Here is a 144,179-nt window from a genome sequence, read left to right on the forward strand (position 1 = left end):
TACTGGACTTGGATCTGCTCAAATAAAGTAGCACTAATTTTCTACAATCAGGGAATTTAACCAGAGATCTGATACTTATACAGATGTTTAATTAGGGTTGCCAACCTCCAGGTACTAGCTGGAGGTCTCCTGCTATTACAACTGATCTCCAGCCGATAGAGATCAGTTCACCTGGAGAAAAAGGCCGCTTTGGCAATTGGACTCTATGGCATTGAAGTCCCTCCCCTCCCCAAACCCCGCCCTCCTCAGGCTCTGCCCCTAAAACCTCCCACTGGTGGTGAAGAGGGACCTGGCAACCCTATGTTTAATCCATAACTAACCCTTTGCAACCCTCCTCTCCCTGCCCCGAGCGCCCCCTTTCCCAGGACTCAGCTGTGATTGGTTGTTTCAACCTCCCTCATTGGCTCCTGTGTTGCTAGGGTAATTTTCACTGCTCTGTCCGTTGTGAACAGGGTGCCTGTATGTCTGCCTCTCCATTACTGCTTCTGGGGCCCAAGCATGACAGCATATCCCGGTCCAAGCTGGAGATGCTGCCAGCATTTTAAAGCCCATTGTGGGCCGTTTTAAAATGGCGCAAGGACCTATGGCATTGAAGTCCCTCCCCTCCCCAAACCCTGCCCTCCTCAGGTTCCACCCCCAAAATCTCCAGGTATTTCCCAATTTGGAGCTGGCAACCCTATATATGCTAAAACACACAAATCACATTGGGTAGCCTCATGGGATTTCATGTTTGAAAACTTCCCTCGCTGCTGGTTTCCCCTACAATTATACTGAACAAAATCTCACATTCCTTTTTTTTACTACCAGATTAAGGGAAAAGGGGAAAGGGAGGTCCTGGGAGTCCAAATCCACCACCAGTATGCTTAGTAAATAATTGGTACTGGATTTAGGAAATCCAGTATGGAACTGAATTCTATGGACATGGTAATGGAAATCCACCCCAACATAGTGTTCTTGTTTTACTTCCAGACACCAGCACATTTAGTTAGTTTTGTATGCCGACATTGCAGTACCTCGCAGATGGGTTGTAAACATATATTTTACTGGTTGTGTGCAATTAAACTGTTGAGTCAGAGTCATGCCAGCCGTTAAGAAGTCTGTCTTCGAGGAAAAGCAATTTAAAAATAGTTCACTGGAGTTGTTTATTGTTAATGCCAGCACACAATATGCTCAAACCTGAAATAACAAACCTCGATATGTTTCTAGAAACATTTCAGCCACTTCTTCATGCTCCAAATGTGTCTCCCCATGCACGAGAGATGTGTAAAACAACATCTTATTGAATGTGCAAGTCTTGTAGGCTAGAATATTTTCCCCTGTGGACTCGTGAGAACCTTGCCTGTCAAAACCAAGCGCTCCGCTGTCCTTACGTGTCCTAGTGCAGCAATTCCTAGCTTGTATAGAGGTGTGATGTGCATACAGAAAGCTCATCTTGCCCACAAAATTGTGCTTTACTTTGGATGAGGGATCATGCGTTGAGCGGGATGGGCAGCTCCTTCTTCCATTGAACTAAATGGGGAAGTCCACATGGGCAGGAGTTCTGGTTTCAAACTGGTATCCAAAGCCATGCATTTGAAAGGGCCTGTGTCTCCATGGAAGAGCACATATTTGGTTTGTAGAAGGACCCAGGTTCAACCCTGAGAATTTCCAGGGAAAGGATCTCACAGAGCCAACTGACAAAAGATCTTTCTCTGCCTTGAGACCCTGGAGAGCTGGTGGTGGTTAAAACAGACAATGCTGGGATAGATGAACCAACAGTCTGATCCTCTACATTAATTAATTCATTCATTGAGTATGGGTAGCCAGTGTGATGAGGCAGCAAAGAAGGCAAATTCAACCTTAGGGTGTATCAACAGATGCATAGTGTCTAGGACATGAGATGTGATAGTACCACTGTATACTGTGCCGGTCATAACACATTTGGAGTACTGTGTCCAGTTCTGGAGGACTTTTTATAGGAAAGACACAGCAAATTTAGAGTGGGTGTAGAAGAGACCGATGAGGATATTTAAGGGGTTGAAGTCTAAGCCTTATGAAGAAAGGGTGTGGGAATTGAGAATGTTCAGTCTGGAGAAGACGAGGTTGAGAGGAGATATTCTTTTTAAGTATCACTCTTTTAAAGAATGTGAAGGGCTGTCATTTAGAGACAGATAGGGCACTGTTTGAGTTGGTAGTGGAGGACAGGACTCATAATAATGGTTTTAACTTATGGAGGGGGGAGATATCGGTAGGGTTGCCAGGTCTCGCTTTGCCACCAGCAGGAGGTTTTTGGGCGGAGACTGAGGAGGGTGGGGTTTGGGGAGGGGAGGGACTTCAATTCCATAGAGTCCAATTGCCCTACATGGGAACTGGTCAAAATTTATCCTGCTTGAATTCTTAGCAAAGATGCAATATGTAAGCTGGAGATATTACATGATGACTGATTTTTGAGGGACTGATGAAGAAATGAAAAGTCAAAGAATTCGAAACGGCCGTATCCCTTCTTAAATTTTTGGCATAATCTCTTGGTAACGTCAGAAACATCATTCTTACTTGAAGAGGAACCCAGGACTTTCTTGTGAATATAACCTAAGGACTATACCTACACTTGGAATTTTCAAGTCTGGCTGTTCCCACTTGATTGTTGTAATATATATTGTACATAGTAGGATAGATTATTTAGATTGTTTGTTCTTAGTGTATAGTTGTGACTCTATGTTATATGTTGTAGCAATACAAACATTTGCATTTTGTTATACTTATTTGCTCCTGTGCTGAGTACCTGGAGGTTGGCAACCCTAGATATCAGCAGAATATTAGGAAAAACTTTTTAACAATAAGGGCAGTTCAATGGTAGAATTGGTTGCACACAGATGTTATAGATTCTCTCTCCTTGGAGGTGTTTAAGTGGAGATTGGATACTTATTCGTCACAGATACTTTAGGTCATCATGGGGCAGGGGGTTGGCCTGGATTATTTTTAAGCCCAACTTTTTAATTCTATGTTTCACCCATTCATTCAATATACATTCTCAGTAAAGCTTTTGCTTCAGGATTTTGAAAAATCTGATGTACAACTATTGGTGACTAAACATTAATGAAGAAGGAAACAATGGCCACAGCCTCAGCGGAGCTCTCTGTGCTCCCGCTTTGGCTCGAGCACTGGAGATGGAAGCTCAGTTGCGGCCAACAAATGCCATGCCTTCGTATTCCACAGCAAGCATTTCTTTTTAAAAAAAACTGCTTCAGGTTGCAGCTATCAAGCTCAGTGAAATTGGGGTGGGCACATGCAAAGTGATGACATCTTACCATTTGGAATTAGTAGATCCTGGCAACATAGAAACATAGAGCTGGAAGGGACCCCAAGGGTCATCAAGTCCAACTCCCTGCACAATGCAGGAAATTCACAGCTACCCCCCCCCCCCGCCACTCCCTCAGTGACCCCTGCTCTATGCCCAGAGGAAGGCAAAAAACCCTCCAGGATCCCTGGGCCAATCTAGCCTGGAGCAAAATTCCTTCCTGATCCAAGGAGATCCTCATAAGAACCATTCTTGGTTGTAAGCGGTATGAGGTCTCTCTCTCTAAGCGCAGGCAATCATATCAAATATTTGACTGTAAGTGTTAATGTAAACCACATGACGTTTGCTAGCAACAATTTCCTTCCCATCAGTGCTAATTTTCTTTAATCCTGGCTGCCGAGGAAAAAGCATGATCAATTTGTCTTTTCTAATCTGTCTGCTATTTTTTTAACCTTTAAAGCAACCGAACAAGACTCAACAAAGGAAATTTCTCAGCTTGCATACCCTCCTCACTTCACAACTGGCTTAATTGCAACGATGTGACGATTAAAATGGCCTCTGGGGCTGCAGCAGCGTATGTGTGTAACTGCAAGCTTGCTAGGCTTTCCGAGACAGTTTAACAATAGTGGCAGACTTCATTAGAGAAGTGTTTGTGGGATTGGCATGAAAGAGTTTTCAGAATCTGCTGCCTTTGTTAATTTTAATATATTTCATTAGAATCATTCAGGATGCAATGGAATGATTCTGCCGTTGGACACCGTTTTATTGCTTCTTTCCCCCCCTGGCAAGTGTGACATTTAGACTCATAGAATCAAAGAGTTGGAAGGGGCCAAACAGGCTATCTAGTCCAACCCTCTGCTCAATGCAGGATCAGTCTAGAGCATCCCTGACAAGTGTTTGTCCAGCCTCTGCTTAAAGACTGCTGGTGAGGGGGAGCTCACCCCCTCCCTAGGTAGCCGATTCCACTTTCAAACAACTCTTACTGTAAATGTTTTTTTCCTAATATCCAGCCGGTACCTTTCTGCCCACAATTTAAACCCATTATTGCAAGTCCTATCCTCTGCTGTTATATTTATCTTCTGCTATCCTCTGCTGCTAATATTTAAATTTTTCTACTCTCTGGATTGGCCACATGGCTGAGATGAGATGTACGTGGTCTCTGGTCTGGAGCTTCCAACTGGAAATGCTAGAAGTGTCGGCATGCCGTTTTGTTCTTGTTTAACTGCATCGATGCCATTCATAGACGTTTCCACTAGTTTGGAGATGTGTCTGTAGTGTATCCATTGCTGATCGTAGTGCAGATCATGTAAAGTGGCTTATTTTCAGGCCTGCAAAAAATCACCAATACATACTGTGTTCCTTACCCACCTGTACATACCTGTCAATGCAGATGTGGGCTGCTATACTCATAGTTTCTAACACTAAAGAAGCTTATCCTACGCTTAGCCAGATTATCGCTGTTGACACCATTTATTCAGGAGCTTGAAGGCCCTTCCCCACCCTCCCCAAATTTGGGCTCTCCCTCCCTTTCCCTGGTTGATAATCTAACTGGTGACATATGCATGTATGGCTATTTATGCATGGCTGTTTCCACACAGTCATTCATGCCTAAAAGCAGGCTGCTGCACATGTACCTGGAACAAGTAACTGATATTAAAAGGCAACAGGAGACACAGACCACTTATGCATAGCTGTTTCCTTGCGGTCATCCCGCCGACTACTTCGGGGCTTTGCTTTTATTATGCTTGCATTTTCCAACCATCAGAGGTCTTCTTCCTCTCCTTGCGCATTTTGTCCACGTTTTCTGGATTCATGTTTAGCCAGCATCCAAAAAACGCCGGGAAAATGTGCGGAAATGCGCGGGGAGAGCAAGGTGACCTCTGACAGTCGGAAAATGCAAACATAATCAAAGCAAAGCTCCAAAGTAGTCGGTGGGGGGACCGCAAGGAAACAGCTATGCATAAGTGGTCTATGTCTCCTGTTGCCTTTTAATATCAGTTACTTGTTCCAGGTACATGTGCAGCAGCCTGCTTTTAGGCATGAATGTCCCTGGATGGATTTGGGCCATGCTGTACTCAGATAATGAGGAGGTACCTGGCAATGGTGGATGTATGAAGGGTATGGTATAGCCTGATCTTGTCAGATCTCAGAAGCTAAGCAGGGTCAGTACTTGGATGGGGGTGGGGCAGCCAGGAAGATTCTAAGGAGGAAGGCAATGACAAACCACCTCTGCTTTTCATTTGCCTTGAAAGCTCCTTACTGGGGTCCCCATAAGTTGGTTGTGACTGCACAGCACATACGTACCTCGTAATGCAATGAGCACCCAATTCCTCCCTACCACCACATTGACCCTATCTCTCTCTTTCTCTCACACACAGTCTCTTTTACTCAGTAGAGATTAGTTAAGCCTACTAGCAGCACATGAGTAGAATCATAGAATCATAGAGTTGGAAGGGACCACCAGGGTCATCTAGTCCAACCCCCTGCACAATGCAGGAAATTCACAACTACCTTTCCCCCCACACCCCCAGTGGCCCATACTCCATGCCCAGAAGATAGCCAAGATGCCCACTTTGCATGACCTGGACACTATACTTTTGTTGATACAGCCCATGAGCCCATTTGCCTTTTTAGCTGCCGCATTACACTCCTGCTCATGTTCAGTGTTTGGTCTACTAAGACCCCAAGATCCTTTTCACACCCACTACTGCTAAGACAAGTCTCTGCCATCCTATAATTATGCATTTGATTTTTCCTACCTAAATGCAGGTCTTTACATTTATCTCAGTTGAAATGCATTTTATTAGTTTTAACCCAATTTCTCCAGTGTTTTATTTCATCTCCCTAGAAGTCAGCAATTGTGATCTTAGTGCATGTTATTAAAGGTCCTTTTGATTTTCAGAGAGTCCTTAAACATGATCCAACCAAAGTGAAGCAACTTCTGTTGATTCCGATGAGAAATATTTCCACTGATGTTATTCAAATTTGTGAGAGACAGTGATCCTTAAATTTGGTTGGCTTGCACCATACTCGCTGTTCACTATATCAAAAGCAATGCTATTTTATATTATATATTGTGGTGCACATTTGTGCAGAAAATAACATTCCTTCTGGTGGGTGCAGACCTGCATGTTTATGATTAAGAATATGGAAGATTTTAAGAATTATACTCCTATTTGTTTGGGCAGGATGGACTTTGTTTGATGGCTGGCAGCCTATCTTGCTGATTGTTTTCATTTGATATCTGCTGTAATTCATGTTTTTCACAGAATAATCTTCTAACAGCCTTTGGCCCGTGCAATAAAATCTACCTACCTATCTATCTATTGTACTTGTTTATAAGTTGAGCGCCCATGAGACTTTTCACAGAAGACTGCAGGTGGGCTTTTACGTTGTATCCTAAAAACCTCTCTTTTTGCTTTGGTTGTTTTGATCCCCAATCCCTTTCCTTTTTTGTTTTTTAATCAAATAGCCTTTCTGATTAAGAGTTCTGTGGACCTCAAACACTCATTTATTTTTATGGATTTATTGATTTACTTACGTACTTCATGTATAGCCCACCGTTCTCACTGAGACTCAAGGTAGATGGTCAGTCTGAATAAAAATTACCGGTACATTGCTGCTGTTTTGATTTTTCCAAAGAATGAATGCGGCTACTGACAATCTTTGTCTTTGAGACCTGGGCTTTTTACAGTGATAACATAAACTTGGGGGGTCCTGGTTGGAACCTTACAATCTACATAACAAGGAACAAAAGGGAAGGAGAAAGGAAAACAGAGGAGACCAATCTGTTGGAAAGGGCTCTTGGTAGGGGGTGGAGGAATCCTGAATTTCCAGTGAGCGTGTTAGAAGAAAAGTGAGGGTGCTAAGGCAAATGATTGGTGTGAAGCTGTTAGTTCTCTACATGGGAATCAGTGGTTAAAATTATATGACTTCTGTGAAATTTCACTGAAAAAAAATACTTTTTGTTCTTCCTTGACTGCTCTCTAACTACACAGGCTGTTTCAAGCTTTAAGACGCATGAATTCAGATTGCATTTCTTTTGTTTGTTTGTACAGTTGCAAACGATAGATACCCCTGTCTCCTACGGTCTGCATTCGCTGATAGATAGCTTCCTTTCCCCTTTCATCCACTGGATTGGTAATTACACACAAATAATGATCAGATTAGCGAGCTGTATTGAAATGCTTAGCACCATCTTTCAGCTCGATGGAATGTAAACATCAGTGGTACAGGCCTCCCCAGGAGCACTTCTCATTCCGACAGGAAAAACAAAAACCATGCTCCGTTTGTTACCTTGGCCAGTTGCCGCGAGTTTCCCCGTCATCTCACAATGGCTCAGAGTGTTGCTTCTTTCCAGGATTTTCCAATGCTCAAAAAAGCTGGGCTTTCTCCTGCGGGCTTTCTCCTCTTGGTTATATTCTGTGGTGTAAGCAACTGCTACTCATACCAGAAGCTCGAAATACAAAGAACACAAGCTAGGAGAAGTTAGGTTGGTATCAGCAGGACACAATTAACCTTTCGGAGCTCAAAGGCCTGCTGGACGTATGCAATTGCTGAAAGCTGTTAAAAGAACTTATACATGATCAGCCCATTTTAGATGTTGTAGCTGTTAAGGATGAACAAGCCCCAACACCCATCTAGCTACCTACCTACCTACCTTCCTTCCTAACTAGGGTTGCCAGGTATCGCTTTGCCACCGGTGGGAGATTTTTGGAGCGGAGCCTGAGGAGGCCAGGGTTTGGGGAGGGAAGGGACTTTAATGCCATAGAGTCCAATTGCCAAAGCGGCCGTTTTCTCCAGGTGAACTGATCTCTATCGGCTGGAAATCAGTTGTAATAGCAGGAGACCTCCAGTTAGTACCTGGAGGCAAGCCTATTCCTAACCCCCACTACAGCGGGGCTCAGGGCAGGTAACAACAAGTCATATATACATTTAAAACCAATAATAGTTAAAACAGATTGAACTCTATAAAATAATAAATAATAAACATTAAACATCCTCATTGGGCAGAATGTAGTAGGAATGAGTGTTTTAATTAGATTTGATTTAATTTTGGGGCATGTTTAATTTTATATATGTATGTATACTATATGTTGTTAGCCGCTCTGAGCTTTTAATAGGACTTGGTAGAAGGTGTGTGTGTGTGTGTGGATCAACACCTCCCTAGTCTCTTCAGTTCAAAAATGAAGGGGATTTATGCTCTTTTCTACTAGTAAAGTTTAGTTACAGAAGATGAACAACATGACATGGATGTCCTCACTAATTCCTTGGGAGGTCAGGAAGGCTACCCATAGCTATCATTACACAAAATGTGTAAAAAAGAAATGTTCAGGAGTGTGATTGTTGGAGACACTAAAATGAATGTGATATTTTAAAATATTAGGAAAATTAACTGGATTTGCTCTTTATGGGATACATTTGGTTTGAACATATGAGGCTGTCTTATAACAGGTTAGAACACTGATCTATCTATTTCAGTACTGTCTACTCAGAATGGCAGCAACTGTCAGGGTCTTAGGTAGAGGTCTTTCATATCCCCTTCTACCCGATGCCTTTAACTGGAGATGCTGGGGATTGAACCTGCGACATTCAACACGCTAAGCAGATGCTCTACCACTGAGCCATGGCCCCACCCTCTCAGAGAGCATCTCACTAGAGATGTCAAAGATGAAACCTGGGACCTTCTACTACCATAGAGTCAAATACCCACGGCCGTTGCAAAATCCAGGAGAAAGAGGAAGGGGCTAGATTCAACATCATTATCTTTGTCCTTCTGCCAGCCCATTCCATTTCAATTATTCACTGTAATCTTGCTTTTCATCCAAAAAACTGACTCCCAAAGCAGTTGACAGAACAATTCAATTAAAATTCAAAATGTTCCTTGAGGAGGAAGCTGGAACTGAACTGAGACGAGATGGAGGGGTACTTGGCTGCTCATTCTCTTCTCCTGAGGGCTTCTGCAACAGCATCAGTTGACTGCCGGAAGGAGGTTCTCACCTGGAGATGGACTGAGGGGTGCGTGGCTGCTGCCTTCCCCTCCTTCTTAACGGCTCCAGTAATTTTAAACATTTCAAGGTTTGGTTGAACCTGATTTAGTAGGAGTCAGGCCACATGCTGTCTCATTACAATGCACCATTAGTGAAGCCCCCATGAAGGCATTTAATTTAAAGGATGTATTATCTTCCTAGTAATTATATGCAGAATGCAGTCAAGTAAATCATTTTCTCACTCTTTGGTACGGGTGGCCAATGACGGAAGGGAGGGAGACTGTGTGTGTTGGGGGAGGAAGAAAAGTAGCCAAATGGTGTTTTCTATTATCTCTGTGTGTGTGTGTTGGGGGGGGGGGGAATGCAACAGGAAAGAGACTGCAAATCACCTAAACAAATGTAACAAAATATCCTGAAATTGCTTATAAGACCAATGCATAGGGGTTTGGGTGTATGTGTGTTCATGGGCATCTACTAATTTGTTGTAATAAATTCTGTATTCTTTAAGAAAAGTGTGCATTCTTTTGCTGGAGGTTTTCACTTGACACAATAGCTGGTTCAAGGATTGCAATGACTCACTTGTACCCAATTTGACAAACGAGCCACGTTAATTTTTATGCACTCAAATGTTTATAACAGGAAATCAAGTCAGAGCAAGGAACAAGGGCTTCATTAAAGAGGCATGTTAAGAATGCTGTACTCTTTTTTACGTAATGCTGGAGAGCTAAAATACTCCATTCTTACATTTGTTCATATCCTTGTTACGAAAACGTTTCCCCAGGTTTTCTTCATTCTGCCTAACTCACGGGGGACATGTAATACAAGCACTTTTACAGACGTTAGGCACTTGTCCAAAGCATGGCACATCTCTACCATAAAAATGCACCACCTATACCCTTTCTTCCTCCAACAGATCCATAATTTCGAGCGGTTTAGTTGAAGAACACATATTTTATACCATCTTCCCTCTGTGAAGATGGCAGGCCCAATTCTGAATTTAGCCTTGAGGGAGGAGGAAGAGGAAGAAGAATTGGTTTTTATATGCCGATTTTCTCTACATTTTAAGGAGAATCAAATGGGCTTACAGTCTCCTTCCCTTCCCCTCCCCACAACAGACACCTTGTGAGGTAGGTGGGGCTGAGAGAGCTTGAAGAGAACTGTGAGTAGCCCAAGGTCAACAAATGGAAGGAAATTCCTTTACTCGGACTTGGATTCTTGGGAGATTTGTGGACGTTACATGGAAATACAAAAGCAGGAAACATAAGCAAATCAGGATACCTAGTTAACATTTTATTAAAACATTTAGAAATTTACACCCTGCTTTTTCTTCCCAGCAAGGACCCAAAGCAGCTTACAGTGTCATTCCCCGCTCCTCCATTTTATCCTCTGTAACGATAACAAACCTATGAGGTAGTTTAGGGTGGAAGAAACTGACTGGATCATCCAGCAAACTTCCATGGCAGAGGAAGGAGAAGAGTTGTTTTTTATATACGGTACCAACCTTCTCTACCACTTAAGGGAGATTCAAACAGGCTTACAATCACCTTCCCTTCCCCTCCCCACTACAGACACCCTGCGAGGTGGGGCTGAGAGAGCTCTTAATAGAGCTGTGACTAGCCCAAGGTCACCCAGCTGGCTTCATGTGTAGGAGTGGGGAAACCAACCTGGTTCACCAGATTAGCCTCCGCCGCTCCTGTGGAGGAGTGGGGAATCAAACCCAGTTCTCCAGATCAGAATCCACTGCTCCAAACCACTGCTCTTAACCACCTGAGTCTCCCAGATCTAGCCACTCCATGCTATCTGCAAAGCAGAAAGTTCCAGAAAGCTTTCCTCCCCACAGGGAGGTGCATGAGCTGTCACTATATCCAGTGCCAGCACATTACCCATTGGAAGGTTCTAGAATCATGGTACCAGAAAACACAGATCACTTTCACCACTATTTCGGTATAATTTCTTATGGGGAATTACTGAATTCTACAGCCTTGCCTCATCACTGCTGAGTCCCAGAAGCATCTGAAGGGAGTGGGGAAAATAGTGTCCCATCATGTCCTGCAAACGTGCTTCTGCTTTTTATGTTGGAAAGGTGCCTCATATAATGGTTAGGGTGATGTCATTGCAGCGGTTCAGCTTTCCATACATGATGATTGGTGCCTTTCAGGAATTGTAAATGAAGTTCCTTCAACATTCCCCCCTTGTTTCTATGACAAGCAATGTATATAGCAATGTTTTTGTATCTGTAAAGTGCCGTGAAGTCGCAGCTGACTTATGGCGATCCCAGCAAGGGGCTTTCAAGGCATGTGAGAAGCAGAGGTGGTTTGCCATTGCCTTCCTCTGCAGTCTTCCCTGGTGGTCTCCCTTCCAAGTACTGACCCTGCTTAGCTTCTGAGATTGGGCTATACCATGCCGCGTTCCCTCTAGAGCCAGCATGGTGTAATTATTAAGAGTGGTGGACTCTAATCTGGAGAACCAGGTTTGATTCCCCACTCCTCCACATGAAGCCTGTTGGGTGACCTTGAGCCAGTAACAGTTCTCTCAGGACTCTCCCAGCCCCACCTACCTCACAAGGTGATTGTTGTGGGGAGAGGAAGGGAAGACGATTGTAAACCAGGTCAAGACTCCTTAAAGGTGGAGAAAATTGGGGTATAAAAAACTCCTCTTCTTCCCCCTTGTATAGCAATGGTCAGACTTAATTTATTTTTTAATCACTGTGTGTGATTAAAAACAGATTTTAACCTTCACTTAGCACAGAGTACAAAAATCATAGTGCATCGATGAACAAGCAGTTTTCCCCAAACATGAGGTTGACCAGCATTTTAGATTCTTTATTTCATTGAGCTGGATCCCACAGATTTCTTCCGCTGAAGATGTTGTAGCATAAGGAGTCTTCCCCTGATGTAAGAACTTCTGCTGCTGGGGAAACATTCCACCCATAGCAGGCCAAAGCTGCAGGACACAGCCACAAGTGTCTGTCTTTGCTGTTATACTTTGTTTGGGGAGTGCCTTTCTTTACTCTAGAGATTGCAGCAAATGGGTTAGTTGCATAATGAACCTCTCTGGCCAACACTGGAGTTGTGGGTTGACTCCTAAACAAATAGTGCATTTTTAACACTGTGCCAGACAACCTCTCAAATAACTAGCTCAAGCCAAGGAAGTCCGTATCAAGAAATTTAAAAAGGTGGAAGCTGAAGAGTCTAAATTTAGCCGCGCCTCCTCACCCTGCCAATACTTTGCAGATAAAGGGCAGATTAGCTTTCCATTTCACAATATCGCTTGCCGGAGGGATTTGTTTAAAACTGTCCATTAAAAACTATGCAATGTAGTAACGTTGCCATGGAACTGAAATAGTGCTATAATGTTTTGGCACACTTTCTGTCCCCTATAAACTCAAGGCTTGCATACACCATGTTGACCTGTTTAATTGTCTAGTGCAGTGGTTCCCAACCTTGTTTTGACCAGGGACCACTAGAACATTTTTGTTCGGTGCAGGGACGCCAAGGTTCAAAATAAAAATTCCGAGTGCCAATGCGGCAATTTAACCTGAATACTGAGGTTTTAGTTTAGAAAAAACAACTCATACGTTAACATCTTTTGCCTTAAAAGAAAAACACAATAGCAGAGCTTTCAATGATACAAACAACTTTTTATTGAAAGGCAAATCCAAGGCAAAACCTCCCATTCACAAATGGCCAATAACCCCCCATGCAGAGTTTTGAGAATCTGGATGGGGAAAACGTGCATCTGAGTAGCAAATCCAATGCAAAACCTCACATTCACAAATGGCCAATAACCCTCATGCAGAGTTTTGAGAATCTGGATGGGGAAAATGTGCATCTGAGTGGCAAACCCAAGGCAAAACCTCCCATTCACAAATGGCCAATAACCCCTTCTCGCAACGGCTGTTAGCCCTTCCATCGCGGGCCCTCTACAACGCCGCACACTTACCACACAGGGGGGCAACCCATGCCTGGAGGCTAGCAGGGAGCGGGGAGGGCAGCACATGCGCCAACAAGTGCCCCTTCGGTCGCGTCGGCGGCGAGGGAGGACGGTGGCCGCGTGAGCGGCCTGGGGGCAGGGGGGAACCGAGGTCCAGCCAGTCCCTTGCCAATACGTCCCCTCTCCTCTAGGAAGCCGTCACAAGAGAGGAGCACAGCGAGGGACCTCCCCACAAATGGCCGGGAGGCAGGAGGATGAGCGAGGGGGAGTCGAAGACACGCGCCGCCAGCTTCTGAGCGGCCCCCCGGCCAGCTGGGCGTCAGACGAGCCCAGCCAGGATGCGGGCGGGGTGGAAGGCGAAGGGTCGGACTGACGGAAGTCCCGGCCCAGCCTGGTGTGGGGGCAGAGGAGGCGTTTAAGAGGGGGACGGCCCTATAAAGAGGGAACGGGGTGGAGGCCGAGGAGGATCGCCATGGGAAGGCAAATCCAAGACCTCCTCCTCCTCGCTGCCGCCGCCTGGGCTCCTTCCTACCTTCCCTCCCCGGGGGGCCTGCCATCCGCCCGTCCTCAGCGCCTCGGCCTCCTCCGCTAGCCAAAACCAGTGGGAAAATCCCGCCCGCTGATTGGCTGCTGCCGCCGCCCGCCTTGGCGCCGCCAGCCTCGAGCGCCGCATGCAAAACCCTGCCGCGCTGTGAGGAGAGGGGAAGGGGGGGAAGGAGGAGGGCGCTTTACCTCACACACGGCCCCTGAGCCGCGGGCGCAGCTCAGCTGAGAGAGAGGGAGAGAGCTGCGTGCTGGACCCCTGGTGGTCCGCGGACCACCGGTTGGGAACCAGTTTCGCGGACCCCTGGTTTAGTTCTTGGGTCCGCGGACCACCGGTTGGGAACCAGTGGTCTAGTGTATTGTGCTTTTTTTTTTTTTTTTGGGCACAATTGCTACTAGGGAGCTGTAACCCAAGGATTGGTTATTGCAAGCAATTCAGCCTCTCCTATCCAATTGACCTCCTTCTATCTTGGCTTCCAGACCCAACCCCATCAATCCTGCTCCTAGGCCTCATGAGACTACCTTGTTCCAGATCTTCTGCTTAGAATTTAATCATCATGATTGGATGCATTACCCACCATAGACTGGATGTGGGCTATAAACAACTGTCCCGCTTCCTAAGGTGTAAACATTCTATGACATCACATCAATTCAACCAATGCCAGGAATGGGGGGAGGGGGGCTCATGGGCAATTGGTGGCCAATTATTACAGGTGTAATTTTAGAGGATGTGACTGACTCTTTCAGCTCTCATGTCATAAAAGCAATCAGAACCAACACGTCAAAGTTCCTTGTTCCAGAAGCGTCTACAAGCACTACAGAACCAGAGAGGGGCTGTGGTCCAGTGGTAGAGCCTCTGCTTTGCATGCAGAAGGCCCCAGGTTCAATCCCCGGCATCTCCAATTAAAGGGACTAGGCAAGTAGGTGATGCGAAAGACCTCTACCTGAGACCCTGGAGAGCCGCTGCCAGTCTGAGTAGACAATACTGACTATGATGGACCAAAGGTCTGATTCAGTAGAAGGCAGCTTCATGTGTTCATGTGTTCACATTCATACCTGTTGTTGTAGGGCAGTTTACTTCTACCATAGTATAATAGCTTACTATTAGTGTAGTTCACACTACAGCTGTCCTGACTGCTAATAGTATGGAGCCATGATAGGAAGAATCGGAACTGGTTGCTCTAGTTATGCTCCCAATGAGTTCAGGCATGGATAAGAGCTATCATCCTCTGGATTGCTGGAAGAAGTTAGCCTGACAATTTCTCAAAGCTAAGACAATTTATCTAGCTCTTTGCCTTGAATGTTGAGTGTGGAGGAAGCAGAATGAGTCAACTGCCTCACAGATCCACTGCTGTCTCCTCAATATCTGAGGCACTCCGTTAGAACTGTGATCAGGTGGATCCTTCTCCAAATGGCGGTGGGAAAGAAGGATTTTTGTTAGATTCCCAGATATTGCTGCTTTGTGTAAAAGACAAGAAACAAGGGCAGATTATCTGTCACTGTAACTTAAGCATTACAATAATTGTACTTTCAAAAACCGAAAATAAGGCCTTACCAACCTTTGCTCAGTCAGACTACATCTGAGGCCTGTAGAAATACATGACACTTAATTCAATCTTTCAGTGCTAATCTTTGTTTAGACAAGGAATGTTTCTGGGAAGTCAGCTGTATAACACAAATAGTCATTTGAACTGGAAGGTACTGAGAAAAAAATATAGCTTACAGAACATTTTAAACAATAAGCAGGTATTGACTTCTGCTGGCTTTCAGCCTGATCAACCTATTATATATAATAACCCCCTTCTCCCAAAGGAATATTTATCAACAGTCTTTCTTTGTGAAAGGATGGCCATATAAACACCTTATTGAACTATAAAATTACTCCAGAAGGCAAGGCCTGATCTTTAATGTTGCAGCTCATTTCAAGCATTCCTTTTAATGAATTCCACGTACAACAATTTCCTAGAGGTATGAACACCCCAAATCTCCTCTCTAAATATAGGGAAGTTTGTAACAGGTTCAATTGGAGACTTCAAAAACATTTTAAATAGACACCACAAGATGCATGAGTAGTTTAAAGGTCAAATTTATTAGGAGATTAAGAGATGTATTATACATGGACTATAAATACAAGCACAGCTGACTTTATTCACAGTCAGACGCAGAGACACAGCCAATGCCAACCTATTTTGTGGACACCCTTGTTCTTTTGTTCCAAGAAAAGTTTGCACCATAAGACTTGGATTTAGGTTTTGGAATCCTCCGCTCTTGAACATCATAGCTCCAGCCTAGGAAAAAACATGTTGAGAATTCTAAACAACACACATAACAGCCGATAAGACTGAGCAAGTGCAACACAAAACAAAGGCAACTTCAAGCTTTTAAGAGCTAACAAAAAAAGAAATAACCAACATATTTGATATACAATATGTAATTACTCGCTTATTCTTTTGTAAAAGGCAGGGGAGAATAATCCTTTAAGACAGATATGCCTTAAATGTGACATACACCTGTTCCCAGGTTTGTCAGATCTCGGGCACTGCATGTTCCGACTTCTGCCGCTCCTGCTGATAGACCAGCATCGACAGTTGACACAAGAAGTCCTGTAATGTTATGCATCTACACCTCTTCATCTGATGTCAGGCCAAGTTTTAGAAAATATGCCTGGTAGCGGAGAGCCACAATGTCACAAGGAAAGCGAGAGGAACAAGGAGGTGAGCTTAGGAGAATTTATTAAGAGGCCTTCAAATCAGCATCAGCTGCTCAGTTAGGCCTTTTGTAGACAGTACCAACTGCTTCCGCAGCTTCAAATAAAGGGGTGGCATCAAAGGGCACAAGGAGTTTTCAGCCACTGCCAACCTGATTCCTTTTCTAGCCCGCTCACAGATTCCGCAGCTGAAGCAGCCCCTCCATATGAGGATGATGCAGGGGCAGGGAGATGTTGACCACAGAAGACTCTATCAACAATGGATGGGATTGAGGAAGGTACACAAGAGCTGGATTCCTCGCAGCCACTCAATGAAAGGGCAACAAAGACAACCTCAGGTTCTGATCAGGTTTGGAAAGGCATTGGGATGGGGGAAAGATAGAGAGGCAAGCAATAAAGTTTCTTTTGTTCTATTCTTAACACATACAAGCCGGGATCCAAAGAGTGGTGTTCTGAATGAATGATTTTATTATTACGGCAATAGCCAGATAAGCTGCAAACCTTGTCAGTAAAACGGATTACATAATAAAAAATCTCTATATACAAAATAAAGATAAAATTATATCAATTAAAAATCACCTTGCTCACATAGGCACATATCGATTAAAAATCACTAATACCCTTTTCCGAGCAAATTTTAATAACTGCAGAGCAATACTTGGCTACTTGGAAAGATCGCTGAGAGTCTCCCTCCCATAAGAGGAATTTAATTTTCTCTTCCTCTGAACTGGCTTCCATTGTGCTAATAAGAGGTAGAATTAGCTTCTGACGAATTCCCTCATAGTAGATACATCTAAATAGAGCATGACTAGTACTTTCCATTTCACCTGACCCGCAAGGGCATGCCCACTCAGATCTTGCTAACTTCTTGTACTTTCCCTCCAGGATTGCTGAGGGCAGGGCCGACCCTCTAGCCAGGGTTAGGGCTCTCCTTTGCTCATTTAGCTCGATAGCAGACAGATATTTGGCTGGCGCTAAACGATAGTGTGTTCTAATAGGAGCCAGGTAAACTGGGGAACTCAAGAGTGGTGTTCTGCATGATCAAGAGGGTTCTGCCATTATGTTCTAATTTCTAAATTTCTAAGTTCTAATTTCATTCTTTGCCCTGACCTGGATGGCCCAGGCTAGCCTGATCTTGTCAGATCTCAGAAGCTAAGCAGGGTCAGCCCTGGTTAGTATTTGGATGGGAGACCACCAAGGAAGTCCAGGGTTGCTGTGCAAAGGAGGGCACTGGCAAACCATCTCTGTTAGTCTCTTGCCGTGGAAACCCCCAAAAGGGGTCGCCATAAGTCGGCTGCGACCTGAAGGCACTTTACACACACACAATTTCATTCTTTAAAAACATACTTAGGGGACAAAATAGTCTCTCTCTTTCACACGCGCACATCATTCTTCACTATACTGAACGGGACAACAGGAAACAGAGTAGCACACATAGGAGGGATGTGATGTGGTTGTGGCATGGGGGGTGGGGGGCTGGATCATGCCTTTATTGCTAATACTTTACCCAGTATGAACCTTTACTAAAGGTGAATTTTCATCAGGGCAAATTAGAATTTTAAATACATTTACTGGCTTCAACAATAATCATTTAAAAGCTGTATGGTTGCATTAATAAGCCATAATAAATTGTGGTCTTAAGCCAGTTTGCTACAAACTTTAATTAGTCTACCAGACATACATAACAGACCACACGTTCTTCATAAATCCCAGTTTCTTGATTGCTTGTCTCTTTTCCTGCCTCCGAGCAGGAGAAGTTGCTACCCTACATTACTTTGCATCACCAGACTGTTGTCACAGCCTTACAATACACGCAGCCTACTTGCTAATGGCCAGAGGCAACACATAGAAGAAGAATGGAGGGGTGCAGATTAGGAGAAGGCAAGCCCAAGCTTCTTTCTCTTTTCTCTTGTCTATTATTAGGCTACTGCACTATTAGCCATCATGGTGGGGACAGAGGGAATTGGAGAAAAGGCAGAGGAAAGAAGGGAGTGTCCACAGAACACCTGAATACAGCTAATGCGGCACAATTTCTGTTAGTTAGTGCTAGCTTCTCTGTATGCAGAAGGCCAGGAGGGATGGAGCTACTGATTTCTGCATAACAAGCTGCAGTTAGCAAGCCAGGAACAAACCACAGTTTAGAATCCCAGCTTAGCACCTACCAACAAATCACAGTTTATCAGGCAACAGACACAAGTCCTTAAGAAGAGCCCTGCTGGATCAGACTAGTGGTCAACCTAGTCCAGCAGTCAGTTTTGATGGAGGGCCAAACAGGGCCAAGTCCTTCCCTGATGTTCCTTCACAGCACTGGTATGCAGAGTCAGCTACATCTTGATATGGATGTATAAGTTTTCTCTACATTTTTTTAAACCAAAAGGGACTAGTTCTTTATCAAACTATCAACTGAGTTTGCCTCCCTTCCCCACAGATCAACTACGCACTTAAGGTCAGAGTACAGAATAAATAGTACCAGACAACTAAGCCATGCCATGAAGTACCAGGGGAAAGTCAAATAAACATGACAAAAACTTAGTATCTGGTCATCTGAGCAAATCGCTTTTTCTCAATTTTACCTAACTTGCTCCACAGAAGACTGAATAGAAGTAATGGTGATCTACAAAAACCAAATGTGAAAAATTACAGTCCTTTAATAGATCCACAGCCTCTTTGGAACTAGGTCTGGATGATGGCTTTTCTATAGTTTAAGGAGCAACTACCCTTTTCAGGCATTGCAAAGCGGTGTACATCACCCCGTTAAGCCTTAGGCTAGCTCAAGATTGTCACAATACGACTCACTGTGAGCCCTGTTGTTCCCTAAACACTTGTGAGTTCCACACCCCCAGGGGAACTCACAAAATCCCATAGGGATGTTCAGGATGGCTGTCTGTGTGCACCCAGGGTGAAGCCCTGCTAGAACAAAGGTGCTGTAATTTCCAGTATAAGGAGATATCTTTTACAAAATACCTACAGTACAATTCATGATTAGGAATAAGCATGAAGAAAGTTTACCCTTAAGTAAAAAAAAATAAATAGACTAAGCGGGAAGATATTAGACAGGCCAGGGTTCTACGCTCTCGCCTTCATTCCCCTGGAGACAAGTTCAACTTTTGACTCCAGAGTTTGTGAGTGAAAATGAGTTTAATGGCCCCTTGTTCCCCAAGTGTTATAAACTAGCACATAAACTACCACATAATTTGGCATCCTCCGATCTGCCTGGCAACGTCTGCGCTCAGGAGGAAGAGCCATGGAATTAAAGAGGCTCCATAGGCCAAGATAAAGGTGCGCTGGCACAAGCAGATAGGGAAGCTCGTACCTCACCCACACTTACACTGGGCTTAAGGCCAAGCCTCTTGGTTCCTCACTTCAGTGAGCACTGAAGTTTCTTGTCAAATATTTCTAGGAAACAAGATAAAGAAAAGGGCAGAGATTTTTTTTATGCCAACACTTAAGGGCCTGTTGAATAGTTAGGAGAAATCCTCCTCTTCAGAAAGGCTCACGCTAAGATGTTAAGAGTGACAGATGCAAAGCAGGCTTTGGTTCAGCTGGGAAGGCTGCTAGTTAAAACACTTTTACTCCCGAATAAACAGATATCAACGTGAGGCGACTGGAGCGCCGCCTCAGAGTCTCTCAGCAACAGCGCCAAACTACATTTAATCCTACATTTGTATTAAGCATGTGTTAACAAAGTTGAAGGCAGCAGGAAAAGAGGAAGACTCAACATGAGACGGATTGACTCAGTCAAGGAAGCCACGGCCCTCAGTTTGCAAGGCCTGAGCAAGGCTGTTAATGATAGGATGTTTTGGTGGTCATTCATTCAGAGGGTCGCCATAGTCGTTGACGGCACTTAAGGTCTTAAGAATCCCCAGCATTTAATTTTTTTCTCTGAAGTAAATCTCACCAAGTTCAGTGGATTTTGCTTTTGCGTAAATATGCTCAATAGCAGAGCGTCTCCCTCCTAATATACAGAATTCTCAAGGATGTACGCTTGGATGTTAATGCCCCATTGACGTCAAACCGTGCCAACTTACTGCAGTTGAGTTACAAGATCTGAGTCAAACTTTATATATATAAAGCTTTGTGGTCTCTGTAAAATAAAGTATATTCATGTCTGATGACAGGATAATCCAGTTACCCCAGGTTATATAGCAAGACACAAAGGAGGCATTACGTGATATGTCCTCCACAAATCATGTGTTTTAAGTAGTAACCACGAAGTACGAAACCGGAATGGGATACTTAATATATTTGCTTCTGGCCGTGGCAGCAAAGTTGCTCAACGATGTGACCCAGCCCTTTGGCCAACGATGGTAAACCCTACTCACTGGGGAAGAACTGGTCTGGAAAGGCAGAAACCGCAGCACAATGCAGCATCCGAGCCAAGCATTCCAGGCTGGCTACACACAGAGACGCTTGCCTGGGATGTTTGTTACACACAATACAAGGGACGAATTTCTCAGTGGGCAGGGGAGCAAGGGTCACAGAGAGGGAGGGGAAAGAGAAGAACTGTTCTCTTTCTCTGCCCGCCAGGGAGAAATACCTGGTGTTCTCTCAGAACCCCACTATAAACGGTAGGTGCTTGAGAAACATGTACCAGCAAGGCCTGAGTCTCTTTAATACACCTTGGCCCACCTTTAAGGAACCTTTACGTTTCTTACATGAAACGTATGCTCGGCAACTCGCAAGGTGGTACTTTGGCAAGTAACAAGCTATAACTGCTGTACTGGGCCCCTTCTGTAAGGTGTCTCAAGGTGCAGAAGCAAGGAAGCTGCTATTCCAGCTCCATGAAAGTGTGAGGCAACTGGGTGGGTAACAATACTTAGAGGAATTGCCTGTGTGGAGTGCTGGTACCCGGTCAGAAGCCATACGGCGCTGAAACAGCCTCAATGCAACTGTATTGTACACCCTCTGATAAGACGATCAAATCACCCTTCCCATACAGTGATGCTCAGGGGTAGAGGCCGATGCATGTTGCTACTGTACATACCATTTTTTTCAGCAAAGGCGATAGCTTCTTCTTTTGTAGCAAAAGTTACAAGCAGATTGGACATGGGATCTGCCCTGTAAAATATAAAAGGACTTTGGTTCAAAATACAAAGCAAATTAATATCCAAGCAAGGCTTTGTACTGCTTATTTCAAAGAATCCATATTAAAATTAACTACAGAACCGAAACATTTAATCATGCTATTCCTATTCAAGCGTTCCTACTTTAAGGTGTCAGCTTTTAAATCTACAGCATCCCAACAGGTGTGGTTGAGTATAGAGAAAGAATGGACTTTATCAAGTCAGAAAGCAGGAAGCAACAGTACTTCTACTTGTAGAAGAAGAGTTGGTTTTTATACCCTGATTTTCTCTACCTTTAAGGAGTCTCGAACCAGCTTACAATCATCTTCCCTTCCTCTCCCCACAACAGACACCTTGTGAGGTAGGTGGGGCTGAGAGAGTTCGGAGAGAACTGCGAGTAGCCCAAGGTCACCTAGCAGGCTTCATGTGTAGGAGGGGGGAAACCAACCCAGCTCACCAGATTAGAGTCATCCGCTCATGTGGAGGTGTGGGGAATCAAACTTGGTTCTCCAGATTAGAGGCCACTGCTCTTAACCACTACACCATGCTGTAACCCAGTTTCATATGGGTAGCCATTTTGGTCTGCAGTAGAAGAGCAAGATTCAAGTCCAGTAGCACTTTACAGACTAACAAGATTTCCAGGGTACAAGCTTCTGAGAGTCAAATACTTTCAAGAGTCAGATACTTGCATCTGACAAATGGAGCCCTGACTCTTGAGAGCTGATACCCTCGAAATCTTGCTGGCCTTTAAGGTGCTTCTGGACTCAAATCTTGCAGCTCTACTTGGAGCCCAAGTTCATTTTTATACATAGGAAAAAATACTGAACCACGGAAGAGCCAAGAATTCTTGACCTTCCACTTTCCCTCTCCAAGTGAAGGAAACATCCAGCTCAGCCCAAAATGCTAAGCGCGTGTAGTAGTTTCTTTTTTCAGAATGCCTCTTTCATGAATAACACAACAGTCACAAAAATAGAACTTCTAGTACTACCAGGGGAAGCACAATAAATTCTCAGAATTCATGAGAATACATACTGATCGTTAAAGTGCCTATGAAAAGATATAAAAACCCCTCCCAAGGTCACAGAAGGAAAGCAAGATTCTTTAAAAAAAGAATTCCTACAAAGTGTTCAGCATCCCCTAACTTTAGACCACATTCTGACAGATTATCAGAAACAACTCATCATGAACAGAACTGATGCTTGTATGCTACCTTTTGTCTGAAGCCATAGCTAAAACCATCTATTCACAGGGTTTTAAAATGAAATTTAACATGACCATAACATTTTCAAGGTGCTGCTGCATGCTATGTCATCACAAAAACATACCAATATGCATTTTGGAAGTCACTCACTATTACACACATGAACACATGAAGCTGCCTTATACTGAATCAGACCCTTGGTCCATCAAAGTCAGTATTGTCTACTCAGACCGGCAGCAGCTCTCCAGGGTCTCAGGCAGGGGTCTTTCGCATCACCTACCTGCCTAGTCCCTTTAACTGGAGATGCCAGGGATTGAACCTGGGACCTTCTACATGCCAAGCAGATGCTCTACCACTGAGCCACGGCCCCTCCCCTATTAAATTAGCAGAATTGACGGTACATTCCAGCCTTTTGTAGCATGCCCTGGGCAATGGAAGTATAAATGTGTGCCAAATGTTTAGGACAGCAGAATAATCATGGCACCTACCAAATTAACCCTTTTTTGTACTGTTATGGTCGCTGAGGCCCAGGAATCGTCTGCCAAAACCTGATTTCAAAAGGGACCTGCCATAATCACACTTAGTATTTGTGCAGCAGTGCTACAGTATTCCAAGTAATTCTCGCAGACACTGGCTCATCACCCCTTTCAATCACCCTGTAAGTGGGTCACAATTATTATTTCCATATTGTCGATTAAGGCAGGGGATACAGATTCCTTGCCTGTGCTAAGGAGATATTTCTTTCCTTTAAACTGCTTTCCTCAAAAGGTTGAGTGCAGTTTGCGTGACCTGCATCAACAAGGTATAACTTAACACAACTCCCGGTATGTTATGGGCTTGGAATGAAAATGGCTTTCAAAGCTCCCTTTAATACTCTGCTGCTGCCTAGCCCTAAGCCAGTGGTTTTCAATCTTTTTTGCTCCATCCCCCCCTTTCACCATTGTTCGGAATATAATTCCCCCCCTTCCCAAGATAGTCATAAACTTTACTGAATGTCGCAGATTAAATTAAAAACAAACTACAATTTTACAGATTGTACATAATATACAGGACATCACACTTTGCTGAATAGTGGTCCCAATACCCCACCTGGAACCCTAAAATCCCCCCCTTGTTGAGAACCCATGCCCTAAGCAATCCAGCCATTTGAGCAGCTGTGCCAAAGTGCAGCTGGAAGGGCTGCAACATCTGTCTGATGGGCTCTACTGTGACAACAGAAGAGATCAGCCGATGGCAACAAAGGCAGGGTGGGCCAGGCAAGACAGAACGGGACTGCCAGATTTACAAAATCACATGATGAAGAAATTCAACTGTGTTCACAGACCATGTATTGAGAGGGTTAGGGTTAGGGTTAGTATGCTAGGCTCTGCATACTTACGAAGACGCCCATCCCATCAGTGGGTTTTCCCAGCGCTCCCGTGTGTCAAATTCCATCTTCCACTTTTTGGTGTTGTTTACACCCGCTTGCATGGCATTACGGGTTGGAACAAAAATGTGAACTCTTCTGGTTTTAATATGCTCCTCCGGTACACCAGTTAATGGTGTAATGTCCTATTAAAAAAAAAAGACCATTTCAGACCATATATGCAAACTAAAAGACTCAAAGAAGGCGTCTCATAGAAATGAAACATATAACCCAGAAAAAATACGTCTGATATTTCTGCAGCTGATAGAATTCTTAAAATTAACTGCTTATTAGCTTGCAGGACAGCACACCAATGAGGTTATTTGTAGGCCTGTTTGAATCCCAATCTTCATTTTAAGTAATAATTACAGTGGATAACGGGTTGCAGGGGTGGGTTTGAAGCGATCCTCTTCACTGTGTTGATTCTTGTAGATATTTCTTCTGGGGCCATCACTGCTAAGGAATCTGTTTTTAAATCACACACACACACAAGAACCCATACTGGACTAGGTGCAGTGACCTTAGAGCTACTAATTTGGAGGATGTGGAATATAGAGGTTTACCGAAACATGGTCAAACATTTAATTATTCATTGCAAAGCCTGCAGTTCACAGGCTGTTGGGACTTCTATCCTGAGATTTCTGAAGATTCCTATAAAGGTCAGGCTCAAAAGCCAAAGCCGTTTACAAATTTTAAAACAATCTGGCTGGAGTCTAAAGACTTCTGCATCGACACTTGAGGATTTCCACGGCTGCATCAAGGCCAGCCCTCTTCAAACCGCAGATCCGTAGGTGGCATTACAGGCTGTTACAATCGATTCCCAGGGGCGGGTTTCTGCTCTAAAAGTGGGCTGCGGTAGCAGCGGGCACCCTCTGATGTCCCGGTGTATACTTAGAAGCTCCCCCCCCCAAAACTGGCCCTTTGAATCCTGTCCGCTGTTGGGAGAGGATGGCCAACCTTTTAAGAATATCATCTTCCCGAAGACGCTGTAAATCATTGCATGAAAGAGTACCAACCACTGCAGCCATTTTTATGAGTCAAGCTTCAAGGAACTAAGTCATGTTATTATTATTCATGGGTAAACAGAGAAAGGCGAACAAAACTTTGACTTCAAGTTGCAAGGTTAAATCAAACAAACGGGAAGGGTTTGTTTTGTATCTGTTCTACCTGCTCCCCATACATTCTTCTTTCTCATTTGCCCATTCTCCAATTTTACATGTAAACTTTCTAGACAAAGAATGGGCTTGCTCCACCGTTGGGACTTGATGGGCTACAAAAGGAAAGACTTTCTGGAAAATCTCCCAGCAATTCAGTATAATTTCCCCCGCCATCTTAGTCCCCCAGCATCTGTTGATGAAAGTGCAGATCACGAGTCACCTCATTTTTCAGAAGCTACCGCAAAAAGCTTGCAAAAGCAAACTCAGAACTGCCACCGTCTTGGATTCTTAAATTCGATGCCAATGGGAGAGGCTTGGACTCTCTTCCCGTCTCTCTCTCCAGGAACAAAAGTTGATCTGGGACAGGCCCAACTACAGGCAGACACAACTAATCCAAACCAGTGATGACATGACTTGAATTGAAGGAGGCAAACAAGTTTAAATAGCACACTGGGTTTTTTAAAAATAAGCCTCAAGCTACCAACTTTAGCCTCTCTTCTGTCGCAGAGGTTAAAAGCGCTTCAGATTCTCACCAGACAATTGGGGTGGGGTGGGGGACAGACATTTCTTCACCCCCCATTTTTTTTGTTTCACTTTATAAAATAAACTCGGAGGGATCAGTCGCAACTGCCAAGTGTGAAATGTTTGTCTTGTATTTAGAACTAAAAGGGGGGGGGAACCCACAGGAAATTACAACACGTAAAAGCTGAGCTCAGACTACCTAAAGCAAACTGTCAAAATATTTTAACAATTTAATCATAAATGTTTTCTTTGAGCACAAGCAGTGTTTATTTTGAACACCGGTCTAGTCAAAATATGAAGACACACCAATTATTACTCAAAAACGTTGCCAACACACAACACTACACTCTCTCTTGACAGACTGGCATTTGAGTGCTAAAAAAGAAATATTGGAGGGGTTGTTTGGGCAACCAATTGTGCTCCACACAATGCTTTTCACCTGCAGTAAGAAGAAGGAGAGGCTCTGATTGCCCTGGCTTGTCTGTTTATAGAAACTAACTGGAGATATATCCGCTTTCACACAAACATAGCCTCGGGGGCTGAGGCACAGAAAGCAGAGAAATCTTAACATTTCATTGACAGGCCAAAAAAGCCACCCCTCAATGTTCTCCCAAGGTGTGTCTCAGAAATATACCATCCAACACCCAACAAATTAAACGACAGCGGAAAACAAGGAAGGAACTATTCAGGGAAAACAAATATGCAGAACTCTGACAGATTTAGGTGAATTGTGAAACATGATTGGATCGTATGCTTTGAATACATGTGGTGCTGCATCGAAAGCCCTCGCCTCTTATGCGCGTTGCTCCGATTGCTTTAGTTCTTGGATTTTAAACACCTTTTCAAATTTTATTCGTTTTGCTTTCTCTTTCCAGGACTTAGCATGTATTGGCATAGGAATGCTCTGGTTCTGCTATGCCAGATGGCTGCGGCGTCAACATGAGGCAATGAGGATCTTATGCGCTCACGGTAGCACTCAACAGGGTAATACCAGCACAAAAATGGTCACCATTCCAATATTCCCACATGGTCAGTGGAAACACCACTACCAGGAGAGCCAGCATGGTGCAGTGGTTAAGAGCGGTGGAAACTAATCTGGTGAACCGGGTTCGATTCCCCACTTCTCCGCATGAAGCCTGCTGACTGCTTGGGCCAGTCACTATTCTCTCAGAACTCTCTCAGCTCACATGGAGACAGGCGATGGCAAACCACCTCCAATCGTCTCTTGCCTTGAAGACCCTACGGGGTCGCCGTAAGTCAGCTGTGACTTGACGGCACTTTCTACCACCAAAGAAGTAAATGGGAGCCATGGCTTCACATCTACCAACCCCCCTCCCACACACTCACACAACAAAATGATAGGGAAAGGTCCATTTATGTCCTACTTGTCTCCCCAATGCAAAACCCTAGGTAGCTTACAACACTGCTCCCCCATCTTCCTTTCATCCCCACAACAACCCTATGAGGTACCTTGGCCTGAGACAGAATGACTGGCCCAAGGTCATCCAATGAGCTTTCATGGCAGAGGATTTGAACCTAGTTCTTCCATCTCTTAGCCGAACGCTGAATGGTTAACCTTCCAGAAAGGCTGGGCACAGGGAGACCTTCCAAATTAAAGCAACATTTCAGCAAGGAGGTATTCTATTCACTAAAGGAAATTAAACTGTATCTATCTATCTATCTATCTATCTATCTATCTATCTATCTATCTATCTATCTATCCATCTAGCCATCTATCTATCACGCATGTATGCATCATATCTCTTAGAGATGTGGTGTCAAATCCTCCATTACTCCAATCCACTGTAACCCATGCTACTATTTTAAATTAGATCTGTGGGAGATCTGTTATATTTGTAAGTTACTTCTCAAGAAAGGGAAAAAAAGATCAAGTCTAATGTGAAAAAGTCAAGGCACAGATGCTCAGCATGTGATTGGGTGAAGCTAACAATTAAAACTTTACACCAGTGGCATGGCATCCATTCATCCTCTGAAAGCCCCCCTTTTTTTTCCAGAGTAAGAAGAAAAACAGGGCCCGCTTTAATAATTTAAAATAGCTGCACGATGCTGCTAGCTCATTGTACTTTTGATTCATTACAGGCAAAGTTTCCATGCCTTCTGGGAATACAGCAATTGTTTATTGATATCTTCTCTCCCCCCCCTCTCCCTCCCCCCAGTTTAAAGCTGGCAATTGAACAGACAGTTGGTTAGGACAATGAGTTTCTGGATTGTGAAGCCCAAGTTGTCCTGACACAGAAATGCCGGGTTGTTTTCAGGGCTTTTTTTTTTTGCTCATGGTAGACATGCAAGGTACTGCAGCATAGCTGAGTTGTTGCCAAAGATATAGAATTTTTTAAAAAGGGGAAAAAAGAAAAGCTTGGCTTCTCTCACATACTTGACACCTAAAAGAGCACAGAAGCTCTAAAATTCCTATTCCCTGTAGGCGCACTCTCCGTCTAGACAAACTGATTTCTCACACTTCGGGAAAATGCATTACAACACTCCATTGTGATCATTTCATCCACATGGCTTCAGCTCCTGACAGAGGAACCTGTCCTTTTAAAGCGACGTTTCAATGGGGGGCTAAAGCTCCCGCTTCAAGACGCTGTTTAAAAAACAATATAAATAGTTGAAAAGGACTAAGTCCAACTCTGTGCTGTGTCTCCCAGTGCTTTGTTCTGAGTTCAAGTTCTCAGTGAAAACTACCTGCGAACCAACTTTTTTTTGTTAAAATAACAAAGATGTTGGCGAGACGGGGTTTATTTATTTATTTAGTTTCTGTTCTTCAGATCTGCTCTCCTCTTTTCAGGCAACATCGTGCTTCGCAAATTTCTGGCTCGCGGCAAGCCCTCGTTCATGTTCAGATGCATGCAAGACAGTACCTGTGGGATTTCTTCAGTATCGAGCCGATGCTCAAACAGATATCTTCAAAACTGTTTGGGTTTTTGTTTTTTGCTTTTAGATTGTTAATAGATCAGCTGGTGGAGTTTACATAACTCTGTCCGGCATGGCAAAGTATTCTTCCCAGTTTAGGGCATGCTGTAGTATGGGGGCAAAAGTTTTGCAGGGAAAGAAGCAAATAAAAGGAAGGGCAGGTTCCATTTAGCTTTTGCAAAAAATTAAAAAATATCCTAAAATACAACAGTAGGATAATTTGGACAGCAATGTTTAGGGTTTTAGCCTCTTCCCCCCCTTCTCATCCCTCCCCAAAAGGTGAGGGAATGGCGTATTTACCACAAATTCTTTTCTTTCTTTTTTTAAATCAATGATGGTTCCATCACTCAGAATCCCACTTCTGAGCTCAGCCCCTTCAACCACCCTGTTATGGAAGGAATTGGTAATGGAAACACTGAACCCTACCAAATGGCCTGCTAATAATCCAACAAACAGGAGGGAATAATAGCCACTCTTCTTCCGCTAGGTTATTCGTAGACGTCCGAGCATCGGTGTTTTTTTGCCTCACGGATCTACACGATGACATATTGCACCACTCTACCCGCCAGAATTTGTGCAGGAACCCCTGAGAGCAACTACCCACTGTTTAACTTTGTCCTGCTCTTCTAAATAAGGGAAGCTGGGAACAAGCCGTGGGGGGAAGTCGATGTCAAAATGCAGAAAACCTCCCAGCGAGCTTCCAGCAGCCACCCAAGACTCGGAGTCTTGCTCGCTGCCCTCTTTTCAATGCCAGAATTTCACACATTTCAATGACCATTACGACTTCAAAGAATCAAATTTTCATCATTGTCCATCATCTGCCGGCTGAAAAGGGGTTCTTTTGCAATGCACTCCCAGACAAAAGACCCCCCCCTTACTTTCATGGCTATATATCAAGTTTAAAAGTTCTGTTTGTGACAGTTGTGTCTGTGGTAAATTAGGGTAACACTGAAGGAGTGCAGCTGCTCCGCGGAAGCCTCCCTTTTTGGCACCATTTCGCTTAAATAAAAACTGAATAATTAGCCCCTGCCTTTATTAAACTGCAAAAAAAAAAAAATGCCATCGGCCTTAGTAATTACTTCCGGTCGCCCAACCTACTTAACCTCCACCGCTTCTGCTTTTATATATAAAAGATGGAGACTAAAGAGAAGACACTGCTGCTTCAGATACGTTTACAGAAGTCTACTGCCGTGCCCACAAACATGTTTTAAAAGAGACTACTGAAAAGCTGTAAGAGATTTAGCAGAACACTCTGGGTCTTCCTAGGGAAAGAACAGAAGCGTTCAAACCAAGTAACAGAAAACACTGTAATCGGGGCAGCCAGGAGCAAAGGCGGCATGTGTGCTTTCATCTATTTATTTCCATGAAACTGTTTGTCACTATGGGGAAACCAATGTGGTTGCACTCTGTTGCTGCTGTTTTCACTGATGCTTTCCCAGGACCTAACATCTTCTGGGAGGAGCTCCACGCAAGAAGAAATCTGCAGGATAAATGCTTGACATAAGCAGGTACTTAGCTCAAAGGCAGAATAGGCAAGGGGAAGCCCGCGTGCCCTAAAGACGTTCTTCTCTGCACTGAAACATGCCTTTCCTGCACCATATTATTTACTTTAAATATTTATGCACGACCCCTCAACAAAATGTGTAGGAGGGGACACACATGGATGTGCATGCAGTAACTTTGGGACGATTCACATATATGGGCCAGATGAGGTTTTCTCCATTTGGTGCCTCTTAAGCATCCCCAGATATGGACAAATTTCTGTCAATGTCTGTTTCTGGCATCGTCCACTTCAGGCTTGCATGCGTATTACACACAATTCCTCTATGACCTGGTGATGATCAGGAGGGATCACAGAGAGGGAACCCCCCTCCCTCAGCCAACTGGATCCACGTAACTAACATGTATTAACCAAAATCAGCATTCCCATCCAGCTATTTACTATACAATGAACACATGAAGCTGCCTTATACTGAATCTGACCCTTGGTCCATCAAAGTCAGTATTGTCTACTCAGACCACAGTGGCTCTCCAGGGTCTCAGGCAGGGGTCTTTCATATCACCTACCTGCCTAGTCTTTTTAACTGGAGATGCCAGGGATTAAACTTGGGACCTTCTGCATGCCAAGCAGATTCTCTACCACTGAGCCACACCCCCTCTATTTATTCAAACCAGAGTGCTCCAGAACATCATTAAGACACAGAATGAAGCCAGAAAATGATATATATGAAGTTAATGTAACTAAGTTCTTCAGCACCTCCCATTACAGTTTTCCAACCATCATCCATGTTTCCAAGCTCCACCACCACATACATGAAGCCCAAAAAGGATGTGCGATCCTGTCGATGACCTTAGTTTTTCTTTGGCCCATCCTGTCACATTCAGCTGGGGGGTAGGGGAGCAGCAGAGCATGAGGGGAGACTCTGTAAGAGTTGTCATTTAATATTTGCTAAAGGGAAATTCAGTACTAATCTGGATGGAATAGCTCAGATAAATCAGTGGTAGGAACTAAGAGTTTAAAAAATAATGCAATGTTTCTGGGGAAAGGATGCATTTTCCCCTAGCCGTTCATCTTCCACAAATTGTTCTGCAAACTGCTCGTTTTAAGGTAAGCACCAAAGATGTAAAACACGTCTCCACTTGAAAATGTAACGTGTGATAAGGATTTGCAAATGAGCACATCCTAGACTCGAACACTGAAAGCCAGGACTGGCTACGTCTCCCTTTCTGTACTAAACCGAGCTTCACATAACTGCATAAAGTGTGAAAAATTCTCACAAGGTTAAAAAAGTGGTAGCTTCGACACAACCTCTCAGCATTTAAGTCACACAAAAGGTTCTGCCAAATGCTGTGCCAGTGGTTGACCGTCCATATGTGGGAACGTACAAGTCCCCTCAAAGAACTTCAGAAAGATGTCTTTGGCCTGCAGAGTTGCATCTTATGGCTTATGGGCTTCAGGCAGTCTCTAGGTAGCATTTTCCCTCGTCCGCTAAAGTTTGTTTATGCAAAGGCTCACTGAAAACCAAACGGAAGAAGACATGAGCCCCATGGCAGAGACTACCTGACCTGCACGGAACTTGTTCATAAGATCCAAGCCACTATAGGTAAGCGATCGCTCTGAATATTACTTAAGGCTACTAACACCCTTTACATTTGCCCTCATATTTAATGGGGGCATCAATCTAATGGCAAGTTAACATTACATTATTTTAAAAGAAGATTAACCTGCTTGGAAGCCTGCCTTTGCAGGTGGTTTCCCCCCCACCCCCTCTTGCCTCAGATAAATGATTATGTGAAATTGTAATGTTTGCTTTGGAGTCGCTGCCACCACCTGCCCTCTTCTCCTTCTTGCCGAACTGTAGCAAAAACAAAGGAGGGGAAAAGGCTGGCCACCGCCCCTCAGGCTGCTTTAATTCTGCTCCGAGAAATTGCCTGTGAAAAGAAAATATACTATTGGCGTATTTGCCCACAGGTGCACTAAAATTCTGCCAACAGATGTATCTGAATACCAACATATATTAACTACATGTACACAGTCTCACTGAGAGAATGTAGTATCTGGAAATTTAGAGAGTGTTATGTTTCTACCAGAGAAGAAAAACTGGCTTGTTTGGCAGGCAGACACACAAATATTTCATTATAGACTTCCTAATACAGGCCTGGCTGTTCTTCCAGCTAATACATGGAAACGTCTACAACCACCACATAAGCCGTAAGATCGGGAATAAAAGCAAGAGAGACGGAAAATTCAGATTTTAAAAAATGTTTTCAGTGAGAAGCACCATTCCACCGAAAATGACAAAAGGCCTTATGGGAACTATTTCTCCTATCTGGCCTTTGCTGATATGGTATAGCCAGCTGCAGATTCTGGTAGCATGCCACTTGCTGCCATATCGGTCTGTACCAGAATCACATTATTTCTCGGTATAAAAATCTGAAGAGAACAGAAGAAGAGACATTGGTGATATGCATGGCAACTATGGAGCGCCTAGGAGGACCTGCACAGAATCTCTCCCCCTCCTCATGTTATGGTGTACTCTAGTAGCTTTGTCTTGAGGATGGCCCCAGTTTTGGTTAGGATAATAAAAAACCATATACTTGAGCGCTACCCAGAGATGTCTGAAACCAATCTATGAGAGACAATTGTCTTATTACACTTATGTATCCGTTGACCATTTTGGAAATTAAAACCCAATAATGCTTAAGCCCCTGACTGGGGTCTAACATTTTTAACACAAGGTTGAACAGAACACAACTACTTGCTCTGCACAGAGTGAACAGTGTAGGGGGCACAACTACAGGCATAGAATCGCCAATATTTATTTGGGCTCGTTTGCATCCATAGACTACAGCAGAACCTTTTAAGACTTCATTTGCACAGAACAGGTTATTTTAGAAATTAATCTTCAACGCATTAGATGCTCTGCCCACCCCCATCCTCCTCTTTGCCTGCATTGCCCTACCCCGGGTAACGAGAGATGTTGCACTTTTATGCTATAATGCATATTGTTATCAAAAGGTAGAAAACAAGCACCAAGTAATGAACCCAATTTCCATACACAGCAGGGTAGAAAAGTCGGAAAAGAACAGGCACCGTTACCCTGCTAAAGCAGTACACAATACAGAACAGTTACACAGTGTTAATGTTCTACATTGCTACACTTTAGGGATGTCATGGCTATTAACAGTTTAAACTTTCACTGTATTTTGTTAATTAGTGCCCAGGATTTTCAAGCTTTCATTAAACACTACTTCTAGAAGTCATTTTGCTAGCAGTCATGTTCACTGATTACCAGAAGGAACCAAGTACAGAAACAGATGCTTCCCTTGTTCACCCACTGCTCCCATTTTGGATAGTTTATTCTTCTCCACCCCTTTTTCTGTCTTACAAATTGCCATAAAAAAAGCAACACACCTTCAAAGATCAGATTTACATAGAAGTACGCTGCACTTAAACATTTAACCAGCCAAAAGCCACCACCAAACCTTTAAAAGGTCTTTCTAAACATCTGGAAGATGTTTTCTACGAAGATCCATTTTTATGAAGCAGTCCTAACAAAAGAGGTGCATCCCTTGTGTGCTGCTATATCCTTCCTCCAGCTGGACAGATGATTGGCGGCAGTTTAGATACTAATGGCTTTAGAATACCAAGCACATTTCTTGAGACTAGTGAGACCAGAAATAATTTGCCATCAATATCACATCCATAACTGGTATGAGTTTCCTTCTCAAAAAGATCATTTTCTTACAATCTTGCTTCCCGATTGGCTCATGATCCTAACTCAAATGGCTGAAGATATTGCAGGATTTCCATAGAAACAGAGATGGGATCAACTAAGAAACAAAGGTGCCCTAAAGAAGCATTTAGTGTGGGGGCTGATGGTCTTGCCCTCAATGTAACTGTGAAGAATTTCTACCCCATGCGGCATTAAAAGACTCAAATATTTTTATGTACTCAATTAGTTCATTTATATGGTGAAAAGTGCTTGTGGTGACCCCAGAGGGTTTTCAAGGCAACTAACAGAGGTGGTTTGCCATTGCCTGCCTCTGTGTAGCAAGCCTGGACTTCCTTGGTGGGTTTCCATCCAAATACTACTAGCTACCAAGATCTGATGAGATGAAGTTAGCCTGGGCCATCCAGGTCAGTGCTTCAATTCAATTTATTACGGTCATTGACTAGCAAAGCAAATATTCAAAAAGATTAACATTGATTAAAAAGGTAAAATGTAACAATATATCTGTTCATAAAAACCATTTAAAGTAAAATGTTTACAATAAAATTAAATATTTACTTAATATTACCCGTTCAGTGATATATTCCACTTCAATTATCTGAGTTAGACCAAGGACTTCTATGCTTAATACATAACCTTGCATATTTGGAGACTTTATGGGTTACCTTATTATTCCTATCTGAAAGTATTTTCATTACTTGGGTGGATCCTTGACTAGTTGGAAGGCCAGTCAAAATGGGTAGTATCAATTTTTGCTGAATTTGATTGTAAAGCCTGCAATCAAATATCACACGCTCTGTGGTCTCTACACTACCATCCTGACAGATCAGGTCAGTGCTATTTCATTTGTAGGCCCTCCTAGACTATTCCATTAATTCACAAGGGCCTTCTTAGACTATTCCACTAAATTGCAATTCTAATCCCTTTGTTAAAACGTCCTCCTGAACATTTCTGTTTTGCACGTTCTGTGCGATGATAAAAGCGTTAGCGCCTTCTTGACCTCCTCAGGCAGGCTCTTCTGCAAGGTGGGAGCCACAACAGAGAATGCACATGTATGGGCAGTTATCGACCTTACCTATCTGCAGAGTGGCACCATCAGAAGGATTGCTTGTTTTTCTAGGACCCTTAGATAACCAGAACCCAAGAGTCTCCGTAATTTGCAAGTGGCACTGTGAGTTGCAGCCGGACACCTCAGGCGAGAGAGCGGAAGTTACGAGAAAGGAAAGACTTGAGAATCCTCTGCCCTTTCTATCACAACCAAGGGCTGCCTTCTTTGGTCCAAACTAAAGATGCTTCAGGGAAAATCTAAAAGTGGCAACATATTAATGCCTATGCAACACCGGAGCTTGCTCCTGACCTGCAGCAGGCATATGTAGATGAACTGAAGCAAGACTGTGTGAAACTCTGTCCCCACCCCCCACCACTCAAATACCTTCCCTAAACAGCACCCCACTCTACTCGGCACAGTTTAGACCTTGGCTACAAAATACAAAAAAACACAGTGTAAAGTAGATTCCAAGAAACTGGGCAGGATACAAAGGAGTCCCAAAATGTGTGTAATATGAATAAAGGACGAGTACCTATGAATACTCTTAGCCAGAAAGCATAGTGCAGTGGTTAGGATGTTGGACTAGGATCTGGAAGACCAAGGGCTGAATCCCCACTCTGCCATGGAAGCTCACTGGGAGACCTTGGGCCGGCCATATACTCTTAGCCTAATGAACCTCACAAGACTGCTGTGAGGATAAAATGGAGGACAGGAGAATGTTTTAAGCCACTTTGGGGCCCCTTTGAGGAGAAAAGTAAGGTATAAATTAAGTAACTAAATAAATAAAATATACACTAAACACGTGCTTTGCAGAAAAGCCAATTTAGATTTGCCACCAGGAAAGGTTAGCTACAGAAACAGTTGGACAATCAAACCAATTATGCTGGACACTTCAAGTTGTCACAAAGGACACAGAATTCTACCACTGAATGATTCTTAAAAGTCCCTTACAATTATGACTGTTACTCAGTTCAAGCATTTGTTTTTGTACCTTAAAGATAACTTATTCCTCAAATGAATTCCAAGACCCAATTTCGGATGCTCCCTTATGCAGAGGCAAACGATGAGGCCTTTTCAGACAAAATTCTGGAATGCCCATCCTGAAACAGCCCACCTAGCAACCTTTCAGTTGCTATTTCACAGGTATGTGAAGAGCTTTTGGTTTCAGTTGTCCTTTAGTAAATTTGTATTTATTTCTAGGTTTCCCAGTCCTGTTTTAGTTTACCATTTTTCTATCTTGTTGATTATGTTTTATGAAACTACATTCCTTTTCTAAATAAGGACATTTACTGTTGTCACTGACAGAATAGATCATTGTTCCAAAGAGACAGCAAGCCTGATTTTTAGGCTCTCCAATTCCCGCCGTGTTGTGATGGTGTTGAATTCAGTCCCCTAGCATCCCCCCCACACACAAATATAACTGATCAACGCTGTCAGAAGGTGATAACTGTTTTGCACAGAGCAAGTGCTTCCCAGTCTAGAGATCAAATAGAGTTTGATCTCACAAGAATATATGCATGCAAGTCCAGTGGTCTCTCTGTGCGTAAGAGCCTTGCTGGATCCAACCAACTATGAGTTACAGTATCTACAGAGATACAAAAAACAAGTTAGTCATACACATTGGTTACAAAGAAAGTAAGTGTTTTGGTGACAAATCTCTCAGAAGACACCCCGAACTGACTATATATGGTGCACATCTTTTAAACCATTGTACTGAACTGCAGCCCTAATAAGGCCTGAAAAGCTACTATTCTTTGATGTAAACTGAAATACTACTTTGTGAATAGAAAGACCTCCTGTCTGCCCGTCAAACAGACATATCCTTTGACCCACTGCTTCAGACTAAAGCCTTGAAATTTGCTGCTCAAGAATGCTGCGTGAAGCAAAGTCCAGACAAAACAGACACTTGAGATGTTGGAAAATTGTATAACCCCAATCTCAGACACTTCTGTAACCTAACAGAGATAGTGCTGCCATGCACACAAAAAAAAAGGAAAAAGAAAAGGAACTGACAAAATGAAATCCCCAAACCTCTATTCCCTCCCCCTTTGCTCTAAAAAAAATAAAGTACAACCATCAACACAAGTATACATTTGTCAGGATTAGTAATTCAGAACGAACTACTGTTGTTGGTCCACAGAATTTCTTGAAAAGCTGTCCGAAGATGCCCATTTGCCATCAAAGGAAAATTAGAATGATCTTACAGCTCTACCTTTTCATGTGTTTTTTTGTTTTGTTTTAAAAAGTTTCTTCTCCTTCAAAAGATTATAAAACCCCAGATAACATATTGATTTTGTTGCTCGATCTGCCACAGCTACAGATACAGTCTGTCGGCTGGCGGAGGACTTGTTGCCTGCAGACATTTTGCAGAGAGCTCTCTGTATCACTAGCCAGCCAGCTGAGCTTGCTAACACTGCCACATGCTTAATCAAACAGTAATTACTTAGAAAAGCAAGTGGCGGCAAGCACTGGAGGCTGAATTGAGATACGTTATTCTAATTAAAGAGGGAATTAATTGGCAGGCAATAAATTGCAATGAATTAGCTTTTTTTTTTTAAAAAAGCGAATATACCAATCTGAATATAAATATGCATGTACTATTTCAGAGTACACTTTTAACACCAACGTAACTGAAGGGTTATAAAGTCCCTCTTTTTAAAATATACTGGTGCGCAATATTGATTCTAGCAGTTTATTGGAAGCCACAATGATCTAGCTCTATGTCCTTGTACATAAATGTACACCTACTCCTGAAAAACCACCTTCTGATAACAGCTTGTTCATGCCAGTTTTTAAAAGAGATTTTTGAGAGAGACACGTTACAGACCTGTAGCCTTTTATTGTGTTTGTATAGCTCAGATTTCTTTAAAAGCAGCAGACAGAACAGTGTTCCAAGATGACAGCTGGTATCAATAGCTAATCCAAGAAACTCTATGGAAGTGCGTAAGGGAAGGTGCCTCCACTTTACAGCGTTTGCAGAAGTCTGTCCATTTACAAATGGTTTCTATTTTCTGCATCCTAGCTTCACATGCACAACTCGAAGAGTTGAATCTGCCACCACTAATTGTGGCCTTGATTATCACTTTTAACATGATAGACTTCAAAGTGATAATCAAGAGCACAATTAGGGGTGGAAGAATGCGACAGAACTCAAGGTTAAGTATTTGGGGAAAAGGAAGAGCTGGAATAAGGTCAGACACACTGCACTTAAAAATGTTAAAACATGAACCATTAAACAAACAGTGAGCACAAAACAGTGGTGCTGAGTTGTTTTCTGTTGCCCCAGAAGGTCGGACCAGAACTAATGGGTTGAAATTAAATCAAAAGAGTTTCTTGCTAAACATTAGGAAGAACTTTCTAACAGTTAGAGCGGTTCCTCAGTGGAACAGGCTTTTTTGCCATCTTCTAGGCATGGAGTAGGGGTCACTGGGGGTGTGCGGGGGAGGTAGTCGTGAATTTCCTGCATTGTGCAGGGGGTTGGCCTAGATGACCCTGGTGGTTCCTTCCAACTCTATGATTCTATGATCCAGTTACTCTTTTCTGTTAACTAAGACCCCTTGCTCCAGCAAAGGGAAGTCCATCGCTTAGCAGAAGGGAATGCTGCATCCAACCCATTGTCAGTTGCTGGTATTGTTTCCATCCAGCCATAAGTCCGAAAGTAGCCTCCCATCCAGTCACTGTGGAATCTCTTTCCTGAATAGTGTCAGCAGGCATAGCTAGCTAATACGCACAATTATAAATGGTCCCTTGGCAATAAGTAGAAGAATGGTGCAGTTCAAACAGTTTGGCTACTGCCAGAGTCTCGTCTTCTGAACTTATGTCTGCACCTGCTTTGGCCGATCCAGGCTAGCAAGTACTGCTAATAGTTTCTTCAAGTCTGAACTCAAGAACAAGCCTTGTCCTCCTTCTGAAGCACTGAAGTGTATGCCTCAGAACAATAATATATAATACTTATTGTGGAGTTCTTCACTTTTAACATTCTTGTTGAGAAACCTCTTGGAACTACTTTCATTGCTGTCATCTTCCTTCCTTCTTTCCCGAGCTTTAAATCTTTTTTTTTTTAATCTGTCGTATACGCATCATTTTTTTTAAAGGTCTCCAAAGAGAGACCTCTATGAGTTTTCCCGGCTTGGGAAGATTTCACAGCCTTCTACGAAGATATATTTTAAAGCAAACCCTTTAGATTACGTGCATCCTGGCAATACAAGCAATTACTAGAGCTGTAAGTATAGCAACAAACTTGATGCAATTCAGTGCAGAACTCCAGAGCTGTCCAAAACTCCATTGGACAGCAAAAGAAGAAGTGCAGCCAGCGACCCAAAGAGGATGCAACACCAATACTCCTGTTGCGATTCCCATCTATTAAAAATCCCCAAAGGAACAGTACATTATGACAGGGATCCCCAACCCTTTTTCAGCATGTGGGCACCTTTGTAATTTTGAGAGGGGGTGGCGAGCGCCACTCCAAAATGGCTACCACAGGACGTGGAGAAAGGAAGAAATGAAGGAAAGCCTGCAGAGGGACAGAAAAAAAAGATTGGAAAAATAAAAAAAGGAAAACCTGAAGGGGAAATGGAACCATACACTGACTAAGGAAACTCGAGCGCATACCAGTCCCGATCTTCCAGTGGTTGAAGCTGTTACCGGACCCATGGAAAACCCATTCATGTGAATGAGGGTAGCCAATAACAAGCCCTGCCTTGCTATGGCCCTACCCACTTTCTGAAAAGGCCAGCGAGCACCATGGCCCCCATGGGTGCCATGGTGGGGAACTCTGTATTATGGATTTTGAGCTTTACAGAACTGTTTGTGGTAGAAAACACTGCCTTTTAGCACTCAGAAATCAATAAGAAAAAACCCCCTGAGTATCAACTGGTTCGGCTCTAATTAGAAATCTAGTTTCTAGACATTTAAAAAAGTGTTGAAAAAGCTGTGTCCAGAATGTGTGACGATAAATTTTGAGTATAGTAATTTTGCTTATAAAAATAAAGAGTGATACACCACTTTAAGACTGAAAAGTATACAAATTATTTAACCCAGTTTAGTAACTTTTATAAGACTAAGTTCTTCAGTTTTGTATCAAGAAATAATGACCTCTGTATGCTAAGAAACTTGGTACCGGAGCGGCTAGCCAAGTTATTTAGGCATGTCTTGGATTTACTTCTGAGGTTCCTTAATTACCCTTGGAAAAGCGGAGAGGGGGAGAGAGGGATCAAGTGTTCAAAATAGAAAGTATTAATGTTGTGGTAAACAAAAAGAAAGGTTATATCCTCTAGGCTAAAGAATAGTGCACTAAATAGAGTCACTCAAACCCAACAACCGGCCAACTGAGGAAGAAAGTCACTCTGTTTTTTCTAGGGAATGTCCTAAAAGATTAAAACAGCAGTTTTTGAGCGAAGGGGTGTGACAGTGGTACAGATGATGAGTTAAAAATCTTTGACCGCTGACCTCAGTATGGTATGAAGACCTACAACGGAAACAATTTCAGAAGATAGAATCGAGTGGCAATTTTCAAGAAAAGACCAGTCCTTTCCCAAGTGATCTGGAAGAGCACAAGAAGGGCTCACCTTCTGTCTTTATAGAGGACTTGTATGCCACTGGAGTACGGAGGTGGACTCCCAGCCCCCTCCCCGAAATTCTAGACTAATTCTAGAAAATTAGTCTTTAACAAGTATGTTGCACCTCAAGGTTAAAAAGCCTGACATATATACGAGTTAAAAAATTAAAAAGTGGTCTCGTTGTCACATGGCAACGAGACCTACATAAGTTGGAGACTACTGTCAGAGTTCCCGACAACTGAGTGTATCCGTATTTACACCTTAAAACATGCTAAAAGAAATATGGGAAGACTTGGAATGCATCTTTCGGCGGATGGTTTTCTTCTAACGGGAAGAACTGTGCCAAAAAATCCAGCATTATTATCAGCCATCTTAGTGTACTTTCCCCATATTTGTTCTTAACAAACTGGGGTGATGTAAGTGTAACGAAAGAACATACTTCCCGTACTTCGAAGTGTAAAGAAGGAAAGTTTCTTTCCGTCAATGACACAGTCTCCAATTTAAACACAAAGCTTTGGTCATATAGCTTTCCTAATCCTTCCACTGCCTCTGTCCGCGATACAGCTGTCCTTCAGCTATGCTTTGAAATGGAACAAGCTGTAAGAATATATCTGGATGGAAGAGGGAGAGTAAAGCACGGCTCCACCAGCTGAACAGAGGGGGAAATCAGACCTCTTCTTGGACCACAGTTTCAGCGAGACACAGGACTGGTACCAGGCCCCTAGCCTGTTCTTGCACTGGGGCAGCAACTACTCTGTACAGCAGAATTGACTGCCTGTGGGATAAGGAGTAAGGGACTGTTTGAATAACCCTGACCCCTAATGTCTGCCTGAGCAATGCTGTGCTGGCACATTATGGTCATGTTCTATGTGCCTACAGCTGAGTAGCGCAGAGCTGGACAATTTTATCTGAAAGGGTGATGCATTTGTGGCAAAAGCCTCTATTCTCACCACACAACAGGCAAAACAGCAACACGCTTATTTATTCAGAATATTTCTATGCAGCCTCTTCAGAGTCCTGCTCAAGGCAGCTTCATCATTTAAAAAAAAAAGTATAAACAAAACAAGCCAGTAAAAAGCAAGGAATTGGACGTAAGCAGCATAAAAACTATTCATAAAACAGAAGTAGACTATTAAAAAGCTGATAAGATAAATCAAACCTGAACTGACCCTAGAAGTCAATCAATACCTATTGGTCATGGTGAACAGAGGGTACCTCCACAATCAGAAGCAGTAAATCTCTCAATTTCAGTGCCAGGAGGCATCATCAAGGGGAGGGTGAGACATGTCCCCACCTCCCACTAGCTACCTATCAGCAGTGACAAGACAGTTGGAGCACAAAGAGAGAGTCCAGTCTGTCTTCCCCTGCTGCTCGGGGTGTGCGATTTGCACAGCACTGTTTATAGGGGTTGCTATTTGCCATAACCTCCAAATCAAAATTTTGCAACCAGATTAGATAAGCATGTGCAAGTGGGTTCCTCGGCAGGAAGTCTTGCCCATACACATACCTCACAGGATGACTTTAGTTACAACTCTGCCAAGCAATTTGTTGATAAGGAATTCCTGCCCTTTGTATAAAAGTGTGTGTTGTGTGTTAAGTGCTGTCAAGTCGCTTCCGACTCATGGCGACCCTATGAATGAAAGTCCTCCAAAATGTCTTATCTTTGACAGCCTTGCTCAGATCTTGTAAATTGAGGGCTGTGGCTTCCTTTGAGTCAGTCCATCTCTTGTTGGGTCTTCCTCTTTTCCTGCTGCCCTCAACTTTTCCTAGCATGACTGTCTTTTCCAGTGACTCTTGTCGTCTCATGATGTGACCAAAATACGATAGCCTCAGTTCAGTCATAAACCTATAAAATGTATAAAAGTGGGGGATGATTATAATTCTGTTATGCTAGAATGATGAGCTCATAACACACTTCTCTGGAGCTTGGGCATGGAATGTAGTGATGCAATCCCTTGTGTAACTAATAATCCCTCTTGTTGATGGCAACATTAGGGGAAATATTCTGACATAATCAATAGGAGCATTGTTCACTTTCAAGGCTCTGGAAAAATCTTGTCTATGAGCCTTCTCCCAAACTCCTTACATTGGAGCATGCATCCTGACGGTGCAGCTTGTATATGTGTGGCCATATTACTCCCTTAATATTATAGCTTGGTTTCATCTGCCGTGCATTCACCCCAAGCCATGGTGGAAAGCCACTTGGAAATTCAACTGTCTCTTCTACACAACTCCCTCTTCTGCACAAAAAGGAGGTCTGGATGGGGGAAGGACTAACACCCACAGTTTCTTGCAATCACAAATTACAAACAGAGATGATATTCACCTAACAAAAGGCTCCTCGGTTGACTGAATTTTCATATGGTAGTTTTATTGGTAGTAAGATGTTTAATATTAAAGAATTTCTGAACACGTGCCTACAAAGCAGCTACCTCTGGGCACACAGTCTGATGAACAGGCACGCATCGAATCTAAGTAACATTCAGAGCTGAGAACTTCAGGGGGGAAATGGTTCTGAATTTGTAATACAGCTGAAAACTACAAGCAGGACAATTTCATGAACTTCTGTGCCATTACCAGTTCCAGCTATTGGCCATTACAGTTTTGAATCAGTATGAAGGTAAAAACCTCACGCATGTGATAGTGATGTATCTATCACACACAACTTCATATCTGTGAAAAAAGCTATTCTTATTAAGAACATAACCATCTCAAGTGTCACCCAAACCTGAATACAGCTTTCTTTATAGGAGTCTTGAAACCACACAATTAACCATCAAAATAAATTTTAATTAATTAAACTTGCTTTCTGATTATGCCTTCTGAACAAGCTGGATTTCTTAAAAATAGCAGTTAATTGATTTTTTTAAAAAATGTTGGTCTCTCCTTTTTAAACAGCCGATTTAAGATGAAATCTATCAGCATGTTACACCTCCACCTATACTCCTCTATGAAGATTCATCTGGCTTCTATTACACACAATGAATTAATGGCTGCTTTTCTATTTATACTGCTGAGCAAAATCTCAGGTTGGGACATTTCCATCATCCCCACTCCCAGTTTCTTCATCCACCATCACTGTATTTGATTTTTTTTAAAAAATCTTAATTATACCTTAACTTTTCCTCTCTCTGAGAGTCACCATGAAAGATATATAATCGTGGGAAAATATTTTTGAGATCCAATGTGTAACATTCTGTATTTTATTATCATCTTGGTAAGGACTGGCAAATGATTCAGTCCCTGGCTTCAGGGGATTCTTATTCTGTATTACCGCTAGAAGGGTCATCCACCAAGCTCCCCTGTGTGATAGGAGACACTTCTGTTTTTATTCCGTCTGAATGCTGCAATTTTGCTTAATAAATCGCCATAGTTATCCATACTTACTAACGAACAGGATCATATCCTTTTCATCTTATGTGTAGTCTGATGGTCTCGATCTCATCTGTGCGGGGATAAAATACTACCAGAGAACCATTATGCAGGGCTGGATTTAGGTTTGATGAGGCCCTAAGCTATTGAAGGTAATGGGGCCCTTTATATATCCAGCTGTCCTTTGTCAACAATAAATTGTCGCTGTTTTTTGTGTTGAATACATGCTATATGGTAATTTATGGACCTAATAGGTATCTAAAGCCATTTGCACATAACAAAATATGCAGGCGGGGCCCATTACTTACATCATAGGAGCCTAGACAACACAAAACACTGTTGCTGTATGTAGGTTTTATTTTATTGGTTTTTTATCTTATATTTTGAAAATGTACATCCCATTCTTTTTTCCTTTAAATTTTTTTGGGGCCCCCAAGAGAGTGGGGCCCTAAGCTATAGCTTGTTTAGCTTATACGTAAATCCGGCACTGCCATTATGTATACTGCTTTGAGCTCCATGGAAGACAAGGAAGATATAATCGTAACAACAGCTTGGATTCAGACTAAATTTTAGAGGCATAAGGATTCCATCACGGAGTACAATGTTCCTGCATATCCCCCCACCCCCGGCAGAAGCTCAAAATATTCCTCAAAATCCTGCTCCTGGGCATTGGGGGCTGTTGCCGGTTGGGGAGGCACCTGTAGATCTATCCCATTCAATAAATGAAAATAAATTGTTCTGCCTAATAACCGCCTGCCCTCTTCATGAGCTAAAACATTACATTAAATAAACAACGTACTGTATTAAATATGCAATGCACCATATAACATTTTCTAAAGTTAGTAACAGTATCTGTATCAGTTTCTTTAAGTCTTGTCCCTAAAAGGAAGTCACTCCTGAAAGACAAGCCAGTGACCTAATTGTAAGAATCCTGTTTCTAACCTTCAGTACGCCAGACTTTCTTTGCTGGGCAACAAGCCGTATGCACAAACTCTCCATTAACAAGAAATGTTCTAACTGAACACAAAAATTAAATGGTTTACAGAACACTGCAAAATGCATTAGCAGCTGTTCTGAACAGCCATCTAGGAAGATGACACATTAAAAGAGTTCTTACTATGTTCCAAATGAATGCCAGGTAATTTTCACTTTAAAGGATTTCTTCTCCCTCAAACAGTTAACCTCATCTCTAAAGCTCCAGTATGCAGTTCACCATTTTTGCCACAGGAAACTTGAATAATCTCAAACCTGATTAGCCAGAGATTCCCAAGAATGCCTCTAGTTCTGAGGCAGGCAAATGCAAGGACCATGAGTTTTATCATGTTCCATTATATCTGGAGATTTCACTGGGGTTCATACTATATGAAGTCTGCCCAGCTTCTAATGATCACCTAATTACTAATCAAATGTTATCCCCCCCCCACGCCACAAGTTCTTCTCCAGCTCAGAATGTAAAATAATTTCTGGCTGTGGGGAGGGGCTGTGGCTCAGTGGTAGAGCATCTGCTTGGCATGCAGAAGGTCCCGGGTTCAATCCCCGGCATCTCCAGTTAAAGGGACTAGGCAAGAAGGTGATGTGAAAGATCTCTTCCTGAGTCCCTGGAGAGCAGCTGCCGGCCTGAGTAAACAATACTGACTTTGATAGACCAAGGGGTCTGATTCAGTATAAGGCAGCTTCATGTGTTCACATACACAGTCAGCATTCGAGCTAAGCAGGTTACTTTATGAGCACATATGAAAAAGAGATACTGAATTTCCAAGTGGCTCTCAGCCATGGCTAGAGCTGGAAACATGCTGGGGGACAAAAACAGGTTAAGGCCTTTGTGTACAACACAACACCACTCTACATACACCACTGCTGTGCATGAGCACTATCACAAGCCAGGAAGGTGTACTTGGAAACAGAAGAGCTTTTTTTGAGCACAGAAAGCTTGATTAACAGGGTTTCCTTTCTGCCCTCAGCTGCCGCTCTGGGGCAACCCATTTGCCATTCTAAGAAAAGAGGGGTGGAAGCTTATCAAAGAGCGTGGGCATGATTTCTACCCCAACTCCTCCCTTTTCCCTTTAACACAGGGAATTTACACTTGAAAGATTCACAATGGAATTCGCGCCAAATCTCTCTGCCTCAACTACTCTCTCCCCAGCCTCTTGTAATCTTCCCCATGAGAAGAATTCCCAGTGTGATCTCCCCGTCACATATCTGAAGAATTGAAACAAAAGCTCATACTGAAATAAAGGTTGCTGGTCTTTAAGGAGCCACTGGACTTCGAGATGCAGAAAGCCTATGGGCCATACCGCAGAAACTTCCATCTGTTTCTTTTTTTTTTAAAAAAAGCCCCACATCTCCCTACTACCAATCTTAGGGATCTAGCAGGGCCTTGTCTTGAAGGACACTCAGACTAGATGTGCTAGATGACAGATAGTTGAATGGCTATTGCTAGGTGGCTTCACTCTGGTGCAAGCTTTTAATAAGTTATCACTTTGCAGCAATGCGCTGCATGCAACTTATATTTGACAAAACTAACAGTCCATTCCTGAAATGATGGCGTATGGGGATGACGGGGAAGAGGCGCATGGCACCTCTTCCTAAGCCGATTCCCATATGCCGTAAAACAAAAAAAAAAGCCGTTTCGGGGCTTTTTTTGTTTTACCGGGGCCTTTCGCCCCATTGAAAACAGCAAGGCTGCACCTGCTAAAAAGCAGGCACAGCACCGGCGTAACCGGCCGAACCGGGATAGGAAGCCAACTAACCGGTGGCTCCTCCCCCGGCCCGCCCCCCTGTGCCGGCGCGGCCTCTCTATGCTGTGGCATGCGCCACGGAGAGGCTGCTCTGGCGGAGGGGCAAGGCGCGGTCCCACGGTGCTCAGCCGCCGGCGGGACTGGCCTCCCCGCCAGCATGTATGTAATTGTGCAATTACACGCACTTACGCTGGTGGTGGGGTCACGACGCCTCTTAAGAGGTTTCGGGGGGCCCCTTCAGGAATGGGCTGTTAGTTATTCCCAGAGGGAGTATTTACTCTTCTTATTTTACCCATCTGCTAAAATGCATGGCCAAGTTTATGAGCTCAAGGCTCGCTCTTGACAGTCAGCTTTATACATCAATTAGTTTTCAATATCCTATGGCATGTCGCTATGTTCCAGAACAGAAACTGAAGGGTCCATAGTGATGTCTACAAGAGGTTCTAACGCTGTGCCAGAGAGAACCTTCCCCAAGTCAAAAGAATTACTCAGACCTTCAAGCGTAACCAACACACAGTAAAGACAAACAGCTCAGCTGGCAGCATTCACTCATCTCCGGCCTGAGGTCAAGCGGATCAAAGGAGAAGACGGGGATCAGAGAGATGCTTTCAGGTCCCCTGCAGAAACAAAGAGGCCATGAAAAATAAGCGATTGCACTGAGGGCCCTCGCCACTATGAGTTCAAGAAATGGGTGGGTGCACAATCTCTGACTAAGAGAAAATGAGATGTTGTCTTCTGATCCTACCATGGGAGTATCTGTACAGGAAGGGTAACTGAGGAAGGGTTAGAGATAAGGTAAGCTTATACCACCTCTAAGGGTACAATTCTAAGGGCAGTCAGATTCTTAGTTTGAGAAATACGGGTCTGCATTTTAATGTGTACGTCTTTAAACCACAGAGAAAGTCTAAAGCACTTGCTTGTGTGTTCATAAAAAAGGTAGATGCTACTTGTACTTATGTAGTACACTTTTACTTACATAGCAGATGGGTTGTTGTTGTCATTAGCTTTGGTCCATTCCACCACAAAGTATGAGAGGGAAAATTAAGTGGGTTCCTACTATGCCATCGTCCTCAGAGAGGCCTAATGTTTTTGTACATGCTGCTTCCAACACAAAAAACCTGGCTGGGACAGGAAAAGGTAGCCTCTAAGACTGACCTGGAAAACCTAAGGAAATCTGTCACAAACTGACAAAGAATTACACCCCCACACCACTAATATGGGAGATTCATTTGACAGAATCATCACCCTCCTCTGGGCCCATACTATTTCAATCTCTAGTCTCTAATATTTGAATTAATAATACCGTCACAACATTTAAGTGGTTTACAGCAAAGCTTATTGCAGCGCTTGCCCAAACAAGACAGCACCTTCTACTGGCTTTTGCTTTTGAGGTGGAAAACAAGAGCCCAGCCCCACAACAAAACGCCAACCCAAAATGTAAGTGAGCTGGACTGACGAGGCATACAATAACCATTAGGCTGGCTCAACGCAGAAATGCTGCAGAGATTACCGAAGTTTAAGAGAACCATATGTGAAGTGCAGTGCTTTATACGAGGAAAAACACAATTTCTGTATTAGTACTGGAACCAATTTGGCTCCATACGTTAGAAGTTAAATCATTTTAAGCTTCACCGACAGAGACCACTGCTGATGTCTCACGTCAGCAAGAGGGAAATTTCCCAACAGAGGAAAGGCTAGAGGGCCACCTCTCACCCTGCAATTTATCACATCAGCCAAGATCAGATGGCAAGCCCCAGCTATCAGCTCCTCAGGATAAACTCCAGACTTTTGGAATTTCACCTAGTGATGGCTCAACTGAGGCTGCTGTTAGGCCACTGAGTAAAGACCCCTGTTTTAGGTTTGATTCCCACCTTCCCACCCACCCCATTCCATTTATTGCACATGGAAAAAAATCATTGTGCCATTAGTGGTTGGGCTAAGCTAGGGCTGTCCCCTGGTGGGGACAGGGGATCCCCACTCTCCCTTTTAAAAATGTAGCCTTGTCACTGTACTTACCAGAAGTGACAAAGGGTAGCTCTAGGAATCACCAGAAACTCTATGAGCTTACTAGAAATGGCTCCCTTAAGGCACTTCAGTCTTTGGGGACTGTACAGAACAAAGAAAAGCGATCCTTCACTCTATCTAGCACAGGGGTGTCAAACATACAGCCTAGGGGCCAGATCCGGCCCCTTCAGAGCTCTTATCCGGCCCATGAGCCAGCCAAGGCAGCACCACCCCCAGTCCCAATCTGGGCTGGCAAGGCATGGCCTGGCCCGACCAAGCGACATTTATGTTATATCCGGCTCTCGTAACAAATGAGTTCGACACCCCTGATCTAGCACTTTTTCATGTCACACTTAAGCCAAGCGTAGACACCATAGGAACATCTTTTGAAGGCTTTTACATTCCATTTCTGGGAATAAACTCCAATATTTTAACTTATTTTATTAATTCTTAAAGTTATTATTGCAAATAGCAGAATAAGGAAAGAGCTCATAGTTACAGCTAGCAGATAATTCAAAGTTGCACAATATGCTGGCTGTTCTGTGAAAAGTTGAGATTCCTTACATATTGCAGCTGTAGAACTATTTCTTGGAAAAAGCAAAATGCAGCTTGTATGCTTTCTGAAGGGGAAAAAATAATAGTTTACTGTGGTGCCATTCTTTATAAAAAGGGAGAAAAATGAGCAAAAACCTCTGTAGAGTTGATTAATCAATCAGTGGGACTGCATCCTAATTTAGCACCCCCATTTAAAGTTTGCTGTAATTAAAAATTACTGTTGCACACAACCCTTTAATAAAGGTCAGAAAATAAGGACAGCCCCTCTGCCTGAATAGCTTTCCATTAACAAACATTTATGAATTGTGAGCATGGACTTTATAAACAAACAAAAACTACTGTTCCACCAAGATAAAAAATCTAATATATGCAAGGGAAAGGAGACAGCCTGAGAGCCAAATCAGCAACGTTCTCAGTAATCATGATGTGAAGTTTACGAAGTGATAGAGGTTGTCTAAAATTATGAATGAGTACACAGAGTCCTGCCGTACAGAGAAAGGCAAGATTTTAAAAAAATGTTACCATGCTAATAGGAAACGTGGACAAGCTACAGGAGTTAGGCCAACTACTGAAAAGGCTGTAACTGCCCTAATTAAAAGTGGATTGCATTTATCAGTTACCAAAGTTATTACAGCCACCGACAGACATATTGAACTTTGCCTTTCTGTAGCTATACAATAGATTGGATTCAGCCAGCTCTGTCATTCTACCTCACCCAGTTCTCTTCCTTATTACAGCCCCCCTTCCCACGTGGCTTATGCTGATGCAGGTCCCATGACCTCTGGCATAACCTTTTGGCTAGTTAAGGGGGCTTCCTCCTCTCCATTCCATCAGTGGAAAAGCTGCCTGGATCCCACCTGGTGTGCAACTACTCAAATCAGGAACGGTCATTCTAGAAAATCATCAGAGACCTGTCTAACTCTTTTCAGCATAACTCAGTTATGAACAGAACTTCAAGCAGGCTGGAACAGAAAAGCATGCAATTCAAACAGACACGGTAAAGAAACAAGGGAAATGAACTTTTTATAGGCTAGTATCTATTGTATAAAGAATGACAATAAAGATTTTAAAAAGAAGGCGTTCCAAAAATGTAGAGAAATTGTTTCTTTTCAAAAGTCTGGAAAGAAAGCCTGGAACATCTGTGTTGGCAAAATAAACTGAAACCTGCAGAAGTTGTCTTGCATGTAAAATATTTGCCCATTACAAACATACACACAAACACACACACACACACAAAGTGAAACTGTCTTTAAGAGATGTGCTCCAAAACAATGGCTAACATTTTAACAGAGCTTGTAGCAAGAGCTGTTCTGGTTTATGGATTGCGTCCTTGAAGAAGGCAGCCTTAACAGTGCAATTCTAAACACAGTTACCCACTTCTAAGTCCATTGAAGTCAATGAGCTTACAAGGGTATAAGTGTGCTTAGCATTACACTGTAAGAGATCCCACTTTTATGATTAAGATTAATCCTGAAGGCATGACTGAAGGCAGCCCATCTCCTTCACGCGGCAATACTCACACAGAGGGCACATGCAGAAGGGGGGATGGCAGAACAGCTACGATCTCTGAAAAAAAAATTCCAAATATTTTTTCACCCACCATATTTTATATTTAAAAAGCATGTAATGGCCAAAGTTGAGTTTGTGATTAATTGTGTGTCCTAGGTGTTAAGATTATCTTCCCCTTTGAAATCAAATGCAAAAATTGCCGGCAGAGATCATTAGTTTAGCCAGGCCATTTCCACCACGAGTCTCGGATGTTTTACAAAAGTTAGGCTATTGTATAATGTAAGCATAAATATCAGGTTGCATCACAGTACTAGCAATAGACCACACGCCGCAGTACGTTAAAACTTAAAGGCTGCCAAACTAGTGATCTGGGACTGATTACAAAAAGAATGCTACACAGTCGTTTCTAATTGTAATCCTTCATGCATATTTAAAAAACAGTGTGCTTGAACATAGTTTGCAATTAATTTGCATGGCTCCTTTGTACTGCATTACTTTTAAAGTGAGAGAACCCAACCATTAATCTTAGGAAGTGTTGGCAAATCGGGTATAATTTCAATGAAGAGGAAACTGGATTTCAAAACAGTACATTTGCTATAAAAAAAATTAAATGCTTCTGTGAAGAAATTAAAAAAAAAACACACCCATGTATATATTTGTAGATATTTGATTGTAAACAGAATAGTATATGGATTAGAATGAATTTAAGCTCTTTTTGTGTATTAGAAAGCTGAGAAATCATGCAAATTCAGGGGTTTGTAAAGCTAACAAATTAGAGAAGGGGGAAAAATAGAACTGTTGTAGTGGTCCTTAGCCCAGTAAGAGAAGAATCAATCAGGCAGCAAGGAGAACGTAGCAATCTTATTGGCCCCTTCAGCAAACTCTGATAGAGTCCCATCAAAAGGAAGATGTTTCAATCTACCTTCAACCTATAAATAGAACTGGGTTAGTCAACCAGGGCCACAGAGGAAGGACCACAGAGGTAGGGACAGAGCTGAAGTCCAGATCCCTGCAGCAGAGAATTCCCTCAGGAGGTGGAAGGCGCCTGAGAGCTGAGACCGGGGAGGACTGAATAGATGTAAAGACAGCTAGGCCCCAGCAGCCTGACTACAGCCAGTCTCAAGGCAGTCCACAAAAGGAGTTGCTACACTGAAGTCCAGGGAACAGGAGATTCTCCTCCCCATGAGAAAACTGGTAGAAAAGGCCTCATAAGATTGTAAATTTGAATTAGAATAACAAGGATGGTTCTCCTATACCCAATTCTGCATTTTTCTATTGTTATCATGTTGGTGTTATATATTAAAGAAGTCAGTTGTTTGGATCTGAAGAGAAACAAATAGTTCTTTTACTGGGGAAGTAAGCGCCTAAGGCCTAACTACATTCACCGGCCCCGAGTACCCTGACAGCTTCTTTCTGCCGTCTAACAATTTAGTCCATGTCCAGATACAAAAGTTCATGTTTTAAACACTTCCATGTCCAAATACATATTTTTACGATGGTTTTAGGACTCTAAAGTGCTCATCTTACATAAAGGGCGGTCTCTGGCTTGCCAGTTACACTGGCATTGCTTCCCTAGAAGTGCACGGGACAACATGCAGCACACTGAATACCTGTTGTGCAGAAACTGCTCTCAAGGCAGTGTGCGCAGCAGAACGCCCTTACCCATTTTTCATCGACCGTGATGAGCTGCCTGTCCTGGGCTTGGTCCTCTGTCAGCTGCCGTGTGGAAGTGTTCAGTGACCTGCAGTGCAAGACGTGAAGTTAAAAAAAAAAAAAGATTTACGCAATGAGAAAATAGAGGCAGACAAATCTTACATCAACAAGTTAATATAACAATATCCGTCTTGTAAAAAAACAAGGGGGGAGAGCAAGATGAGGGCACAAAAATCCCTCCCCCCCCCCAATTAGTTCTGTCTGCTGAGTTTTTGGCAGACGACCACTTAGCAGTTCACAACAGGCTGCACTTCGTGTCAGACTACAGGCTCTCCATCACTGAAAGACTGCCAGTGGCAAGGACTGTACTACTCTATGAAAGTACAGTGGCTGGTTTGTCACGAACAGACCAGGGTGGAAGGGGAATCACAAAGCTACTGCAACTCTCCTGGAACTCTAAACCTCAAAGATAGCATCAGGGGGAGTACACGTCTCTGCCTCTTACCCATTCAGTTGGTGATTATAGAGTTTAGCAGCAGGTCTGTAAGTGAAAGTTTCACAATGGGACAGGTAGATGCACAGATTCTGACCCAGTTAGCCAGACCCAGTTCCAGGTTCTTCCTCTACAAGTGATCAACATAACCATTTCCTTGGATTTTGCCTCTGCAGAGAAATGCATTCTATCCTTGTTCTATTAGTGGTGGTGGAAAGGGACGTCCACTCACAGCTGACTTATGGCCACCCTGTAGACATTGGGAAGTTATTTGCCATTGCCTGCCTCCACTTGGGCTGAGAGAGTTCTGAGAGAACCGTGACGGGCCCGAGGTCACCCAGCAGGCTTCACATGGAGGAGTGGGGAGGCGAACCCGGTTCTCCAGATTAGAGTCCGCCGCCCTTAACCGCTATGCCACACTGGCTCTCGGTCTATTAGTACATCAACTCAAACAATGAGCTAAATGGCACCATTCCTAATGTGGAAGTCATCCTCTGCTCACCGGGCTGTTTTCCACCTTCTGCTACAGCACCAGATAAGAAAAACAAAAATATGTTCACATATGTTCTTTCACGTGCAAGAGATTGAGCAGGCTCTTGTACAAGTGAAAGCATAAGAACTTATTCGATAGAGCACTCTTCTAATAGCTTTTTCACAAGCCTTTGAAAAACAGCAGCTCCCCCTCTTTGGGGGATCCAGCCAATGCTTTTCATTTATTGAGTTAGCTTGAAACAAAGCAAAACCAAAAAGAGGGGAAAGATTGTTTTTTAAATTAAATCACTGCATATGCTTTGCCACTGGTTGACTTACAATAAAAATGAAACATTAGATTTACATATTTAATTTGTGTCTTTCTCCAACTTCAGGAAGGCCAGAGCAGCCAATTCAGCAGATAAAGCAGACTTTCTATGCTGACTTCCAAATTCAGCAGATAAAGCAGACTTACAAATAGTTCAAGCGCTTACATGAGCCAGAAAGCAAGACAGACTTCCAAATGCAAGTGAACTATGGGTTTGTTTATGAGGTGCCATAGCTTCCTTCCTGGCACAGATTGCAATGCTGCATGAGCATCTCTCGATATCTGAAAGTCAGCTATGTGGTATGAATATAATCTGGACAGCTTGAGAGACAGGAAGACAGTATGTTCCCCTACTCTCCCCTGCAAAAAAAGAAATCCCAAACAAAAACCGAGCTTCACACAACAAGCCAAAAATAGAATATTATCTAAATATGAATTTGCTGAGTAGTCTGTACTTCAAACAGCTATCATTAATTCCTGGCCCTTAAAAGTGAATACTTAAGAAGTACAATACAGTGGTCTAAAGATGCTGACACTTAATGACTATTAAGAGTCACATTTAGAGGTGTGTGCATTTGTGTGTAAAGTGTAGTCAAGTTGCAGATGACGTATGGCAATCCCATAGGGTTTTAAAGGCAAGAGACTAACTGGTGGTTTGCCATTGCCCGCCTTTCCGTAGCAACCCTGGGGTTCTTTGGTGGTCTCCCATCCAAGTACAACCCAGGGCCAACCCTGCTTAGTAGCCAAGATCTCAAGAGATGGGACCTGACTGTGCAGGGGGAAAGCCCAAAAAAATTAAGGAACACCCCCCCCCATTTTTTGAGGCCTTTTCTGTGTGGAAAATTTGGAGGCACTCAAAAGAAACTCCTACAAAAAATTTTCTCTTTTAGAAAATGAGCCAAATGCTTCTTAAGGCAATGTTTTTCATATTCAAAAAGTATAACAGGAAAAAGTGTACAGATTTTTTCAATTTTTCCAACGGAAATTTTCCAATGGAAAAATTGGATAATTTGGGGTAGCATGGGGGGGACACCTCCTATGAAGTAGTTTCTCTTTTTGAGAGAATAAAACCTGGTCTGACAACGCATTTCGCTCTTTCCAAATGAGCAGCATGAAAGTGTCTAAAGACTTCCTCAATTTTTCCCAATGGATAAACTGGGAAATTTTGGGGAGCACTGAAAAAAACAAACTCTTACACTGTAGACATACAATATTTTCAAGATTTTGTTTAAATGTAACTAATTCTGGCAAAAACTAATACAGTATAATGTGTTTAATAGTGCATCATCATCATTATTATTTTTAAAGTGTTATAAAGTTTAACTTTTCAATTCTATAAAGTTTAACTTAATATCTAAACATGCTGGCAATCCTATCTATGAAAGTTTCTGTTCAAATAATACACTTTGCTTTGTTTACTACAGAATTTGTTTCTACCTTCAACTTTTATTTTCCCCCTACCTCACGGATGATAAAAATTAAATATACATGTGCTATGGTGGCATAGAAGGCACCAGTTTCCAACTCTTTTTCACATACTAAATTCTATAAATATGCCAAATAGTACAATTTTAGAAGCTGACGATGTAATAAATCATGCATTTCATGTTGTTAAATCAGTAAAAAAAAACAACTCAGTTTCATAGGAATGTAAGTATTTGCATATATTTCAATTCCCCCCCCCCAAATTCTGCTTTTTCTTTTTTTTTAATGGGGGATATTTTCCATACTTTCAAAATTTCCACAAATCTCTAACCACCCTTTCCTCAACATCACACTAACAACTGTGACAAGCTTCCAAAGCTGGAAGCATCTCACTTGCATTTGAAAAGGATTGACTGAAAAAAGAATGGTACTTCTTAGAATTAAAAAACAAAACAAGAGAAGAAAGCTAAAAGCTGCATTGCAAGGGTCTCCAAGGGAAGAAAACATTATCTGAATGCCTGCCAAACACAATGAATCCAGCCTTTCAGGCAGGTTGCACCTTCTCTTACTCCAAGTTTGGGAGGAAAGGAAGCTGAATATAAAATGAAACAATGGTATCTACAAGCCACACTATTACGTCTACAAATGATAGCCTCTGCGGAAGCAAAGATCTTGCAAAAACGAGGCACGACTGTAACGGCCACTAACAAAACTAACTTAACCAAAAAAAAAAAAGCACGAGCAGAGAGGAGAGATGTTCAACAGCGTACCTGGCTACCTGTATAACATAGTATGTCACTGGGCAGGCTTCTGATTGGGTCTAGTAAACTAGTTGACAGAATCCCAGGAATAAGCCGCAGAATGGCCAGAGATGAGCGGGAGCTTCGATATGGGCTGAAGGAGATCAGCTGCTCGGCCCTGTCCTCCTCTGTGCCTAGACTGTGCACGGATAAACATGCTGACTCTGAATTCAAACAAGATATGAAAGTTGATAGTCCGACGGACAACAGAGATAGGCACTTCGTGTTTGACTAATATATTCTGTAACCTGATCAGACCCAAAGGGTTTGTGAATTTTCAGTGCAATCCTAAACATACACCATTCTAAGTCCCCTAAAGTAAGATACCAAGATCACTACACAATATATTCTGTGTGCTTCTCCATAAATACATGTAGCTACCAGCCCAATCCTACATTTGTGTGAGTGTGTGTGTAAAGTATCGTCAAGTCACAGCCGACTTATGTCGACCCCTTTTTTGGGGTTTTCATGGCAAGAGACTAACAGAGGTGGTTTGCCAGTGCCTTCCTCTGCACAGCAACCTTGGTATTCCTTGGTGGTCTCCCATCCAAATACTAACCAGGGCTGACCCTGCTTAGCTTCTGAGATCTGACGAGATCAGACTAGCCTGGGCCATCCAGGTCAGGGCAATCCTACATTTAGCTACTCAGAAATAAGATCTGTAGGTTTCAATGTGATTTACATCCAACAAAGCTGCAGAAAGGTAAATAAGGGAATCTATATTCCCTTATACAGATGGCCTGTATGGCCCTTTCCAACTCTATGATTCTTTAATAATAAAAGTATCTGTCCTTGGCACACATAACTCCTCAGAAACTGAAGCTAGGAGTTTCAAAGTAAGCCACCAGCTTCAGGATGATCATGAGAGCTGTGTTATCAAATATGAAGAGTACCGGAATATCCTGGCCCACACAACCCCCACATACCTACCAGACATACAACCATGCTTACGTTTTGCACTGGAAGCCATAGTTGTCTCTGGCAGGCATAGCTCATCCAATAATAAAGCCTCAAAATTGCCCGCCGGCTAGCAGCCATTTCTACTTTTCACAACCCGATCAGGGGAAATCAGTTTTCAATCACCGTCTTCCCAAAAGTTACTGAGAGGAATTTTTATTTCGTTTCCACCAGTGACTTGACCGGTACCTCACTCGAACTTTTCCTTGATTTTATCCGTTAGTGTACAAACCAACCATTTGAACTCATGGCCGTGTGCCCTGAGTCATTAGAGTGTCTTTTCTAGCAGCTGTTGCTTCTGCCCAAAGGGTCAGCAAGCTCATGGCCTCACAAGCAGAGAGTCCTTGCCTTTTGTCCCAAGATGGTGTCTCCACTTTCACCTACCACAGCGTATTGGCCTCCAGGTATTTACGCCTCCCCCCCCCCACATTACTCTGAACACACGCTTCACAACTTGGATGTCTGAAGGGCTTCATTGCTTTAGCTGAGCAGAACTCAGATTTTCTGCAAGGATTCACACCTTTTCCTACATTATGCAAACCCCATGCTAGGAAAGGCAAGCTTCCTCTCGGACACATTCTGAAGTAAATTGTTGCTGCCATCAGACACTGTTACGCCTTAGCCAGTGTCATAGAAGAGAATCATAAAATCGTAAGAGTTGGATGGGACCACCATGGTCATCCAGTCCAACACCCTGCACAATGCAGGAAATTCTCTCCCTCCTGGCCTCACTGTGAGCACTCCATGATTTTTTTCCTGCCGCATGGACTTCTTTGTTAGATGCAGGGAACTGAGAAAACTGAGTGTTCCCACTCATGTGCCATGCAAAGATTTCTGTGGGAAGTTCTATTGAGGTTTATATTGTTTTCCTCATTGTATAGGTAGCAGCCATAGTATAATCCTTGTCTGACGTGGAGGTAGAGGCAGATGAAGAATACTGATTCACTCCTGGCGTGGATGCTGCAGATTAGTCAGCCATATTGTACATCTCGGCAGATGTGGGCTACAGAAGAGAAGGCTAGTGAGCTCTCGGGAGTGTAGTATATGAGGAATAGGCCTGTTAGGATTTGGGTTATTAGGCACAGCCCTAGTAGTGAACCCAGGTTTCATCGGGTGGAGATATGGGCTGGTGCTGGGAAGTAGATTCGTGAGTTGCTGATGGTTTTAAGTACTGGGTATATTTTATGAAGGGTCCTCATTGGGGGGGGGGGTTTCTCCGCACAACAACCGAGTGAGGTAGCTTAGGCTGAGTGTGTGACAGGATCAAAGTCATCCAGCAAGTTTCCATGGCAGTGTAGGGATTTGAACCTGGATCTCTCAGGTCCTAATACACTATACCACACTGGTTCCTCATTATCCTCACAAATTAACACAGTGATCAGAGTGTACCTTTCTCTTCTGCTAAGGTAAGAATACAATAATATATGCATGACGCTAAAGGACAACATGCTAACATGGGCTGGAACGTGTAATGGTAAATGAAAGCTCCATTAGAAAATTGCATAACCACACACCAGTTATTAGAGTTGCCAACCCCCAGGTGGTTATTATTGCAAGTTTCATACCAGATTGTTTCTGGATCTTCCCGGAACCAGTTCATTTTCTCTCAAGAGGACTCAGTATTGGACTTTGATTTGAACTCGAATTGTACATTTTGGACTCTATTTCATTTCAATACTTTTATTTTTCATGTGTGGGGTAACCTGTGACACGTTGGTTGTGACTGTTTTGATTATATCATTGACAAATGTACAGAATAGTACACCAATACTGAATTATTTTTGAGTAATCATTATAAAATTCAGTTTGATTATTGTTAATTGGAGCTGGTGCTGTTTTTCCCTTTAACCCCCAGGTGGTGGCTGGAGATTTCCTGGGTTTACAACTGATCACCAGGTGACAGAGATCAGTTCACCAGGAGTAAATGGCTAATTTGGAAGGTGGACTCCATGGCATTATACCCCAATGAAGTCCCTCCCCTCCTCAAATCCCACCCTCCTCAGGCTCCACTCCCCAAATTTCCAGGCATTTCCCAACCTGGAGCTGGCAACCCTACCAATGATATATTGTTTCTATATATAAGAAAAAATATGGGGGTGAACCCCCCCCCCCCACACACACACCAATTTTATTACACCACCTGTCCATACATCTGCATTACTGATCTGTTGCACCGTGTGTGTGTGTGGGGGGGGCGGGGCGGGAGAGAGAACCTCCCCAACTTTTTCCTGTGGTTTTTGTGTTTTCCTGCTTGTAAGCAATTTTCATTCATCACAGGCAACTAGGCAGTTTGCAAACCCACACAATTATATTTGTGAATGCCTGAAACCGTGCTGGTCTAAACAAATTTTAAAGATGAATGCGTTTCAAAACATACACTTGAAATGAAGACGGCAAGAAGGAAAACTCTTATATATTGAAGCCATTAAACTGAAGAGAAAAGGTACCTGACATCTATATATCCAAATGACATGGACAGGTGAATTCACTATATTTGCCTCCCAAGAGAGCAATGACTTGGAAATACACAGATGTCGCTCATCTGGTGCCTAAATAAATACCAAAATAAAACTAATTTTAAAGTTACTAGGCAAAGGTCAGGCAGCTACTTGGTATCATATATCAAAGCTAATCACTACAAAAAGTTCACCTGTTTTTTTTTAAACTGAACTCATGACCCTTTAGGTGCATTATTGCTGATCCCAAACTGGGGAATATGGGTGTTGTAAAGCTCACGGGGCACAAAGATTCCCTCTTTAAGCTCCTCTGGCAGGAGATGTTTAAATAGCTCTACCTCCACTATATAATTTTCATACAATTTCTTATGAAAAACATTAAGGCGGCAACACCATAAGTGAAAGAAATCCATAACACTCAAGGAACTACTATACAAATGATATTGCACAGTTATGAACACATGAAGCTGCCTTATATTGAATCAGACCCTTGGCCCATCAAAGTCAGTACTGTCTACTCAGACCGGCAGCAGCTCTCCAGGGTCTCAGGCTGAGGTCTTTCACATCACCTACTTGCCTAGTCCCTTTAACTGGAGATGCCGGGGATTGAACCTGGGACCTCATGCATGCCAAGCAGATGCCATATTAGTCTGCAGCAGAACAGCTAGATTTGAGTCCAGTAGCTCTTTAGAGACCAACAAGATTTTCAGGGTATAAGCTTTTGAGAGTTAGAGCTCCCTTCACTTATATCTTGAAAATCTCGGTAGTCTCTAAGGTGCTACTGGCCTCGAATCTAACAGTTATGGCACTATCTCCAATCTACCCTGCAACAGCAGAAGCATTTGCCTAAGAAGTGTTAGCAAACAAATCTAACAGAACAATAAATTATGTTCATACAGTATCTTCTTAACTCTTGACTGGTGCTGGAATTCTGTTTTTGTGGGCTGACTGGTGGGAAGCGGGAGAAGACTGGGGGTGGAAGGATTACAAATCTGCAAAAACCACAGGTGACCTAAGATTTGCCCTGACTGTGTTTTCTGAAATGTCAAATGTCTCCCCACACAAATCTATTCAGACCATACCAAGAGCCACAGTAACCAACAAGCATGCTTTTATTATCACAGAGTAGCACAAAAGTCAAAGGGTTTAATTCCAGAACTGGGAGGAATGAAAAAGCTAACGTTCCACAACCCACCTCTGTCTTCGGGAAAGGCTATGATCTTTCACTGTTCCAAAATGTTACTGAATTCTATAAATTTTAGATATTACCGGGGGGGGGGGGGCATCCTCATATTTTTAAAAGATAGCTAATGTATTGCAGTACGTTTTAAACAGTATAACAGCATTCAAATATCTCCTGAGAGTTACAGGGCATAAGCCTGTTTTGAAATGCATGGGAAGTAGAAACTAATGGCTAATCACAAAACTTTCCAAGTACAGAAGCTGAGTTTAGAAATGAGCAACATTAAGGACTACTGACAAACTTCCTCAAATGTTTGTGTATGTGGTGGCTGGCTTCCTTAGTAGCTTACCAAAATCAAAGATGGTGGCTGATCAATAAATTAACTCTTGATCCCTTATTTTGAAAAGCACACTGAAAGACAAGGCTTGTACATGTCAGATTGAGAGTTTTAAATGGTAAAAGATTTAGGACTGTGGAAATGGAGAACAACATAAAATAACACCAGATTACTGGTAAGCATGCGGACAACTATGGGTGAGGGCGATTGTGCTCGGTCGTGCTGCATGCCCCCATGGCAGATGCTTCTTCCCAAGGATTCATGCAATCTTGTAACTCGGATTTATCCAAGATTTCAGAGCCTCAACTGTGTGAAGGGCTGACTCAATTAATCTCTGGAACAAACAATGTTCTGTTGAAGGTTCAATCCAGAATCACATGGAGCCATAAAGATACAATCTTATATATGGAGACCAAGCAGTATCTCATTTCAGGACGCAGAGCCTTCAAAGAGACCTTTGGGAGCACATTTAGCTTACCTGTGACAAGGACGAGTAATAATGAGGGGGAAAAAAGAAGGGGAAACAAATGTACTTTTTAACAACACTACTTCAAAAGGCACCAGACAGGCAGAGCAATTCACAAGGGGGGGGGCGAAGGGGGTTAGGAGCTGGGGTGACTTCTGCGCTGGTGTTAGCGCCACTTGCACCGGCTAAAGTGGCACTAACGCTGGAGCAGGCCCACATACACTGGCTCTGAGGAGCAGCGTAGCAGTGTGAGTCATGGGCACCGGGACAACCTCACTAGCAGCGTTTCCCTGGTGCGATGGATCATGCTGGCACCAAAGGGGACATTCTCAGGGGCAGGGCTGACTTCAGTCAGCTCCCGGAGCCTTCTTGTCCCAGGAACAACCCCTTTTGCCAGTGCAAATTTGTGCCAGCAAAAAGGGTGGCCTAGCCCCGTGAAACTGAACAAATCAGTTTCACAGGGCTTTTAAAGAAAATTACATTTTTCACTTGCTGCAAGCCGCTCCGGAGGTGGTATAGCAGCGTCGTCCCTGGACCCGCCCCAACTACCCCACCCCCAGGATTGCACTCTAAATCTTAGCGAATAAAGCTTTATGGTAAAGTGTCTGGGGGCAAGGGTCCCCTTCTCTCTCTCTATAGCCCTATGTAAAGATACTTAGTTTGTTCTTTTGAATTCTACCAATATGGCCCTTGTCCTGATTTTTTCAATCATTATATCTTATATATGCTTTTTAATTGGTTTCGTTAAGTTGTGCTGTCCATAACATGCTTAACTGTTGTGTCTGTGTGGCAGATTTTTAAAGTGATTTTACTCTGCTATCTATATCAATTTTGTCTTACCTCACAGAAAAGCTATCTCAAGAGCACTGCAGCAGGAAAGACGCATACAAATGTTTTAAATAAATACTCTGCTTCTTAATCTGCTTCTTTTATGGAAAGGAATGTACAATTAAGATGCAATTCCTTCCTCTAATGGCTTAGTACTAATAGGCTTGAAGGCTTTTAGATAAAATACACACAGGCTATAAGTTTAAAACATCAAAAGAGATAGCCAGTTACCTGATAATCTTTGGAGCAGATTTCTTCAAAAGTATTATATGAACTACCCTGACCTGGATAACCCAATCTTGTCAGATCTCAGTAGCTAAATAGGATTGGCCCTGGTCAATATTTGGATGGGAGACCACCAAAGAGGCAGGCAATGACAAATCTTTGGATGTCTCTTGCCTTGAAAACCCTATGGGGTCGCCATAGGTTGGCTGCGACAACAGCAAAAAATAAATAAATAAAAAGTATATGAACTAGCATTTTTCTAAACCATAGAACCTGGTTAGTTTATATAAATAAAGGAAACCTGTAGAGTTCCCACCTTTGCTAAATCTAAAGCAGTATGTCGCTTCAGCCTGAAACACTGACTGTAAATTTGTGAAAGGTCTGTAATAGAAACTTGCATTGCCAACAATCATATTGACTGAAGAACAAAGTTCAAATACTGCTTGAAACTGCCAGTTCTCTTGGGCTATACAGAATGACCTTACAAAAAGAATTGAGGTTTCTCACACTGACAATCAAATATGTGCTTTGTAATGAATAACATTCTTGGGATTCCTGAAGCAACAGAATGGCTGGTTCAGTAATACATCTTTCAAAGAAGACTGTTTATCTGCTGAAAAATATGCGGCTATCAAATGAAAAACAGTAGACAATTATGACGCCGTGGAATATGTGGGATGCTGGTTGAACGTATCACGACATTGATTATTCGAATGCTGCAGGGACCATCTTTGCATTTTGATTTGACATGTGCCATGTGGAGAGGAAGTAACAACAGAGACTTCAGTCTAGAAACTGTCATTGCTCTTGCATTGTTCCACAAAGCTGTATATTAGCTTCTCATCAAGGTTGGTTTAACCCTATCAACTCCTATAAGTAAAGGTAAAGGTCCCATGTGCAAGCACCGGGTCATTCCTGACCCATGGGGTGACATCACATCCCGACGTTTACTAGGCAGACTTTGTTTACAGGGTGGTTTGCCAATGCCTTCCCCAGTCATCTTCCCTTTACCCACAGCAAGTTGGGTACTCATTTGACCGACCTCGGAAGGATGGAAGGCTGAGTCAACCTTGAGCCGACTACCTGATAACCAACTTCCGTTGGGATCGAACTCAGGTCCTGAGCAGAGCTTGGACTGCAATACTGCAGCTTATCGCTCTGCGCCACGGGGCTCCTTATACCACTCAACTCCTATACCACTCAGAAATTGCTAAAATGGCTCGCTTGCTTAAAGAAAGATCCATGTAAGATTTATACCAAGTAACTCTGGTCATATAGAAAAATTTCTGCCACTGCAGCCCCAGGAATTTATGAACTTAAGTTCTCATCAAGACTGCACAACTTCCATATATGGATGATTGCTCTTATATATGATTTCAGCAGCAAGAATATTATATGCGCAAAAATGGAAACATCCATATATACATACAAGAGAAGAATGGCTTGTCAAGATGTTAAAATTAGCAGAAATGGCCAAACTGACTGCTATGATCGGAGAAAATAACTTATCTGTTTGTGGCAAATTGGAACCCATTTATGGACTTTTTGCATAATACAGAAAAGAACGAATTGATGATTTGTGGGTTTGAAGAGTAGAAGAATAAGAATGTAGGTATGATAGAGAAAAGTTTGATTTTTTAGTTGTAAGAATTATTTAAAAATAATTTTGTATATGTAGCTAGAGAACAGGTTGTAATTTCTTAATTAGATTTATATTCGATACATATGAAAAAGGAAGTATCTTTTTGTCTCTGTGTTCGTTTGTTTTTTCACTTTTCACTTCTTTATTTTGTTTATTGTAATTTTGTAACAATAAATTTAATAAAATGATTTTTTTAAAAAGACTGCACAACCTCCAAGTAATTTCCTGCCACCAAAATTTTAAAATGGATCAGGAAATGGATCCAGAATAGGACTGACTGCACAAGCAACCTAATCAACTGCATTATTTTGGTGACACCGTGAAGCAGTGTTTGTTCCTAGAAAAAACAACAACAGGGATCCTTTACAATCTTGCAGAGCATATCGGTGAGCAACTCTCACACAGACAAGAGCAAACACTGTCTCTGAAACAGTAAAAAAAATTATTGACATAACTCCTGGATCAAGAGCTGTGCTGACTGGAGTAACAAAATGATTTTTTTAAAAAAATTTTTTGGGGGGGGGTTAAATTTAACGAATATAAAGAAGCCACATAAATACATCAGTTACTCTAGTAGGTTTAGAATGCAGCAGAACAAATGTACCACTGAAAGCCCCTAGCTAGAATAAAGAACTGGAGCTGCAATAATTCTTTCATAATTTTGGAAACAGCTGCCAAGGAAGTTTTTGGTCCCCTTTTTGCATTTGTACAGAAGACAAATAAGATGTATTCTTCCACAACAATATCCCATCTGTAGGTGATAGAATCATAGAATCATAGAGTTGGAAGGGACCGCCAGGGTCATCTAGTCCAACCCCCTGCACAATGCAGGAAATTCACAACTACCTCCCCCCACATCCCCAGTGACCCCAACCCTTCCCCCCACCATGCAGGATCCCACAATCAAAGCACTCCCGACAGATGGCCATCTAGCCTCTGCTTAAAGACCTCCAAAGACGGGGACTCCACCACCTTCCGTAATTCCATAATATAAAGCTAATAAAAATGTTATTGTTTCTTCATACTGATTGGTAACAATGTTAGGATTCACATACACTACATTACTATAATTCACAGTGGGTAGCCGTGTTAGTCTGTCTGCAGTAGTAGAAAAGAGCAAGAGTCCAGTAGCACCTTAAAGACTAACAAAAATATTTTCTGGCAGGGTATGAGCTTATTTGTCTTCTGTACAAATGCAAAAAAGGGACCAAAAGACAGATGGATTCACATTCTAGCTGTATCTGAAAAAGTGAGCTGTGGCTCACGAAAGCTCATACCCTGCCAGAAAATATTTTTGTTAGTCTTTAAGGTGCGACTGGACTCTTGCTCTTTTCTACTACTACATTACTACTAAGCTTGTTGGGGGTCAAGTATAGATGACTGGGGAAGGCACTGGCAAACTACCCCATAAACATAGTCTGCCTAGTAAATGTTGTGATGTAACATCACCTCATGGGTCAGTAATGACGTGGTGCTTGCACAGGGAACTACCTTTACCGTTTTACATTTCAACACAAACCATTTAAAATATAACTCTCTATATACACACATATGAAGCTGTCTTATATGTACCATTGGTCCACCTTGAAAGTACTATTATTAAGTTGCAAGAAGAGAAATCTCCTTTTTAAACACCTACTAAAGATGTTTTATATGGAGATAACAAGGATTCAACCCTTTTGTATTCTCTGATTCTGAACCACAGCACCTCAATGTCAACTTATCCATACCTACTATGGGATAAAGGCCACTACCACAACTTGACTTTCCTCATGCATAGCATTCTATATGCACAGTATCTCAGAAGTATCACAGTATGTACCATCTTTTCCAGAACAACTACTGCTTACATATTCTGTTCCATTGCAGGTCACGTACGTTATTATTTGTGAAACAGCATTATCAGTACACACATCTCATAGGGAATTTTCTGCTCCAATATTTTCATGAAAAAATCACTCTGGGTACCAACTGGACATAAAGCTTTAATGGCAAGAGTATATCTGAGATACTTAGGAATGAATATCAGAAATTGTCCCTTAACAGCCCAATTCTATGCGGAGACTGGCTTGCCCAAACCCACTGAAATCAATTGGCTTATGACTAATTATGCAGAGAATGGGACTATTAGTGGTTTGTAGGAAGAATACTGTCCCCATAGTACATCGGAAACATAAAGGAGTAACAGGTGACAAGAACTGGAATAGATAATTCATTTTAAAAGCGCAACTATGTGTGCCAAAACTATGCTAGAAAGCAAAGAAAATTCTCATTTTGAGGATGCTCAATATTTATTTCTTCCATATTTACTGGCATATCTGTGGCTTGAAATCAAGGCTCCTAATTCCCTTCCTTCCTCCTTTCCATTGGACTGGATGACGGTGCAAGGACGTGTTTTCACTTTGTAATACATGGGCAGAGATCAACTGTTTTCTTAAGCCAAATAGTCACTACCACTTTCGGTTCCAAGTAGTTACCAATTCAAAATTCTACAGGTCTGCAACTGCCTAACTTCAAAATTATAATTGTAGTCCGCTTCAAAACTCAAAAGCCATTTTCAATAAAATCAGCAATCATTATATGCAATTCTTTAAAAAGTAAAATACTGTTTGTAATAAACTCATGTTTTCATCTTTTTATGCATATCTGTAAGCATATTCAGTGCTTCCTTTTGAAGACTGTTTAGAAGCTGCTACTGTACCCTGCAATTATCCAAATGTTCAGCAAACATATAGCAAACATGTCTAAGAAGCAACAATTACAAAGATTTTAAATGGGCACTCCTATTTTAAAATTACTTTTGCTACCCCAAAATATTTGGAAATGGTGTGCTCTTTCAAGCCATGCTGACAGATAACAGCAGTAGCCTGTCAGCTCCACAGAATTGTTCTTCTTGCTTGGAAATAGCATCTCCAGCTAGTCACAGGACACACGACGTTCAAAAGACAAGACAGGAGAAACACAGATGTGAAAAGGTTTAATTTTGTTTTCGGGGACGAGGATAATAAGCTTCAGTAACCAACATAAATAACTAATTATCATCACAATACCTGGTTTTTGAAATGAGGGCACAGCATTAGCACAGCATCGCCAGAAAGCTAGTATTACTACCCGGACGACTCCTGTGCAAAAAGGACCACTCTGTTCTTGTTCTGTATACCATCTGACACCATAAAAATATCACCATCTTACGGCCACCCTTTGCATTTTACAACTTTTTGGTTCTATTGTCTATGTGTGTGGCAAAATGTGTGTGTGTGTGTGTGTGTGCCCCCCCCCACATGTCTATAACCCTCTAACTGAACAAAAACCAGGTAATTGGAAAGTGGCTCAGGCCCACAAATACTTATGACTCAACACAGATATTGTGCGAGGCATGCATGCTTTCCATGGAAGTGTGTGTGTGTGTAAAGTGTCTACAAGTCGCAGCCGACTTATGGCCACCCCTTTTTGGGGTTTTCATGGCAAGAGACTAACAGAGGTGGCTTGCCAGTGCCTTCCTCTGCACAGCAACCCTGGACTTCCTTGGTGGTCTCCCATTCAAATACTAACCAGGGCTGACCCTGCTTAGCTTCTGAGATCTGATGAGATCAGGCTAGCCTGGGCCATCCAGGTCAGGGCAATCCTACATTTAGCTACTCAGAAATAAGATCTGTAGGTTTCAATGTGAGTTACATCCAACAAAGCTGCAGAGAGGTAAATAAGGGAATCTATATTCCCTTATACAGATGGCGTGTATGGCCCTTTCCAACTCTATGATTCTTTAATAATAAAAGTATCTGTCCTTGGCACACATAACTCCTCAGAAACTGAAGCTAGGGGTTTCAAAGTAAGCCACTGTGGACTGTCAAAAAGAAAAATAAGTGGGTTCCAGATCAAATCAAGCCTGAACTCTCCCTATAAGCTAGAACGACTAAACTAAGGCTATCATACTTTGGTCACATTATGAGAAGACGAGATCAGGCTAGCCTGGGCCATCCAGGTCAGGGCTAGTAAGCCCCCCTGAGCACAGCCGGGCTTGCTCCCGAGTAAGCAGATGGCGCTGCCAACCTGCAGGACTATCCAAGGTTGCCATAAGACTCTTGCAACACCATCGGTGCACGGGAGGTTGTGCCTTGGGATGCGCTGTTCGCCTTTCCCCCATTTCAAATTCTCAAAACTCAACAGTAAGAGTTTCGAGAATTCAGATGGGGGGGGGGAAACATGCATCCAGAGAGGAGCAAACCCAAGGCACAACCTCCCAGGCAGAAACGGCCCGATCGGGGGCTTTGACCTTGGAAAGCAAAGCTCCTCCCTCCCTCCCTCCCCGCATTCCTCCCGCCTCCTCCTGCGCGCGGGGCTCGCTTTCCCTCGGAGTCGTCATCTGTCACTCAAAACAGGTGCTCGGCAGAGACGGGAGGGAGGGGCCGTTTCGGCCTCCACCCTAGGGGCAATAAGAGAGGCCGGGGGGGGGGGTCCGGGGAAGCCAAAAGGCAAGGCCCAGGGCCCGAGAAGGGGGCCCAAGCTCTCCCCCCCGCCGTCATCGGCCGCGCCCCCCGCCCCACATACCTGCCCCGAGCCGAACAGGCCCCACCGGCGGCTGCTCTCGGAGCGAGGCGCCCCGTCCAAGCGGCTGACACGGAGAGCTCCCGCAGCAGCAGCAGCGCCGCCGCCATGATGATCCCCTCAGCAACCGCCGCCGCGTGGACGGGGCGCAGCTAGGGACAATACAGCGCCGTCTTTGCCCAGAACGCGAAGCCGGGGTGGCGCGAGCCGCCGCAGGCAGAGCGGAGGCGGAGGAGGGAGGGGGGGGGGGAAATCCAAGGTGGGACGGGAGGGCGATCCTAAAGGAAGACCGTAGGCTTCGTGGTTTGGGGGGAAGCGGGTTTGCGTGTCTGCTCGTTTTTGCAGCGGTGTGGCTTGCGTCCGTTCTTTTTGCCTTGCGGCTCAGCGTTTGGAAGCAAATTGGTTTGGAAGCAAATTGGTTGGGATAAAAAATGGGTTTTACTGGCAAAAATGGGTTTTACTACTTTAATTAGTGAGTTATAGAAGCTAGTTTTAATATTTTTTTGTATTTTACAGTTAATAGATATTTTTTGAAACTGTTAAGAGGCTTCTTCGGAAGTCGGGTGATGGGTCACTTTTTTAAGGAGGGTGGAGGGTCGAAGGGGTATCTTTTTGGTCTTTATAATTTTGCAACTACGAATGTATTAATAAGTATATACAGATACTCTTTTGGATTTTCTTTTGTTAATTTTTTATTGTTTTTGTTTTATGTGTTATGTTATAAAAATTAAAAAAAAATTATTTTTAAAAAAGGAAGTAAATTGGGGGCTTTCACACAGCCCAGATAATGCACTTTCCATCCACTTTCGATGCACTTTGAAGGTGGATTTTACTGTGTGAACTGGCAAAAACAACTTGCAAAGGATCGTCAAGGTGCACTGAAAGGGGATTAAAAAGGTAAAGGTCCCCTGGGCAAGCACCGGGTCATTCCTGTCCCGTGGGGTGACGTCACGTCGGAAGGATGGAAGGCTGAGTCAACCTTGAGCCGGCTACCTGAAACCAACTTCAGAGCTTTGGACTGCAGTACTGCAGCTTACCACTCTGCCAAGGGGCTCTTAAGCCTTTGCTTTCCTGTACTTAAAGTGAAAACATTCTCGTCACCAATTAAAATATATTGCTATTTCATCTGTATCATGTCTGGCACTTCCAAAGCATTTCCAAGCCGAAGTGGGAGGTCTGAGGTGCGATCTAACCTGGATAACACGTTTTTTAAAACGTAGTATATACTGAGTGCGTTAGGCCCCTGTATTTACAGGGTAGTTTGCCAGTGCCTTCTCCAGTCATCTTCCCTTTACCCCCAGCAAGCTAGGTACTAATTTGACCGACCTCGGAAGGATGGAAGGCTGAGTCAACCTTGAGCCGCCTACCTGAAACCGACTTCCGTCGGGATCGAACTCAGGTCGTGAGCAGAGCTTGGACTGCAGTACTGCAGCTTACCACTCTGCCCCACAGGGCTCTGAAAGTGCATTATTTGGGCTGTGTGTAAGTGCCCTCAGTTTCGTTGAGGTCAGTGGGGCTTTTTATTTTGTGAGTGTGTGTTAAATGCCGTCCAGTCGCTTCCGACGTGTGGAGACCCTATGAATGAATGCCCTCCAAAACGTCCTATCGATAAAAGCATTGCTCAGGTCTTGCAAACTGAATGCCATGGCTTCCCTGATTGAGTCAATCCATCTCATGTTGGAACTTCTTCTTTTCCTGCTGCCTTCCAACTTTTCCTAGCACCATTGTCTTTTCCAGTGACTCTTGTCTTCTCATAATGTGACCAAAGTATGATAGCCTTAGTTTAGTCGTTCTAGCTTATAGGGAGAGTTCAGGCTTGATTTGATCTAGAACCCACTTATTTTTCTTTTTGACAGTCCACAGTATCCATACTCTCCTCCAACACCACATTTAAAGAGTACCCAGCTTGCTGGGGGTAAAGGGAAGATGACTGGGGTAGGCACTGGCAAACCACCCCATAAACAAAGTCTGCCTAGTAAACGTGACGTCACCCCATGGGTCAGGAATGACCCGGTGCTTGCACAGGGGGCCTTTACCTTTTTTTTACTTTCTTTCTGGAACAATCAGAATGAACGGAAGCATAGCATAAGTATTCATCTGACACCTTAAGCGGCACAGAATTTACAGTGCATCCCTATTATCTGCACAGAAAAACCCTCTTTATTTATTTAAATATTTATACCCCACTTTTCACACCAATGGGGACCCAAAGTGGCTTACAACGTCGTTCTCCCTTCCTCCATTTTACCCATACATCAAGGTAGGTTAGGTTGAGAGTGTTTTTAGCCCAAAGGGCATCTAGCCAGCTTCCATGGCAAAACAGGGATTTGAACCTGGGTCTCCCAGATCCAAGTCCGACACTAATCATACTACATAATGTGCATAGGATTAAACAGGATTTTAAAAAGCCACTAGCTTCTAAAAAGATTAACAAAATATATTCCAGCGTAAACTTTTGTAAACTTGGCTCACTTTGTCAGGCGCATCTCCTGTTTAATTTTGCTACAACATACTACCAAAGCTACTCTTGTGGGATTATGTGCCAGGTATCATATATACTAAACACTGGACAAAAAAACAACCAAGCAACCCCCTAGAAATTGCCAAATGTTTAATGAAATTCTATCAATGAAAATAAATTGTGTGGTACTCATGACCATAATCTGAAATGGTACAGTTCAGGAAGAATTTCATCACCTCATGTGTTGTTAACTAGATCTCATACACTGCCTAGACATGATACACTGAATGCCACACTTACCAGGAAAGAGATATACTGTGATACTGAAAATATGCTTGGAAAAGAAACAACAGATACAATTACCATAAAAAATATATCCCTGAAACACACTTGTAAAATACTAGAAAGGGAAATAGACACAATTAGCTATACTATTAATCAGTGAAGAACAAGAGTTTCAGAAGCTGCTCTAGATTGTCAAAAGTTAGGGGAAAGTCAGGCACAATCCAAGAATTGGTGTAATGTAAGTAAGTGACCTGGGAAATTTGTGGTTCAAATCTCGCTTTAGCAATGAACTGAATGTATACAGTTCTCTTACCATAATCTTCTTCCTACCCCAGGTTACCCTAGCTATTGATAATCAAATATGCTTGCATAAAGTCCAGTTCTTGATTCTGTTCCTTACTCTTGCAATGGAACAGGAGAAAAATGAGGACCAGAGATATGGAAGTGAAGTGTATGAGTATGTTAAAGAAAAGAGTGGATTATGAGAAAAGAGTTTAGAAAAGAGTGGATTATGAGGGATTATTTCAAGAAACAGACAGAAGCTGGAGAGAGGACTGTTCTAGGCATCGTCGTGAGCAGTATGGAGAAGATGTGGGAGGCAGATATGTAGCAGGAAAGAAAGGAGATGCCAGAGGGAAATTCACTTACAGTCCATGCATCAATAAGGTGGGTTCTAATATCAAAGAAAAGGAGCTTGTGCAGAATGTAAAAAGCTAAACGGAGGAGGGAATTATCAGGGTGAAGAATGGAAGAACGTTAAAACTAATTTATATGTGAAAGTAAGACAACCCCCTCTTTTTTCAATAGCATATCTGGAAAACAAAACCTGGTCATGCACTGGAGTAAATACTGTATTTTCTCTTACATAATATTCCTATTCCTGATCTACTAACAGCAGGTCTACTGAGAATCCTACTCAGGTTTATTTGATGGGGCATACACACAAGTGAGCGTTCTTAGGATTGCACTGTATGAGTCTTGTGGCTTTCGTGAGTCTGAGTCCACTTTGTTAGATGCATGACATCTTCTATTCAGTGGGCAGATATATATGCCCAAAATTAAAATGGAGAAAAATGGATTGGGGGCGGGGGAGGAGAGAGAACAGACATTATTACAAGGACCAGACAGTCCATTATCCCAAGACATGGGCGTATTATTGTCGAAGGCTTTCACGGTCAGAGTTCATTGGTTCTTGTAGTTTATCCGGGCTGTGTGACCGTGGTCTTGGCATTTTCTTTCCTGACGTTTCGCCAGCAGCTGTGGCAGGCATCTTCAGAGGAGTTACACCTCCTCTGAAGATGCCTGCCACAGCTGCTGGCGAAACGTCAGGAAAGAAAATGCCAAGACCACGGTCACACAGCCCGGATAACCTACAAGAACCATGTGCATATTATTTTGAAGTAAATCCCATTGTGTTCAGCTTTATGCATTAAATATGATTAATTGCTTGCATAATTACTCCTGGTTTTAAAATGAAATTATTTTTGTTTTAAAAAACCCTCATTCCTTCTTGGTGTATGATTCCTTTTTACAATGGTAGACTTCCGTTTCTTTCCAAACGCAGAATTATCTCTCCCGCTGATGATATACCAGCCATCCTTCTCTCTTCCTGTGTTGTCCAAATTAGGATTTGAAAAGGAATTGAAGGGAATTTCCCCATCCTCTGCCACTTGGAAGTCCTGCTAAACCATGCTCTTAAAGTAATAGATTTTGTTATTATTTTGACACCAACATGTGTCTTTAACAATCAATGAGGATAAACACATTTTATTTGTGGTTTGGTGCAATCCCCAAGTGATTGACTGACAAGTGATGAAGGAGGGTGGGGGAAGCGTATTTGTTAAGGTCTGCTGGGCTGCATGTGACATTTACAACACAGTCAGCGCTGTCTGGTTTTAATTCTCCACTCCCCCTCCCTTTTTTTGTATGAGCCTTCAATAAAACATCATAGTTCATGGAGAAAAAGGAAAAATTAAAAACAGGCTCCTTCTGCTCCATTGCCCATTTTACATTCAACCAAACAGATGGCAGAGACCTCCAAGGAAACCAGTCCTGCCTTTTCCTTGCGAAGGAAAAAAAATATTGTAGTTTAATAAATGCAAAAAAACAAAAAGCATAGTTTAATAGGTTCTACTTGGCAGATATGTGCATTGAAATATATCATGGAAACATACCAACAAAGGCAAGTACACGTCTCAATTGAACAATTTCTTTGAGAACAAATCAAGGTAGATTTTATTTTTTTAATTGCACCCATTTCCCATAACTTCTGCAGTGTCCGCTTGGTGAGATTCTGTTCCAGATGGGGCTCATACACGCAAATAACAGATATTTTCTTCTTCTGCAGGTGATCACACTGGAATCTGTTAGAGATAGGAGGTCATGAATATCTTCTATGTGCCATTGTGGCTTTTTATGATTGCTCATATCCTATTTAATTATATGGGCATTCTTGAAAATAACTAATAGTAGTAGTATACCAGCCTCTCCCAAATCAGTTCTGTTTATTAAGGATATATTGAAAGAGCCTCTGACACTGTTCATTAGAAGCTGGTTCTGAAAACACTGTTAATTTTTAGGAGGTGAGTTTAGACCTTTTTGCAATTTTTCACAACTTCTCACTAAGGATCATAATGTTCACCCCTCGGACCTACCTGCAGGATCTCCAGATCCAACACAATACATGCTAGTGCCATATTTGGCTTATGGAAGCAATGGTGTGGATGAGAGAGTATGTGTGTGTTTATCAGAAAGAGCAATAGTGAAAGCAGTACTGCAAGATAACAAACAATGGAGAATCATGGGAATTTGTTGCTCCTGATAACGGGAAAGAAAAAAGAAGAGTTGGTTTTTACATCCCGATTTTCTTTACCTTTAAGGAGTCTCAGACCAGATTTGAGTCTCCTGCTCATGTGGAGGAGCGGGGAATCAAACCCGGTTCTCCAGATTAGAGTCCAATGCTCTTAACCACTACAGCATGCTAGCTCTCACAGAAAATGTCAAATGTTTTTGATGGAGGTTTCAATAGGGTTGCCAGGTCCCTCTTCGCCACCGGCGGGAGATTTTTGGGGCGGAGCCTGAGGAGGGTGGGGTTTGGGGAGGGGAGAGATTTCAGTGACAAAGTGGCCATTTTTCTCCAGGTGATCTGATCTCTATCGGCTGGAGATCAGATGAATTAGCAGGAGATCTGCTACTACCTGGCAGTTGGCAACCCTAGGTTTCAAATGGTTCAATTAATGTTGACTTATTTTTCCAACAATGTGTGACCACTTCTACTTTTGCACCAAAGGTGTTTTTTTTTTTTTTTTTAATTTGATGGGTTGGATCCAGCATGCTTTTTTCCCTCAGTCAAGTCCCCCACCCCCACTAAGCCCCTATTCTATCTGGCTTTTGTCCACGCAGATGCTTTGATCTCTGGCACAACAATTTTGGTGGTCAAAGGAGACATTTCCCTTTTTCACCAGTGGAAAAACTGATTGGATCCCACTTTCTGCTTTGAGATTTACACCCTTCTAAAAGTAGAGCCATACATTATCAGAAACATGGAGCTGCCACCAGAAACTGCACCCCGTTGCTGAGTTTTCCCCATCCCTTCCATCTGTAACATGAAATACAACTTATCCCATACCCTAAAGCAGAGGTCTTCAACTCTGGGGTGGCTTGTGGAGTCACAAGCCATTTTTTTTTTTTGGCTGCTTTTTGAAGTTTCATGCCATCCCTCCTTCTTCTGTATAGATGCTGAAAGAGGCACCAAGGTCAGTCAGTGTATGTGTGGCAGGGAGAGATTCCTCACTATGGTATACCACCTGGTCAGGGTAGATTTGATTTAAATCACTAGTCAGTAAGACTAGATTTAAATCATGGTTTCTACATAAAGACTCATTCTTGCTGGTATAATCCTAATATTTACAACCAGGAAATTTTTTAGAATAATAAATTTTCTGATTAGTTTTACAGTTATATCAAAAATGATATACTGTTTTGATTATACTATTGGAAATAAATAGATAGTTCACCTCACAGTAATTTCATAATTATCTGTCTCCAGTTTAATAGGTTAATCATGCATATTTGGACAACTTTTCTGGTGTACTTTATTGAAAGCAGAAAAATAATCCCCTTAATAATAACAATTTAAATAGTTTTATTTACAGTAACTAAAACAATAACGTTATAGCATGAGCATTCTTGTATTTGCTTAGACATCCATGTTTGTTAACTGCTTGCCCCTCCCTCCTCACACTGAGCGCCTTGAACAGATCTATTCCACTCCAAACAATCTTGTATTCATTGAAATTCTTGAAATTTAGCACTTAAGAGGTAAGGGATTATTCTGTGTACATAGATTTGCAAAGGAACAATGAGATTAAGGTCTTTTCCTCAACTGTATGTTTATAACATTTTTACTGTGAAGAAAAGGCATGTTATCTCTGCACACAAAAATTCACAGTTTTGAGAACTGCAAAACCAAACATCTGTGATAATATCGTCTAGATAGAAAAACTGCCCAAAACAATTTTACAGAAATGTCTGGAAGAGCATGACATTGTGAATGGATTAATTGAATTCATTTACCAAAAAAATTAAATATTGCATGAATATATAGCCTCATGCTACATAATTAAAAATTAATCCTTATTTCATGATGAATAACCTTTATGATGTATCTTAAATAGAAAACTATCTTTAGATAGACCTTTCCTCAAAAAGCATTTTATTTAAAAAACCCTCTGATTTAAATTTTAAAAACTTTGATTTACATTTTTAAATATTTGATTAAAAATTAATCATTTATTTTTATCCACCTGGCACCTGGTACTTGGCTTGTGTTTCTTATCTCTAGGTTTCTTGGTCTGCTGCCCATGATCCTGGGTTTGACACCAGTGAAGTCATAATTCTGGTTCCTCCTTTTCCTGTCATGTGATATAGAGGTGGTAACTGTGATGTTACTCGACTTCTGTCATGTGCATATAGCTCAATGGATCCCATTGCTTTTTCCTAGGGTTTAAAAGTGGGTCCTGGGTCTACAAGGGTGGAAGACCGCTGCCACCCTTAATCATGACTCTGAATATTTCCCAGAAGTTGTCTGTGATGTGAGTGGGGAGATGCTAAGCATCATGACCTGAGGACACCAAGTAAATTGAACTGCACGTTGCAGGCAGAAGGGACTTCAACCTCCGTTTTTTGGGTGGAAGCCCTTGTTCTAATAACATATAGTTAACTTAAAAAGGAAAATGTATTTATTTAGAAAATTTGCCTCTCCGGGCATCCTGTTTTACCCTTGTATACCAAACTTCCATACAAAGCTTATTAAGAAGTTGACTCATGAATGGGGGCAAGACCTTATTGGTTGTGGCCCCCATACCATGAAGCACTTCTATAAGCTTTCCAGTGACCTCTTAACTAACTCTCTTCCTCCCCCCCCCAATTTGCATTGCTACTATTTCCTGAGAAGACTTGCTGCTATATTTTATAGTGCTTTTATGGTTGCTGCCATGATTTTAAATGTTAAATTTTTTTTAACGGTATGTTTGTGTTTTTATGTATACCTGCCCAGGGAAACATGGGGAAACTGATGGCAGTTATTTGACCAACTTTTTTCATTGACACAGTAGACAGAAATAAGTCTTTCTCCTCAACCCGGCAAGAGATGTATACAGCTGGCTCCTCGGGTTTAAAATAAAACTTCTCTCCTGGCTTGTTTAGTTGCTGCTGCAGCTAAGAAACTGCTCGCATTGTTTGACGTCAGCAGGGATTTTCTTTTCTTTTATTGCATTGTCTGTGCAACTGCCCCCTCCATTCTCCCCCCTCCCCTCCATTATAACTTCTTCTGTGGCGGTAGATTTGGTTATGTTTTCCATGAGGAGAAGGAGGTAAAACAGATCTTTGTCTTTGATTTTTTTTATAGCCATATGTTCTATGTTTTTTCCTTTGGGGGGGATCTTGGGCGTGCCTGAATCAGCCTTCTGAACAATAAACGGGGAACTTGCTCATAATGGCCCCAGTGCTCGGAGCAGCACAAATCAGACACATCTTGGTAGATAATAATGTTAAATGCTAATCATTCTTTGCTGGGAAGAAAATCTCTCTTTGTTGTTCTTTTTTTGAAGTCTAGTAGTGGGGAGAAGCAGGAACTTTTGAGACTGGTTCCGCAAAGCCCTGACATTGTAACTTTGACGGGTGCCTTGTCTGCTGGATCGCACCGCTCAAAGTGAAAACAGCCCCTCTTTAGTTGATCCATCTTTAGAATGTGTCTGATATTTACAACAGACGGTCGCTCCCCCTCCCCCTCTTTTTCTCATGCTCTGTCAACAGGTCTCGAACACCGCTGTACAGCAAAAGATCTTTCTCAGTTTTGGTACCTGAGATGGCAGAGCTTGAATGTGAGGTCTGAACTCCGGCTTACTTCCTGTTTTCACTAAGGGTAAAGACAGGTGTAACATTTTTGGAACCGCAGTACTCGTTCAGAAGCACATTTGCTGTACTCAGTCCAAGTGTCACTTTCCTTTTGTAGGTCAAGTTCAGGGAGAGGGGTGGGGGAGTAACATTTCGGCAAATTTGCAACAGAACCCAGTGGCACCCATAATGCCATCAGAAAACACCCTCCTCCGTTGTTTGCGCAGCGCTTTTATTCTTTTAAAAAGATCCGTTCAAAAATTAAAGCCATGATAAACAAATAATTTACCTGTAGCACTTTAAACACAAAAACACCAAATGCATGCTTGAAACATGGGATGCTTTCAAACCTGCTGAATAATGCATTTTCAATCCACTTTCAATGCACTTTAACAACTGTTTGGAAGTGGATATTGCCGTTTCACACAGTAAAATCCAGCTGCAAAATGCATTGAAAGTGGATTGGAAGAGCATTATTTGGCTTGTGTGAAAGCACCCATGGAGAAAGGCTCAAGGATAATGGCTGAACCAGCACTTGGCTTTTTAGTTTACCATTCCAACTGGAAAGCCAGGAATAAGCTGACAGCACAGGTAAGAAATCCACAGTGAGTTTTCTTTCTGTAAGAAATCTGTGTTCCTCCTGACATTCTGCAAAAAAAATACAGGACTTATATGACATTTCTGTCATATCTAGGGTTGCCAACTTCCGGGCACTAGCTGGAGATCTCCTCCTATTACAACTGATCTCCATTTCGATAGAAAGCAGTTCACCTGGAGAAAATGGCCACTTTGGCAATTGGACTCTATGGCATTGAAGTCCCTCCCCTTCCTAAACCATGTCCTTCTCAGGTTCGCCCCAAAAACCACCTGCTGGTGGCAAAGAGGGACTTGGCAACCCTAGTCATATTTGGCCCTTGTAACAATTGAGTTTCACACCCCTGCTCTAAGGGTTACAATTGGTTGTTCTATGCTATGATAACAAATTTCCTCCCTTTCTGATCACTGATTCCTGAGGAGGTCTACCTCCACCATCACCCCCAGTTTCAGCCAATTAGTACTATTATGTCATGACAGCAAATCAATAGTCCCATGACCCATGTTGGGGGGGGGGAGCATGGGCAACACCCTCCGTCCCTCCTTCTTAACACCCCATGCTATCAAGCTCAACATCCAACAAGTGCAGAGGGGACATGGATGCACCATGTAAAGGTCTACACTAGGGTTGTGCAAAAAAAAATATTCGGTAAATTTCGGGTTTATTGAGCCTGGGTTTTTTTAGGTAAACCCGAATAGCCATACTGGTAAATTTCAGTAGTCGGCTTATTTTCGGGTTTACCAAAAAATTCGGGCCCATTATAGTGTATGGGGATTTTTTCCGAAGCTCCTTGGGGGGTATTTTTGAAGGTAGAGTCCATAGTGGCTGGCCCTTTAAGAGTCAGTCACTGGCAACAGGTCCTTTGACAACCAGGCATCTGCTAATCAGCTGTCTGAAGATTCCACTCTGGGGTGGAGAAGAGGAATGGCAAGGGAGAGATTGCTCACATTGGTCCCCCAGGCTCACCCATGTCCCCCAAGGGTTTCTGGGTAGAGGGAGGCTACTGGGCATACCCCAGGCCTAGCTAGCGCCTTTAAGAGACATGAGGGCAGAGCCTGAGGAGGACAGACTAGCATTGGCTCTTATCTCAGAAGAGAGTAGATCTAGGGGAGAGGAGATGAAACAGGGTGAAATAGGAGATGAAATAAGGTGCATTCCTGTAACCTACGTCTATTAGGACTAGTTTTACTCTCTGGAGTAGCAAAAGAATAAGTCTACCCCATCCACATTCAGGGCTAAACTACATGATCTGTCAGTGTTCCCTTCTCCAGACTAAACGTATCTGATTCCTTCAATCCTTCCTCAGGACTTGTTTTCCAGACTTCCCAACAATCTTCTTTGACGACCTCTAAGTTTCTTTCATTTTTTTCTACATTGTTTTAACTGTATGGCACTTGTAACTGGACACAGTTCTCCAGATGAGGTCCAAATAGCTCAGAATTGAGGCAATTGAAACTAGTGTGGTAAGATATTTGCTGAACAGTATGAGGGTTTCTACCTGCATGTATTAAAAACAAAGCAACAAACCTGAAATGATGTAAAACCACCATTTGCTTCATCTGATTTCAGTACAATAAATTCTTACTACCTAATAGAAATCAATACTTAAAAAAATAAATTTTAATTTTAAATCCTACCAAGCTTAGAAATTCAGATTGTTGAAAGACAAATTATGAATTACAGACAACTCTGGAGAACAGGTTGGAGGTATCTCATGCCCTGAAAAGGCTTAGCATATTAATAGCTCTTTGACATTACCAGCCATTCAGCTCCAGGATCTGCCATAGGGAAGAAAAGGCTTCTTACTCCAACAGGAAGCAATGGTAAAGCAAAAGTGACATTAATTCCCTGTCAAGTGAAACCAAACTCTTGTTTTTGAGATGCTCCATACTATTTGAGTAAAATATTTTTTGGTAAAATTCTTAGTTTTTAAAAGCTCTTACTTTAATTTGGGGGTCTTTTGGAGGACTCAATTGTAGTTTTTTTTCATTATTTTGCAACTAAGGCTTTCATGTTACAGTACAGTTCAGATCACAAGCTGTCACGTCCAGCAGAATAAAATGTTTCCTATTTATCAAGGCTTTTTCCGTTTGCTCCTTTGAAGCCAACAGAAGACAATACTTCTGAGCTTATGTCTGACACCGAATCAAAGGAGCCGAAACAAAATCTGGAAAGATCCATGCATTGTTAAAAAAAAAGGGGGGGTAGTGAGTTTTAATTTCACATTGCAAAATGGCCACGTATTTGGACTTGCTGTTTTCTGTTTCCTCGCTGTCACTCCAAATATGGGGAGTCGGGGGTTGTGAAATCTTGATCCTTTACTAATTTTGTTAATGCGTTTTTTCAGCAGACTCATTCCTGTCCTTTACAGCTTATATTACCAGTTATTTTTTTCCCAGTTCACATTTCAGAGGAAGGGAAATATGCATTTGTGTTTATATGTTTTCTTCAATTGTTTTAAATATTTTATGCATATTTGAATTTTAAACGCTGTTTTTAATGTTTGAAATGTTTAAATGTTCACCTCCATGGGGATCCTGACTTGGGTGGAAAGGCAGGATAGAAAGGTTTAAATAATTAATAAATAAAGGGGGATAATCTCTGGTTAAAAAAAAAAGCTGTAAATGAGACAGAGTTCAAAAGAGGCTTGCAATCCACAATGTGTCTCCGATTAGTTCAGCAGAATTAAAGATCTCTCTTGAAAATAACAATTTCCCCTCCTTTTTATTTTTCATATATTGTAGTACAAATCCTGACAATGCTTAGAGCAGCAAGTTAAGTTACACATGGTATTTGACTCACTAATATATGGCAAATTCAAGTATCAATTTTACACCTTTTTCTTTGTTGCATTTCCCCCACTGGGTGACATGGAGCTACAGATGTGGTATTTTAGGTTTTTCTTTTCTTTTGAACAGTCAGCTTTCACAAGGACAAAAGGGATCATTGGGGTAGAGAAGAGCAGGAAAGATCCATGACCATCAGTGTCTTCTGCCTCTGGATCATGGGATCCAGTCCATTATGTACACATAGTGCAATTCTCAGGACCACTAATAAGTTAGTGCTAGCACCCTGAATAGCCCAGACTACCCTGAGCTTGTCAGAACATGGCTATTAAGTAGGATTGGCCATAGTTAGTACCTAGATGGGAGAGTGAGACCATCCTGGAAAACCAGGGTTATTATGCAGAGGAAGGCTATGGCAAACCATCTCTGCTCATCTCTTGCCTTGAAAACCCCATGAGAGGTCAATATAAGTTAGATGCGGCTTGACAGCTCTTAATTATTATTATACTGGCACATCTTCCATATCAAAATCTCCATACATGGGCTTTGAAACCAGGATTCAGATTGCTGATGATCGTTCAAATCCTTGTTTGCTTTGACAAATTGCCTTCATTCTTTTCACCACTTCCCTCAGCAACATAGCCACAGAACAATCCAGGATGTCCGCTTTCATACATCATACAAAGCTATAGTTAAGACTAACCATTTCAGATTTTGCTTTGACACACAAGGAGTGGCTTGCATTCAGACTGTCGCATTAAGCATAGTTCCATTAAACTATGGCTTTGCATGACATTTTCAACAAAAGCAATAGGGGGACATTTTCTCATGGGGCACATCCATGTGCATACTGAAGTAGCAAGCTTCTCTTTTTTGAACATCTGGCTTCAAGCTCTTCCTTTGATGCTATGAAACAAAGAGTTTGGTTTCAGCTCACGCGTTGGTATTGCTGTAACAGTATTTTCTCTACTCCCATGAATGCCATGGTTGCTACCATTAGGGGCTCTCGTTGTCATTAGATGAATTCAATGTGCTTAGGAGGGTGTGACTCTGCTTAGGATGGCAGGGTCACAGTAGAAAATAAGCTGTATGGAATTTCATGGCCCAACAACAGTAGTACAATATTGTGTGGCTGTTTCTATTCAGCAACCAGCTTTTATGGTTGTGTCACTGGCTAAATATGGCTCTAAAGCATGTTTGCTTTTGCTGTATATTTGCATTTGCATTGCCGCTTCTAACGTTGTTTCACGTTTGTGGGGTTCTTATTTTACATCGCTGCTGTTGTTGATGCAACTCCATCGGTGTCAGGGCTCTGCCAATATGAGCTACACAATAAAAAAGAACACATTGAACACAGCATAAGATTGTGTTTGTTGAACTGGCCTTTTGAGTTTTTCAATTCCTGGCCACATGGCAACTCAACATGACTTGACACTTCTTTGAAAAGTGACGTGAATCTGAATTAGTATGTAACAGTCTACTTATGTGTATGATGAAGCATTCATAGGAGCAATTCTACATATCAGTGCTGCAGTTAGGTAATTTTAGACTCTGGTCCTAATGGTCTTACTTGGGGTTGCCAGCTCTGGGTTGGGAAATACCTGGAGAATTTGAGGGTGGAGCCTGAGAAGGGCAGGGTTTGGAGAGGGGAGGGACTTCAATGCCATAGAGTTTGCCAAAGTGGCCATTTTCTGCAAGTGAACTGATCAGATTGGTTGTAATAGCGGGAGATCTCCAGCTACCACCTGAAGGCTGGCAACCCTAGTCTTTCTCCCCTTTGAAGTAGACCATATATACTTCCAATGTGAAGCACAGAATGAACATTCAGCAAGTGTCTGGGGAGGCCCATCCCCACACTCACTGCTGGCCCTCCCCTAGCCTCAGGAGCCGCACCCAAGGGGAAAGTGACCTACAGGTGGCAGGGGCTCAGCAGGGGCCCCCAAGTACTGGAATGGCAGCAGAGGAGACAGCACTAGGCACAGCAGCATCATGTCAAAAGAAGAAAAGGGAAATAACCCAAAATGAAGTGAATTAAGAATCAGAAATGTTAAGACAATATAAAAGGGTGGGCTGCATATGTACTAGTTAAAAGCATATAAATCTACACAAATATAGGAATATTTACTTACTTACTTACTTACTTGCTTGCTTACTTACTACAAATGACAGACTCACAAATGTGCATGAATACAAAGCACCATTATTGACCCTGGCCAAACGTGTTTCGGCCCATTGGCCTTCTTCCATGGTCAAATAATACAGATATTAACCATACAGAAAGGCTCAAGACATTATAATAATACATACTTAATCTCTAAAATAGACCAAAGTGAAATACCTGGAGATTTGGGGGGGGGGGATGGATCCTGAGGAGGGCAGGGTTTGGGGGGTGAAGCCTGAGGAGAGCAGGGTTTGGGGAGGGGAGGGACTTCAGTGGGGTGCCATAGATTCCATCTTCCAAAGTAACCATTTTCTCCAGGTGAACGGATCTCTGTCTCCAGGAGATCAGTTGTAATAGTGGGAGATCTCCAGCTGTCACCTGGAGGTTGGCAAACCTACATGGTCCTGATCTGAATTGTACCCATATGCGTCTGGGAATTGAGTTCCCACCACGGAACTTCAGCCATATGTCCAATCATGCAAACCCAGGGAGAACCCAGGGAAAGCATAGCTTGTAGTCAGGCTCATTAGAGTATCATTCTAGGTATCATTCATGGTGCTATTCAAAACATGAGCAAAATTTAACAGCAAAAGAAGGCCACTTAACTTAAGCAAAATGTTAACAACACATTTTAATTTCTGTTATTTGTTGCGTTCAGCCTAGTATGTTTTTGCCTCATAACAATTTCCTTTAATATCATCTCTTTTTAACATTTTTAGAAAAAGGGAGTGGGGGGATCCTGATTTTGGGCCCTAACTTCATTGTGATTTGTCTGTCAATTCACTGGATTCAGAATCTTCCATCACAATTAGCACTTCTGTATCCAGATTTCCTTCTCCTTGAATGCCCACAAGGTTTTGCCGTGATGGCTTTTCAAAGAGAAGACCTGGAACAAGAGGATGAATTCAATAGCCAACCAAATTGGTGAGTGAATGGTATTCCCAGGCTATTGTGCTGGTTAGTCCCATGTGGGGAGGTAATAACAGGGTATTATAGTCTTTCTTAATGTCTCATCTACATATCCTGGGACCTGCAGCCTTTTAAACCAAAGCTTTCCAAAAATAAGAGCTTAGAGGTATAGATTTCCCAGGGCTGCCAGTGTGAACATCAGTCATCTGAAATATGTAAAATCACATTTACACCTCACTCCCTTCCTCTCTCCTTGCCAATTTCTGTCACATAAAGTACTGGCCAAAGTTTAAATACATTTAAACAAACATAAATTGAAAACCTAGTCATATTTTTAGCACTTTAAGTGCTAGACATTGGCTATTATGTTGTCGGTATAGCCTACATCTGTTCACTTTCAGTTTCAGTACCATTCCTAATTCCATAGACTAATGGCAGGCATTCCTCAGTGGCCCTAACTTTGTTACAGAACCTGATCACTCAAGAGGAGTCCATCTGGCTAACAAAATGCAGTTCAGGACACTTTCTGGAAAACAGAGTAGCCTCTGAGAATATTGTTTCAAGACAGCGGCCAGAAGTGGATTTTGTAGCTGACTCCATAAGAACATCAGAAAGGCCCTGCTGGATAAGACCAAGGCCCATTAGGTCCAGCAGTCTGTTCACATAGTGGCCAACCAGGTGCCTCTAGGAAGCCACAAACAAGACGACTGCAGCAGCACCATCCTGCCTGTGTTTCACAGCACCTAATACAGGATAATAGGTATCTCCCAAGGGGTCAGATCCATAATAAAGATGGTACAACAGAGAAATAATGGTATTTCTATTTTAGAGCACATCCATAGCTTGGCATATAAACATGTTGACAAATTATATGAATTTCACGTTTTTCTTTTGAATATTGTAGCCTTATAGGGTGGAATATCTCAGCTGCTCAAAATTTGGGGGGGGGGAAATCTTCACTTGGATTTGTTGCTAATTTTTTTTTTTTACCATGATGAAAACATGAACCAGTTAAAGATACTTTGGGAGATGTAGCCTGCTTCAATGCGTTGGATCCAGAGATCTATCAGCGGAAGGTGCTGATGATCACAGACATTCCCATGTTCTCCCACACCATATTCCATTGACAGAAGAAGAAGGAGTGATTTAGCCTTTCCCCCCTTCCCCACTGCAGCCTCCCAATCTGAAGTTATGTAGGCCCTGTGACTTCAGGAATAAACTTTCCTGGGGTCAGAAAGGACTGCTGATGGGGAGGAGAATGAGGGACCACTCCCTCATTCTCCTCCCCATAGACCTTGCATCTGAGAATCACTGGCTCCAACCCATTTCCTCCAGCTGGGTGTTCTTAAAAATAGAAAAATCAGCACCAATCATAGTAGTGCACCTGTAGAATGAAATAGCTAAAACTGAAACCAGACAAGATGGAGGTTATGTTGGTTGGGAGGGCATTGATGGATTCAGTCAAAAGCCTGGACCCAGTCTTGTGGATGGTTGAGTAGTGAATGGCAAACCACCTGTTAGTCTCTTGCCATGAAAACCCCAAAAGGGGTCTCCATAAGTCCGCTGCGACTTGACGGCACTTTACACACACACACAAGCACACACACACACACATATAGACAAGGGGACTGCAAACATGCTTGGTACTCCATCACCGATAGTGTTGCCAAGTGCCAGGTGGTGGCGGGCAAAGCCCCGCCAATCCACCTGGCTCCCCGCCAACCAGCTGAGGGTTGGCAGGCAATGTGTGCATGCGCGCCTGCCCGGAGCGGTACATCACTTCCGGTTTTCAAACTGGGAGTTTGAGTGGTAAATGGCCCTTTGTGATACGTTTTACAAGTGTTGCATCTCAAGAGGCCTTTTCCACTCAAACTCTTGATGCAGCACTTCCGGTTGTAAACTGGAAGTGATGTAATTGCGTCGGCACGGCCGTGTGTGCGCAATCCTACCTCCCCTCCACCCTAAAAACCTTCCGCTGAAGGACAGGAGGGACCTGGTAAGCCTAGTCACTGACCACCAAGGGCCACTGGGAGATTGGGAGACCTCCCTCTTTCCCAGGAAGAATACCATCTCCAGGGAAGACCAGCCTGGACTCAGCCATCAGCCAGAATCGCAGCAGCAACAGGTGGGCTTCTGGCCTGATCCCTCACGGCTCTTCTTCTGTCTTTACGTTCAATAGACAGAAGCCCATGAATAAACTTGCCAGGCCCCGCAGCTCCACCGGCGGGAGCTTTGCTGGGCCGTGGCGTTAGTGCGCGATGGGCCTACGTCACTTCCGGTTTAACTTGGAAATGACAGGGATGCTCTAGCGATCCTGACCAAAACTCTATGGTTTCCGCGTGTGCTGCGTTTGCGCGCGCGCTGCATTTGCACATGCACACGCCATGTCTGCATGCACGTGCCCGCAGTGCCTGCTGGCCCTCAGCTGGCCGGCGGGCAGCCCGGTGGATGGGCAGTAGTTTACACGCCACCACCGGGCAATTGGCAACCCTACCCATGAACTACTGAGCAGGTTGTTTTTTCTTCCTCCATATTGAATTTAATCTGTAGTTTGTAAGCAGTCTTGATGACCAATTTGATTGAACAGCACCGTATTAATCTTTAAAACAAATAAATATTGTTTGCCATGTAACACGTTTCCTCACATATGACTAGGCATCTTTTCTCCATTTACATGCATATTTATGGCTGGTCAGACTGTTGAAAAGTAGTTCGCTTCTTCATGCAGTCCAAACACTGTGACCAGAGAAACACACTACTTGTAGAGAAGCAAAAGTGCTGCATGTAGAAGAAGAAGAAGAGTTGGTTTTTATATGCCGACTTTCTCTACCACTTAAGGGAGACTCAAACCGGCTAACAATCACTTTCCCCTCCCCACAACAGACACCCTGTGAGGTAGGTGGGGCTGAGAGAGTATGACTGGCCCAAGGTCACCCAGCTGGCTTCGTGTGTAGGAGTGGGGAAACAAATCCAGTTCTGCAGATCAGACTCCACCGCTCCAAACCACCGCTCTTAACCACTATATCACGCTGGCTCTCATACAATGTCTCTCTCATACAGTGTCTTCTTTCAAAGGGGGGAAATGTATTTACCATCAACAACACAACGTTTATCCACACAGTCTCGGGAACAGGATTACATGGTGAATGAAACCACTTTTGGACTCTGTGACTTGGTCTATAAATACTGCATCAGATGGGCCCATAGAAGTGTAATCAGGCATTTGTACAGATGGATGCCATAGACGATAGTGTCAGATGTAATTTTGAAAGTACATTGCTTCACATTATTGATTTTGGTGGCCTGTCTGGGGCTTTGTTGTCTCTCACTCTCAGACATGATGAGGCTGAGCATAAAAGATGCTATCTGACTCTCCGGACTTCCTATTCCATGGACAGAGTCAATAAAGAGGCAACTTGGATCCTGAGAGCAGAGAACACTGAAGTCTCTGCAGTATTTTTTTTCTTTTTTAAATTATATTTATTCAATAAAATTAACAACAGCAAAAAAAAACATATAGCAGTCTTCATAATTTAAAATACAATATATATATATGTAAACTTAAGAAAACACACCCTGAATTTCTATATTACATTACAGCTTCACAGTTTAGACCTCTATAGAATAGCTAGACTTTCATTGCAGAAAGTTGTCCTTTCCCACCCTTGATTATAAGATTTTCCATTTTATTTACAGTTTGTAACCATAGCTCGTCTAGGTTCATTGTATCACCATTTTTCTGATATGTTATTAACTTAATTAATACATATATTTCTTTTACTTTAACCAACCATTCCTCTATCTTTGGAGTCGTTTTTTGTTTCCAATGTCTGGCAAAAGTCATTCTAGCAGCAGTTATCACGTGTAACCCCATACATCGTTTATCTTTAGTTAGGTCAGGGGCTAAATTTAACAAAAGTATCTCAGGTTTACATGGGATATCAATCTCCATTCCAACAGACAGATATTTCGCTATTTCAGTCCAGAACGTTATAGCTCTCTCACACTTCCACCACATATGAATGAAGTCTGCTTGTTTTTTATCGCAGTACCAGCAACTATCGTTCATTGATTTGTAGATTTTACTTATTCTAATTGGAGTTAAATGCCACATTCTAATTGGAGTTAAATGCCACATGCAGTATTAAAATAGCTTCTGGGATGCCACACACATCTAAACACAGATCTGTGCTGAAACAGGAAATACTGCATAATACAAAAGTCTTTGCGCAATGCATTACTAAACATCGTCCAGCAGACAGCAGTGACCTTGCAGAGGTACATTAATTTCTGCAGCAACGGCTGCATTCAGACATCACACCAAACCCACATTAAGCCTAAATGGGCACAAATCTGACTTGATGCCAAACTCACATACAATAAGGGAATCTTGGTTTAGATTTAACCCCAATTACTTGCATTGTATGATTACAGGCATGTGGCTTAACTACCACAGCCAGTCCCACCTTGGATCATATATCTGTCTTAGAATCCTGGGCTTGCTACAGTTCTTGCTGATGGAAAGATTTCCATCCATGGAAGCATGGAAGAGCGGTGGAGTCTGATCTGGAGAACAAGGTTTGATTCCCCACTCCTCCACATGAGCGGTGGAGACTGGATGTGTTTCCCCACTCCTACACATGAAGCCAGCTGGGTGACCTTGGGCTAGTCACACTCTCTCAGCCCCACCTTTCTCACAGGGTGTCTGTTGTGGGGAAGGGAAGGTGATTGTAAGCTGGTTTGATTCTGCCTTAAGTGGGAGAGAAAGTCGGCATATAAAAACCAACTCTTCTTCTTGTTCTATCTGCAGCCCCAAATCCTGCCTGAAATCCTGTTCCTGGGGGATGGGAGACCCCTGCAAAAGCTTGGGAGGAGGGAAATTGGCAAAATCCCCCCTTGTGTGGGTAAAATGGACATGATTGGACATAGTGTTATTATTGCGAGGCAGCCCGAGCCACATCCACAGATTACAGTGAATCATTATACAATCCGTGTACAGAGTACGCTCGAGACCTGGAGATCAAGCCCTATGAGGAAAGGCTGAGGGACTTGGGAATGTTTAGTCTGGAGAAGAGGAGGCTGAGAGGGGACATGATTGCTCTCTAAGTATTTGAAAAGCTGTCACTTAGAGGAGGGAAGGGAGCTGTTCCTGTTGGCAGCAGAGGAGACGACTCACAATAATGGGTTTAAATTGTGGGAGGAAAGGTACTGGCTGGATAATAGGAATTTTTTGTTTACAGTAAGAATTGTTCAACAGTGGAATCAGCTACCCAGGAAGGTTGTGAGCTTTCAAGCAGCGGCTGGACGAACACTTGTCATTGATGCTCTACTGATCCTGCCTTGAGCAGGGGGTTGGACTAGATGGCCTGTATGGCCCCTTCCAACTCTATGATTCTATGTCCCACCCAGCAAATGGATAAGATCAGCAGCTCTATGGGGCTACAACACCATTTTTGCTGGAGTAAGTTGATGCCGGCAAAAATGGGCGTTCCTGGGGCAAAAGTACTTAGGGAGTTTTCTAAAGTCCTCCCCGCCCCCAGGAAGGCCCCCTTTGGTGCCGGCGTGAGTACCTGTGATGGAGAAATGCTGCTGCTGAAGCTGCGCCAACACACACCTTGTGCTGCTGGGATGCTCCCTGTCACCGGTGTAAGTAGCCTGGCGCCAGCATTAGTACCCATTTGGACGATGCAAGAGAAACGTATGCTGGCACAGGGGTCATGCCGCCACCAAAGGCCTTTTCCCTCCCTGAGGATTGCAATGTTAGTAATTCTCATGTTAGAATCAATGCATGTGGAGCAGAACGTGTGATACAAACCCCACATTTATCCAGGTTCTGGTCCCTGGTGTCAGTCAGAAAGTTAATGCGTGTTGGCTCTTTCTTACAAACAGATGTACACACGTACGTGCAGGATGTACGTGCATTCACTGTAATGTGTAAATAGCGTTCACAATGTGAATGATTGCCATGGCATAATAATAGCATAAGAGGTGAACAATGGGCGGATGCAGCCATTGATATGCTGGGTACCCAAGGTTGGGTGGGATGAAAAAATATATAAATAATGAAAATATAATTTATTAGAAGCGCTATGTCAAGATTAAAATTATATAAAAATGTAAAAACAGCACAATGGCTTTCCTAAGATTGATATCTATAACCACATGCCAGATGCATTTCGGCCTATATGGCCTTCCTCAGTGGTCTCTTTGAAACCCATGTAAAACATGCACACACTTACAGATATATATACATATACAGACAATATGAAACAGACCAGGCATGTAATAGGTTGTATAATATATTACCAAACAGAGCGGTGGAGTTTGATCTGGAGAACTGGGTTTGATTCCCCACTCCTCCACATGAGCGGCGGAGGCTAATCTGGTGAACTGGATTTGTTTCCCCACTCCTACACACGAAGCCAGCTGGGTGACCTTGGGCTAGTCATGCTCTTTCAGCCCCACCTACCTCACAGGGTGTCTGTTGTGGGGAGGGGAAGGGAAGGTGATTGTAAGCTGGTTTGAGTCTCCCTTAAGTGGCAGAGAAAGTCTGCCTATAAAAACCAACCCTTCTTCTTCTTCAATTACACAAACATCTGGTAAGATTGCCTCAAGATGTTGTGCCGGGCTGTGTATGTCTCCCATATAAGATGTGTGCAATTATCAACCTGGTGAAACAATGTTTTATTCCCCTCTTTTTTCTTCTATTTTGCAGCCATCGATACGACAGTGCCGCAAGACCTGCTGGAATTTACATCTTTTACACTCCGTTGCAAAGTATTTCTGTTGATCTCTGTATTGATACAAGTAGGCTGTTTGTCTTTCTGATGTCTTACCAAAGTGTGTGTGTGTGTTACTTCTTTTTCTTTTCTCCTCCCCCACCCAAAAAAAGATCACACAAGCCCAGTATGAATATGAATACCGCATGGAACAGTTGGCAGATTAATACATTTATGCAGGTTAATGTGGACACCTCATATCCAATTCATTTGCAGCTTTGTTCGTTTCCTTTAATCCCCCTTGTTTATGCATTCAGTTTGGATCCCACAGGAATAAGCGTCTCACACATTCCGTGCATTTCTGAAACACGGTGGTATCTCTTTAAACATGTGGCAGACTTGCTTTCATAATGTCCTCGCCTGTTTCCAAGCCCCACAACATCACCTACTGATTACTATGTAATTTAATTGCTGCTCTGATTATAGAATACTTTGTTTTTGGTGGCCAGGGTGTGAAATATAATTACAAGTTGTTGGGGGTGGGTGGGGGAGAGACAAAGAGATAATAAACGGGTGCTATTTTGGCATCCCATTTCCTGGAAGGTAAATCCTTTGTACACTAATACAATTTCCTCAAGCAGATTTTTAGTATTACATGCTATGTCGGTGCTCCAAACAGCGTGGTTTGGAGCGGTGGACTCTGATCTGGAGAACCGGGTTTGATTCTCCACTCCTCCACATGAGCGGTGGAGGCTAATCTGGTGAACGGGATTTGTTTCCCCACTCCTACAAACGAAGCCAGCTAGTGACCTTGGGCAAGCTATAGCTCTGTTAGAACTCTCTTGGCCCCACCTACCTCACAGGGTGTCTGTTGAGGCGAGGGGAAGGGAAGGTGATTGTAAGCCAGTTTGAGTTTCCCTTAAGTGGTAGAGAAAGTCGGCATATAAAAACCAACTCCTCTTCTTCTTCTTCTTCTTCTTCTTCTTCTTCTTCTTCTTCTTCTTCTTCTTCTTCTTCTTCTTCTTCTTCGAGAACAGATCAGGAAATTGGACATGCAAAAGGCTGTTTGCTTCTCGAACGGCTTTTTCTTTCTTCCTTCACACACCACATTCTCGATCCATATCAAAAGGTTTCATGCATAAGAAGAAACTCCTCAACTTCAAAAATCCTATTTTCCATACGCAACCTGGCGAGTTCTGTAAATTCCTAGAATGTCCCTGGATTTTTATGAGACCCAGCATGGTGTAGTGGTTAAGAGCAGCAGACTCTAAGCTGGAGGGCCATGTTCGATTCCCCACTCCTCTACATGAAGCCTGCTGGGTGACCTTGGGCCAGTCACAGTTCTCTCAGAACTCTCTCAGCCCTTGCAGAGGCAGGCAATGACAAACCACCTCTGAACCTGTCTTGCCTTGAAAACACTATGGGGTTGCCATAATTCATCTGTGACTTGACGGCACACACACACACACACTGGATTTATCTGGTGGAAATGTTGCTATGAAGGTTACTGTAATCTGCACATCTGTAAGGGAAGCCTGAAAGCTTCTGAGAAAGATAGCACAGTTTTGAAGGTGAGTTCCTCACATCTTCAAGGTGTGATCCAGTTTTGCTTAAAGGGACATTTTGAACTATCCAAATGAAATACAGTGAGACTAGCAACATTTCTCAGAGGGTTTTCAAAACCTAACACTTTCTCTGAACACTGCCCATTCATATGTATTTTTGAGCACAATATGGTAGGGATGGGCACTTGGAAATTTACAAGACTGGACTCACACATGCCCATTAGTAAATATCAGAAATTCTAATTTCTTCTTTCTCCTGATCAGTAGAATATACTTTACCAGGAGGACCTAGGAGTACAGGGGAGCCCTGTCTGGGCTGCCAGTTTTTATCATGATATGGTTCCATTTATGACATTTATGACACACTGTTTGTTTCAAGTCATTCAGTTATAGTATGAGATGGGATATGAAGAGAGAGAGAGAGAGAGAGAGAGACTCTCAAACAATGCAAAAGAGAGAAAGGGCTCATGTATGCTACCGAGTTATACTGGTGTTATAGTCTTCCCCTCTCTCCAGGGTACCTGGGAACTGTAGCCCTGTGATTTGGACCCAGGACCTCTCAACAGAGAATTTCCAGCACCTTCACCAAACTGCAGGTCCCCAGTATTCTTTACAGGAAGCCAAGGCTGTTATTCTGCTATAAAACCTGTTTGATCCATCTACGTAAACTATTTAATATCGTTTCCATTACTGACATTAAAATAACAAACATTTATCTATAGCAGACTTATTCAGTCTGAATCCACAGCAAATATTTCCGACCTCTAATCCTGCCCCCTTGGCAATTTCCTAGCAAGTGCTGCTGGTTTAAGGGCTTGAATCTGATCGCTTGCCTTGAAGCCGGCGCTCTGTGCTGTCAAAGGTCTAGACAGACAGATGTCTTAAGATCTTGGTTCATGGCGAGCTTCAGTCTGATAGCTTAGCTCTATACAGAGCAGGTGTTATTCACAATGTTAAACCCAAGTGAGTATCGGCATGTACGTGTGTGTATTGTTTCAGCATATCCTCCAGACAATGTCAGATACCTTGTACATGACTGCACACTAAAGGTCTAAATGCAAAATCAAGCATATGCGGACATCAAACAGATATGTGATACTCCCAGGGAGGGGATTTTGTGCCCATAAATCATTTAATGGAATATTAGCCTCTGCAGAGGTTTCTCCTCCGCCACCGCTTCTTCACTTATTACACCAAATATATGGACCATCAGCTAATATAGTGAATAACCCATGCATAAATCAGCAGAAATTATAAATAAATCAGCAACAGTAACGTAACACAATCCACGATTTGGGAAACGACTTTCACTTTGGGGCAAAACTGACTCTTTTAAAACCTAAACCCTGGTAAAGGTGCTTCAGAATGCTGAAAGGTTTGTTATAATCAAAGGAAAAAAGGGAGGATAAAGCTGGTTTTGAAATGTTAACCTGTAGAAAGCATCCACGTCCAGAGTTTGAAGGAAAATGAAACTCACCGTGCATACCAGGGCAGTCAGTGTAGTGTAGGGTTGTGCCACAAAAATATATGGTAAATTTCGGATTTGGGTTTATTAGGCCCATTTTTTTTTTTTTTTGGTAAACCCAGAATAAGCCGAATACCCATACCAGTAAAAGAGTATTTTGGCTTTCTTTCCAGGTTTACAAAAAAAACATTCGGGCCCATTATAGTCTATAGGGGTTTTTTTTGAAGCTCCTGTGGGGGCAATTTTGGAGGTAGAGTCACCAAATTCGAAGCATAGCTGCGAGGATGGCAGGGATAGGAACTGAATGTCACCTGGTTGTTTTTGCCCAGGAAGGGGGGCGGGATTGGGATGAGAGGAAAGCCTCGGATTAATGCCTGTCTGTATGTATGGAGTCCTCGAAGCGGGCACAGACAACAGAAAGCACTTTCACATCGGCCCTTTCCAATTTCCTTTCCAAGTCTGTCATAGCTCTTTTATAAACCCCCCCCCTCCGCTGTCCCCTGGCCATTTGCTGCTGATTAATGCTCTCTGCGTCCCAATGCTGTTGGGGATAGTTGCCAGTCCTTCCACCAGCAGCTGTCTGCAGCTCCAGCCTGCCTGTTGGTGCTGCTCTCAGAGTATTTGCCTGCCCTCCCATGACCAGCTGTTGTCTGCTGCATGGTGTCAGGTCCAGAATTGCTCAGGTACCGAATGCTGAACTCACAGTCACTGGCCAAACCCAGGCTCTGTTGTTGCCTGGCAATTGTGGCTGTCGCTGCACACTGGCCACATCTGTTCAACTCCTGGGGGTGTTGATCAGGGGCTGAGGGAAATCTTTTGAAAATGGTTTGCCTTGTTTTGAGAGGGAACTGGCTGTTTCCTATTGACTTCAAGGGCATCCCGAACATTTGGAAATTCTGAATTTTTAACATAACGAACATTACAGTTCTGGATACGAGTGTTGGTGCTAGCACATGTCCCTAGTAGGTAGGTCACTATTAGTCCTATTATCACATCCTCAATCCTTTAAAGGGGCAGAGAGGGCAGGATGAGAGGCAGTGGCTAAGGAAATGTGATTGGAACAAGAGACTTTTTGGCTCACGCCGACTACATTTAGCAGCTCCCATCATTGCAGTTTCTAATGTGGAGAATTTATTTATTTATTTATTTAGTTCATTTGTACCCCACCTTTCTCCCCAAAGGGGACTCAAGACAGATTACATCTCTCCTCCATTTTATCCTCACAACAAGATAAGTTAGGTTGAAAGTATGTGACTGGTCCAAACTCACACAGTAAACTTGCACAGCAAGATGGGAATTCAAACCTGGGTCTTCCAGATCATACTCTAATCTCTAGACCACACTGTCTTCCATAAGGTGGCTGTTGTTTAACAGTAGCGAGCAGCCAGCCCTAGCTGAGCCATGCAAGTTGGGTGGTATCAAGTGACCCAGAAGTTGCTTCCAGGCCTAGGGTTGCCAACCCCCAGGTGGGACCTGGAGATTTTCCAAAATTACAGTCACATCCACTCAGTCTAATCTACCTCACAGGATTGTTGTGAGGATAAAATGGAGGAGAATGCTGTAAGCCATTTTGGGTCCCCCACTGGGGAGAAGTTTGGGATATACATGGAATAAATAAATAAATAAATAGATGCCATGCTAGTAAAAACTTGTTTACTGCAAAACTGTTGAAGATCCTGCTCCATACAGAACAGTGGTTAAATTTATGCCATCTGTTTTCTGGAATGTTATTCACGTTTTGATGAGGACAGTGTTTTAATTAAGAGCTCGAATTGTCCTTCCCAGATTCTCTGAATACTAGAATGTATTGTGCTCAATGTCCCTGAAGAATTTTTCTTTAAATATCCACAAGTGTGCAAAGTTTTCTTCTTGTCTTCTTTTGCTGCTGTCGCAATCCCAGCCACATCAGAGCTTGCTTATTAATCCCATCCCTGCCATTATTTTCTACCCTAACAAGTTTTAATGTTGGGGAAAAAATCTTTAAAATTACTTGCATTCCTTACTTGTGTGTGTGTGTGAAGTGCCGTCAAGTCGCAGCCGACTTATGGCGATGCCTTTTGGGGGTTTTCATGGCAAGAGACTAACAGAGGTGGTTTGCCAGTGCCTTCCTCTGCACAGCAACCCTGGTATTCCTTGGTGGTCTCCCATCCAAATACTAACCAGGGCTGACCCTGCTTAGCTTCTGAGATCTGACGAGACCATGCTTAAAAACACAGTGTGATATTCCATTTCCTGTTGCCATTTAAATTTTGACCCACTTGTACATTTAGCGACTAGGTTCTATATTCTGTATCAAAAATTTCCTACTAAACTAATGGACTTTACATGTATTAGTTCCTTATCCTGTAATTTAAAATGTAAAGCAAAAGAGCCAGTGAGGTGTAGTGGTTAAGAGCGGTGGTTTGGAGTGGCGGACTCGGATCTGGAGAACCAGGTTTGATTCCCCACTTTTCCACATGAGCACTGGACGCCAATCTGGTGAACTAGATTTGTTTCCCCACTCCTACACATGAAGCCAACTGGTTGGGCTAGTCACAGCTCTTAGAGCTCTCTCAGCCCCACCTACCTCACAGGGTGTCTGTTGTGGGGAGGGGAAGGGAAGGTGATTGTAAGCTGGTTTGATTCTCCCTTAAGAGGTAGAGAAAGTGGCGCAGAGTGGTAAGCTGCAGTACTGCAGTCCAAGCTCTGCTCACGATCTGAGTTCGATCCATACGGAAGTCGGTTTCAGGTAGCCAGCTCAAGGTTGACTCAGCCTTCCATCCTTCCGAGGGTCAGTAAAATGAGTGACCAGCTTGCTGGGGGTAAAGTGTAGATGACTGGGGAAGGCACTGGCAAACCACTCCGTGAACAAAGTCTGCCTCGTAAATGTCGGGATATGATGTCACCCCATGGGTCAGGAATGACCTGGTGCTTGCACAGGGGACCTTTACCTTTAGTATGGCATAACATCAGCTATCCAGGGCAAAGTCATGAACTTGTAATTATATTAAAGTCTCTTTGTCAGTGTTAAGAAATGTGCTTATATGCTTTCAGTAGATACTTCTGGGCACGAAATTGTGGATTTGGATTCAAAACTGTGTAAAGAAAGGTGTGAGAGGTAGACAGTACTTTAATTACTAAAATGGGAGATTCCAGAGTTATACCTGCTTGAAAATCCCTTGCTCCAACTCAGAAATATATCCTCTAATACCACATGAGTAATTGTAGATGGCTACTGGATAGTGAGGGAAAGGCAGAGTACTGTTTGAACCTGTTCGCAGTTGGGGAGTGGAATGTCCTTGCTTCATATGATCCCCGGGATACCTTACTTTTCTATAGTGAAAGAAGTGGTAGGACATCTGCTTAGGATTGCCAGGTCTCTCTTCACCACTGGCGGGAGGTTTTTGGGATGGAGTCTGAGGAGGGTGGAGTTTGGGGAGGGGAGGGACTTAAATTCCATAGAGTCCAATTGCCAAAGTGGCCATTTTTCTCCAGGGGAACTGATCTCTATCGGCTGGAGATCAGTTGTAATAGCAGAAGATCTCCTGCTAGTACCTGGAGGCTGGCAACCTTAGCTTGTTGTGCCCTCTACAGCGAAGGTCTTTTTCTTCTGTAGTGAGAGTTTCTAGAGTTTAAATGTGCCTGAGAATTAAGTGTTTACTATTGTTTAAACTCAAATCCCAGGTCTGAATGAAGGGAATGTAAAGGGCTTGGATGTAGTGTTGCCAGGTCCCTCTTCTCAACCGGCGGGAGATTTTGGGGGTGGAGCCTGAAGAGGGTGGGGTTTGGGGAGGGGAGGGACTTCAATGCCATAGAGTTCAATTGCCAAAGCGGCCATTTTTCTCCTGGTGATCTGATCTCTATCGGCTGGAGATCAGTTGAATTAGCAGGAGATCTCCTGCTACTACCTGGCAGTTGGCAACCCTACTTGGATGTGGTTATTCATTGTTCAGTGACAGGCATTCCGCATATGCTCAGAGACAGACTTTCTCCCCACAGGCAAGATGCAGCAAGATGGCTTGCAACTGATGATTACAAACAGTAACCAGACTGACAGCTCATTCCTGAGCCTTGCAGCGGCTGGGGACGGCGTGGCTGAGGCACTGCCATGGCGCCCCAAAGAGGTTTCCCGGCTGCTGCCAGGCTAAAAAAGATCTTTTTAAAAAAACAAAAAAGCGAAAACGGGGAAAACAGCCCCATGTAAAACAGTGACGCTGCACCAAGAAAAACCGGGCACAGCAACTCTGTTGCTGGAGGGGTAGGGTTGCCAATCTCCAGGTAATAGCTGGAGATCTCCTGCTATTACAACTGATCTCCAGCCGATAGAGATCGGTTCACCTGGAGAAAATGGCTGCTTTGGCAATTGGACTCTATGGCATTGAAGTCCCTCCCCTCCCCAAACCCTGCTTTCCTCAGGCTCTGCCCCAAGAACCTCCCACCAATGGCAAAGAGGGACCTGGCAATCCTATGGAGGAGGCGTTCCTGGGATGGTCTTAAGAAGCGGACTACAGTCAGCTCTGCCCCTGGGAATGCCCTGGGAACCCCACACACCAGCGCCGCATTTCTCGTCTGGGATTTAGGTCCCGGAGAGGCAGTGGCTTCGGAGGAACACCATGAAGCTCTGCGGTACCCAGGCACTGACAGAACTCCCCCCCTGCCGCCAGTATAAGGGCCTCTTACTCCGGGCACTTACACTGGCGGTGGAGTCATGCCGCCTCCACTCCACTTTCAGCCCAATCCTCAGGAATACGCTGTGTGGTAGGCAGAGAAGCCTAGGACAGTCCAGGCTTCCCAACATGGCTTTACACCAGACTGAAACATTCATGGTATTTCAGGGCAGGACTCTGCTTAGACTAAGTTAAAGTAGATAAAATGTTTGTTTTCATTTTCTGAGACAAAGAATTCTGCTAAGTCACTTTATTAACTCCACATTCCATAAATTTTTCGAAGTTTACACTAGGCCACTGTACACCTACCCTGGCTATAATGTATATGGTTGCCACCCTCCAGGTGATGGCTGGAGATCTCCTGCTATTACAACTGATCTCCAGGCAATGGAGATCAATTCACCAGGAGAAAATGACCGCTTTGAAAGGTAGACTCTATGGCATTGAAGTCCCTCCCTGGCCAAAGCTGGGCTCTTCCTAACTTCCTATTGAAACAAATTTCAATTTGGCATTGATTCCTGTGGTGAATATGTTGAGACTTGTCTTACAAATAATCCGACAACATTTATGAGTCTGTAAATTTTTTTAGTAGCCCATCTATACTTTGATGGCCCACCAGAACCATCCTCCACCCATTTTCAAAACTTCTTTGCCTGGTCAATTAAAAGCAAGGCAAATTGCTAGTTTCATGTAGGGGCCTAGAGTTATTCTAGAATTACAACTGATCTGTAGACTACAGAGATCAGTTCGCTGGAGGAAATGACTGCTTTGGAGGTAGGGTTGCCAACCTCCATCTTGTGGCTGGGGATCTCCTGCTACTACATTCTGTCTCCAGGCAACAGGGATCAGTTCACCTGGAGAAAATGGCTGCTTTGGAAGGTAGACTCTATGGCATTATACCCCATTGAAGTCCCTCCCCAAACCCCACCCTCCTTAAGGCTCCACCACGCAAATCTCCAGGTATTCCCAGCTTGGAGCTGGCAACCCTATTTAGAGGGCAGACTGTATAATATGTTGTAAAGTCTTGGAGAAACAGAAGTCCTAGAGAGAGATCACATCCATGGTGAGCTCCCTTCCCACCCTTCCCAGACACCATCTTCAGAGGTGTCTGAAGGGAGAGGTAGGGCATCTTCTGGGCATGGAATAGGGGCCAGTGTGGTGTAGTGGTTAAGAGGAGTGGTTTGGAGCGGTGGAGTCTGATCTGCAGAACTGGGTTTTATTCCCCACTCCTCCACATGAGTGGTGGAGGCTAATCTGGAGAACTGGATTTGTTTCCCTACTCCTCCACATGAAGCCAGCTGGGTGACCTTGGGCTAGTCACACTCTCTCAGCCCCACCTACCTCACAGGGTGTCTGTTGTGGGGAGGGGAAGGTGATTGTTAGCCGGTTTGAGTCTCCATTAAGTGGTAGAGAAAGTCGGCATATTAAAAAACCAACTCTGCTTCTTCTTCTGGGGGTGTGGGGTGGGGGAGGTAGTTGTGAATTTCCTGCATTGTGCTGGGGGTTGACTAGATGACCCTGGTGGTCCCTTCCAACTCTATGATTCTATGATCTCCAAGAATTTCCCAAGTTGGAATGGACACCCTATTGTCATGCCTGGAATATACCAACTCTTTGCTGGAGCACATCCAGTGCTGGCTTTAGATGTTTTTGTACCCAATGAAAAAGTCAAAATGATACCCTGCATGATGTAGACTAGAGCTCATATTCCTAAATGTATTCCAAAGGGACACAGTTTAGTGGTAGAGCAAATACAGAAGGCCTCCCATTCCAGGGTTGCCATCCAGTCACTGGCAACGTTGGAGTCTGGAAAGGCAGGGGCATGTGTGCTGTCAGATGACTTCCAAGGAAAAGCTGATATGTCATCACACCTCTCTACACTTGCTTAAAAACTCTATGGTAAAGCCATAGAGTTTCTGGCAATTACTAGAGCGGACTATAATGCCCACTGATGTTGTTGCCCAAAGGCAATTTTTTTCCTCCCACCCACTGCAGGAGATGGGAGCAGGGGGTGGGGCATCTCCCACTCATAGCAGGAAAAAGGCAACCCTGGCATCTTTAGTTACTAGCTCTGAAGTAACAGATATTGAAAAAGACCTCTGCTTGAGACTCTGGATAGCTGCTACCAGTCAGAGTAGACAATACTGACCTTGATAGGCCAGTGGTCTGACTCCATACAACACATCATACAACACATTAAGCAGCCAATAGCTGAAGCCAATGTATAGGGAAAAATCCATTTTTTTTATTTTTCACTCATAATTTATTTACAAATACACATTATAACTTTTATATACATTGCACATTTACATGGTAGAAAAGTACAAAACTATATATTTAAATGAATTTATATTTAACTCGCCATGTTTGAAAATATAAAATTGCCTCAGAAAAAAAAGTATTATGAAAAGCAAGAAACTTGAACTGATAAAGTTTGTGATATAATATTTTGTGACCACTTTGAATGAGAAACAACAAGGAGCTTTGTTGGTTTTCTTACATAAAAAAAGTAGGACTATGCAAGGAAACACCCAATGAACATTGATGCATGTGAAAATGTATCTTTAAAAAATTATACTCTCGTTACATTTAGCCACATCACTATTAACAGCCTTCATAATCCAATTTCTTTGGGTCTAGGATTCTCATAGTACAATATAAATGTCCAGTACTTTGAGATCACCACAACACATGATGTAATCAGAAGAACAGCAAGCTAAAAGTGGGGCAGAGGTTTCCTTAAAGAGTGCGTCATTGCACCCAAAATATATAGTTAAGTCAATTTACAGCGTCTTTTGGTCAGTCAAGATTCCTTGTAAACAAATACCCGAGGGATCGTATGTGTATGTACAGAACTGGCAAGAAGGAAACGTAATAAATTAAAAAAAATGTAACAGAAACGGACATGCAAAGTTTTGTTAAAGTGGAAAAGAGTTAACGTTGGTGGAAACGAGGAAATAAGATTTGTGAAGGGGAGGGGAGGTTAAGCTCTAAGGAATGGATTTATAGTTTACAAGAAAAAAAAAAGCTTTACTTTACAAGCAAGAGACCTCACAATAAATAACACTGCTCATCCCATAACGATTAAATTTCTTCCAAAAAAAGGGTGTACAGTCAACCAGACAATTTTTATGTATAAATTATAAACCATGACACAGTATAAATAAATGTCTACAAGACTCAACTATATGTATACTTTTTTTTCTCTCCCCCAAATAAATAAGCATACACGTATGTACAGTATGGACATTTTTTGTATCTCTTGCCCAATGAGTGTCCCAACAGTGATGGAAGTTTTACCACTCTAGAATGGAAGATATAGGAAAGGTGTAGTCCTGGTCATCTTCGTCATCCTCTTCCTCTGGATCTTCATTAATGGCTAGATAGGAGAATACAGGGGAGCTGCTGTTTAAATACGGAAAACAACAGCGGCAGAAGCAGCTCAGTTTTGTTTGTGGTCAAAGCCCCCTGCATAAGAGAGTGTAGCTTTTTTTTTTGTTTTTAAACGTGGCTTGTGGCGCGATGCACGTTGGCATCTGCTGTTACGCAATAAAGTTTTTTTGTTTTGTTTTGGCGTGTGTGCGTGCGCGTGTGCGTGACATATAATCTATGAAGTCATAATTGCAGCAAAGTTCTGAAGACTCAATGGCTCAGCTTTATATTGGCAGATTCCTGAAATTAGATAAAAAGTGCTCTTTTGTGTTCTAGGTTTTGAACGGCTTTTTTTTTGTTGGAGTCCTTCATTCAGAGGCAACTGCAAGGGGGGTCAGCAGCCCGCAGGGTTAAAGGGTTAAGCTGGTTTCAGGAGGGGGGGGGAAGGGAGGGTGCGATTAGGTTGTGGCGGAGGGTTAATCGAGCAAACGGCAAAGCACACAAAAGCAAACAAAATTAAGGGAGGGCAGGAAATAGCTAGAAAAGATGCATTTCAGGGCCACCCTCTGACGATGATAACAGGCGCCTTCCTACCAAGAGAAAAGGTACCCGCCCCAAATGTCCACTGTTGTCTTATCTGTTGCTTCTTATCAAGCACCAAGAAGTCTGTATAATATATAAATCTCTCTCTATAGGATCTCTCTTATTTGCAGTTCCCTTTTAAGTTTAATAAAGACGCCAGTCTTCACTATTCTAGGGAGGGTGGGTAGGGTTTTTTTGCCTTAAAAAAAAAAGTCCCTGCAAGGTTAAAAATCTCACTTACAGTTGCAAGATCCTGAGTGCTTGACTTCCAAAAGCACACCCAGGGAACAGGCCGCTTCCTTCATGGCACACTCGCTGGGATAAGTGGTGTTATCACTGGCGCAGACAGCTTCGTCTGATTTGCTTTCCGGGCACAGCTCGTCGCAAAGGGCGCATCGTCCTCGGCCCACTTTAAAATCCCACAGGCATTTCTTCCCAGCACTGCACTGGATGTCTTCACAAGATTTTGCCTCTACAAGAGATGTCCCATGAGAAAGAGGCAGAGAAAGGGAAATAAGTCTGTGAGTCAGAAATTTCCTCTGGGGCAGTGGTGGGAGCAGTGAAAGATGACAACACTGGGAACCAGAAAGAACATGGGAGAGAAGCAGATAGGGTTGCCAGGTCCCTTTTCGCCACTGGCAGGAGGTTTTGGGGGCAAAGCCTGAGGAGAGTGGGGTTTGGGGAGGGACTTCAATGCTATAGAGTGCAATTACCGAAGTGGCCATTTTCTCCAGGTGATCTGATCTCTATCGGCTGGAGATCAGTTGTAATAGCAGGAGATCTCCAGCTAGTTAGTACCTGGAGCTTGGCAACCCTATTTTTGGGGTGGAGCCTGAGGAGGGTGGGGTTTGGGGCGGGGAGGGACTTCAATGCCATGGAGTCCAATTGCCAAAGCGGCCATTTTCTCCAGGTGAACTGATCTCTATCGGCTGGAGATCAGTTGTAATAGCAGGAGACCTCCAGCTAGCACCTGGAGGTTGGTAACCCTAGAAGTAGAATGTATGTGGACCTGACCAATTCATCCTTCATACAAAGCAAAAAAGTCAGACTGGACCTATTCTTGATGTCATGGTAGAAGGCAAGGCGTTACCTATGGTGGGAACATTTGTGAGGCTAACTGAACAGAGGAAAAAGATTCAGCTCAAGGCACTGAGGGTGGCGGCTGCAAACTCTGGGTGAAAGGTAGTGACTTCTCCTTCTGCTGAGGCCATTCTCTGTGCCCGCCTTTGGGGGTGAGTATTCCCTGGTTTGTTTGTTTTTTGCCGTCAAGTCACAGCTGACTTCAGAGGTAGTTTGCCATTGCCTGCCTCCGCATCACCCTGTATTCCTTGAAGGTCTCTCATCCAAATACTAGCCAGAGTCAGGGCTGAAAGTGTATTAAAAGGGAAGGAGGGGATCCCTTGGATCACTCAACATGGCTGTGTCCCTGGGAATTATTTCATTTATATATTGCCTTCATTTATACCCCGTCCTTTCTCCCCAACGACAACCGTAAGTGCCTTACGTTATTTTCCTTTCCTCCATTTTATCCTCACAACCCAGAAAAGCAGCTTGTTATGAGACTTGCATGGACAAAAGCCAAGTGAGACAGGGCTGATAGTAAGGAGGAGAACTGGGAATAACTCAGTGAAAAAGACGGCTGGATCCAACCCAATATGTACAGGACTGCACTGAATATAATTGCTGTTCATCAACATTCAAAATGGCCATGTAAGAGGCAACTGATAATCTTTAGTAATGCTATTTATTGCTTAAAACTTAGTCGGAAGCATGTTTCATGAAATTCAGCAGGACTTACTGCTGAATAAACGTTCCTAGGGTTGAGTCTTCGTGTAATATTACTCTTCCAGCTCAGAAGTGGTCAACAGCCAGTGTACCAATTCCCATTCAAGCTTCTGAGACAACCATGGGCATGAAGACAGTTTCTAGTATTGGAAAATATCATAAATTGGCAATTGCAAGGTGCCAAGACCTCTGTCCTTGACTTTTAAGATCCAAGAGGCAAGCAACACGATAGGTTTCCTAAGGATAACATCAAGGGGGCAGGTAGAACAATAAATAGCCGGCTTGCCTTACTCAGGATAGTAGACTTTGGGGGGGGGGTTGTACTTGATGGCCCTGGTGGTCCCTTCCAATTCTATGATTCTATGACACTAGAAGTGCCCAGTTAAATAACAGAAAGTTCAAACGTACTTGCCAAAACTGAAAGACTTGTACATCCAAAGGCCAAACTGACCCCATGATATTTGGGATGCAGGAGCAGATTCCCTTGACTATAGTATAGCTGCAAAAGACAGCCATGACAATATGGATCTAGGCCACAGTAAAACAGAAGGGGAGTGTTAACATCCTTGACTGAAAACACAGTTTCCCCTCCAGGGTTCTTTTTAGCCCTGATGGGAGAAAAAGACAAATACAAATATATGTCTTTCTTTTTTCCTTGTTGGATTTAAAATCAGCTCTGGAATCAGCAAGAGGTGTTAAAAAGGTAAAGGTCCCCTGTGCAAGCACCGGGTCATTCCTGACCCATGGGGTGACATCACATCCTGACGTTTACTAGGCAGACTTTGTTTACGGGGTGGTTTGCTGGTGCCTTCCCAAGTCGTCTTCCCTTTACCCCCAGCAAACTGGGTACTCATTTGACTGACCTCGGAAGGATGGAAGGCTGAGTCAACCTTGAGCTGGCTACCTGAAACCAACTTCTGTCGGGATCAAACTCAGGTCATGAGCAGAGCTTGGACTGCACTACTGCAGCTTATCACTCTGTGCCAGAGGGCTCTTTCTGCAAGAGGCGTTAAGGGTACTTTTATCCTCATGTGTATAAAAGGAACTTGGCTATAACCCAAGCTCGCCAGGCTGCACCTGTTATCTTGTCTCTCCTACCCTTTTCCTGCTGTAGTTGTTGAGCTGCTTCCTGGTTGATGTCCCCTCTTTCTGCGTCTTTTTGTCTTTCTGTCTGCTCTCCTAGCCCCCTTGTTTATGTGAAAGTCTTTGACCTATCGGTCTTTGTACTGGCTTGTCTGAACCTCGTGAAGAGTGTTCCACTGGTCCAGGATGGATAAATACGGATCACCCTTCTTTCCTAAGTGCAATCAAGACACCCTTGGCTCTTCTGATAACTCATTCAGCGTTCTCGTTGCTCTGGGACAGGGAGCTGAAGATGTCTGATGATCAAATTCCCTGTGGGCATCTGAATTATTCTGACACAAGTTATGGGCCATTATCTAAGAATAAAATATTAGCTATTTCATAATGGGCAAATAACTGTATGTCAGTTTGATATCTGGTGTCTGGCAGTGGATCTATCTTCCAAAAATTGGAATAATACTCCATAACGATGAGGTGGCCCTCCTTTTTCCATAATTTTTCTCAGGGCTGGCTTACTACCTCATGGTGGCATAGCATCTCATTTTGCTGTCTATCACAATGCAAATAACAGATCTCATGTTATCCCTCATATGCTTTCAACTGGCCATTCATGCCAGGCCAACATACACATGCCATCTACTGTAATCTCTTCCTTCCCAATTGTATACTTCACAGGATGTCCAAGCACAGTTCATCAGGGATAGTAGCTCTGCTTCCGTTAACAAGAATCCCTTCTTGTACACTCAATTTGTCCCTCACTGAAAAATCAGGCATGACCTCCTCAAGTAGTGGGTGCCACACACACCTTAGGCCATCCTTCAAGGATAATGTGTTTGACCCTAGTCACGAGCTGAGTCTCCTATACTGCCTGAAAAGGGCGCCAGGCAATGCAGCATCTTTATCAATTTTGTGTCCGCCTCTACTGAAACCCTCTTTACGGCTCTGTGAGGTAAACTCTGCCATATTTGCCAGTATGAGATGTTTGCTTAGGTAGTACTGGATGTGTTGTCATTTCTCTTCTTTGGGGAGCTCAACAACAGATTCAGCATTATGATTTCCAGTGGCTTATAGTCCAACTGAACACCTACTGTCTGGTCAAAACTGAGCTGAGAGAAGCACTCCATTCCAAAAAGTACAGACAATAGTACTTTCTTAATCTATCCGTTTTTGATAGTGCTGTGCTGGCTAATGCAGTTGGTTGCTGAGCTGACTCTGTTACACAGCAACTCCTAGCCCCGTCCCGAATGCAGCGCACTGTCATTATAATACTTTAGTCAGATCTCTTGGCTATGATGTCCTTAAGGTTCTCACATGCTTCATGATGACTTTCCGTTGATTCCCACTTAATTTCCATGTGGGTCGGATGTCAGAAAAGCTTGGATCGGACGGCAATCTCTTCACAAAACTTTGCCAGACAAGTCTGCCACTCTCCGCAGTTTTTGGACTGTCACAATTCCAGCCTTTGGCATCTTCCAAATTGCTCCAACCATCCCGGATTCCACTTCCCGACTTTCTGCTGTCAACAGGCGACTCGGATAAGGCAGCTCTTTTGGTCTTAACTTTACTTCATCAGGGTTTAGTTTTGGATTCCTCTCTCAGAATAGCTTGAAAATGAAAACATTATTTCATCTTGTTGCCTCTGTTTCCATATCTTCTTTCCCCACTATTATAGTGGGAATATTTTTTGGCTGTTGGCCCAGCCTGTACTGGGAGATTTCCTTCATCCAGCACTTTGGTGTCTGGGCTAGATTAGTTGCAGTAAAATCCACAGGCGTTACGCGTTTCAGGCCTTAATCCACACTTCAAATGTCCTTGCTGTCTTGTTGGTTTAAGTTGCACCCCTTAAACTGGGTTCTGCTGCAAAACCGCTGTCATCATGTTGCAAGAGGACTTTCCTATTATTAAGAATCGCTCCGTCCTCACATAGACCAAACAAACTCTAAAATAAGCCTGCTATGCCTCATCTGTGACTCCCTCCTGTTTTTCCTCTCTCTCCACTGTTGTTTCTGGGTCTGATTTCAACGCCCTGATTCGTTGCTCCTTTAATCTGTGTCTTCCTTCTGCGTCACTCAATTTCTGTTCCTGTCTGCTGCCATGTCTCCCGTACATAGTTCCACCTACACTGGTATGCGTGGGGGTGGAGGGGCTGCACTTTTGAATCCTCTCTTCCACATCACTGTGTTGCTGATCTGTATTGCCCCCAACACCAGCTAATTTTGTGATCTAAATAACATGACTGTGGGATTCAGTCATGGAATTCCTCACGTTTGCTTCAGCTACCAGCATCAGGCTGGCTCTAACTTTGCTTGCTAACTTTGGTTTTCCAGGGTAGGCCCCAGGCAGTGCTACTGGCACCCAATGCCTAGGGTTGCCAACCTCCAGGTACTAGCTGGAGATCTCCTGCTATTGCAATGGTTCTCCAGCCGATGAAGATCAGTTCACCTGGAGAAAATGGCCGCTTTGGCAATCTGACTCTATGGCATTGAAGGCCCACCCCTCCCCAAACCCTGCCCTCCTCAAGCTCCGCCCCCAAAACCTCCCGCCGGTAGCAAAGAGGAACCTGGAAACCCTACCAATGCCAACTGTTTCCTATGGCTTGCTTGCTTCTATCTGCCCCAGAGCAGAGGGAAGAACAGCTCTGTGCCAATGGCTGTGGGTTGGGGTGGCCAGCTCCGGGTTGAGAAATACCTGGAGATTTTGGGGGCGGAGCCTGAGGAGGGTAGGGACTTCAATGCCATAAGAGTCCAATTGACAAAGGGGCCATTTTCTCCAGGTGAACTGATCTCTATCAGCTGGAGATCAGCTGTAATAGCAGGAGATCTCTAGCTAGTACCTGGAGGTTGGCAATTAGGATTGCCAGGTCCCCCTTTGCTACCGGCGGAGGTTTGGGGTGGGGAGGTGGAGCCTGAGGAAGGCGGGGTTTGGGGAGGGGAAGGACTTCAATTCCATAGAGTCCAATTGCCAAAGCAGCCATTTTCTCCAGGTGAGCTGATCTCTATTGACTGGAGATCAGTTGTAATAGCAGGTGATCTCCAGCTAGTACCTGGAAGTTGGTGACCCTATTGGCAACCCTACTGTGGGTGTCACAATGAGTCTCCTCCTCTGGGGTTTGAGAGGAAGAAAGTAATGGAGTGAGTGACAGAAAGCAGTAGCTGCTGCTGGAGCCCAATGCCAGTATTGTTTCCTGGTTCCTACTCTGGGGAAGCAAATGGATTGGCACTGCTGCTGGTTTGATCACTTTGGGGCACTGAGCGGGTGGGGGGCACTCAGGAAGCCCTACAAATGCTCAAAGGGGTCCACCCAGGATGCCAAGCCTGAAATCTAACTTGTGATCCAGTATGGGGTCTAATGAGGATAGGGATGCCAGTCTCCAGGGATAGGGATGCCAGTAATTCTGGGGGATCCCAGGTCCCAACTGGAGACTGGCATCCCCCAGAATTACGACTCATCTCCAGACTACAGTCATCAGTTGCCCTGGAGAAAATGTATGCTTTGGAGGGTGGACTCAATGGCATTATATCCCACTGAGGTCCCTGTACTCCCCAGGGCCCACCCCCAAATATCCAAGAGTTTCTCAACCTGGAGCTAGCAATCCTACCCCCCACCCCCCCACCCCCGCGCCAGTGGCCAGGGAGGATTTGGAAATCCTAAATGGGGAGAAACGTTTCCCTGCCCTCTCACACATCAGACATATTAGTTTAGCACAGCAAACCTAAGAAGAATGTGTTATCACCAATTACTACTGTGGTTACGCTTATCTTGGATATATTTAGCTTTCCATAGATATGTCATAAAATGTGCCTTTCACACACTAGTGAGTATAATTAACTAAGCATATCCACAAGGCTGGTACTTTATGCATCAGATAAAGTGGGCTTTTAGCCCATGAATGTTGCTTTAGCCCAGTAACAGTGGAGGGGTACCAACATTGGCCATGGTCAGTCTCTTAGCAACAACAGGGGGGGAAAAACTTCCAAGATTGTATCCATTGCCTTTATATCTATCGGTGAATTTAGTTTGAAATATATAATTTGAAATAATGAACCACCCCCAAATCACTTATTTAGAGTCGTCCTGTTTAATTCAGTGGCATGGTGAAATGGTTAGATCAGAGGTGTCAAACACACAACCCATGGGCTGGATCCAGCCCCTTGAGAGCTCTTATCAGGCCCGCAAGCCACCCCCCCCCGAGTCCCAATCTGAGCTGGCAAGCCCGCTACAGGTTCACCAGCTGAGGCAGCCACCCCACCCCACTCTCGATCTGGGCTGGTGAGGCATGGCATGGCCCAACCAAGTGACATATATGTCATGTCTGGCGGCCCTTTTAACAAATGAGTTCAACATCCCTGGTTAGATTGCCAAATTACAATTTGGGGTGTCCAGCTTCAAATCCCGACACTGAGATGGAAACTTGCTGTGTGACCTTGGGCCAGTCACATACTCTCAGTGTAATCTGCTTGACAGGATATGGCTGTGGATCTAGGAGGGAAGGGGAAGAGAATGATGTCGAACACTGCTTTGGATTCCCATTGGGGAAAAAAGCCAGAGGTATATGTGTCTAAATAAATACTTCATACTCTGGACTAAATGGAATGGACCTATGTTTAAATCTATCCCACGGAAATCAGTGGAAGCATATATGCTTAATTCTAGTGGGATTGAAAGTAGTCTCTCAAATATAATAATCCCTGATCGTAGGGATGCTTTGATTTACACAGACAATTATGATGTCTGGGTGTTTTTTTATGTTGATGATTTCACATATTCCATGCTTTAAGATTTTTAAGGGAGAAAAGTTGGTTTTGACTAACGTTAAAAATATTTTCTCTAAACTCTCATTAGGGTAATGTTTCCATTGGAATTCAGTTTTGTTAAGCACAAGCCAGGTAGTTTGAAAATGTCTTCAAAGGCCTGGTATGATAAAATATCATGGGTTCCAGTTGGAGCGGAGGCAAAGACTGGCCCTCAGTAATGATGAGTTGGAATTAAGGGAAGGTTTTCTTGATCCAGATCTGGACCTCTGGATTCCATAAGTGCATTCGTACTTAGCCTTTAAATCATTCTGTACCATTTCTTTGTGCTGTGAAGTGGTTTTGGTGTGGGAAATGGGAAATGGAATGTGTTATGCAAGGCATATGCCAATATTATTTCATTTAATGTTCTTGGGCCAAAACTAGCGATTTTGGTAGAGAGGAAATTTCTCCTAAAAATTCACTTTTCCCTCATCCTGTTTCTTCTGGCTGCTGTTTCTTTGGCTCGATTTCCCTTCCTGGCGATTTATTCTTTCTCCTTCCTGAATTAGTCATCAGATTGATCCTACCCAATTAGGGATCATATAGTAAACAGGATGACATCACAAGTCTACATCACTAATCAAATCTGGCCACCTGATGACATCATTGAGGGTAACTGACAGCAATTAAGACCTCAAGGTTAAGTAATGGTGAACTGAAATATATGTGGGGGATTTTTTGCCATTGAAAAAATATTAGGAAAAAAACCAGTGAGTACTTTCAGCTCAAAATCCACTTCCAACCTTTCCACTATGAAACTTTAAGGTTTAGGGGTAAATTTGTATGGTATGGGGGTGGGAACAAAGTACTTTATACAAGTGTCCATGGAAAACATGCTTCTCTTCCCATGAACTTTCTTATTAGCCTGAAAAAAGCCTTATGTCTGTTCTGGAGGTATGGGGTAGGCAGTATGATATTCCTCTAAAATTATCCATTCCCATTGCTTTAATAATGTATTTACTACTGTTTGTTACAATTAAAAAAGCTCAAACTGGCATTTTAGACATAATTGTACCTACTACCAAATATGCTGGTAAACCTGTATCTGGATTGTATCACTTTAGATTGCAGATGGAAGTTCATATGACTGAATTCCTCTTTATACAATCCCCCCCCCCCGCAAAAGAACCATGAATATAGACGACTACTTAGCAGGGAGAAGTACCTAGCCTGTACCTGTCATGATAATTTTCTATGAAGGGGGAATTTTATGGTACGGAAGAACATTCAGTCTTGATTTGCAGTCTAAGTATATCCTAGACATCAGCTCATGACTTAATTTGTTATTTGTGATATCTAGGCTTTAAAGAACAATCCCAACCAGTTTACCTAAAAGTCCCATTTTAGTCAATGGGGCTTACTTCCAGGAAGGAATTTTTAAGATTGCAGGCTTACAGTGCAATCCTAAACATGTTTACTCAGAAGTAAGTCCAATTTTATTCAAAGAGGCTTACTTCCAATTAAGTGTTCTTAGGATTTCAGTCTGAATCTCACAACAATTCTCTCAACTATGTTATGGTGAGAGAAAATGGCTGCAAACCAAGGTTTGTTGTGACAGAACAAGTCTTTGGACTCTTGTCCTATGTAAGCCTTGATGGGAAAAGATGGGATAAAAATATTTTAAATAAATACTCTTTTCCTTCCTCCCTCCTTCTACTGTGCGCCAAGCCATGACTGCAAACTGATTTAGAACTAACTGCAATTTGCTCAAAAGACTGAATCAGGGTTTCACAAACTGTGGTTTGTTTCTTACCTACAAACCAGGACTTTAAACCAGGGTTAAACTGTGGCTTAATATCCTGGTTTATAAGCAAGTAACAAGCTACAATTTATTAAGCTGGCTGGTTTGGACATCACTAGTTGTGGTTAGTTGTAAACCAGGAAATCTTTGACTCTTTTGAGGGTAGGAAGCAGAAGCCTGAGGACTTGATGGCTAGTTCTCATCATGAGCAAGCCATGCTTTGTATTACACTTCTTAATGCTGCTTGAGTTCCCTAAGGCCATGTAGTAGGCTTAATTGTGAGTTTGGTCCTTTTCTGCTACATGTTCTTAAACTCCCCAGGCTTTTCTCCTTCCTTTGGTTTATTTCTACTATATTTTTATCGTGTATTTTTTATAGTGTAAGCCGCTTTGGGCTTTTTATATTGTAGGCTGCTTTGGGTCCCCATGGAGGAGAAAAATGGGATATAAGTATACAAGCAAGCAAGCAAGCAAGCAAGCAAGCAAGCAAGGGGAGCAGGGGCTTGAATCTAGATTTCCTGCATCAAAACCCATTGTTCTGGATACTGTCTTACAGGCTCATTTGTACTTTAATGTTTTACAAACTAAGAGTTTGAGTGGCATAAGGCTCCTCGCGAGGCGGCACTTCCAGTTGCAAACCGGAAGTGCCGCGTGCACGCACGTTTGCCCGCCGACCCTCAGGTGGTCAGCGAGCAGAGGGGCAAATTACCGGGCGTTTGCCTGCCACCACTGGGCACCTGGCAACACTATCACTAGTGGAGATAGCCTATGTGTTAATAGCCAGTATTCAAATTACTATAAATGATGTGTCATTAATTCCTGTTTTGCTGGCCCTTTCACCACCACCCCTGCCTTTCTTCTATTGCAATATCACATTGTAGTCCTATTATATAGAGAGTTGGAATTGGAGCCAGAGATGGTTTGCATTCAGACTGCTGACACGGATTCATCAATGAATCCTTCTTTCTCAGTCTATTTTGTCACCTTTAAAACTGGAAATTATAGTGATCCTTGTGAGGTTAAAGGCGACAAAGCATTTTTGCAAATCAAAATAGCTACACACATGATGAACGAACAATAAGGATGGCATCCCTTCCTTGTTCTATACAGCACCAAACAAAGGCCATTTATGCAGGGCAGTTTCCCCGTGGTCACCCCCACCGACTGCTCCAGTGCTTCATTTTGATTATACATGCCTTTCCCAACCGTCAGAGGTCGCCTAGCTGTCCCCGTCAGTTTTTGCCCACTTTGCCCGCGTTTTCCGAATTCTCACTAAAACAGCATCCTGAAAACACGGGCAAAACACGCGCCAACACACAGAGAGAGCGAGGTGACCTCTGACGATCAGGAAAGGCATGCATAATCAAAACGAAACACCGGAGCAGTCGGTGGGGTGAGCATGAGGGAAACAGCCCTGCAAAAATGGCCAAAGTATAATTTCCCCCTCTGGGAATTTCAGCAATTACTTTAATTTGTCTTCTCAGGACTGCGGCCACCACAGATGAATGGACTGACCATTTAACTTACATGGAAATTTCCTGCTGCCTCAGGAAAGTTCCTGCAGACTCAGCAACGCTGCCAGTGCCTCAGGGACTCAGACCATTCAGCAGCATTCATGATCAGTGTCAGCTGACCAATAGCTGCCAGTTTATGGGAGGAAGGAATGGGTACACTCATGCCCATTGGTGGTGCCTCTAGGGCTGATCCGCTTGGTTTGTTTTAGGCTATTTTTACTTCCTAGTTGGCCTCTGCCAACACGCAGAGCTTAGATAGCCTTCAGCCAGACCCTTCCACATCCTGTAAATGCTCTCTAGTAAGACATACAACCGGTCTTAGGCTCACCCTTGCACCATAAAGCCAGGTAATGGTTCAGCATCCTTTGGGCCCTAGCTCCTTCTCACAGTCTTCCTGGTGTACATGACCTATTTCCCACACAGTTAGAAATAGCGGCTGTCCACTCTGGAAGGTCCACGGTCCTTCAGAGGGCCCACTTCTGAGAGTCCCATGCATAGGGTTGCCAACCTCCAGGTACTAGCTGGAGATCTCCTGCTGTTACAACTGATCTCCAGCTGATAGAGATCAGTTCCCCTGGAGAAAATGGCCGCTTTGGCCATTGGGCTCTGTGGCATTGAAGTCCCTCCCCTCCCTAAATCCTGCCCTCCTCAGGCTCCACCCCAAAAACCTCCCACCGGTGGCGAAGAGAGACTTGGCAACCCTACCCATGCAACCAGAATTGAGCCTTTCTGCAAAGGTCTGTTAATCACCAGTCAGGGGAAAAAATGGCTCCCATAGGATTCCACTAGAGTAGGGATGTCAGTTGTTCACCGCCCCACACACTGGTAAACTTCCTCAAGTGACCAGATATTTACTAATAATAATTGTATTGCTATTATTATTAACAACAACTTTTTCAGTGCTTGAAGAGTTTAAGATACAGTATCTGGGAGTTTTCTGCAACATAATTAGTCTTTCCTTTAGTCTCCCTTAGTGCCTAGTTTGCTAGATGTTCCAAATCCCGCATCTGTAGTAACAATGCGAATGTGAGGTTGGGAAAATTGACATGGTAAGTTGGGTGGGTATAAAAGAAGGTACTTAACCTCTGCTTTGCCAACTGATTTTCTCTCAACTGGACTTCTTTCCAGTTTGGAACAGTGGTGTTTTGTTTTTTTTAAATCAAGTTAAAACAGCCTGGAAGGCATTTATAGAAGAAAACCAGTAGTTGAGGGAATGGTTTAGTACCTCTTTGGTCTTAGGATTAACCACATCCCTGCATGCCCGTTCTTCCTGGGAAATGCCCCTTTCCATTATGTTAGGGAGCCCCATCCATTCTATGAGTCAGGGATTTCAGGTTGGACAGCCTAGTTTCCTTTCTGTTCATCTTGCCCCTCTTGTTTTACAAATAGAGCTTTCTTCACATAACCTCTCAGACTCCTTTCCCCCAAACCATACTTACTGATACATTTTCCTTCGTAGGCTAGTCCAATGGATCTTCCGAGCAGACAGGTAGCTTTCCTCAGGTGACAGGCACTAGCGTACGTTATCCCATCGTTCCCACAGAGATACTGTTCAGGGGAGGTAGGCTCTGGGCAGATCCGATTGCAGGTCACACAGTTAGCGTTATTATTTTGATCAACCACACACGTGGAGCTGCCTGGACATATGACATCCCTACAGGTCTCTGAAACAAAAGAGAGGGGAGCTCAGTAAGCAATGGGACCCGTCTCCACCATTGGTATGGAGGACAATGTGAAGTCCATCTTAGAAGCTTTCAGCATCTTTCTTTTTTATGTGAAACTTACAAGGTGATCTTATACTTTACATACAACTGTAGCACAGATGATGCAATAGTTGCCAAGATCAGCTATGATTTTGACCAGGAACAGTCAGGTGCCATTTGTGGTGAGGGTATAGGAAGGCCTTAGCTCAGTGGCGGAAGACACAGTTTGCTTGCAGATAGGGTTGCCAGGCCCCTCTTCTCCACCAGTGGGAGATCTTTGGGGCAGAGCCTGAGGAGGGTGGGGTTTGGGGGGGACTTCAATGCCATAGGTTCCAATTGCCAAAGCAGCCATTTTCTCCAGGTGAACTGATCTCTAACGGCTGGAGATCAGTTGTAATAGCGGGAGATCTCCAACCAGCACCTGGAGGTTGGCAATCCTACTTGCAGAAGTTCACAGACTTGTAGTGTCATCCCAATGTTAAGAGGGAAAACAGGCTCCTTTGCTTTCTCAGGGCAGTTGGAACCAGAATGGAAAGTTTGGAGACTATGAATAATTCCTGATCTTTGCTGTTATCCTAAGCGCACGTCTGTAAAAATAAATTCATCAGTATCTGGGTGGTGGTGATGGCTTTCAGGTAATTGGGTTGGAGCCAGCCAGCTTTTCTGTTGATATAAAAGGGAGAAGGGGGCTATGCTGGGGATCATGGGACCTGCATGTACAGAAGTCACATGGGACAGAGGTTTTAGTGTGGAGGGGAACTGGGTAACACTGAAAAAGTTGGCTGCATGTGTCCCAGGGTCTTTAGCATTGCACTATATGTCTGTTAATTTTCTTGTCTGCTTTGGAAATATGACCTTGTGTTATTATTTTGGAAATCAAGACATTGCATTAATGTAGAGGAGTCACAATGCTATTGTTCCATGCTAAACATTTAACTATGCAGCCTCTATTGAACCCAGGCTTGTCAACCTCCAGATGGTGGCTGGAGATCTCCTGCTATTATAACAGATCTCCAGCCGATATAATTCAGTTCACCAGGAGAAAATGGCCGCTTTGGCAATTGGACTCTATGGCATTGACGTCCCTCCCCTCCACAAACTCCACCCTCCTCAGGCTCCACCCTCAAAATCTCCAGGTATTTCCAATCCTGGAGCTGGCAACCCTAATTGAACCCCATTCACTTCAATGGGCTTTGAAGGGGATTAAGATTTTACTGTGCCAGACAATGCTCGATCTTCCTCTTTTTCCATGCCTGCTTCCCCTCCCCTCATTGTTATCTAAAGAATAGCTTTGTTAGAAACTCACTTCTGCATTTGCCCTGATATTGGACTTCAAGTTCTGGCTGTTCTTTACATCTGGCTTTCAAGAGGGCGCACTCATTCCTGTAGGTTTTCCCATCCAAGCCACACACCGGGCCCTTCCATGTGATATTAGAGCAATCCGGAGCGCAGACACACCGAGGTTTGTTCTTCTTGTTCATTTTACATTTCTTCCCAGGCCCGCAGTCCACATTCTCACAGGTTTCTAAAGAGGAAGGGGGAAGGAATGGAGCGGGGCGGAGACAGCAAAGCCCAGAAACGTTGCTTTAATAACATCCAGAATACCCATCTGAAGAATGCTCACCACAACTTTACAAACCACAGCCGGCTCCTGACAGGATATTATTTTCTTGTTGACCCAGAAAACACAATCCCCCACCCCAGCAAAAGACTATAATGTAAAAAACGAAGTAACAGCCCATTTACTTAAAAGTGGTTGATCAAATGCTTAGATGCAACTTAGAATAATATACACACTTGCTGTAAACTCCGTTGCTTTCCATATGTTTCTTATGCTGGTGTTTCACACACAAGATCATATTCTTGTATTCCACAGTAATTGTAACAACTAGTACTGGGTATAGTTTACAATACAATTTTAAGCACACTTATACCCTTCTAGAGCCATTGAAGTAAATTGGCCTAAAAAGGTGCAACTGTATTTAGGATTGCGCTGTTATTCATGCAAATACCAAAGTGCCTTAAAAGAACTTCTCATAACGGATGGAATTCAGGGCAGGCCCAAACTACCCAGTTAATACTACCTTGGGGTCTTGTTTAACCTCTTGCTTGTGTTAGGTTCCCCTTAAACTTGGGTTTCGATAGCAGAAGACAACAGAAATATTTACACCATTAAACTTCTGGCTATTCTTTAGCTTTATTTTAATCAAAAGAAGAAGAGGAGTTGGTTTTTATATGCCGACTTTCTCTACCACTTAAGGCAAAATCAAACCAGCTTACAATCACCTTCCCTCCCCACAACAGACGCCCTGTGAGGTAGGTGGGGCTGAGAGAGCTCTTAATAGAACTGTGACTAGCCCAAGGTCACCCTTGTGTGTAGGAGTGCGGAAACAAACCCAATTCACCAGATTAGCCTCCGCCGCTCATACGAAGGAGTGAGGGATCGAACCCGGTTCTCCAGATCAGACTCCACTGCTCCAAACCACCAATCTTAACCACAACACCACGCTGGCTGATTATACACACGCACACACACACACACTCCATCAAAGAAATTACAGAGTTTCTGGCCTTGCACACATTCCTAGTTCTTGTTTGTGCTTCTGGTACATTATATACTTATTTATTTACAAAATTTATTTGCTGACCTTCTGCCCTCATCAGGGTCACCAAGGCAGCTAAAAGATTTTTAAAAAGGGTAAAGTGTGCCACTGGGTAACAACCAACTCGTGGCAACCCCATGAAGTTCCACCTCATGGAGTTTTCAAGGCACAAGATGAACAGAGGTGGTTTGCCATTGCCGTCCTCTAGGGCTGTGCATATTGATAAACCCGAATCGAAAATAAGCTGGGGGGGGAAGCAATTTCGGTAAATTTCGGGTTCGGGTTTACCGAAAAAAATTGGGCCCAATAAACCTGAACCTGAATTTTACCATTTTGGTTTTTTTGCACACCCCTACTGTCCTCTGCACAGTGGCCCCAGTCTTCCTTGGTGGTCTCCCACCTAAGTACCAACCCTGCTTAGCTTCCAAACTCTGACAACATCACGTCAGTCTGTGCTGTTTGGGCTGCTACAAGAGATTACAAACATACATAATAAAAACAAGTCTTATGGACTATTAAAGCTGAACAAATATCAACCTGGTAGATTAATGGTAGTGGCTTCCACCATTTGTGGGGGTCTATTTTTGGATTAGAAGGTCACTCCTGGATAAACACAGATGGAAAGGGTAGGAAACATCACCTGTTTACCACACTGATTGTAGGCCAGGATGTCTAATCTCTGTTAAAGAAAACTTAGAGCGTACCAGTTCCATGTCTCAACCCTTCCTCCTTGGGCTTGCAGAATCTGGCCTGCTCATCCAATGCCCCTGACATTGTCCCTGTCTTTATACCACAATAATCCCAAGGCTGTGTGTATCATATGAACGCCTTGGCTCCAGTCCATTACTTGGGATTCCAGAGTCATCTGGATAAGCTGGGGATTGTTTCTCGCAGCGTCAGTTCACAGTTCTTACACAACAACAAAAATTGCATCTTGCTTTTCTCCCCAGCTGGGACTTGAAGCGGCTTTCGTTATTATTGTCTCCTCTTCCACTTTATCCTCCTAACTCCTTTTTCCTCATGTGAGGGAGGTTAGGTTGAGATGGGCCAGTGAGCTTCCATAGCAAATTGGGGGTTCAAAACTGGCTTTCTCTGATCCTAGTTCAACAGTCTAATAGTGATTCCCAATGTGGTGCCCATGGAAACCATGGGTCCCAGTGATAGGTGTACTGGTGTTCATTTGTGTCTTCCCCAAAACATCTCTTCCCGAGAGGAAATGTGTGTGTGTGTGTAAAGTGCCTTCAAGTTGCAGCCGACTTATGGCGACCCCTTTTTTTTGGGGGGGGGGGGTTCATGACAAGAGACTAACAAAGGTGGTTTGCCAGTGCCTTCCTCTGCACAGCAACCCTGGTATTCCTTGGTTGTCTCCCATCCAAATACTAACCAGGGCTGACCTTGCTTAGCTTCTGAGATCTGATGAGATCAAGGCTAGCCCGGGCCATCTACACCATCCTTATTTTCCTCCTCCTCATTGGAGCAGGAGGTTTTTTAGAAGAACCCATGAGGTATTAACTTTCTGTCTGCCAGGATAACCCATTCAGAAACAACTGCTTGGCTGGCAACTTCCAAGCATTTTGTGACTGGCCCACCTCATCAGGGCAGCCCTTTTGTGGTAGGTGCCTAATAGGGTTGCCAACCTCCAGGTACTAGCTGGAGAACACCTGCTATTATGACTGATCTCCAGCCGATAGAGATCAGTTCACATGGAGAAAATGGCCGCCTTGGCCATTGGACTCTTTGGCATTGAAGTCCCTCCCTCCCCAAACCCTGCCCTCCTCAGGCTCCGCCCCAAAAACGTCCCGAAGAGGGACCTGGCAACCCTAGTGCCTAATCCCTGTTCTCATGTTTCTAGAAGCACAAAGAGACTCACAAGATTGGGAACCCCTGTTGTAACCATGATATCACTCCGGCTTCAAACACTGTTGGCACTGTAGTGATAAAACACCAAACACAACATTTCCCTCCTTTAAATCAGGCTTAATTTGATCCAGAGTTCAGGCCCATAATGCATTTTTGATACCAATATTCAATAGCAGGAGTAGAGTTGCCATCTTCCAACACCCCCACTGCTCATAGACAAGGATTCTTCTGTCCTCCCACCCCACACAGACCTAAACCCACACCAAACATCACATGAAAATACAACCCATAACCAGCCTAGCTCCAGGGCCCCCCAAGGTGACCCTGTCCTCCAGAATGTTATCCCCCTCATCTCCTCCTCTTGGCGGTCTAGGCCAGGGGGAAATTTGGCAATCCTACCTGGGAAAAAGCTGTTAGGTGGGATGTATCCTGTCCTCCACTGAGCAAAGTTTGGAGCCTTCCTTCAGCTTAAGTGGTTCTTCCTCTGGAAGAGCTTCTTAAACTGGCTTCGATGGAGGAGGCTGGATCTGCATCAGTACTTATGATTACGCACCAAGAGTCCTCCCCACCTTGTGCATAGCTTGAGTTCCTTTCAAAGGATTAAACAAGAAGGAGCCCTAGGATAAAGGTAGCTCTTAATGGCTAGAAAAATGGATGGTGAACTCAGCTAAACCTGGTGGCACTTGCTAGGGCTGCCAGGTCCCTCTTCACCACCGGTGGGAGGTTTTGGGGCGGAGCCTGAGGAGGGCGGGGTTTGGGGAAGGGAGGGACTTCCAGGCCATAGTCTTCCATTGCCAAAGCAGCCATTTCCTCCAGGTGAACTGACCTCTATCGGCTGGAGATCAGTTGTAATAGCAGGAGATCTCCAGCTGCTACCTGGAGGTTGGCCACCTGACTGGTTGCCCTGCCTCTTTCCTCTGGACGCGCCTCTCCTTGATCCCCAGGTGTTGGAGACTCGTTCTTTGCAAGTGACACAGTGGGAAGGGGAAACGCACCCTGCGCTCGTTCAGAGGCGCTGCCACCAGTTCTGTCTCACTGTTCATACCTTAAGGGGGACGACCGAGCGCCTCCCTCCGCAACGCAGCCTCCTTTCCTTTTCTGCTGGAGAAGAACCCAACCCACCTTTGCAGGGAACGCAGTTCGGGGCCCCCCCGCTAAAGATCATCCACTTGAAAAGCACGTGGTCGCTGACGTCCTCCTCCGTCCACGAAGTGGTCAGCCGGCCCGTTTTACAGCACTCTTCCTTGCTCAGACCATTCTTGTAGAGGACCTGGCAGCGTCCGTTCCTGGCTTGCCGGAGCCAGCAATTCCCAGCTGCGTTTGCAAGGGGGCGGAGGGGGGGGAGAGAGAGGGAGGGGGGGGAGAGAGACCCAGCCATATCAGTGTCAGTTACAAGCGACCCAGACACAACACGTGCAGCTTTCATTGACTTTTACTAGACTGTTTACTCCCCCCCCCTTTTTTTTTAATTTGCCCCGTTTCATAACCCGAAGCTGCTCCGCTGGAACCAATGGAAGCGCCGTTTCAAACAATCCTGATCAAACCGGTGTGACGCCTCGTTATTCAGGAGGGGGAAGCTACAGACCCAGTGGGCTGGGGGGGGGGGCTGCCGGACCAGGGGGGCTTAGCGGCACGTGACAAGGTTTTGAAAACGATCCGGGCGCATTTTTCAGAGAAGAAGGGAGGGAGACGTGAAGCGGGGGAGAGGGAGAAACCGGCCGTTTCCCTCTCCTGCCCAATCTAACCCTCTTCTTAAAAAAAGAAAAAATACTGTAAAAGTGAAGTACTGTGAAAGTAAAGAGACGGTGGCTGACATTCGGACGAAGCCACTGTCTAAGCAACAGTTTGGATATTTACGTGATGCATTGTGTTTGCATGTCTGAATGTAACAGAACCCCGAAAAGGGGATTGCTGGGCATTAAGCAGCGAGCTTTGGTCCGCGTCGCTCCACAAACACAATAAAAAATTAATCCGCGCAACCAACTCGTGGGACGGTTTCCTGCGTGCCCTGCCTGCTAGTCACCCCCGGTCTTTCGCCATCTCCGCATCTCGCTCCGCTGAAGCAATGGCTTGCGGTGGGAGAAGCGGGTGGGGGAGACCAGCCAACCCGGGCCGGGCAGTGGGCTGCAGCCCCGAGAGCAGGACGGAGACCAGCCCGCCGGCACACCCGGGCTAGCAAGGGCTCTCCGGCTTCGGAGGGTTTGGAAAGGCCCCGCGTTTCAAAGGCGCGCGGGTCCCAGACGCGCCCAGACGCACCGCCCGACGGGCAACCTTGAGAGCTGTCTGCTCCCCGGGGACCGGAGCCAAGAAAACTGATCTGAGCGGCGCTTCCACCCCCCCCACACCCCCCCCCCGCGCTTCTTTGAGAATTTGGTTGGAATGAGCCTCGACTGAATTGCCGGTGTGACTTCGCATCTCGCTCAATACGATGCCCATCGGGTTGGCTCCTTTATTCCAGCGGGGGTTTGGGCACGGTTAAGAATAACAGGAGGAAGGCGGGCGAGAGGTCCACCGCCCCGGAAAATACTCAGCAGGCGGACACGGCTCCCGACTCAAACCGCCTCCACCCAAGAATAACCCTATTTTTTTAAAGAACTTTCCAATCAGCCGGGAGAGTCTTTTAGGCTTTCTAAACAGGGCGGTAAAGCAGACAGAATCGTGCGTAAAACCAGCCCCGATAAGTCACCCGCGTCTGAACTATAGAAGTATCCATTTCCCCATTGAAGCAGCCAATATTGGGGGGAGGAAGCAGGGGGAAGACGCTCCGGCTTGTAATTGTGGAGGTCTGGGTGGGTTTTCCACCCCTTAAAAAAAAAAATCTACGCCTAAATCGTCACGCAAGGCATCCTTTCCCAGTTGTGAAATAGTGTAGTACACTGGAAAGTTCATTCACAGAATGAAATAAAATTGAAGGAGGGGAGGGGCGCGGGTCCTCTAAACTTAACAAAAACTCGAGAGAGAGACAGAGAGAGAAAAACACCGATTCGGCCGTTTCCTCGAACGGGAGGGTCCTTCGCTACCCTTCTCCCCGGATACTTTTTAGCGCCCTAAACTGCCCTTCAACGCAAACGAAACGGCGCACACCTTCGGACCCCGCCGGGCTCAGAAAAGTTCTGAGCTGGTGCGGTGCCCCACGCAGGCAAACGGCGTGGAAGCGACGCACGCTGAAAAGCCACCGAGAATGCCTTGGGCGATGCCAGGGGGACGAGGCTGGTGGGACATCTCGCCCGTGACGGGCGAGTTCCCAGCGGCGGACCGCCCTGTCACTTCTGCCCAAACCAGCCGCGCAGCGCGATCCTAAGCGAGTTTACTCAACAAGTAAGTCCTCCTGAGTTCAGCGGGACGGGCTGGTGGTTTGGAACTGCAGCTTTAGGCCATTTATGCCCGGGAGGGTTTTGCCTTGGGTTTGCCGCTCTGTAAATGCACATTCCCCCCCCCCCATCCAGATTCTCAAAACTCTGCATGGGGGCTTATTGTTGAGTTTTGAGAACTCAGATGAGAAAAAAAAAAGTGCATCTACAGAGCGGCAAATCCAAGGCAAAACCTCCCGTGCGTAAATGGCCTTAGTTTTCACAACTGGGGGGGTGGGGAGAAGAGACTTTTCTGGAGAAGAATAAGATAGATAGCAGAGAGAGAGAGAGAGAGAGAGAGAGAGAGAGAGAGAGAGAGAGAGAGAGAGAGAGAGATGAATGGTACAAGATACACATGCGCGTCCATTTCCTCTTACCCTGTGCTGTTTGATCTTCTAAGAAGAGGCAGAAAAACGTCAGTAGTAAAACCATGCCCGGGACGATTCTCCGATTTAACATCCTTAGTTTATTTCCCCCAGTGGAAAAGAAGTCAGGCAACCTCTAGTGGCAGAAGTAAGGCGAGGGGACGCCGGAGCAACACCAGCCAGCTAGCCAGCCCGCCCGCCCGCCTGCTTATGATCGCTCTATTGAATGAACGTCAGGCTCTGAATGCAGTCTCTCTTTAAATCTATGGGGGTCTGCGGTGGGCGGTCTCCTAATGTGTGCGTGTGTCTATGTATGTGTGTGTGAGTGTGTGTTGGGGTGGGGACGCTGACAAAGTTCAGTGTGAATCAGGTGACATTTTCCACCTTCTGAAAACCTTTCCAATTATTTGGGGTGGGTTTTTTTTTTGGGGGGGGGAAGGTGGCACCCACGCACACAAATCTACAAAAGAGGGATTGCCCGAGCCTCTTGGGTTCCTAGTAGCAGGAAGGGGTGTGTGTCTGCGTTTCGAGGCAACTATACAAGCGCCTGGCTTCAAGAGAGGGGAGAAAGGAAGGAGCCGCTCGCGTCCCTAAAAGCCAGGCGCAGGGAAACGAAGGATGGGGAACCAGAACGCCCGGCGCTGCTGGCGGGGTTCTCCCGCAGGCGCTCCAGAAACGTTTCGAAACCGCTTCGCCCCGCTTTCGGAACCAGCCCCCCCCCTGTGTTTTGTGGCCCCCTCTTTCCGTTAAGTAACCTTCCCAGACCCTCCCTTATGCATGGGAGGTAGTGCCTTGGATTTGCTGCTCTCTAGATGCACATTTCCCCCCATCTGAATTCTCCAAACTCTGCATGGGGGGCTTATTTTTCAGTTTTGAGAATTCGGATGGGAAAAACGTGCCTCTAAAGAGCTGCAAATCCAAGGCAAAACCTCCCGTGCATCAATGGCCATTGACGCACGGGAGCTTTTGCCTTGGAGTTGCCTCTCTCTGGATGCACATTCCCCCCATCCAAATTCTCAAAGCTCAACAATAAGCCCCCCATGCAGAGTTTGGAGAATTCAGATGGGGGGGGGGGAAACGTGCATTTGGAGAGCGGCAAACCCAAGGCAAAACCTCCCATGCAAACCACCCCATGGCTCGCGGCCTTTGGAAAGGGGCTGGCTTGAGATAGGGGGGCCGGGCCGCCTGAAGGAGCCTCCACGGGCCGGCCGTCCCTGTCTCCCAGCGCGGGGGGCGTCTCCCCCCTGCCCCAGAGGCCGCGGCTGCTGCTCAGAAACGACGGAGCCTCCACACCTCCGCGCGGTAGTGGCGCGTCTGGCGCGCCCACCTCTCTCTCCCCCCCCCCCCAGTCAGAAACAAATCAAAGTTTAAGACCCGCTTTAATGTCCCGAGTGTGAGTCTTTTCACTCGGGGGCGTTTGGAGCATGCGAGTGGCATGGGGTGGGGGGGACGGGCAGTGTGTGTGTGTGTGGGGGGGGGGGAAAGGCGACGTAGGCTGTCCCGCAGGAACCCGACGGCGAGCATCCCCCGGCCGCTGGAGCGCGCGTTTGCAAAACCGGCCCGAGAGGGGCGAAAACGCACGGGAGGCTTTGCCTTGGGTTTGCTGAATTCTCCAAACTCTGCACGGGGGCTCGTTTTTGAGTTTGGAGAAAGTGGCTGGGGGGGGGGGGAACGTGCCTTTAGAGCGCGGCAGATCCGAGGCCGAACCTCTCGCGGAAGCCCCCGCCGGGTAGGGTTGCCAACCTCCAGGTGGTGGTAAATAAAGGTTAGCCTGCTATACAGTTAGTTAGCAAATACAAAATAGCAGAAAAGCAAGCATTCAATAAATGCAACGTATGTCTTTGTTCAATTTAGGCATACAGTTAACATACAATTATATAATCATTGTCTGTGCAATATTGTGCTGGATAAAAGACTCTTTGAACGGGATTCAGACATTTGTAATTACGAGTTGTTTATGATTTATCCAGCACAATATTGCACAGCCAATGATTATATAATTGTATGTTAACTGTATGCCTAAATTGAACAAAGACATACGTTGCATTTATTGAATGCTTGCTTTTCTGCTATTTTGCATTTGCTAACCTCCAGGTGGTAGCAGGAGACCTCCTGCTAGTTCAGCCGATCTCCCGCCGATGGAGATCAGCTCCCCGGGAGAAAAACGGCCGCTTTGGCAACTGGGCTCCGTGGCCTTGAAGCCCCGCCCTTCCCAAGCCCCGCCCTCCCCTGGCTCCGCCCCCCCAACCCTCCCGCCGGTGGGGAAGAGGGGCCTGGCAACCCTCCCGCCGGGTCCGCTTTGGCACCGCCGAACGAAAGCGAGCCGGCGAGGCTTCCTTTGGTGCAGAGCGCCGGCCGGACGGAAAGAGCCGGGGGGGGGGGGCAAGAAACCCACGGAAAGAGCCGGGGGGGCAAGAAACCCACGCGAGGAGGGCCGAGTCCCAAAGCTGCCTCTTGGACCTCGAGCAGACGCCCCCAAAGCGAGCCTTTTTCCGCCCCCCCACGCCCCCCTCGCCGTCCCCAGACAGCCAAATATGCAGACGCGCATTTCTCGCCTCTCGCCAGCTCGCGGGGGTTTCGCCCGCAGTCCCGACCGATTCGCCCCCCCTTCCTTTATCCCCCCCTCCATTGCAGCCCCGTCTGCCCCTTCTCCCCCCACCCCCGACAGTCTCTCCCTCCGAGTCCCCTCCCCTCCAACTGCAAATAACTCAGCGATAACAGATTTTTTTCCACCAACTGCAGGAGATAGTGCTAATCTTTTAATAAAAGATCCCATTACAATGGGATCTGTCTGGGCGGACTATAATAGATCCAGAAATACAGCCGTGCTAATATTAGAAGACAGTTGTTTGGGTGCCTCAGACTGGGCCGGGGTCCCGGCTTTGAAAAATGGGCATGCATCACAATGCCGGGCCTGGCCACCTCCAGTCGCGCCCATTCAGGACCAGACTGGTAAATGGCTGGAGCTCCTCCTTGTATTATTATTTTTTAGTGTGTGTGTGTGGGAGAGTCTTAGGCTGATCTCTGCTCTCCGGCTCCCCCAGGGCCCTATTGATGACTTCGGAAGCTCCTTGAGGCTTTACATCCTTTTTCATCACTCTGCCCCCCACCCACCCACCCACCCCCAAATCAGTACCACTCTCGCTTGCTCTGTGCCTCCCTGAAAAACCAGCCTCCATGCTGGGTTGATGAGCGCCCTCTAATGGTGGATGCTGTTGTGTGTGTGTGTGTGTGTGTGTGCCTGTGTGTGTGTGTGTGTGGTGGGCGGAACCCGCCTTCTCATTCAAGGCTGGTCAATAAAAGCGGGATTCCTGCCGAAGAAGGACAGTGGTGGATTCCTGGGTGCCAGCGTGCTTTTTAACAAAGCGAGGTTTCTCCTGCCCCCCCCTCTTTCCCCTCACACCAAGCAGATGCAGAAGGGGGTGGGGGGGGGGGAAAGAAAGAAATGGGTTAATTCCCAGACACTGGCTCTTTTGAAACTTTGCTTGCTTCCCCCATGAATCAGGCTTGTAAAGTTTGCAGTCGAAACGCCCGGCCTTATGCTATTTCTCCGTGCTTAGGAAATAAGAAGCAGACATTTTTGCACGGGGGCAAGTCACAAGCCTAGACAAAAAGCATCTCCTGCTGGTTGTGCATTTGTCTGTGTATGGCCATTTTTGCATGGTAATTAGCAGCGTGTTCCAGGCTAAATTGCCCTGCATATTTTTTTTAATTTTTCACGCTAAACCGTCATTCCGGAAGTGACTGCGAAGCCGGCGCATACCTGCTTCGCATTACTAAAGATCCCATTTAACGCGACCTTTGGTGTTTGCTGGGAAGAATCCCTCTGAAGGAACCATGCAAAATAACAGCGGTGGGTTAGCTATACACATGCTAGTGGCTGTGCAAACAGGAACAAAGGAGCAGGCGAGTGGGGAGGGGTGGAATTTCTAATGTGTCATAGACATTAATAGACATTTTTAAAGTCGCATTTTTAAAAAAGCTTTGAGCAAGCATCAAAATTGACCATGCATAAATGGCCTATGTGAGCCTTTTGGTTAAGAGCAGCAGGGGATCGGTAGCCATCTTACCAAGGCCTTCTTTTTTGTTTGGTAGTGGTAGCAGAAAGTGCCGTCAAGTCACAACTGACAGTATGGAGAACCCCATAGCGTTTTCAAGGCAAGAGACATTCAGAGATGGTTTGCCATTGCCTGCCTCCGCATGGTCTGAAAGGGTTCTGACTGAGAGAACTGTGACTGGCCCAAGCTCACCCAGCAGGCTTCAATTGGAGGAGTGGGGAATTGAGCCCAGTCCTCCAGATTAGAGTCACTCTTAACCATTACACCATGCTGGCTCTCAAGTGGGTTTTTTTGTTTTGTTTAGCATAATACCTACGATGTTTAGCAATCTTTACAACAGTCCTGTGAAGAAGGCCAATAGTAATATTTAAATACCATGAAATACAGTTGGTCAGGAACTACAGTGAGAGTAACTTACTTAGACCACATACAGTGCAACCCTAAGCAGAGTTACACCCTCCTAAGTACATTTGTTTCATTGGATTTAGAAGAAGAAGAGTTGGTTTTTATATGCCGACTTTCTCTATCACTTAAGGCAGAATCAAACCGGCTTCCAATCACCTTCCCTTCCCCTCCCCACAACAGACACCCTGTGAGGTGGGTGAGGCTGAGAGAGCGTGACTAGCCCAAGGTCACCCAGCTGGCTTCGTGTGGAGGAGTGGGGAATCAAACCCGGTTCTCCAGATCAGAGTCCACCGGTCCAAACCTCCGCTCTTAACCACTACACCATGCTGGCTCTTAGAAGGGTGTGACTATGTTTAGGACTGAACAGTTTCAGTGTAAGCTGGCAGTGGTACTCAAAAAGCAGCTGGAAGGGTTTGTAGCCAGACCATTGTATAGGGGGAACACCATAGTCCTAATCTGAACTGGTCTTCTGTTAACTCTTAAAAAACCCCTGTGAGATATATATATTATTGTCACTGCTAGTTTGGCTGATGAATGATCTGAGACTTAAACTGGCCACTTTTCCAGTTTATAATTTATTTATTTATTTGCATTATTTATATTCCGCCTTTCTCACTGAGACTCAAGGCCGATTACACAGTGTCAGCCAATGCAATCAACAGGACGAGTCGTCCAATAAGCAATGTAATAGGGCAAGGAATCGCAGAAGCTCGAAATGGAGCTGTCATCTGAACAAAGCATAGACATCAAACGTGGTATGTTAAAGAATGGAGGACAGGCAGCATAGCTGCGCCGACTCTGGAGACAAGAAGAGATAGTACGGAACAGGCGCATTAGTGGAATCTCTACTAGTCCTCTCTTCGCTCCCAATATAATACTGCCTGTATATGAGATGTGGTTTTCCAAGGAGTAAACTGACAAATGTGTTGGGGAACTGGTCATGGGAATATAACTGACTCCTACTCGTGGGTCTCTTATTGGTGCCAATGAAACGAAATAAATTTGTGGGCAGATTAATCTCAGCTTCAGTTCCAATGGCTTCTACACCCTTACTAAGTTTAAACTGGTTCCAGGCAAACGTGATTAATCATGCAATTAGAATATCAGTATAATATAATATCAGTATAATACAGAAATGTTCATCTCTAATGAATGAGGTAACATACACAGGGCAAGGCCTGACCCCCCACAAGGATGTTGCAGGCTTTTCCTGTCTACTGCTGTTGAACTAGTAGGGATGCAAGGTTCCTCTTCACCATTGGTGGGAGGTTTTTGGGGCGGAGCCTGAGGAGGGTGGGGTTTGGGGGGGGTGAGGGGCTTCAATGCCATAGAATCCAATAGTCAAAGCGGCCATTTTCTCCGTGGGAGAAGTATAGTAGTAGGAGATCTCCAGCTAGTATCTGGAGGTTGGCAACCCTATGTACTAGACTTATCTCACAGCAGGGAATAAAAGCAGTTTAGTAGCACATCTACATCGCGGTCTTGCAGTATCTTGCAGGAGGCTGAGCCAGCTGCACAATGGGTTCCACTGCTTACCTTCAATCATACAGTGAAGATCCTCGTGAGGGTTGCCAACCTCCAGGTACTAGCTGGCGATCTGCTATTACAACTGATCTCCAGCCAATAGAGATCAGTTCACCTGGAGAAAATGGCTGCTTTGACAATTGGGCTCTATGGCATTGAAGTCCCTCCCCTCACTAAACCCTGATCTCCTCAGGCTCCACCACAAAAAAACTCCCACTGGTGGTGAAGAGGGACCTGGCAACTCTAATCCTTGTGATACCCTGGCAGCTGCTTCCCAAGCAACATTTAAAAAAATTTGCACAGCCAGTCAAATCTCCAATGGCCAATCAGAAGTCTTGCTGGGCATAAGGCCCCTCTGGCCCTGCCGCCTCTCTAAAAACACTTGGTGGCAGGCTCCAGGAAAGGAATTGTTATTTATGCAATGTCTAGATCTACATAGCCAAAAAAGAAGAAGGGGTGTATCAGAGAAGAAGAGAGCCAGTAGGGGCTAGAATGTTGGACTGGGATCTTGGAGACCTGGGCTCAGAACTCCATCGTGCCCTAAATCTTGCTGTGTGATCTTGGATCCATAATTCTCTCTTAACTTCTCTCTTAGGATTGCTGTGAGGACTGAATAGGGAGGGGAGAGCTATGTTTGATGTCTCAAGCTCTAGGAAGGAAGGGTGGAATAAACATGTGCTAGATGGGTAGGAAATAGGATTGCCTACTTACAGGTTGTAACTGGAGATCTCCTACTATTACAACTGATCTCCAGCCAATAGAGGTCAGTTCACCTGGAGAAAATGGCTGCTTTTGTAATTGGACTCTATGGCACTGAAGTGCCTCCCCTCCCAAAACCCCACCCTCTTCAGGCTCCACCCCAAAAACCTCCTGCCAGTGGCGAAGAGGGACCTGGCAACCCTAGTAGGAAACTGAGTAAATATGAAGACAGAGAAGTTTGGGTGTGCCTTCAGATTTGGGGACAAGTTAGAAATAGTATATTTGCTTGGTATATATGTGCAGCATGGTGTAGTGGTTAGGGTCCAGGTGCAATCTCCACTCTGCGCTCTCTCAGGCTCTCACTGTGTTGTTGTTGTGAGGAGAAAATTGAGAATGGGCAAACAATGTTGTAAACTGGTTCTTGTAGGTTATCCGGGCTGTGTGACCGTGGTCCTGGTATTTTCTTTCCTGACGTTTCGCCAGCAGCTGTGGCAGGCATCTTCAGGGGAGTAACACTGAAGGACAGTGTCTCTCCGTGTCAAGTGTGTAGGAAGAGTAATATATGTTGTAAGCTGTTTGGGGTCTCCGTTAGGGAGTCAAGTGGGGTATCAATATCTAAATACATTCTTTAAAATGTGCAATAACGTGGAGCAATAACACGACTCGTCCCAGGGCCCAAAAATCCCAGCTGTGCCACTGTCATTAACCCATAGTCTGAACAACTCACACACCCTGAACAAAGCAGTTTAAAACCCCCAGTGGTAGACCAAATTATCTGCCACCACAATGAAGGGAGCCCCTGAAGGTCAAGGTTAGAGTCAGTGTGGGGGAAGTTGTATTTGTGGAGGGATGTTTGCGCTGTGAAAACAGGTGCAAGCTCTCCCATTCAAGCTTCATCTTGTATTTTGTATTGATCAACCGGGCTCAGTGGTTATCCTGATTCTAGACAGTGTTTGCTGTTACAGGGGCAGCATTAACATCCCTTATTCCTGGAAGTGAACCTCATAACAGGTCATAATAGTCCCCATATGCGCTTTAGATGTGCATCATCAGAAGATCAATACGATGGCCCTGGAATGGAGATTTGAATCACACCTGTTTTCTGACATCACATAGAGACAGCTGCAGTTTCTTTTATTGTTTTGGCTTCTTCAAATGAGAGACACTGGGTTTGCCTGCTCGACCTAAATGTCAGGGAAGCATTGTTGGTTCTAAAACCTTTCCTTGTATTAATCAGAGGACCAACATTTTTGATTTCCCCTATTACATTTCTGGCTGCCCTGAAAAGGCAATAGCGGAGCCCACTCTGTGATGGAAATGTCCAACAGGCTACAGGGATGCTACTCCAATCAGGCTTTGGAGTTTCTTGTTAAAAAGCTAGCTTGTTTCAGAAGTTTATAGGTCTGGCTGGGTTCTAAAGACAATGCCCCCCCACCCGCCGCACCAGGAAAAAAGGTCCTTTGAGACAGGCTGTGTGCAACCATATCTAACATTTCTTTGTAAGAAATGTTTTATTGCTGGGGTTAGTATTAACTTTATTAAGAAAATGAGGATTTTATTTTATGTCTGTCCCCAGACCTCTCTTTCCCTATCAAAGAGGTCATCAATCAGATAAAGAATTCAGTTTCCTTGGTAGGTGTGCTACCTTCTTGAGGATTATACCTGGTTTCACTAAACAGCAGCAACAACATGGGTACAAATGGTTTATGACATTAGGAAGAATTTTCTAAGAGTTCCTCAGTGGAACAGGCTTCCTCGGGAGGTGTGGTAAGCGCTCCTTCCCTGGAGGTTTTTAAGCAGAGGCTAGATGGCCATCTGTCAGCAATGCTGATTCTATGACCTTAGGCAGTTCATGAGAGGGAGGGCATCTTGGCCATCTTCTGGGCATGGAGTAGGGGCCACTGGGGGTGTGTGGGGGAGGTAGTTTGGAATTTCCTGCATTGTGCATGGGGTTGGACTAGATGACCCTGGTGGTCCCTTCCAGTTCTATGATCCTGTGTTTCTATGATGTGGCTGATAGTCTCTTTTCTGCCAGAGATTCCTATGTACTTCAGAGCAGTTTAATGAAAGGTTAAATTTCCTTCCTTAGCATGAGTTTGGTTTTTTTTCTTCTGGCAGTAATCCTAACATTTGTCACACCACTAGTTACTCTTGTTTTATAGTATGGATCCAGGAAGACTTGGATCAGACTGCAAGCCTGTTACCATGATATGATCTATTTATATCATCATAAACATAACAGGGAGGTAGTTATTGTCTGTGGTGTTTTTGCACTGCATTGCTCATTGTAGATATTATACTTCTTGTTTCATTGTTCTTTGGTTTTGTAATTCAGCTTTGTTGTATATATTATTGTATGTATTATATGGTCTTTGCCACGGTCTCTAATTTTGTAATCCAGTTTGTATCGCATTGTTTTTTGTATACCGTTACCACTGCATTCTTTGAAATGGTCTAATCCAGGTTAAGTTTCAGTGAGAAATGAAGTAAATAAATAAATATTTTGTAGTTTACATGATTATATGTATGGGATAGGACCACAGCTGTGAGTGTGAGTGTGTGTCTGGAGGGGGTTAATGTTACAAGGACCACAGAAATAATACTTGGGTCTTGGTAGCTACTGAATCCAAGAGATAAGGACCTACTTAAAGCCACTCACTGATGAGGGCCAGCATGGTGTAGTGATTAAGAGTGGCAGCCTCTAATCTGGAAAACCGGGTTTTATTCCCCGCTTCTACACATGAAGCCTGCTGGGTGATCTTGGGCCCGTCACAGTTCTCTCAGAACTCTCTCAGCCCCACCTACCTCACAAGGTGCCTGTTGTGGGGGGCGGCAGAAGGGATGGCGATTGTAAGCCGCTTTGAGACTCCTTAAGATAGAGAAAAGCAGAGTATAAAAACCAACCCTTCTTCTTCTGGTTGCTACTGAATCTAAGAGATAAGAAACGACATGAGGCCGCTCACTGATGATGAAATAGGTTTTTAAAACCAGGTCTTACAAGGCTGTGTCCACAATACTACCACCAAGAAAACCGTCTTGGACATGAAGGCTATATAGTGTTTAAGCACCTTGCAGTAGGTGAAGAAATAGAGTCAAGAAGTCTACCATGTTTTGCCCCTCAGCTAAGAGCTGATTCTTAAGTTCATCACCTAAACATGTGCAGGATATATTTCTGTGTGTGATTGTGTTGCCACAAAGCTTTTGTGCATCATGAACCTGCCTGGGAACAAACTGACACTCTCAAGAATTTCTGGCAAAATTTCAGTCCCGTGAGGAGTTTCCACAGCAGCATTGAATCTATGGTACCAACACAATTCGCAGGATATTCAGATTTCTACAAGTCAAATCCCATTGTGTTGTATATTGGATGTCCCACTCTGTTGATTGTATTGATTTATTCTGGGTAATCTACCTTGTGTCCCAGTGAGAAAGGCGGACTATAAATAATGAAAATTAATAAATAAATAACATATAGTATGATGCTCCATGTATTATGGCTACCATATTTTACCCTATATTTGTGGTATGGAGCCATAACTAAATGGTATACACTTTTTTCATATACAAGGTTCAAATTCTTGATCTCTTTAGTTATAGGATGCAAGTTAGACTATGGGGAACTGTTGTAAGTTGGTATAGACAGTAGAGCTAGATGGACCAATGGTCTGATTTAGAAGAAGAGTTGGTTTTTATATGTAGATTGTCTCTACCTTTTAAGGAGACTCAAACTGGCTTACAATTTCCTTCCCTTTGTCTCCGCACAACAGACACCTTGTGAGGTAGGTGAGGCTGAGAGAGCTCTAAGAGAACTGTGACTAGCCCAAGGTCACCCAGCAGGCTTCATGTGTCGGAGTGGGGAAACCAACCTGATTCACCAAATTAGAGTCCGCCGCTCCTGTGGAGGAGTGGGGGAATCAAACCCGTTTCCCCAGATTAGAGTCCACTGCTCTTAACCACTACACCATGCTGGGGTAACTAAAATACATACATTTGCTCTTTTTTGTTATTGGTCACTGCCATATTTAGTCCTTAAGGGATGGGCTGTGGCTCAGTGTTAGGGCATGCAGAAGGTCCCAGATTCAATCCTTGGCATCTCCAATTAAAAGGACCATGGATCAGGTAATGTGGAAGATTTCCACCTGTGACCCTGGAGAGCCACTGCCAATAAGAGAAGACAATACTAACCTTAATAGACCAATGGTGTGACTCAGTATAATGAAGCTTCTTGTGTGTTCACGCCATTCTAAAATAATTTTCAGTAATTCATATGGGAATAATTCCAAACAAATAGTTTACAGTGCAATCTTAAACAGAGTTACACCCTTCTAAGTCCATTTAATTTACCAGAACAGATAATTTAACAGAAGTGCAAACTATTATTGGAGAATTATTATAATTCCATGAAAGTTAAGCATTTTCAGGTCCCATTGTTTTTACAGAAGGAGATTTAAACATCTTTGGGCACACTGAAACGATAGTAAGTTCTACTGAGTTCAGTGAGAGAGCTGAGCATGTGTGCTTACCTTTGGTTAAATTAGTTAACTTTGCAGCAGTTTTCAAACCATTCATTTCAGAATTGCCTTCATTGAAGCCGAGGCTTCGCTATAAAAGTGATGTTGGGATTCTAGAACCTGTTGACTAGTTAAACAAATAGTTGATTTAGAACATGGACTGCGAACAACAGAGACATGAGTTATGGAAGGTATTTTTTTCTAATTTCTGTGCACGGTTGTCATTTGCTAACACATTGCTCTTCAAGCAGAAGTTTCATAATCTTTCTACTATGAAAACATTAACATGGAAGTAGCCAAATTTTATAACCATTGTTTTGGATCCCAGGGTTTTGTTGTTGTTTTGCAACCATACCCACAGACAAAAAGACATATAACCGAAAGAGAGAGTCTTTTTGTTTAAAGGATAACTCTGTGAAAGTTTAGGAAATCTCAACACTTCCCCCGCCTCAAAGGTGTTCGGTTAGCAAAACTTCATAAGTGAATGCGCTGCGCTTGGCTCCACAAATCTGAATTGCTTTGTAGTGGCTTTATTGGGCCAGTTGTCTCTTGTGGCGTATTTGGTTCATCATGAGCCAAGGGAAGCACTTGGAGTGGGAGCGTCTGCGAAGGCCGTCTGTGACCTTAAATACAAGAAGCCTCTTGTGAAGTCTCCCGAAGCTTTAAGGACTACAGTGACTGTGTGTGGTTAGACAAATGCTTTGCGCGGCTATAGTTAAAAGGGCATGCGAGCAGGTGGCATTCCCACACGCTTCCAAATAAATCTGCACATGCTGTATAAGGTCAAACTTACCCATGCTTGGGGTTTATTGGTGGCTCAAATAGTAATAACAGACCCTTGTGTCCCTACTTGAGGTCATGGATTTTGACACACACAGTTAACAGTCAGATGGGGGCGGGGGGAGAGAGAAAGGATAAGCTGCAACAATGTTTGACAGAAGGGCACTTTTTTTTGCCCTCAAATAGTTTGTTGTTGCAAAAAGAAAACTTTTTAAAAAAATATCTTGTATGATCCCCTACCAATGAGATAGGGCCATGCTGGATCAGTTTTGCAACGCCTCCCTATAAAATGCAAATTGGAGACCAGTTTTCATTTTCAAACCTGGAAGAAGAAGAAGAAGAGCTGGTTATTATATGCCGACTTTCTCTACCACTTAAGGGAGACTCAAATCGGCTTACAATCACCTTCCCTTCCCCTCCCCACAACAGACACCCTGTGAGGTAGGTGGGGCCGAGAGAGCTCTAACAGAGCTGTAACTTGCCCAAGGTAACCCAGCTGGCTTCATGTGTAGGAGTGGGGAAACAAATCCAGTTCACCAGATTAACCTCCGCCACTCATGTGGAGGAATGGGGAATCAAACCCGGTTCTCCAGATCAGAGTCCACCGCTCCAAACCACCGCTCTTAACCACTACACCATGCTGGCTCATATTCTCACAGGACTTTTTTTTTTTAGGTGTACAGCTGAAAATGTAAAATGCAAATATAACAAATAGGTGTTTCCAAAATGGGCATCATACACGTACCTACTAATCCAGCTCCCATCTGATGAAGGGAACTTTGACTCTCAAAAGCTTATATCCCCCAAATCGTGTTGGTCTCTAAGGTGCTACTGGAGTTAAATCTAACCTGTGATGTAGGTTAGACTGAGAATATTGGCTGGGCCAAGGTCACCCAGCAAAGTGATAGTTCAGTGGAGTTCTTAAACCCCCTCCCTTTTTTTTCTTTTGTAAAGAGGGAATATTTTCCTACTAGATCTATTCCTGCTGCCTAAGGTTGCCAACTTCTAGGTAGCACCTGGAGATCTCCTGCTATTGCAATTGATCTCCAGGCGACCAAGATCAGTTCATCTAGAGAAATGGCTGCTTCGAAGTGTGGATTTTGGGCTGTCAGCTCTGGGTTGGGAAATACCTGGAGATTTTTGGGGTGAGGCCTGAGGAAGGTGGGGCTTGGGGAAGGGAGGGACTTCAATGCCATAGAGTCCAGTTGCCAAAGTGACCATTTTCTCCAGGTGAACTGATCTCTATCGGCTGGAGATCAGTTGTAATAGCGGGAGATCTCCAGCTACTACCTGGAGGTTGACAACCTTATCAGGGAAGTTGATAAAACTCCCTTTCGTGTTTGGCATCTCACTCCCCATAATCACCCTAAAGCTCGTGACGAATGTTCAGGTGCCTAGCTTTATTTTCTGATGAGTCTGTCTGCCACGAACAAAGAACCTTAACTTCTATTGCAAATAGAATGGGGGTGAGGTGGGGTTTCTCTAGATAACGTGGACCAGGATGTTCCAATTTCCTTTATGCTTGGGGCTGCAACTCCCATGGTTATCCTGAAGCTGATGGCCAAGGTTGAGCTTTATTTTCTGGTGAGTTATAGCTGCTACAGATGAATGGTTGGAAGGATGGATGGACAGGTGCATCCTTTTATTGTTGTCGTTATGCGCATGCAGTGTTGAGCAGGGGCCTCCAATCATTTTGAGCCTGTGGGCACATTTGGAATTCTGACTCTGCATGGTGGGCGCAGCAAAATGGTTGCTGCGAGAGTAGGAGCCAGTCACAGAACGGCAGCCGCAGCTTACCTTTAGCCTCACATTGAAGATCCTTGTGGTGTGGTGGCAGCTGCTGCCGAAGCAACATTGCAAAATAGCTGCACAGCCAGTCCCAATGACTAATCGGAAGCCTTGCTGGGCCAAAGCCCCATTTGGCCCACCCACTTTTTAAAAACCCTTGGTGGGCACCAGAAAAGGCGTCTTCAGGCGTCATGGCTCCCGTGGCCTCATTGGGGACCCCTGGATTAGACTATTAGACTAAGATCCAGAAGACCCAGGTCCAAATCCCCAGTCTGCTATGGAAGCTCACTGGATGACTCTGAGCACTCGCTCTCAGCCTAATGTACCTCGCAGGGTTGTTGTTGTGAGGATAAAATGGATGTGGGACAAATGATTATGAAAGCTGACCTGCTTATCCATTAGAAGCAAAGTGGGGTATAAATATCTAAATTAATAAAATAAACAAATAGCTATTAGATTTACGGCCCACTTTTGGCCATCAGGTCCTCAAACTGGTTTTCTGTGTACAGTTTTGTCTTCTTTTTATCCCCCACTCATTTCTCACTATGGGGCACATAGTATGGCGGTATCATATCCCTGTTTTGTAAACTCTCCTTATCTTATAAACTGTCTATTTATCACCATATTCTAACTGGTTAAAGAAACCCCACAGTGTTACCCTGCACTCCTAAAGCAGGGAGAAGCCAGGCACTATTTTGCTGTTGGTGTGTTATAGGTCGGTTATGCATGGGTACTTTCACTGTTTGCCCCTGGTCTGTCTTATTTGGAGTTATGCATGAGTTTTCCCTCCATTAGAAATGACCTTGCTGCCAGCCCTCACAAATCCCAGGACTTCCTGTCCTTCTATTAACCCGATTCTTCCATCTCCCCTGAGCTCACCCTGCTTGAAATCCCCATGCATAAGGCAAAGTGCGGGACATGAAGCTTGGGGGAGTGACGTTTCTCTCACAGGAAGCACTTCAGCCAATTACAAAGCAGCGTGTCAAGAGGCAGGGATTCAAATGCTTCCTGCTTCATGGGAGTTCTCCCCTCCCCCCATTCCTTTTAGTGAGCCCTGTTTTGTTTTTGTTTTTTAAAATGCTTTTTGACTCAGCACTTGGATTTCCATGGGGGGGGCTGTTCTCTCAAAGAAAGCACTACAGACAACTACAGAGGGACATTTCAAGTGGCGGGGACTCAAAAGCTTCTTGTTTTGAGCTTGGAGACTGCTGGCGCATAGCTTCGCAAGAAGAAAGTATGGTTCCAGTGAGTAATGAACCTCAGGTAAAACTCCCATGCATAAGCGACCATAGTCTGTTGGTAGTTTCAGAAAAGAAGTAGTCTGAATGGTATGCTCTGTACAGAATTAGTTCTACGAAAGCTCCTGGCATGTATGGAAAACAGGGATAAGGTGGCATCTAGAAGAAGAAGAGTTGGTTTTTATATGCTGACTTTCTCTGCCACTTAAGGGAGAATCAAACCGGCTTCCAACCACCTTCCCTTCCCCTTCCCACAACAGACACCCTGTGAGGTAGGTGGGGCTGAGAGAGAATAACTTGCCCAAGGTCACTCAGCTGGCTTCGTGTGTAGGAGTGGAGAAACAAACCCGGTTCTCCAGCTCAGACTCCACCGCTCCAAACCACCATTCTTAACCACTACACCGCGCTGGCTCTACAAATAAATATGCGTGAATGTGTGTGTAATTCTGGCAAGTCACTTCCGACTCAAGGCAACCCTATGAATTAATGTCCTCCAAAATGTCCTATCGTTAACAACCTTGGTCAGGTCTTATAGACTGGGGGCTATGGCTTCCTTTGTAGAGTCAATCCATCTCTAGTTGAGTCTACCTCTTTTCCTGCTGCCTTCCACTTTTCCTAACATTTTTGTCTTTTCCAGCGTGCCTTGTCTTCTCACAATGTGACCAAAATACGATAGCCTCGGTTTAGTCATTTTAGTTTCTAGGGACAGTTCAAACTTGATTTGATCTAGAACCCACTGATTTGTCTTTTTGGCTATCCATGGTATCTGTAAAACTCTCCTCTAACACCACATTTCAAAGGAATCAACTTTCTTCCTATCAGGTTTCTTCATTGTCCAACTTTCATACCCATACATAGTAATAGGGAATATTATGGCATATATATCCAACCTCCAAATATATCCAACCTCTAAAATACAAAGATGCTTCCTTATAATTTCAGCCTCATTCGTCTTCACAGAAATTCTTGTGAGGGGAGGAATTATATTTACAAGAACTGCTGTGTGAGATTTCCAGACAAACCACCCAAGACATTTTTGGGGTACGACAAAGCGGAGGGTCTCAGCTCTAATCTTCACTGACATGAGAGATGACTGGTACACCTCTTCTGGGCCTATGCGGTTGACAACTGGCTCCTTGGATCTATTACTATTTTATTTTTATTTATTAACAAGATTTTTACCCTGCTTTTCTACCCTCATGAGGCCACCAAAGCAGCTTACAAATTGAAAGATATAAATTAAAAATATCATCTTAAAATAGGGTTGCCAACCTCCAGGTGGTGGCTGGAGATCTCCTGGGATTTCAACTGTTCTCCAGGAATCAGAGATTAGTTGACCTGGAGAAAATGGCCGCTTTGGAAGGTGGACTCTATAGCATTTTAACCCACAGAAGACCCCCCCTCCCCAAACCCCCCCCTCCCCAGGCTCCACCTCCAAAATCTCCAGGTATTTTCCAATCTGAACCTGGCAACTCTACCTTAAAAGCCATTATAACCAGCACATGAACACATCATGAAAACAAGTTAAAATCAAAGCTTAAAATCAGCACAAAAGATAAAAACCACAGTTAAGACATTGGGGAAGAAGGAGGGATCACTGAGGGAACACAAAGCGAAACAAGAAGTCGTCACCCACTGGCAGAAGATGGCAAAAGAAGGGGGCAGGCTAATCTCCCTTGGGAGAGAGTTCCAGAGTTTTGGTGCCCCTATTGAGAAGGCCCTCCCCCTGTTGCTACCCGTCTACTCTCAGAAGGTGGAGTCGCCCAAAGCAGGCCATGGCACAGACCCAGGAGGGGTCAGGTGTACCTTGCTTGGGGCAAAAATATACCTTGAATCCTCCCTTGCTCTGTTCTTCCTTCTTCCCAGGGCTGTCGAGGTCTTCCAATGTCTAGGAGCCAAAAGGAGAAGGAGTCAGGGCTGTTTCCTTCCTCCCAAGACTAGAGTTCTTTTAATGTCTGAAGAGCCAGAGCAGAAACAGAGTGGAATCTGGTTCTATTCTGCATCTGGCACGTTCTGTTAGTATGAAGGATATGGCATGATGAGTCGTAATAACCGGCTGGCCTCCGACAGGAGTCGGGAAGACTTTTTCCCCACGAAGACTGCTGGATTTTCCTCTAACTCACTGGAGCAGCTCCATGCTTTACACTTTTAATCAGCTGTTGGAGTCTTCACGACAGTCTCCTTGGCATACACTGTAACTTTCTCAAGTGATCTATGTTTATTTATGGGTTCACTTGGAAGCCTTGTGCACATCACTCTCCATCCAGTTAACTCAATGGGTGATCTCCTGGGAATCCTTGGTAATGTGCCTTGAGTTTCATGGTGGAAGGAAGGTTGGGTTGGGATGTCAATGTAACAAATGTATTTCTTGCACATTCTCCTTGGCTTTACTTCATGATCCAGAGAACATTCATTCCCCGTGAGAAGTCATTACACAGAGGAACAGAAAGCTTGCAGAGGGGATACACTGCCCTCCACTTCCCCGTGTATATCCACATTTCTTTGATGAGATTAACTGGGAACCGACTCTCTTTCCCCCTTTTTTGGACCTCTGCCTCAAGGATAGGCAGTCAAGCCTTCTGCAGTAACTGCTAAGTATGACTTTCTTATGACCCTTTCTAAACAGATGCTCTTGGGTAGCTTTGAATGTAAATAATCTAATAGACCTTGGCCAACAATTCTCCAGGGAGGCACAGCTGTAGTGCTATTGCTTGCGGAACAGCAACCAAACCAAATCTATTCATGCTTGAGGCTGTGGTGAATTCATATGATTGCAAACAGAGAAATATTATACATAGCAAAGCATCAACTAACAGATACTTGTGGCATAGGTTATACCCACAGACATTTGGGACACACATTTCTCCAAATACCATAGCATGCCTAATATTGGCTCTCACAAAATTTCCCGCAAGGGATGATTTGTGTCCAAAGTTTTTTTTGGTGTAGTGGTTAAGAGCGGTGACATGGAGCGGTGGACTCTGATCTGGAGAACCGGGTTTGATTCCCCACTCCTCTACATGAGCGGCGGAGGCTAATCTGGTGAACTGGATTTGTTTCCCCACTCCTCCACACAAAGCCAGCTGACCTTGGACTAGTCACATTCTCTCAGCCCCACCAACCTCACAGGGTGTCTGTTGTGGGGAGGGGAAGGGAAGGTGATTGTCAGCCTGTTTGATTCTTCCTTCAGTGGTAGAGAAAGTTGGCATATAAAAACCAACTCTTCTTCTTCTTTTTTCTTTAACTGTGATTTAAAAAAAAAGATTTTAGCTGTAGTGCTTAATGCAACATATTTGCCCTGAATGTGCAAAGCACAACCAGGATGCTTAAACCCCAATTGATTTCAGTTGCCCTTAAACAGCCTTTGCTGTGTGCCGAGTTGCTACCTTGCATGGTAATCAGCTCCCCCGAGCAATAAAGTAATATGCGCACAAATGCCCCTGAGCATCTTGCTCCCCATTCCCAACTAATGAAAAGTTACGACTGTAAGTAAGTACTTTCCTTACTGAGAAGGACTGATTTGGCTTCCAGGCAGGGCTGACTTGGAAGAAACGGGAAAACCGAGGGGCCTTCTGAACTTTTATAGAGGATCAGGAGAAAGCTGTCGGGCACAGGTGTTTCTGTAATTATGATACACTGGAAAAATTCATGGTGATCCACAGCGCTCATGCTGTGGTCACAGCTGCTCTAACACATACTTCCACAACTACGAAGCTGTGTTTTAGAGTTAACACACTTGGATTGTGTGGTCATATAAAACAAAGAGTCCTCCTCCCAAATAGGTTTTGGTGGTGTTAGTGGATGCTGGCTGCAGGGTTTTGTTTTTTCTTTCTCTTTCAATGGGATGATAGCGAGGAGAGAAGATCTGGAAGCAAGAATTAGCTCCCGCATTCCATTGGTCTTAATCTCCATCCATCAGTGAGGCTTAGAAGTCTGTGACAAGCTCTTCCTTAACTGCTTGGCACCACAATGGTGGGATAAGATCATGAGATCTCTTTTGCTCGAAGCTTTAAAAACAAAGGATGGCCTAGAGTGGGGAGGGGATCTGGGGGGTGGGGGGTCTCAGACATTGTCATACCAAGCCTTCCTAAATCAAGAACACAACTGTTCGACTGGAATTAGACCACAACAGAGATGGATGGATCGTCAGCGCTGGCTTTTATCCTGAGGATGAGAAAGAGCAGATCAAAAGAAAAGAGGAAGGAGCACATTCATGGCATGCTTTGAGGCCTCAAAGAGAGGGACCTCATGGCCACAGAAGCATAGAGATGGGTGAAAATTGAGTTTCCCTCCCTGACCCCCAGGCTCCAGTATTAGGGTTGCCAACCTCCAGGTGGTGGCTGGAGATGTCCCGCTGTTTCAACTGATCTCCAGACGATAGAAATCAGTTCACCTGGAGAAAATGGCTGATTTATCAAATGGACGCTATGGCATTGAAGCTCCTCCCCTCTCCAAACCCCGCCCTCCTCAGGCTACATCCCCAAAATCAACAGGTATTTCCCAACCCAGAGCTGGCAACCCTATCCAGTATAGCTAACAGGACTGCACCATTTATGGGGTAACCCGTCACTTTAGGTTGGACTCACTAAGATAAAGGCTTGCTTACAACTCTTGGTAGACTCTTGGGAGAATACGAAGCAGCCATCTTGTATGGAGGCACCGTTCAGATGCACCTCTTGAGCAAATTGGATCCTGAAATAAAGTGCCTGCATGATCATGATGCATTTTTGGATCAATGGCAGATCTCGGATGAGACCAAATAACACAAGCACATGCTTTGTTTATGCGTTACGGTTGGCACAGTAATCAGCCTCCATGTGGCAAAGTTTTCCCTCTCCATTCTCCAGCCATAAAATCCAGTAGCTTTGGCTGTGAAAAATCTAGTCCTTTACATACTGAATTTCCACCTCTGTGCTTTCTTTATTGGTAGCAACTGGTCAGGCAGAGGAAAAGGTATGATGCCCTGGGTATGCATGGGTACTCCTAAATAACATAGCTTGAAGGTAGTGGCATGATGGAAAACTTACACAGCAGTGTGGACTCTAATCTGGAGAACTGGGTTTGATTCCCCACTCCTCCACATGAGTGGCAGATGCTAATCTGGGGAACTGGGTTGGTTTCCCTACTCCTACACATGAAGCGAGCTGGATGACCTTGGGCTAGTCACAGCTCTCTTAGAGCTCTTTCAGCCTCATCTACCTCACAGGATGTCATTGTGGGGAGGGGGAGGGAAGGTAATTGTAAGCCAGTTCGATTCTTCCTTAAGTGGTAGAGAAAGTCGGCATATAAGAACCAACCCTTCTTCTTCTTAACTTGGTTTTATGACTGTGATTTCGGTTGGGGGGGTGGCGGCTTCTTTTTTCAGCATTGGAGGCAATTATTTCTCAACCTAGGCAAATTAACTTCAGCAGAGAAGGTTTGGGAACTCCTAGCATAGATGGAAATCCACACCAGACCTTGCAAATACTGAATGACAGAACTGGCTCCGGCACCCTCTGTCTGAGTGAAGGATCCGTGGCTGTGCCCTTAATTCCATTCCACAGTGGGAAGATGGGTTTAGCCAGCATTATATTAATCCCAGGAGGTATTGTGCATCTGCCAGGCAGCACATCTACATAATTTGGGATAAATCAAAAACAATAGGTGTTGGTAGACTATATTTATATTCTAATTTTTGGAACACAAAAGGAGAAAGGTTGGTGATAATATGGAGGGGGGGATTGACAAAAGCTTAGATCAGCCACAGAAGAGAGGGGCCCTATTGCATGATTATTGGGTGCGACAAACTCATGCTAAGACTATAATTGGTATTTTCCAATTACGCTTCCTTTGAAACATCCAGTTTCAGTCACTGTCATTCAGTCACTGATTGTCAGTCA

At 44.0% G+C, this 144,179-nt stretch overlaps 2 protein-coding genes and 1 non-coding gene across 4 annotated transcripts; 1 reads left to right on the forward strand and 2 right to left on the reverse strand.

Annotated features, from left to right (window-relative positions):
- Positions 1 to 15,813: 15,813 nt before the first annotated feature.
- Positions 15,814 to 68,669, reverse strand: NDUFS4 (NADH:ubiquinone oxidoreductase subunit S4). Its single transcript, XM_056849045.1, has 5 exons — positions 68,563 to 68,669; positions 52,413 to 52,491; positions 24,093 to 24,265; positions 21,435 to 21,508; positions 15,814 to 16,031 (listed from the first exon to the last, which is right to left on the reverse strand). The coding sequence occupies exons 1-5, from the start codon at positions 68,667 to 68,669 to the stop codon at positions 15,928 to 15,930; spliced, it is 537 nt and encodes a 178-aa protein (XP_056705023.1). The 3' UTR covers positions 15,814 to 15,927.
- Positions 45,421 to 45,492, forward strand: TRNAA-GGC (transfer RNA alanine (anticodon GGC)). Its single transcript has one exon. It is a non-coding gene; the product is annotated as a tRNA-Ala (tRNA).
- Positions 68,670 to 100,770: 32,101 nt separating the features above from the next.
- On the reverse strand, positions 100,771 to 123,403 carry FST (follistatin). Of its 2 annotated transcripts, none has more exons than XM_056848727.1 (6): positions 123,310 to 123,403; positions 120,705 to 120,896; positions 116,426 to 116,644; positions 114,856 to 115,080; positions 102,743 to 102,973; positions 100,771 to 101,926 (listed from the first exon to the last, which is right to left on the reverse strand). In XM_056848727.1, the coding sequence occupies exons 1-6, from the start codon at positions 123,389 to 123,391 to the stop codon at positions 101,844 to 101,846; spliced, it is 1,032 nt and encodes a 343-aa protein (XP_056704705.1). In that variant the 5' UTR covers positions 123,392 to 123,403; the 3' UTR covers positions 100,771 to 101,843. The 2 variants fall into 2 exon arrangements, with proteins under 2 accessions (XP_056704705.1, XP_056704706.1); XM_056848728.1 differs by lacking the exon at positions 100,771 to 101,926 and adding an exon at positions 102,106 to 102,219.
- Between the last annotated feature and the right edge of the window lie 20,776 nt (positions 123,404 to 144,179).

This window comes from Euleptes europaea, chromosome 4 (genome assembly GCF_029931775.1).
Source record: "Euleptes europaea isolate rEulEur1 chromosome 4, rEulEur1.hap1, whole genome shotgun sequence".
Classification (NCBI taxonomy): Eukaryota; Metazoa; Chordata; class Lepidosauria; order Squamata; family Sphaerodactylidae; genus Euleptes; species Euleptes europaea.

Coding starts and splice junctions, on each gene's coding strand:
- NDUFS4 (XM_056849045.1), bottom strand. CDS start 68,669: ATGGCGGCGGCGCTGCTGCTGCTGCGGGAGCTCTCCGTGTCAGCCGCT. Junction 52,492..68,562: donor GCCTGTTCGGCTCGGGGCAG/GTATGTGGGGCG, acceptor CTTGCACTGCAG/GTCACTGAACACTTCCACAC. Junction 16,032..21,434: donor CGCCTTTGCTGAAAAAAATG/GTATGTACAGTA, acceptor GTTTTTTCCTAG/GCTGGAGCTATGATGTTCAA.
- FST (XM_056848727.1), bottom strand. CDS start 123,391: ATGTTAAATCGGAGAATCGTCCCGGGCATGGTTTTACTACTGACGTTT. Junction 115,081..116,425: donor ATATCAGGGCAAATGCAGAA/GTGAGTTTCTAA, acceptor CTTTTGTTTCAG/AGACCTGTAGGGATGTCATA. Junction 102,974..114,855: donor CTACGAAGGAAAATGTATCA/GTAAGTATGGTT, acceptor CATCTCTTGTAG/AGGCAAAATCTTGTGAAGAC.